At 43.3% G+C, this 141,997-nt stretch overlaps 40 non-coding genes across 40 annotated transcripts; all 40 read right to left on the reverse strand.

Moving 5' to 3' along the window:
- Nucleotides 1-3,621: 3,621 nt before the first annotated feature.
- TRNAH-GUG (transfer RNA histidin (anticodon GUG)) lies at nt 3,622-3,693 on the reverse strand. Its single transcript has one exon. It is a non-coding gene; the product is annotated as a tRNA-His (tRNA).
- An 8-nt stretch (nt 3,694-3,701) lies between these two features.
- TRNAR-ACG (transfer RNA arginine (anticodon ACG)) lies at nt 3,702-3,774 on the reverse strand. Its single transcript has one exon. It is a non-coding gene; the product is annotated as a tRNA-Arg (tRNA).
- A 2,165-nt stretch (nt 3,775-5,939) lies between these two features.
- TRNAH-GUG (transfer RNA histidin (anticodon GUG)) lies at nt 5,940-6,011 on the reverse strand. The gene has a single exon. It is a non-coding gene; the product is annotated as a tRNA-His (tRNA).
- An 8-nt stretch (nt 6,012-6,019) lies between these two features.
- Nucleotides 6,020-6,092, reverse strand: TRNAR-ACG (transfer RNA arginine (anticodon ACG)). The gene has a single exon. It is a non-coding gene; the product is annotated as a tRNA-Arg (tRNA).
- A 1,416-nt stretch (nt 6,093-7,508) lies between these two features.
- TRNAH-GUG (transfer RNA histidin (anticodon GUG)) lies at nt 7,509-7,580 on the reverse strand. The gene has a single exon. It is a non-coding gene; the product is annotated as a tRNA-His (tRNA).
- An 8-nt stretch (nt 7,581-7,588) lies between these two features.
- TRNAR-ACG (transfer RNA arginine (anticodon ACG)) lies at nt 7,589-7,661 on the reverse strand. The gene has a single exon. It is a non-coding gene; the product is annotated as a tRNA-Arg (tRNA).
- A 5,841-nt stretch (nt 7,662-13,502) lies between these two features.
- On the reverse strand, nt 13,503-13,574 carry TRNAH-GUG (transfer RNA histidin (anticodon GUG)). The gene has a single exon. It is a non-coding gene; the product is annotated as a tRNA-His (tRNA).
- An 8-nt stretch (nt 13,575-13,582) lies between these two features.
- Nucleotides 13,583-13,655, reverse strand: TRNAR-ACG (transfer RNA arginine (anticodon ACG)). The gene has a single exon. It is a non-coding gene; the product is annotated as a tRNA-Arg (tRNA).
- Nucleotides 13,656-15,837: 2,182 nt separating this feature from the next.
- Nucleotides 15,838-15,909, reverse strand: TRNAH-GUG (transfer RNA histidin (anticodon GUG)). The gene has a single exon. It is a non-coding gene; the product is annotated as a tRNA-His (tRNA).
- Nucleotides 15,910-15,917: 8 nt separating this feature from the next.
- On the reverse strand, nt 15,918-15,990 carry TRNAR-ACG (transfer RNA arginine (anticodon ACG)). The gene has a single exon. It is a non-coding gene; the product is annotated as a tRNA-Arg (tRNA).
- Nucleotides 15,991-17,406: 1,416 nt separating this feature from the next.
- TRNAH-GUG (transfer RNA histidin (anticodon GUG)) lies at nt 17,407-17,478 on the reverse strand. Its single transcript has one exon. It is a non-coding gene; the product is annotated as a tRNA-His (tRNA).
- Nucleotides 17,479-17,486: 8 nt separating this feature from the next.
- On the reverse strand, nt 17,487-17,559 carry TRNAR-ACG (transfer RNA arginine (anticodon ACG)). Its single transcript has one exon. It is a non-coding gene; the product is annotated as a tRNA-Arg (tRNA).
- Nucleotides 17,560-19,686: 2,127 nt separating this feature from the next.
- TRNAR-ACG (transfer RNA arginine (anticodon ACG)) lies at nt 19,687-19,759 on the reverse strand. The gene has a single exon. It is a non-coding gene; the product is annotated as a tRNA-Arg (tRNA).
- A 2,161-nt stretch (nt 19,760-21,920) lies between these two features.
- On the reverse strand, nt 21,921-21,992 carry TRNAH-GUG (transfer RNA histidin (anticodon GUG)). Its single transcript has one exon. It is a non-coding gene; the product is annotated as a tRNA-His (tRNA).
- Nucleotides 21,993-22,000: 8 nt separating this feature from the next.
- On the reverse strand, nt 22,001-22,073 carry TRNAR-ACG (transfer RNA arginine (anticodon ACG)). Its single transcript has one exon. It is a non-coding gene; the product is annotated as a tRNA-Arg (tRNA).
- Nucleotides 22,074-24,253: 2,180 nt separating this feature from the next.
- Nucleotides 24,254-24,325, reverse strand: TRNAH-GUG (transfer RNA histidin (anticodon GUG)). The gene has a single exon. It is a non-coding gene; the product is annotated as a tRNA-His (tRNA).
- An 8-nt stretch (nt 24,326-24,333) lies between these two features.
- Nucleotides 24,334-24,406, reverse strand: TRNAR-ACG (transfer RNA arginine (anticodon ACG)). The gene has a single exon. It is a non-coding gene; the product is annotated as a tRNA-Arg (tRNA).
- A 1,417-nt stretch (nt 24,407-25,823) lies between these two features.
- TRNAH-GUG (transfer RNA histidin (anticodon GUG)) lies at nt 25,824-25,895 on the reverse strand. The gene has a single exon. It is a non-coding gene; the product is annotated as a tRNA-His (tRNA).
- An 8-nt stretch (nt 25,896-25,903) lies between these two features.
- TRNAR-ACG (transfer RNA arginine (anticodon ACG)) lies at nt 25,904-25,976 on the reverse strand. The gene has a single exon. It is a non-coding gene; the product is annotated as a tRNA-Arg (tRNA).
- Nucleotides 25,977-31,980: 6,004 nt separating this feature from the next.
- Nucleotides 31,981-32,053, reverse strand: TRNAR-ACG (transfer RNA arginine (anticodon ACG)). Its single transcript has one exon. It is a non-coding gene; the product is annotated as a tRNA-Arg (tRNA).
- Nucleotides 32,054-38,365: 6,312 nt separating this feature from the next.
- Nucleotides 38,366-38,438, reverse strand: TRNAR-ACG (transfer RNA arginine (anticodon ACG)). Its single transcript has one exon. It is a non-coding gene; the product is annotated as a tRNA-Arg (tRNA).
- A 1,495-nt stretch (nt 38,439-39,933) lies between these two features.
- On the reverse strand, nt 39,934-40,006 carry TRNAR-ACG (transfer RNA arginine (anticodon ACG)). Its single transcript has one exon. It is a non-coding gene; the product is annotated as a tRNA-Arg (tRNA).
- A 1,410-nt stretch (nt 40,007-41,416) lies between these two features.
- Nucleotides 41,417-41,488, reverse strand: TRNAH-GUG (transfer RNA histidin (anticodon GUG)). Its single transcript has one exon. It is a non-coding gene; the product is annotated as a tRNA-His (tRNA).
- An 8-nt stretch (nt 41,489-41,496) lies between these two features.
- On the reverse strand, nt 41,497-41,569 carry TRNAR-ACG (transfer RNA arginine (anticodon ACG)). The gene has a single exon. It is a non-coding gene; the product is annotated as a tRNA-Arg (tRNA).
- Nucleotides 41,570-43,049: 1,480 nt separating this feature from the next.
- TRNAR-ACG (transfer RNA arginine (anticodon ACG)) lies at nt 43,050-43,122 on the reverse strand. Its single transcript has one exon. It is a non-coding gene; the product is annotated as a tRNA-Arg (tRNA).
- A 1,474-nt stretch (nt 43,123-44,596) lies between these two features.
- On the reverse strand, nt 44,597-44,669 carry TRNAR-ACG (transfer RNA arginine (anticodon ACG)). The gene has a single exon. It is a non-coding gene; the product is annotated as a tRNA-Arg (tRNA).
- Nucleotides 44,670-46,141: 1,472 nt separating this feature from the next.
- On the reverse strand, nt 46,142-46,214 carry TRNAR-ACG (transfer RNA arginine (anticodon ACG)). The gene has a single exon. It is a non-coding gene; the product is annotated as a tRNA-Arg (tRNA).
- Nucleotides 46,215-47,630: 1,416 nt separating this feature from the next.
- TRNAH-GUG (transfer RNA histidin (anticodon GUG)) lies at nt 47,631-47,702 on the reverse strand. The gene has a single exon. It is a non-coding gene; the product is annotated as a tRNA-His (tRNA).
- Nucleotides 47,703-49,255: 1,553 nt separating this feature from the next.
- Nucleotides 49,256-49,328, reverse strand: TRNAR-ACG (transfer RNA arginine (anticodon ACG)). Its single transcript has one exon. It is a non-coding gene; the product is annotated as a tRNA-Arg (tRNA).
- Nucleotides 49,329-50,744: 1,416 nt separating this feature from the next.
- TRNAH-GUG (transfer RNA histidin (anticodon GUG)) lies at nt 50,745-50,816 on the reverse strand. Its single transcript has one exon. It is a non-coding gene; the product is annotated as a tRNA-His (tRNA).
- Nucleotides 50,817-52,389: 1,573 nt separating this feature from the next.
- Nucleotides 52,390-52,462, reverse strand: TRNAR-ACG (transfer RNA arginine (anticodon ACG)). Its single transcript has one exon. It is a non-coding gene; the product is annotated as a tRNA-Arg (tRNA).
- A 2,973-nt stretch (nt 52,463-55,435) lies between these two features.
- Nucleotides 55,436-55,507, reverse strand: TRNAH-GUG (transfer RNA histidin (anticodon GUG)). Its single transcript has one exon. It is a non-coding gene; the product is annotated as a tRNA-His (tRNA).
- Nucleotides 55,508-55,515: 8 nt separating this feature from the next.
- On the reverse strand, nt 55,516-55,588 carry TRNAR-ACG (transfer RNA arginine (anticodon ACG)). Its single transcript has one exon. It is a non-coding gene; the product is annotated as a tRNA-Arg (tRNA).
- Nucleotides 55,589-57,010: 1,422 nt separating this feature from the next.
- Nucleotides 57,011-57,082, reverse strand: TRNAH-GUG (transfer RNA histidin (anticodon GUG)). Its single transcript has one exon. It is a non-coding gene; the product is annotated as a tRNA-His (tRNA).
- Nucleotides 57,083-57,090: 8 nt separating this feature from the next.
- On the reverse strand, nt 57,091-57,163 carry TRNAR-ACG (transfer RNA arginine (anticodon ACG)). The gene has a single exon. It is a non-coding gene; the product is annotated as a tRNA-Arg (tRNA).
- Nucleotides 57,164-72,774: 15,611 nt separating this feature from the next.
- Nucleotides 72,775-72,847, reverse strand: TRNAR-ACG (transfer RNA arginine (anticodon ACG)). Its single transcript has one exon. It is a non-coding gene; the product is annotated as a tRNA-Arg (tRNA).
- A 16,408-nt stretch (nt 72,848-89,255) lies between these two features.
- On the reverse strand, nt 89,256-89,328 carry TRNAH-AUG (transfer RNA histidin (anticodon AUG)). Its single transcript has one exon. It is a non-coding gene; the product is annotated as a tRNA-His (tRNA).
- Nucleotides 89,329-90,784: 1,456 nt separating this feature from the next.
- On the reverse strand, nt 90,785-90,857 carry TRNAH-AUG (transfer RNA histidin (anticodon AUG)). The gene has a single exon. It is a non-coding gene; the product is annotated as a tRNA-His (tRNA).
- Nucleotides 90,858-107,168: 16,311 nt separating this feature from the next.
- Nucleotides 107,169-107,250, reverse strand: TRNAA-GGC (transfer RNA alanine (anticodon GGC)). The gene has a single exon. It is a non-coding gene; the product is annotated as a tRNA-Ala (tRNA).
- Nucleotides 107,251-119,139: 11,889 nt separating this feature from the next.
- TRNAS-UGA (transfer RNA serine (anticodon UGA)) lies at nt 119,140-119,221 on the reverse strand. Its single transcript has one exon. It is a non-coding gene; the product is annotated as a tRNA-Ser (tRNA).
- Between the last annotated feature and the right edge of the window lie 22,776 nt (nt 119,222-141,997).

Genomic DNA, 141,997 nt, shown 5'->3' on the forward strand with positions numbered 1-141,997 from the left:
CAAACTTGCTAATTACTGTTGGCAAAGAGAGGGAGAGAAAGACGCTTAGGGTGTGTGCTCATGTTGCCAATTCTGCTGTGGAATTTTCCGCATGGATTTGTCTAAATCCACTTGTCAACATTGTCAACAGACATGTGGTTTATCTGTGGATTAGCCTGTGGTTCTCCCCTGCGGTTTGACACCTGTCATGGAGCAGGTGCCAAACCGCTGCAGAATCTGCACAAAGAAGTGACATGCTGTGTATTTAAAACTGCAGCAAATCTGCGTGGAAAATACTGAACTGTGGCCACTGCTTTTTTGCATTGAGTTAAATGACACTTGATGATGAAGTGCCACACTTGCCTAATTACTATTGTTTTTGCTTTAAAAGAATATCTTGTAAGAGAGGCTAAACATTTCTGTTATAAATGTTATGGTCATTTGTGACGTTCCTGTTTGTCTTAAGTTTTGTGAGGAGGTAGAATCACTGAATATTAACCATCGCATGCATAGAGAAGAATTGATGAAGAAGATGAAGTTTGCTGCCTATTTACTGATTGCAAAATTTCAAAAATCAGCTTATTTAAAGGTTTGTGCAGAATCTATAAGATAGCGTGACCCGGTTTCGAACTAGGGTTGATGCGGCCACAACGCAGAGTACTAACCACTATACGATCACGGCAACATTCTCCTGCCAGGTAGGAGTCGAACCTACAATCTTCTGATCCGTAGTCAGACGCGTTATCCATTGCACCACTGGCCCTTACGTTGATGTTTTCTTTTTCATGCACATCATGCTAAAGCAAAGTAAAACCTGCAATAGGCTGTCATCGCCACATAAGTCTTTCTTTTCTTGCCAATCCACTCAGAATCTGAAACAAAATATTTTTGTTCAATCTGAAATTCATGTTTTAGAATGAACAATTTCTATCTTCCTGCATTCATGTGCGATGTTTCAATTTTTCTCACATTTTTCGAGAAAGCAAATTCACTAGTTGGCAGATAGAAAAAGAAATCATGCAAAAGAAACAATTTACAAGTTATATGTAAAGTTTCCTTTTACCTAATATTACTATCTTGAGAGTAACCAGCAAAATCACTACTTGGCAGACAAAAGTTGTCAAAAGGAAAGAAAAATAATAAAGGTGATGAATTTTATTGTAGATTAGTGATGATCGACCGCTGAAAAAGAGTTGATCGATTGCGCTTAGAGTGGGGTGATGAGAGTGTGAGAGCTAAGCACCACCTGCAAAGAGGGTGAGAAAGAAATAGCGAGGCTTGTTCGCCACCCTCGAAGATAGGAGGTAGAGACTTGCACACCACCCTCGAAGAGGGTGAGGAGAGAGTGCCAGAGTAAGACGATGGAGAGGAGAGAGAGAGAGATAGAGAGAGAGTTGAGCACCACCTGCACAGAGGGTGAGAAGGAAATTGTGAGACTTGTTCACCACCCCTCAAAGATAGAGTTAGAGACTTGTGCACCACCCTTGAAGAGGGTGAGAGAAGAGGGGGGGAGAGGAAAGATGCCTGAGAGACACCTGTTACTCAGTCGACTAACTAGCATTGCTGAGTACACGAATGCATGATGAAGTGTCAAACTTGCTAATTACTGTTGGCAAGAGAGGGAGAGAAAGACGCTTAGGGTGTGTGCTCATGTTGCCAATTCTGCTGTGGAATTTTCCGCATGGATTTGTCTAAATCCACTTGTCAACATTGTCAACAGACATGTGGTTTATCTGTGGATTAACCTGTGGTTCTCCCCTGCGGTTTGACACCTGTCATGGAGCAGGTGCCAAACCGCTGCAGAATCTGCACAAAGAGTGGACATGCTGTGTATTTAAAACTGCAGCAAATCTGCGTGGAAAATACAGAACTGTGGCCACTGCTTTTTGCATTGAGTTAAATGACACTTGATGATGAAGTGCCACACTTGCTAATTACTATTGTTTTTGCTTTAAAAGAATATCTTGTAAGAGAGGCTAAACATTTCTGTATAAATGTTATGGTCATTTGTGAAGTTCCTGTTTTGTCTTAAGTTTTGTGAGGAGGTAGAATCACTGAATATTAACCATCGCATGCATAGAGAAGAATTGATGAAGAAGATGAAGTTTGCTGCCTATTTACTGATTGCAAAATTTCAAAAATCAGCTTATTTAAAGCTTTGTGCAGAATCTATAAGATGCCGTGATGCTTCTGATCCGTAGTCAGACCGTTATCCATTGCGCCACTGGCCCTTACGTTGATGTTTTCTTTTTCATGCACCATCATGCTAAAGCAAAGTAAAACCTGCAATAGGCTGTCATCGCCACATAAGTCTTTCTTTTCTTGCCAATCCACTCAGAATCTGAAACAAAATATTTTTGTTCAATCTGAAATTCATGTTTTAGAATGAACAATTTCTATCTTCCTGCATTCATGTGCGATGTTTCAATTTTTCTCACATTTTTTGAGAAAGCAAATTCACTAGTTGGCAGATAGAAAAAGAAATCATGCAAAAGAAACAATTTACAAGTTATATGTAAAGTTTCCTTTTTACCTAATATTACTATCTTGAGAGTAACCAGCAAAATCACTACTTGGCAGACAAAAGTTGTCAAAAGGAAAGAAAAATAATAAAGATGATGAATTTTATTGTAGATTAGTGATGATCGACCGCTGAAAAGAGTTGATCGATTGCGCTTAGAGTGGGTGATGAGAGTGTGAGAGCTAAGCACCACCTGCAAAGAGGGTGAGAAAGAAATAGCGAGGCTTGTTCGCCACCCTCGAAGATAGAGGTAGAGACTTGCACACCACCCTCGAAGAGGGTGAGAGAGAGTGCCAGAGTAAGACGATGAAGAGAGAGAGAGAGAGAGAGAGATAGAGAGAGCGTTGAGCACCACCTGCACAGAGGGTGAGAAGGAAATTGTGAGACTTGTTCACCACCCTCAAAGATAGAGTTAGAGACTTGTGCACCACCCTTGAAGAGGGTGAGAGAGAGGGGGAGAGAAAGATGCCTGAGAGACACCTGTTACTCAGTCGACTAACTAGCATTGCTGAGTACACGAATGCATGATGAAGTGTCAAACTTGCTAATTACTGTTGGCAAGAGAGGGAGAGAAAGACGCTTAGGGTGTGTGCTCATGTTGCCAATTCTGCTGTGGAATTTTCCGCATGGATTTGTCTAAATCCACTTGTCAACATTGTCAACAGACATGTGGTTTATCTGTGGATTAGCCTGTGGTTCTCCCCTGCGGTTTGACACCTGTCATGGAGCAGGTGCCAAACCGCTGCAGAATCTGCACAAAGAAGTGACATGCTGTGTATTTAAAACTGCAGCAAATCTGCGTGGAAAATACAGAACTGTGGGCACTGTTTTTTGCATTGAGTTAAATGACACTTGATGATGAAGTGCCACACTTGCTAATTACTATTGTTTTTGCTTTAAAAGAATATCTTGTAAGAGAGGCTAAACATTTCTGTATAAATGTTATGGTCATTTGTGAAGGTCCTGTTTGTCTTAAGTTTTGTGAGGAGGTAGAATCACTGAATATTAACCATCGCATGCATAGAGAAGAATTGATGAAGAAGATGAAGTTTGCTGCCTATTTACTGATTGCAAAATTTCAAAAATCAGCTTATTTAAAGCTTTGTGCAGAATCTATAAGATGCCGTGACCCGGATTCGAACCGGGGTTGCTGCGGCCACAACGCAGAGTACTAACCACTATACGATCACGGCAACATTCTCGAGCCAGGTAGGAGTCGAACCTACAATCTTCTGATCCGTAGTCAGACGCGTTATCCATTGCGCCACTGGCCCTTACGTTGATGTTTTCTTTTTCATGCACCATCATGCTAAAGCAAAGTAAAACCTGCAATAGGCTGTCATCGCCACATAAGTCTTTCTTTTCTTGCCAATCCACTCAGAATCTGAAACAAAATATTTTTGTTCAATCTGAAATTCATGTTTTAGAATGAACAATTTCTATCTTCCTGCATTCATGTGCGATGTTTCAATTTTTCTCACATTTTTCGAGAAAGCAAATTCACTAGTTGGCAGATAGAAAAAGAAATCATGCAAAAGAAACAATTTACAAGTTATATGTAAAGTTTCCTTTTACCTAATATTACTATCTTGAGAGTAACCAGCAAAATCACTACTTGGCAGACAAAAGTTTTGTGAGGAGGTAGAATCACTGAATATTAACCATCGCATGCATAGAGAAGAATTGATGAAGAAGATGAAGTTTGCTGCCTATTTACTGATTGCAAAATTTCAAAAATCAGCTTATTTAAAGGTTTGTGCAGAATCTATAAGATACCGTGACCCGGTTTCAAACTAGGGTTGCTGCGGCCACAACGCAGAGTCCTAACCACTATACGATCACGGCAACATTCTCCAGCCAGGAGTCGAACCTACAATCTTCTGATCCGTAGTCAGACGCGTTATCCATTGCACCACTGGCCCTTACGTTGATGTTTTCTTTTTCATGCACCATCATGCTAAAGCAAAGTAAAACCTGCAAGAGGCTGTCATCGCCACATAAGTCTTTCTTTTCTTGCCAATCCACTCAGAATCTGAAACAAAATATTTTTGTTCAATCTGAAATTCATGTTTTAGAATGAACAATTTCTATCTTCCTGCATTCATGTGCGATGTTTCAATTTTTCTCACATTTTTCGAGAAAGCAAATTCACTAGATGGCAGATAGAAAAAGAAATCATGCAAAAGAAACAATTTACAAGTTATATGTAAAGTTTCCTTTTACCTAATATTACTATCTTGAGAGTAACCAGCAAAATCACTACTTGGCAGACAAAAGTTGTCAAAATGAAAGAAAAATAATAAAGATGAAGAATTTTATTGTAGATTAGTGATGATCGACCGCTGAAAAGAGTTGATCGATTGCGCTTAGAGTGGGTGATGAGAGTGTGAGAGCTAAGCACCACCTGCAAAGAGGGTGAGAAAGAAATAGCGAGGCTTGTTCGCCACCCTCGAAGATAGAGGTAGAGACTTGCACACCACCCTCGAAGAGGGTGAGAGAGAGTGCCAGAGTAAGACGATGAAGCACAACCTGTTAGGAGAGAGAGAGAGAGAGAGAGAGAGAGAGAGAGAAGAGAGAGAGAGAGAGAGAGAGAGAGAGAGAGAGAGAGAGAGAGAGAGAGAGAGAGAGAGAGAGAGAGAGAGAGAGAGAGAGAGAGAGAGAGTTGAGCACCACCTGCACAGAGTGTGAGAAGAAAATTGTGAGACTTGTTCACCACCCTCAAAGATAGAGTTAGAGACTTGTGCACCACCCTTGAAGAGGGTGAGAGAGAGGGGGAGAGAAAGATGCCTGAGAGACACCTGTTACTCAGTCGACTAACTAGCATTGCTGAGTACACGAATGCATGATGAAGTGTCAAACTTGCTAATTACTGTTGGCAAGAGAGGCAGAGAAAGACGCTTAGGGTGTGTGCTCATGTTGCCAATTCTGCTGTGGAATTTTCCGCATGGATTTGTCTAAATCCACTTGTCAACATTGTCAACAGACATGTGGTTTATCTGTGGATTAGCCTGTGGTTCTCCCCTGCGGTTTGACACCTGTCATGGAGCAGGTGCCAAACCGCTGCAGAATCTGCACAAAGAAGTGACATGCTGTGTATTTAAAACTGCAGCAAATCTGCGTGGAAAATACTGAACTGTGGCCACTGCTTTTTGCATTGAGTTAAATGACACTTGATGATGAAGTGCCACACTTGCTAATTACTATTGTTTTTGCTTTAAAAGAATATCTTGTAAGAGAGGCTAAACATTTCTGTATAAATGTTATGGTCATTTGTGAAGTTCCTGTTTGTCTTAAGTTTTGTGAGGAGGTAGAATCACTGAATATTAACCATCGCATGCATAGAGAAGAATTGATGAAGAAGATGAAGTTTGCTGCCTATTTACTGATTGCAAAATTTCAAAAATCAGCTTATTTAAAGCTTTGTGCAGAATCTATAAGATGCCGTGACCCGGATTCGAACCGGGGTTGCTGCGGCCACAACGCAGAGTACTAACCACTATACGATCACGGCAACATTCTCGAGCCAGGTAGGAGTCGAACCTACAATCTTCTGATCCGTAGTCAGACGCGTTATCCATTGCGCCACTGGCCCTTACTTTGATGTTTTCTTTTTCATGCACCATCATGCTAAAGCAAAGTAAAACCTGCAATAGGCTGTCATCGCCACATAAGTCTTTCTTTTCTTGCCAATCCACTCAGAATCTGAAACAAAATATTTTTGTTCAATCTGAAATTCATGTTTTAGAATGAACAATTTCTATCTTCCTGCATTCATGTGCGATGTTTCAATTTTTCTCACATTTTTCGAGAAAGCAAATTCACTAGTTGGCAGATAGAAAAAGAAATCATGCAAAAGAAACAATTTACAAGTTATATGTAAAGTTTCCTTTTACCTAATATTACTATCTTGAGAGTAACCAGCAAAATCACTACTTGGCAGACAAAAGTTGTCAAAAGGAAAGAAAAATAATAAAGGTGATGAATTTTATTGTAGATCAGTGATGATCGACCGCTGAAAAGAGTTGATCGATTGCGCTTAGAGTGGGTGATGAGAGTGTGAGAGCTAAGCACCACCTGCAAAGAGGGTGAGAAAGAAATAGCGAGGCTTGTTCGCCACCCTCGAAGATAGAGGTAGAGACTTGCACACCACCCTCGAAGAGGGTGAGAGAGAGTGCCAGAGTAAGACGATGAAGAGAGAGAGAGAGAGAGATAGAGAGAGATAGAGAGAGAGTTGAGCACCACCTGCACAGAGGGTGAGAAGGAAATTGTGAGACTTGTTCACCACCCTCAAAGATAGAGTTAGAGACTTGTGCACCACCCTTGAAGAGGGTGAGAGAGAGGGGGAGAGAAAGATGCCTGAGAGACACCTGTTACTCAGTCGACTAACTAGCATTGCTGAGTACACGAATGCATGATGAAGTGTCAAACTTGCTAATTACTGTTGGCAAGAGAGGGAGAGAAAGACGCTTAGGGTGTGTGCTCATGTTGCCAATTCTGCTGTGGAATTTTCCGCATGGATTTGTCTAAATCCACTTGTCAACATTGTCAACAGACATGTGGTTTATCTGTGGATTAGCCTGTGGTTCTCCCCTGCGGTTTGACACCTGTCATGGAGCAGGTGCCAAACCGCTGCAGAATCTGCACAAAGAAGTGACATGCTGTGTATTTAAAACTGCAGCAAATCTGCGTGGAAAATACAGAACTGTGGGCACTGTTTTTTGCATTGAGTTAAATGACACTTGATGATGAAGTGCCACACTTGCTAATTACTATTGTTTTTGCTTTAAAAGAATATCTTGTAAGAGAGGCTAAACATTTCTGTATAAATGTTATGGTCATTTGTGAAGGTCCTGTTTGTCTTAAGTTTTGTGAGGAGGTAGAATCACTGAATATTAACCATCGCATGCATAGAGAAGAATTGATGAAGAAGATGAAGTTTGCTGCCTATTTACTGATTGCAAAATTTCAAAAATCAGCTTATTTAAAGCTTTGTGCAGAATCTATAAGATGCCGTGACCCGGATTCGAACCGGGGTTGCTGCGGCCACAACGCAGAGTACTAACCACTATACGATCACGGCAACATTCTCGAGCCAGGTAGGAGTCGAACCTACAATCTTCTGATCCGTAGTCAGACGCGTTATCCATTGCGCCACTGGCCCTTACGTTGATGTTTTCTTTTTCATGCACCATCATGCTAAAGCAAAGTAAAACCTGCAATAGGCTGTCATCGCCACATAAGTCTTTCTTTTCTTGCCAATCCACTCAGAATCTGAAACAAAATATTTTTGTTCAATCTGAAATTCATGTTTTAGAATGAACAATTTCTATCTTCCTGCATTCATGTGCGATGTTTCAATTTTTCTCACATTTTTCGAGAAAGCAAATTCACTAGTTGGCAGATAGAAAAAGAAATCATGCAAAAGAAACAATTTACAAGTTATATGTAAAGTTTCCTTTTACCTAATATTACTATCTTGAGAGTAACCAGCAAAATCACTACTTGGCAGACAAAAGTTTTGTGAGGAGGTAGAATCACTGAATATTAACCATCGCATGCATAGAGAAGAATTGATGAAGAAGATGAAGTTTGCTGCCTTTTTACTGATTGCAAAATTTCAAAAATCAGCTTATTTAAAGGTTTGTGCAGAATCTATAAGATACCGTGACCCGGTTTCAAACTAGGGTTGCTGCGGCCACAACGCAGAGTCCTAACCACTATACGATCACGGCAACATTCTCCAGCCAGGAGTCGAACCTACAATCTTCTGATCCGTAGTCAGACGCGTTATCCATTGCACCACTGGCCCTTACGTTGATGTTTTCTTTTTCATGCACCATCATGCTAAAGCAAAGTAAAACCTGCAATAGGCTGTCATCGCCACATAAGTCTTTCTTTTCTTGCCAATCCACTCAGAATCTGAAACAAAATATTTTTGTTCAATCTGAAATTCATGTTTTAGAATGAACAATTTCTATCTTCCTGCATTCATGTGCGATGTTTCAATTTTTCTCACATTTTTCGAGAAAGCAAATTCACTAGTTGGCAGATAGAAAAAGAAATCATGCAAAAGAAACAATTTACAAGTTATATGTAAAGTTTCCTTTTACCTAATATTACTATCTTGAGAGTAACCAGCAAAATCACTACTTGGCAGACAAAAGTTTTGTGAGGAGGTAGAATCACTGAATATTAACCATCGCATGCATAGAGAAGAATTGATGAAGAAGATGAAGTTTGCTGCCTATTTACTGATTGCAAAATTTCAAAAATCAGCTTATTTAAAGGTTTGTGCAGAATCTATAAGATACCGTGACCCGGTTTCAAACTAGGGTTGCTGCGGCCACAACGCAGAGTCCTAACCACTATACGATCACGGCAACATTCTCCAGCCAGGAGTCGAACCTACAATCTTCTGATCCGTAGTCAGACGCGTTATCCATTGCACCACTGGCCCTTACGTTGATGTTTTCTTTTTCATGCACCATCATGCTAAAGCAAAGTAAAACCTGCAATAGGCTGTCATCGCCACATAAGTCTTTCTTTTCTTGCCAATCCACTCAGAATCTGAAACAAAATATTTTTGTTCAATCTGAAATTCATGTTTTAGAATGAACAATTTCTATCTTCCTGCATTCATGTGCGATGTTTCAATTTTTCTCACATTTTTCGAGAAAGCAAATTCACTAGATGGCAGATAGAAAAAGAAATCATGCAAAAGAAACAATTTACAAGTTATATGTAAAGTTTCCTTTTACCTAATATTACTATCTTGAGAGTAACCAGCAAAATCACTACTTGGCAGACAAAAGTTGTCAAAATGAAAGAAAAATAATAAAGATGATGAATTTTATTGTAGATTAGTGATGATCGACCGCTGAAAAGAGTTGATCGATTGCGCTTAGAGTGGGTGATGAGAGTGTGAGAGCTAAGCACCACCTGCAAAGAGGGTGAGAAAGAAATAGCGAGGCTTGTTCGCCACCCTCGAAGATAGAGGTAGAGACTTGCACACCACCCTCGAAGAGGGTGAGAGAGAGTGCCAGAGTAAGACGATGAAGCACAACCTGTTAGGAGAGAGAGAGAGAGAGAGAGAGAGAGAGAGAGAGAGAGAGAGAGAGAGAGAGAGAGAGAGAGAGAGAGAGAGAGAGAGAGAGAGAGAGAGAGAGAGAGAGAGAGAGAGAGAGAGAGAGAGAGAGAGAGAGAGTTGAGCACCACCTGCACAGAGTGTGAGAAGGAAATTGTGAGACTTGTTCACCACCCTCAAAGATAGAGTTAGAGACTTGTGCACCACCCTTGAAGAGGGTGAGAGAGAGGGGGAGAGAAAGATGCCTGAGAGACACCTGTTACTCAGTCGACTAACTAGCATTGCTGAGTACACGAATGCATGATGAAGTGTCAAACTTGCTAATTACTGTTGGCAAGAGAGGGAGAGAAAGACGCTTAGGGTGTGTGCTCATGTTGCCAATTCTGCTGTGGAATTTTCCGCATGGATTTGTCTAAATCCACTTGTCAACATTGTCAACAGACATGTGGTTTATCTGTGGATTAGCCTGTGGTTCTCCCCTGCGGTTTGACACCTGTCATGGAGCAGGTGCCAAACCGCTGCAGAATCTGCACAAAGAAGTGACATGCTGTGTATTTAAAACTGCAGCAAATCTGCGTGGAAAATACTGAACTGTGGCCACTGCTTTTTGCATTGAGTTAAATGACACTTGATGATGAAGTGCCACACTTGCTAATTACTATTGTTTTTGCTTTAAAAGAATATCTTGTAAGAGAGGCTAAACATTTCTGTATAAATGTTATGGTCATTTGTGAAGTTCCTGTTTGTCTTAAGTTTTGTGAGGAGGTAGAATCACTGAATATTAACCATCGCATGCATAGAGAAGAATTGATGAAGAAGATGAAGTTTGCTGCCTATTTACTGATTGCAAAATTTCAAAAATCAGCTTATTTAAAGGTTTGTGCAGAATCTATAAGATAGCGTGACCCGGTTTCGAACTAGGGTTGATGCGGCCACAACGCAGAGTACTAACCACTATACGATCACGGCAACATTCTCCTGCCAGGTAGGAGTCGAACCTACAATCTTCTGATCCGTAGTCAGACGCGTTATCCATTGCACCACTGGCCCTTACGTTGATGTTTTCTTTTTCATGCACATCATGCTAAAGCAAAGTAAAACCTGCAATAGGCTGTCATCGCCACATAAGTCTTTCTTTTCTTGCCAATCCACTCAGAATCTGAAACAAAATATTTTTGTTCAATCTGAAATTCATGTTTTAGAATGAACAATTTCTATCTTCCTGCATTCATGTGCGATGTTTCAATTTTTCTCACATTTTTCGAGAAAGCAAATTCACTAGTTGGCAGATAGAAAAAGAAATCATGCAAAAGAAACAATTTACAAGTTATATGTAAAGTTTCCTTTTACCTAATATTACTATCTTGAGAGTAACCAGCAAAATCACTACTTGGCAGACAAAAGTTGTCAAAAGGAAAGAAAAATAATAAAGGTGATGAATTTTATTGTAGATTAGTGATGATCGACCGCTGAAAAGAGTTGATCGATTGCGCTTAGAGTGGGTGATGAGAGTGTGAGAGCTAAGCACCACCTGCAAAGAGGGTGAGAAAGAAATAGCGAGGCTTGTTCGCCACCCTCGAAGATAGAGGTAGAGACTTGCACACCACCCTCGAAGAGGGTGAGAGAGAGTGCCAGAGTAAGACGATGGAGAGAGAGAGAGAGAGATAGAGAGAGAGTTGAGCACCACCTGCACAGAGGGTGAGAAGGAAATTGTGAGACTTGTTCACCACCCTCAAAGATAGAGTTAGAGACTTGTGCACCACCCTTGAAGAGGGTGAGAGAGAGGGGGAGAGAAAGATGCCTGAGAGACACCTGTTACTCAGTCGACTAACTAGCATTGCTGAGTACACGAATGCATGATGAAGTGTCAAACTTGCTAATTACTGTTGGCAAGAGAGGGAGAGAAAGACGCTTAGGGTGTGTGCTCATGTTGCCAATTCTGCTGTGGAATTTTCCGCATGGATTTGTCTAAATCCACTTGTCAACATTGTCAACAGACATGTGGTTTATCTGTGGATTAACCTGTGGTTCTCCCCTGCGGTTTGACACCTGTCATGGAGCAGGTGCCAAACCGCTGCAGAATCTGCACAAAGAAGTGACATGCTGTGTATTTAAAACTGCAGCAAATCTGCGTGGAAAATACAGAACTGTGGCCACTGCTTTTTGCATTGAGTTAAATGACACTTGATGATGAAGTGCCACACTTGCTAATTACTATTGTTTTTGCTTTAAAAGAATATCTTGTAAGAGAGGCTAAACATTTCTGTATAAATGTTATGGTCATTTGTGAAGTTCCTGTTTGTCTTAAGTTTTGTGAGGAGGTAGAATCACTGAATATTAACCATCGCATGCATAGAGAAGAATTGATGAAGAAGATGAAGTTTGCTGCCTATTTACTGATTGCAAAATTTCAAAAATCAGCTTATTTAAAGCTTTGTGCAGAATCTATAAGATGCCGTGATGCTTCTGATCCGTAGTCAGACGCGTTATCCATTGCGCCACTGGCCCTTACGTTGATGTTTTCTTTTTCATGCACCATCATGCTAAAGCAAAGTAAAACCTGCAATAGGCTGTCATCGCCACATAAGTCTTTCTTTTCTTGCCAATCCACTCAGAATCTGAAACAAAATATTTTTGTTCAATCTGAAATTCATGTTTTAGAATGAACAATTTCTATCTTCCTGCATTCATGTGCGATGTTTCAATTTTTCTCACATTTTTTGAGAAAGCAAATTCACTAGTTGGCAGATAGAAAAAGAAATCATGCAAAAGAAACAATTTACAAGTTATATGTAAAGTTTCCTTTTACCTAATATTACTATCTTGAGAGTAACCAGCAAAATCACTACTTGGCAGACAAAAGTTGTCAAAAGGAAAGAAAAATAATAAAGATGATGAATTTTATTGTAGATTAGTGATGATCGACCGCTGAAAAGAGTTGATCGATTGCGCTTAGAGTGGGTGATGAGAGTGTGAGAGCTAAGCACCACCTGCAAAGAGGGTGAGAAAGAAATAGCGAGGCTTGTTCGCCACCCTCGAAGATAGAGGTAGAGACTTGCACACCACCCTCGAAGAGGGTGAGAGAGAGTGCCAGAGTAAGACGATGAAGAGAGAGAGAGAGAGAGAGAGATAGAGAGAGCGTTGAGCACCACCTGCACAGAGGGTGAGAAGGAAATTGTGAGACTTGTTCACCACCCTCAAAGATAGAGTTAGAGACTTGTGCACCACCCTTGAAGAGGGTGAGAGAGAGGGGGAGAGAAAGATGCCTGAGAGACACCTGTTACTCAGTCGACTAACTAGCATTGCTGAGTACACGAATGCATGATGAAGTGTCAAACTTGCTAATTACTGTTGGCAAGAGAGGGAGAGAAAGACGCTTAGGGTGTGTGCTCATGTTGCCAATTCTGCTGTGGAATTTTCCGCATGGATTTGTCTAAATCCACTTGTCAACATTGTCAACAGACATGTGGTTTATCTGTGGATTAGCCTGTGGTTCTCCCCTGCGGTTTGACACCTGTCATGGAGCAGGTGCCAAACCGCTGCAGAATCTGCACAAAGAAGTGACATGCTGTGTATTTAAAACTGCAGCAAATCTGCGTGGAAAATACAGAACTGTGGGCACTGTTTTTTGCATTGAGTTAAATGACACTTGATGATGAAGTGCCACACTTGCTAATTACTATTGTTTTTGCTTTAAAAGAATATCTTGTAAGAGAGGCTAAACATTTCTGTATAAATGTTATGGTCATTTGTGAAGGTCCTGTTTGTCTTAAGTTTTGTGAGGAGGTAGAATCACTGAATATTAACCATCGCATGCATAGAGAAGAATTGATGAAGAAGATGAAGTTTGCTGCCTATTTACTGATTGCAAAATTTCAAAAATCAGCTTATTTAAAGCTTTGTGCAGAATCTATAAGATGCCGTGACCCGGATTCGAACCGGGGTTGCTGCGGCCACAACGCAGAGTACTAACCACTATACGATCACGGCAACATTCTCGAGCCAGGTAGGAGTCGAACCTACAATCTTCTGATCCGTAGTCAGACGCGTTATCCATTGCGCCACTGGCCCTTACGTTGATGTTTTCTTTTTCATGCACCATCATGCTAAAGTAAAGTAAAACCTGCAATAGGCTGTCATCGCCACATAAGTCTTTCTTTTCTTGCCAATCCACTCAGAATCTGAAACAAAATATTTTTGTTCAATCTGAAATTCATGTTTTAGAATGAACAATTTCTATCTTCCTGCATTCATGTGCGATGTTTCAATTTTTCTCACATTTTTCGAGAAAGCAAATTCACTAGTTGGCAGATAGAAAAAGAAATCATGCAAAAGAAACAATTTACAAGTTATATGTAAAGTTTCCTTTTACCTAATATTACTATCTTGAGAGTAACCAGCAAAATCACTACTTGGCAGACAAAAGTTTTGTGAGGAGGTAGAATCACTGAATATTAACCATCGCATGCATAGAGAAGAATTGATGAAGAAGATGAAGTTTGCTGCCTATTTACTGATTGCAAAATTTCAAAAATCAGCTTATTTAAAGGTTTGTGCAGAATCTATAAGATACCGTGACCCGGTTTCAAACTAGGGTTGCTGCGGCCACAACGCAGAGTCCTAACCACTATACGATCACGGCAACATTCTCCAGCCAGGAGTCGAACCTACAATCTTCTGATCCGTAGTCAGACGCGTTATCCATTGCACCACTGGCCCTTACGTTGATGTTTTCTTTTTCATGCACCATCATGCTAAAGCAAAGTAAAACCTGCAAGAGGCTGTCATCGCCACATAAGTCTTTCTTTTCTTGCCAATCCACTCAGAATCTGAAACAAAATATTTTTGTTCAATCTGAAATTCATGTTTTAGAATGAACAATTTCTATCTTCCTGCATTCATGTGCGATGTTTCAATTTTTCTCACATTTTTCGAGAAAGCAAATTCACTAGATGGCAGATAGAAAAAGAAATCATGCAAAAGAAACAATTTACAAGTTATATGTAAAGTTTCCTTTTACCTAATATTACTATCTTGAGAGTAACCAGCAAAATCACTACTTGGCAGACAAAAGTTGTCAAAATGAAAGAAAAATAATAAAGATGAAGAATTTTATTGTAGATTAGTGATGATCGACCGCTGAAAAGAGTTGATCGATTGCGCTTAGAGTGGGTGATGAGAGTGTGAGAGCTAAGCACCACCTGCAAAGAGGGTGAGAAAGAAATAGCGAGGCTTGTTCGCCACCCTCGAAGATAGAGGTAGAGACTTGCACACCACCCTCGAAGAGGGTGAGAGAGAGTGCCAGAGTAAGACGATGAAGCACAACCTGTTAGGAGAGAGAGAGAGAGAGAGAGAGAGAGAGAGAGAGAGAGAGAGAGAGAGAGAGAGAGAGAGAGAGAGAGAGAGAGAGAGAGAGAGAGAGAGAGAGAGAGAGAGAGAGAGAGAGAGAGAGAGAGAGAGAGAGAGAGAGAGAGAGTTGAGCACCACCTGCACAGAGTGTGAGAAGAAAATTGTGAGACTTGTTCACCACCCTCAAAGATAGAGTTAGAGACTTGTGCACCACCCTTGAAGAGGGTGAGAGAGAGGGGGAGAGAAAGATGCCTGAGAGACACCTGTTACTCAGTCGACTAACTAGCATTGCTGAGTACACGAATGCATGATGAAGTGTCAAACTTGCTAATTACTGTTGGCAAGAGAGGCAGAGAAAGACGCTTAGGGTGTGTGCTCATGTTGCCAATTCTGCTGTGGAATTTTCCGCATGGATTTGTCTAAATCCACTTGTCAACATTGTCAACAGACATGTGGTTTATCTGTGGATTAGCCTGTGGTTCTCCCCTGCGGTTTGACACCTGTCATGGAGCAGGTGCCAAACCGCTGCAGAATCTGCACAAAGAAGTGACATGCTGTGTATTTAAAACTGCAGCAAATCTGCGTGGAAAATACTGAACTGTGGCCACTGCTTTTTGCATTGAGTTAAATGACACTTGATGATGAAGTGCCACACTTGCTAATTACTATTGTTTTTGCTTTAAAAGAATATCTTGTAAGAGAGGCTAAACATTTCTGTATAAATGTTATGGTCATTTGTGAAGTTCCTGTTTGTCTTAAGTTTTGTGAGGAGGTAGAATCACTGAATATTAACCATCGCATGCATAGAGAAGAATTGATGAAGAAGATGAAGTTTGCTGCCTATTTACTGATTGCAAAATTTCAAAAATCAGCTTATTTAAAGCTTTGTGCAGAATCTATAAGATGCCGTGACCCGGATTCGAACCGGGGTTGCTGCGGCCACAACGCAGAGTACTAACCACTATACGATCACGGCAACATTCTCGAGCCAGGTAGGAGTCGAACCTACAATCTTCTGATCCGTAGTCAGACGCGTTATCCATTGCGCCACTGGCCCTTACTTTGATGTTTTCTTTTTCATGCACCATCATGCTAAAGCAAAGTAAAACCTGCAATAGGCTGTCATCGCCACATAAGTCTTTCTTTTCTTGCCAATCCACTCAGAATCTGAAACAAAATATTTTTGTTCAATCTGAAATTCATGTTTTAGAATGAACAATTTCTATCTTCCTGCATTCATGTGCGATGTTTCAATTTTTCTCACATTTTTCGAGAAAGCAAATTCACTAGTTGGCAGATAGAAAAAGAAATCATGCAAAAGAAACAATTTACAAGTTATATGTAAAGTTTCCTTTTACCTAATATTACTATCTTGAGAGTAACCAGCAAAATCACTACTTGGCAGACAAAAGTTGTCAAAAGGAAAGAAAAATAATAAAGGTGATGAATTTTATTGTAGATCAGTGATGATCGACCGCTGAAAAGAGTTGATCGATTGCGCTTAGAGTGGGTGATGAGAGTGTGAGAGCTAAGCACCACCTGCAAAGAGGGTGAGAAAGAAATAGCGAGGCTTGTTCGCCACCCTCGAAGATAGAGGTAGAGACTTGCACACCACCCTCGAAGAGGGTGAGAGAGAGTGCCAGAGTAAGACGATGAAGAGAGAGAGAGAGAGAGATAGAGAGAGATAGAGAGAGAGTTGAGCACCACCTGCACAGAGGGTGAGAAGGAAATTGTGAGACTTGTTCACCACCCTCAAAGATAGAGTTAGAGACTTGTGCACCACCCTTGAAGAGGGTGAGAGAGAGGGGGAGAGAAAGATGCCTGAGAGACACCTGTTACTCAGTCGACTAACTAGCATTGCTGAGTACACGAATGCATGATGAAGTGTCAAACTTGCTAATTACTGTTGGCAAGAGAGGGAGAGAAAGACGCTTAGGGTGTGTGCTCATGTTGCCAATTCTGCTGTGGAATTTTCCGCATGGATTTGTCTAAATCCACTTGTCAACATTGTCAACAGACATGTGGTTTATCTGTGGATTAGCCTGTGGTTCTCCCCTGCGGTTTGACACCTGTCATGGAGCAGGTGCCAAACCGCTGCAGAATCTGCACAAAGAAGTGACATGCTGTGTATTTAAAACTGCAGCAAATCTGCGTGGAAAATACAGAACTGTGGGCACTGTTTTTTGCATTGAGTTAAATGACACTTGATGATGAAGTGCCACACTTGCTAATTACTATTGTTTTTGCTTTAAAAGAATATCTTGTAAGAGAGGCTAAACATTTCTGTATAAATGTTATGGTCATTTGTGAAGGTCCTGTTTGTCTTAAGTTTTGTGAGGAGGTAGAATCACTGAATATTAACCATCGCATGCATAGAGAAGAATTGATGAAGAAGATGAAGTTTGCTGCCTATTTACTGATTGCAAAATTTCAAAAATCAGCTTATTTAAAGCTTTGTGCAGAATCTATAAGATGCCGTGACCCGGATTCGAACCGGGGTTGCTGCGGCCACAACGCAGAGTACTAACCACTATACGATCACGGCAACATTCTCGAGCCAGGTAGGAGTCGAACCTACAATCTTCTGATCCGTAGTCAGACGCGTTATCCATTGCGCCACTGGCCCTTACGTTGATGTTTTCTTTTTCATGCACCATCATGCTAAAGCAAAGTAAAACCTGCAATAGGCTGTCATCGCCACATAAGTCTTTCTTTTCTTGCCAATCCACTCAGAATCTGAAACAAAATATTTTTGTTCAATCTGAAATTCATGTTTTAGAATGAACAATTTCTATCTTCCTGCATTCATGTGCGATGTTTCAATTTTTCTCACATTTTTCGAGAAAGCAAATTCACTAGTTGGCAGATAGAAAAAGAAATCATGCAAAAGAAACAATTTACAAGTTATATGTAAAGTTTCCTTTTACCTAATATTACTATCTTGAGAGTAACCAGCAAAATCACTACTTGGCAGACAAAAGTTTTGTGAGGAGGTAGAATCACTGAATATTAACCATCGCATGCATAGAGAAGAATTGATGAAGAAGATGAAGTTTGCTGCCTTTTTACTGATTGCAAAATTTCAAAAATCAGCTTATTTAAAGGTTTGTGCAGAATCTATAAGATACCGTGACCCGGTTTCAAACTAGGGTTGCTGCGGCCACAACGCAGAGTCCTAACCACTATACGATCACGGCAACATTCTCCAGCCAGGAGTCGAACCTACAATCTTCTGATCCGTAGTCAGACGCGTTATCCATTGCACCACTGGCCCTTACGTTGATGTTTTCTTTTTCATGCACCATCATGCTAAAGCAAAGTAAAACCTGCAATAGGCTGTCATCGCCACATAAGTCTTTCTTTTCTTGCCAATCCACTCAGAATCTGAAACAAAATATTTTTGTTCAATCTGAAATTCATGTTTTAGAATGAACAATTTCTATCTTCCTGCATTCATGTGCGATGTTTCAATTTTTCTCACATTTTTTGAGAAAGCAAATTCACTAGTTGGCAGATAGAAAAAGAAATCATGCAAAAGAAACAATTTACAAGTTATATGTAAAGTTTCCTTTTACCTAATATTACTATCTTGAGAGTAACCAGCAAAATCACTACTTGGCAGACAAAAGTTGTCAAAAGGAAAGAAAAATAATAAAGATGATGAATTTTATTGTAGATTAGTGATGATCGACCGCTGAAAAGAGTTGATCGATTGCGCTTAGAGTGGGTGATGAGAGTGTGAGAGCTAAGCACCACCTGCAAAGAGGGTGAGAAAGAAATAGCGAGGCTTGTTCGCCACCCTCGAAGATAGAGGTAGAGACTTGCACACCACCCTCGAAGAGGGTGAGAGAGAGTGCCAGAGTAAGACGATGAAGAGAGAGAGAGAGAGAGAGAGATAGAGAGAGCGTTGAGCACCACCTGCACAGAGGGTGAGAAGGAAATTGTGAGACTTGTTCACCACCCTCAAAGATAGAGTTAGAGACTTGTGCACCACCCTTGAAGAGGGTGAGAGAGAGGGGGAGAGAAAGATGCCTGAGAGACACCTGTTACTCAGTCGACTAACTAGCATTGCTGAGTACACGAATGCATGATGAAGTGTCAAACTTGCTAATTACTGTTGGCAAGAGAGGGAGAGAAAGACGCTTAGGGTGTGTGCTCATGTTGCCAATTCTGCTGTGGAATTTTCCGCATGGATTTGTCTAAATCCACTTGTCAACATTGTCAACAGACATGTGGTTTATCTGTGGATTAGCCTGTGGTTCTCCCCTGCGGTTTGACACCTGTCATGGAGCAGGTGCCAAACCGCTGCAGAATCTGCACAAAGAAGTGACATGCTGTGTATTTAAAACTGCAGCAAATCTGCGTGGAAAATACAGAACTGTGGGCACTGTTTTTTGCATTGAGTTAAATGACACTTGATGATGAAGTGCCACACTTGCTAATTACTATTGTTTTTGCTTTAAAAGAATATCTTGTAAGAGAGGCTAAACATTTCTGTATAAATGTTATGGTCATTTGTGAAGGTCCTGTTTGTCTTAAGTTTTGTGAGGAGGTAGAATCACTGAATATTAACCATCGCATGCATAGAGAAGAATTGATGAAGAAGATGAAGTTTGCTGCCTATTTACTGATTGCAAAATTTCAAAAATCAGCTTATTTAAAGCTTTGTGCAGAATCTATAAGATGCCGTGACCCGGATTTGCTGCGGCCACAACGCAGAGTACTAACCACTATACGATCACGGCAACATTCTCGAGCCAGGTAGGAGTCGAACCTACAATCTTCTGATCCGTAGTCAGACGCGTTATCCATTGCGCCACTGGCCCTTACGTTGATGTTTTCTTTTTCATGCACCATCATGCTAAAGCAAAGTAAAACCTGCAATAGGCTGTCATCGCCACATAAGTCTTTCTTTTCTTGCCAATCCACTCAGAATCTGAAACAAAATATTTTTGTTCAATCTGAAATTCATGTTTTAGAATGAACAATTTCTATCTTCCTGCATTCATGTGCGATGTTTCAATTTTTCTCACATTTTTCGAGAAAGCAAATTCACTAGTTGGCAGATAGAAAAAGAAATCATGCAAAAGAAACAATTTACAAGTTATATGTAAAGTTTCCTTTTACCTAATATTACTATCTTGAGAGTAACCAGCAAAATCACTACTTGGCAGACAAAAGTTTTGTGAGGAGGTAGAATCACTGAATATTAACCATCGCATGCATAGAGAAGAATTGATGAAGAAGATGAAGTTTGCTGCCTATTTACTGATTGCAAAATTTCAAAAATCAGCTTATTTAAAGGTTTGTGCAGAATCTATAAGATACCGTGACCCGGTTTCAAACTAGGGTTGCTGCGGCCACAACGCAGAGTCCTAACCACTATACGATCACGGCAACATTCTCCAGCCAGGAGTCGAACCTACAATCTTCTGATCCGTAGTCAGACGCGTTATCCATTGCACCACTGGCCCTTACGTTGATGTTTTCTTTTTCATGCACCATCATGCTAAAGCAAAGTAAAACCTGCAAGAGGCTGTCATCGCCACATAAGTCTTTCTTTTCTTGCCAATCCACTCAGAATCTGAAACAAAATATTTTTGTTCAATCTGAAATTCATGTTTTAGAATGAACAATTTCTATCTTCCTGCATTCATGTGCGATGTTTCAATTTTTCTCACATTTTTCGAGAAAGCAAATTCACTAGATGGCAGATAGAAAAAGAAATCATGCAAAAGAAACAATTTACAAGTTATATGTAAAGTTTCCTTTTACCTAATATTACTATCTTGAGAGTAACCAGCAAAATCACTACTTGGCAGACAAAAGTTGTCAAAATGAAAGAAAAATAATAAAGATGAAGAATTTTATTGTAGATTAGTGATGATCGACCGCTGAAAAGAGTTGATCGATTGCGCTTAGAGTGGGTGATGAGAGTGTGAGAGCTAAGCACCACCTGCAAAGAGGGTGAGAAAGAAATAGCGAGGCTTGTTCGCCACCATCGAAGATAGAGGTAGAGACTTGCACACCACCCTCGAAGAGGGTGAGAGAGAGTGCCAGAGTAAGACGATGAAGCACAACCTGTTAGGAGAGAGAGAGAGAGAGAGAGAGAGAGAGAGAGAGAGAGAGAGAGAGAGAGAGAGAGAGAGAGAGAGAGAGAGAGAGAGAGAGAGAGAGAGAGAGAGAGAGAGAGAGAGAGAGAGAGAGAGAGAGAGAGAGAGTTGAGCACCACCTGCACAGAGTGTGAGAAGAAAATTGTGAGACTTGTTCACCACCCTCAAAGATAGAGTTAGAGACTTGTGCACCACCCTTGAAGAGGGTGAGAGAGAGGGGGAGAGAAAGATGCCTGAGAGACACCTGTTACTCAGTCGACTAACTAGCATTGCTGAGTACACGAATGCATGATGAAGTGTCAAACTTGCTAATTACTGTTGGCAAGAGAGGGAGAGAAAGACGCTTAGGGTGTGTGCTCATGTTGCCAATTCTGCTGTGGAATTTTCCGCATGGATTTGTCTAAATCCACTTGTCAACATTGTCAACAGACATGAGGATTAGCCTGTGGTTCTCCCCTGCGGTTTGACACCTGTCATGGAGCAGGTGCCAAACCGCTGCAGAATCTGCACAAAGAAGTGACATGCTGTGTATTTAAAACTGCAGCAAATCTGCGTGGAAAATACAGAACTGTGGGCACTGTTTTTTGCATTGAGTTAAATGACACTTGATGATGAAGTGCCACACTTGCTAATTACTATTGTTTTTGCTTTAAAAGAATATCTTGTAAGAGAGGCTAAACATTTCTGTATAAATGTTATGGTCATTTGTGAAGGTCCTGTTTGTCTTAAGTTTTGTGAGGAGGTAGAATCACTGAATATTAACCATCGCATGCATAGAGAAGAATTGATGAAGAAGATGAAGTTTGCTGCCTATTTACTGATTGCAAAATTTCAAAAATCAGCTTATTTAAAGCTTTGTGCAGAATCTATAAGATGCCGTGACCCGGATTCGAACCGGGGTTACTGCGGCCACAACGCAGAGTACTAACCACTATACGATCACGGCAACATTCTCGAGCCAGGTAGGAGTCGAACCTACAATCTTCTGATCCGTAGTCAGACGCGTTATCCATTGCGCCACTGGCCCTTACGTTGATGTTTTCTTTTTCATGCACCATCATGCTAAAGCAAAGTAAAACCTGCAATAGGCTGTCATCGCCACATAAGTCTTTCTTTTCTTGCCAATCCACTCAGAATCTGAAACAAAATATTTTAGTTCAATCTGAAATTCATGTTTTAGAATGAACAATTTCTATCTTCCTGCATTCATGTGCGATGTTTCAATTTTTCTCACATTTTTCGAGAAAGCAAATTCACTAGTTGGCAGATAGAAAAAGAAATCATGCAAAAGAAACAATTTACAAGTTATATGTAAAGTTTCCTTTTACCTAATATTACTATCTTGAGAGTAACCAGCAAAATCACTACTTGGCAGACAAAAGTTTTGTGAGGAGGTAGAATCACTGAATATTAACCATCGCATGCATAGAGAAGAATTGATGAAGAAGATGAAGTTTGCTGCCTATTTACTGATTGCAAAATTTCAAAAATCAGCTTATTTAAAGGTTTGTGCAGAATCTATAAGATACCGTGACCCGGTTTCAAACTAGGGTTGCTGCGGCCACAACGCAGAGTCCTAACCACTATACGATCACGGCAACATTCTCCAGCCAGGAGTCGAACCTACAATCTTCTGATCCGTAGTCAGACGCGTTATCCATTGCACCACTGGCCCTTACGTTGATGTTTTCTTTTTCATGCACCATCATGCTAAAGCAAAGTAAAACCTGCAATAGGCTGTCATCGCCACATAAGTCTTTCTTTTCTTGCCAATCCACTCAGAATCTGAAACAAAATATTTTTGTTCAATCTGAAATTCATGTTTTAGAATGAACAATTTCTATCTTCCTGCATTCATGTGCGATGTTTCAATTTTTCTCACATTTTTCGAGAAAGCAAATTCACTAGATGGCAGATAGAAAAAGAAATCATGCAAAAGAAACAATTTACAAGTTATATGTAAAGTTTCCTTTTACCTAATATTACTATCTTGAGAGTAACCAGCAAAATCACTACTTGGCAGACAAAAGTTGTCAAAATGAAAGAAAAATAATAAAGATGATGAATTTTATTGTAGATTAGTGATGATCGACCGCTGAAAAGAGTTGATCGATTGCGCTTAGAGTGGGTGATGAGAGTGTGAGAGCTAAGCACCACCTGCAAAGAGGGTGAGAAAGAAATAGCGAGGCTTGTTCGCCACCCTCGAAGATAGAGGTAGAGACTTGCACACCACCCTCGAAGAGGGTGAGAGAGAGTGCCAGAGTAAGACGATGAAGCACAACCTGTTAGGAGAGAGAGAGAGAGAGAGAGAGAGAGAGAGAGAGAGAGAGAGAGAGAGAGAGAGAGAGAGAGAGAGAGAGAGAGAGAGAGAGAGAGAGAGAGAGAGAGAGAGAGAGAGAGAGAGAGAGAGAGAGAGAGAGAGAGAGAGAGTTGAGCACCACCTGCACAGAGTGTGAGAAGAAAATTGTGAGACTTGTTCACCACCCTCAAAGATAGAGTTAGAGACTTGTGCACCACCCTTGAAGAGGGTGAGAGAGAGGGGGAGAGAAAGATGCCTGAGAGACACCTGTTACTCAGTCGACTAACTAGCATTGCTGAGTACACGAATGCATGATGAAGTGTCAAACTTGCTAATTACTGTTGGCAAGAGAGGCAGAGAAAGACGCTTAGGGTGTGTGCTCATGTTGCCAATTCTGCTGTGGAATTTTCCGCATGGATTTGTCTAAATCCACTTGTCAACATTGTCAACAGACATGTGGTTTATCTGTGGATTAGCCTGTGGTTCTCCCCTGCGGTTTGACACCTGTCATGGAGCAGGTGCCAAACCGCTGCAGAATCTGCACAAAGAAGTGACATGCTGTGTATTTAAAACTGCAGCAAATCTGCGTGGAAAATACTGAACTGTGGCCACTGCTTTTTGCATTGAGTTAAATGACACTTGATGATGAAGTGCCACACTTGCTAATTACTATTGTTTTTGCTTTAAAAGAATATCTTGTAAGAGAGGCTAAACATTTCTGTATAAATGTTATGGTCATTTGTGAAGTTCCTGTTTGTCTTAAGTTTTGTGAGGAGGTAGAATCACTGAATATTAACCATCGCATGCATAGAGAAGAATTGATGAAGAAGATGAAGTTTGCTGCCTATTTACTGATTGCAAAATTTCAAAAATCAGCTTATTTAAAGCTTTGTGCAGAATCTATAAGATGCCGTGACCCGGATTCGAACCGGGGTTGCTGCGGCCACAACGCAGAGTACTAACCACTATACGATCACGGCAACATTCTCGAGCCAGGTAGGAGTCGAACCTACAATCTTCTGATCCGTAGTCAGACGCGTTATCCATTGCGCCACTGGCCCTTACTTTGATGTTTTCTTTTTCATGCACCATCATGCTAAAGCAAAGTAAAACCTGCAATAGGCTGTCATCGCCACATAAGTCTTTCTTTTCTTGCCAATCCACTCAGAATCTGAAACAAAATATTTTTGTTCAATCTGAAATTCATGTTTTAGAATGAACAATTTCTATCTTCCTGCATTCATGTGCGATGTTTCAATTTTTCTCACATTTTTCGAGAAAGCAAATTCACTAGTTGGCAGATAGAAAAAGAAATCATGCAAAAGAAACAATTTACAAGTTATATGTAAAGTTTCCTTTTACCTAATATTACTATCTTGAGAGTAACCAGCAAAATCACTACTTGGCAGACAAAAGTTGTCAAAAGGAAAGAAAAATAATAAAGGTGATGAATTTTATTGTAGATCAGTGATGATCGACCGCTGAAAAGAGTTGATCGATTGCGCTTAGAGTGGGTGATGAGAGTGTGAGAGCTAAGCACCACCTGCAAAGAGGGTGAGAAAGAAATAGCGAGGCTTGTTCGCCACCCTCGAAGATAGAGGTAGAGACTTGCACACCACCCTCGAAGAGGGTGAGAGAGAGTGCCAGAGTAAGACGATGAAGAGAGAGAGAGAGAGAGATAGAGAGAGATAGAGAGAGAGTTGAGCACCACCTGCACAGAGGGTGAGAAGGAAATTGTGAGACTTGTTCACCACCCTCAAAGATAGAGTTAGAGACTTGTGCACCACCCCTTGAAGAGGGTGAGAGAGAGGGGGAGAGAAAGATGCCTGAGAGACACCTGTTACTCAGTCGACTAACTAGCATTGCTGAGTACACGAATGCATGATGAAGTGTCAAACTTGCTAATTACTGTTGGCAAGAGAGGGAGAGAAAGACGCTTAGGGTGTGTGCTCATGTTGCCAATTCTGCTGTGGAATTTTCCGCATGGATTTGTCTAAATCCACTTGTCAACATTGTCAACAGACATGTGGTTTATCTGTGGATTAGCCTGTGGTTCTCCCCTGCGGTTTGACACCTGTCATGGAGCAGGTGCCAAACCGCTGCAGAATCTGCACAAAGAAGTGACATGCTGTGTATTTAAAACTGCAGCAAATCTGCGTGGAAAATACAGAACTGTGGGCACTGTTTTTTGCATTGAGTTAAATGACACTTGATGATGAAGTGCCACACTTGCTAATTACTATTGTTTTTGCTTTAAAAGAATATCTTGTAAGAGAGGCTAAACATTTCTGTATAAATGTTATGGTCATTTGTGAAGGTCCTGTTTGTCTTAAGTTTTGTGAGGAGGTAGAATCACTGAATATTAACCATCGCATGCATAGAGAAGAATTGATGAAGAAGATGAAGTTTGCTGCCTATTTACTGATTGCAAAATTTCAAAAATCAGCTTATTTAAAGCTTTGGGCAGAATCTATAAGATGCCGTGACCCGGATTCGAACCGGGGTTGCTGCGGCCACAACGCAGAGTACTAACCACTATACGATCACGGCAACATTCTCGAGCCAGGTAGGAGTCGAACCTACAATCTTCTGATCCGTAGTCAGACGCGTTATCCATTGCGCCACTGGCCCTTACGTTGATGTTTTCTTTTTCATGCACCATCATGCTAAAGCAAAGTAAAACCTGCAATAGGCTGTCATCGCCACATAAGTCTTTCTTTTCTTGCCAATCCACTCAGAATCTGAAACAAAATATTTTTGTTCAATCTGAAATTCATGTTTTAGAATGAACAATTTCTATCTTCCTGCATTCATGTGCGATGTTTCAATTTTTCTCACATTTTTCGAGAAAGCAAATTCACTAGTTGGCAGATAGAAAAAGAAATCATGCAAAAGAAACAATTTACAAGTTATATGTAAAGTTTCCTTTTACCTAATATTACTATCTTGAGAGTAACCAGCAAAATCACTACTTGGCAGACAAAAGTTTTGTGAGGAGGTAGAATCACTGAATATTAACCATCGCATGCATAGAGAAGAATTGATGAAGAAGATGAAGTTTGCTGCCTTTTTACTGATTGCAAAATTTCAAAAATCAGCTTATTTAAAGGTTTGTGCAGAATCTATAAGATACCGTGACCCGGTTTCAAACTAGGGTTGCTGCGGCCACAACGCAGAGTCCTAACCACTATACGATCACGGCAACATTCTCCAGCCAGGAGTCGAACCTACAATCTTCTGATCCGTAGTCAGACGCGTTATCCATTGCACCACTGGCCCTTACGTTGATGTTTTCTTTTTCATGCACCATCATGCTAAAGCAAAGTAAAACCTGCAATAGGCTGTCATCGCCACATAAGTCTTTCTTTTCTTGCCAATCCACTCAGAATCTGAAACAAAATATTTTTGTTCAATCTGAAATTCATGTTTTAGAATGAACAATTTCTATCTTCCTGCATTCATGTGCGATGTTTCAATTTTTCTCACATTTTTCGAGAAAGCAAATTCACTAGTTGGCAGATAGAAAAAGAAATCATGCAAAAGAAACAATTTACAAGTTATATGTAAAGTTTCCTTTTACCTAATATTACTATCTTGAGAGTAACCAGCAAAATCACTACTTGGCAGACAAAAGTTTTGTGAGGAGGTAGAATCACTGAATATTAACCATCGCATGCATAGAGAAGAATTGATGAAGAAGATGAAGTTTGCTGCCTATTTACTGATTGCAAAATTTCAAAAATCAGCTTATTTAAAGGTTTGTGCAGAATCTATAAGATACCGTGACCCGGTTTCAAACTAGGGTTGCTGCGGCCACAACGCAGAGTCCTAACCACTATACGATCACGGCAACATTCTCCAGCCAGGAGTCGAACCTACAATCTTCTGATCCGTAGTCAGACGCGTTATCCATTGCACCACTGGCCCTTACGTTGATGTTTTCTTTTTCATGCACCATCATGCTAAAGCAAAGTAAAACCTGCAATAGGCTGTCATCGCCACATAAGTCTTTCTTTTCTTGCCAATCCACTCAGAATCTGAAACAAAATATTTTTGTTCAATCTGAAATTCATGTTTTAGAATGAACAATTTCTATCTTCCTGCATTCATGTGCGATGTTTCAATTTTTCCTCACATTTTTCGAGAAAGCAAATTCACTAGATGGCAGATAGAAAAAGAAATCATGCAAAAGAAACAATTTACAAGTTATATGTAAAGTTTCCTTTTACCTAATATTACTATCTTGAGAGTAACCAGCAAAATCACTACTTGGCAGACAAAAGTTGTCAAAATGAAAGAAAAATAATAAAGATGATGAATTTTATTGTAGATTAGTGATGATCGACCGCTGAAAAGAGTTGATCGATTGCGCTTAGAGTGGGTGATGAGAGTGTGAGAGCTAAGCACCACCTGCAAAGAGGGTGAGAAAGAAATAGCGAGGCTTGTTCGCCACCCTCGAAGATAGAGGTAGAGACTTGCACACCACCCTCGAAGAGGGTGAGAGAGAGTGCCAGAGTAAGACGATGAAGCACAACCTGTTAGGAGAGAGAGAGAGAGAGAGAGAGAGAGAGAGAGAGAGAGAGAGAGAGAGAGAGAGAGAGAGAGAGAGAGAGAGAGAGAGAGAGAGAGAGAGAGAGAGAGAGAGAGAGAGAGAGAGAGAGAGAGAGAGTTGAGCACCACCTGCACAGAGTGTGAGAAGGAAATTGTGAGACTTGTTCACCACCCCTCAAAGATAGAGTTAGAGACTTGTGCACCACCCTTGAAGAGGGTGAGAGAGAGGGGGAGAGAAAGATGCCTGAGAGACACCTGTTACTCAGTCGACTAACTAGCATTGCTGAGTACACGAATGCATGATGAAGTGTCAACACTTGCTAATTACTGTTGGCAAGAGAGGGAGAGAAAGACGCTTAGGGGTGTGTGCTCATGTTGCCAATTCTGCTGTGGAATTTTCCGCATGGATTTGTCTAAATCCACTTGTCAACATTGTCAACAGACATGTGGTTTATCTGTGGATTAGCCTGTGGTTCTCCCCTGCGGTTTGACACCTGTCATGGAGCAGGTGCCAAACCGCTGCAGAATCTGCACAAAGAAGTGACATGCTGTGTATTTAAAACTGCAGCAAATCTGCGTGGAAAATACTGAACTGTGGCCACTGCTTTTTGCATTGAGTTAAATGACACTTGATGATGAAGTGCCACACTTGCTAATTACTATTGTTTTTGCTTTAAAAGAATATCTTGTAAGAGAGGCTAAACATTTCTGTATAAATGTTATGGTCATTTGTGAAGTTCCTGTTTGTCTTAAGTTTTGTGAGGAGGTAGAATCACTGAATATTAACCATCGCATGCATAGAGAAGAATTGATGAAGAAGATGAAGTTTGCTGCCTATTTACTGATTGCAAAATTTCAAAAATCAGCTTATTTAAAGGTTTGTGCAGAATCTATAAGATAGCGTGACCCGGTTTCGAACTAGGGTTGATGCGGCCACAACGCAGAGTACTAACCACTATACGATCACGGCAACATTCTCCTGCCAGGTAGGAGTCGAACCTACAATCTTCTGATCCGTAGTCAGACGCGTTATCCATTGCACCACTGGCCCTTACGTTGATGTTTTCTTTTTCATGCACATCATGCTAAAGCAAAGTAAAACCTGCAATAGGCTGTCATCGCCACATAAGTCTTTCTTTTCTTGCCAATCCACTCAGAATCTGAAACAAAATATTTTTGTTCAATCTGAAATTCATGTTTTAGAATGAACAATTTCTATCTTCCTGCATTCATGTGCGATGTTTCAATTTTTCTCACATTTTTCGAGAAAGCAAATTCACTAGTTGGCAGATAGAAAAAGAAATCATGCAAAAGAAACAATTTACAAGTTATATGTAAAGTTTCCTTTTACCTAATATTACTATCTTGAGAGTAACCAGCAAAATCACTACTTGGCAGACAAAAGTTGTCAAAAGGAAAGAAAAATAATAAAGGTGATGAATTTTATTGTAGATTAGTGATGATCGACCGCTGAAAAGAGTTGATCGATTGCGCTTAGAGTGGGTGATGAGAGTGTGAGAGCTAAGCACCACCTGCAAAGAGGGTGAGAAAGAAATAGCGAGGCTTGTTCGCCACCCTCGAAGATAGAGGTAGAGACTTGCACACCACCCTCGAAGAGGGTGAGAGAGAGTGCCAGAGTAAGACGATGGAGAGAGAGAGAGAGAGATAGAGAGAGAGTTGAGCACCACCTGCACAGAGGGTGAGAAGGAAATTGTGAGACTTGTTCACCACCCTCAAAGATAGAGTTAGAGACTTGTGCACCACCCTTGAAGAGGGTGAGAGAGAGGGGGAGAGAAAGATGCCTGAGAGACACCTGTTACTCAGTCGACTAACTAGCATTGCTGAGTACACGAATGCATGATGAAGTGTCAAACTTGCTAATTACTGTTGGCAAGAGAGGGAGAGAAAGACGCTTAGGGTGTGTGCTCATGTTGCCAATTCTGCTGTGGAATTTTCCGCATGGATTTGTCTAAATCCACTTGTCAACATTGTCAACAGACATGTGGTTTATCTGTGGATTAACCTGTGGTTCTCCCCTGCGGTTTGACACCTGTCATGGAGCAGGTGCCAAACCGCTGCAGAATCTGCACAAAGAAGTGACATGCTGTGTATTTAAAACTGCAGCAAATCTGCGTGGAAAATACAGAACTGTGGCCACTGCTTTTTGCATTGAGTTAAATGACACTTGATGATGAAGTGCCACACTTGCTAATTACTATTGTTTTTGCTTTAAAAGAATATCTTGTAAGAGAGGCTAAACATTTCTGTATAAATGTTATGGTCATTTGTGAAGTTCCTGTTTGTCTTAAGTTTTGTGAGGAGGTAGAATCACTGAATATTAACCATCGCATGCATAGAGAAGAATTGATGAAGAAGATGAAGTTTGCTGCCTATTTACTGATTGCAAAATTTCAAAAATCAGCTTATTTAAAGCTTTGTGCAGAATCTATAAGATGCCGTGATGCTTCTGATCCGTAGTCAGACGCGTTATCCATTGCGCCACTGGCCCTTACGTTGATGTTTTCTTTTTCATGCACCATCATGCTAAAGCAAAGTAAAACCTGCAATAGGCTGTCATCGCCACATAAGTCTTTCTTTTCTTGCCAATCCACTCAGAATCTGAAACAAAATATTTTTGTTCAATCTGAAATTCATGTTTTAGAATGAACAATTTCTATCTTCCTGCATTCATGTGCGATGTTTCAATTTTTCTCACATTTTTTGAGAAAGCAAATTCACTAGTTGGCAGATAGAAAAAGAAATCATGCAAAAGAAACAATTTACAAGTTATATGTAAAGTTTCCTTTTACCTAATATTACTATCTTGAGAGTAACCAGCAAAATCACTACTTGGCAGACAAAAGTTGTCAAAAGGAAAGAAAAATAATAAAGATGATGAATTTTATTGTAGATTAGTGATGATCGACCGCTGAAAAGAGTTGATCGATTGCGCTTAGAGTGGGTGATGAGAGTGTGAGAGCTAAGCACCACCTGCAAAGAGGGTGAGAAAGAAATAGCGAGGCTTGTTCGCCACCCTCGAAGATAGAGGTAGAGACTTGCACACCACCCTCGAAGAGGGTGAGAGAGAGTGCCAGAGTAAGACAATGAAGCACAACCTGTTAGGAGAGAGAGAGAGAGAGAGAGAGAGAGAGAGAGAGAGAGAGAGAGAGAGAGAGAGAGAGAGAGAAGAGAGAGAGAGAGAGAGAGAGAGAGAGAGAGAGAGAGAGTTGAGCACCACCTGCACAGAGGGTGAGAAGGAAATTGTGAGACTTGTTCACCACCCTCAAAGATAGAGTTAGAGACTTGTGCACCACCCTTGAAGAGGGTGAGAGAGAGGGGGAGAGAAAGATGCCTGAGAGACACCTGTTACTCAGTCGACTAACTAGCATTGCTGAGTACACGAATGCATGATGAAGTGTCAAACTTGCTAATTACTGTTGGCAAGAGAGGCAGAGAAAGACGCTTAGGGTGTGTGCTCATGTTGCCAATTCTGCTGTGGAATTTTCCGCATGGATTTGTCTAAATCCACTTGTCAACATTGTCAACAGACATGTGGTTTATCTGTGGATTAGCCTGTGGTTCTCCCCTGCGGTTTGACACCTGTCATGGAGCAGGTGCCAAACCGCTGCAGAATCTGCACAAAGAAGTGACATGCTGTGTATTTAAAACTGCAGCAAATCTGCGTGGAAAATACAGAACTGTGGGCACTGTTTTTTGCATTGAGTTAAATGACACTTGATGATGAAGTGCCACACTTGCTAATTACTATTGTTTTTGCTTTAAAAGAATATCTTGTAAGAGAGGCTAAACATTTCTGTATAAATGTTATGGTCATTTGTGAAGTTCCTGTTTGTCTTAAGTTTTGTGAGGAGGTAGAATCACTGAATATTAACCATCGCATGCATAGAGAAGAATTGATGAAGAAGATGAAGTTTGCTGCCTATTTACTGATTGCAAAATTTCAAAAATCAGCTTATTTAAAGGTTTGTGCAGAATCTATAAGATAGCGTGACCCGGTTTCGAACTAGGGTTGCTGCGGCCACAACGCAGAGTACTAACCACTATACGATCACGGCAACATTCTCGAGCCATGTAGGAGTCGAACCTACAATCTTCTGATCCGTAGTCAGACGCGTTATCCATTGCGCCACTGGCCCTCACATTGATGTTTTCTTTTTCATGCACCATCATGCTAAAGCAAAGTAAAACCTGCAATAGGCTGTCATCGCCACATAAGTCTTTCTTTTCTTGCCAATCCACTCAGAATCTGAAACAAAATATGAAACAAAATATTTTGTTCAATCTGAAATTCATATTTTAGAATGAACAATTTCTATCTTCCTGCATTCATGTGCGATGTTTCAATTTTTCTCACATTTTTCGAGAAAGCAAATTCACTAGTTGGCAGATAGAAAAAGAAATCATGCAAAAGAAACAATTTACAAGTTATATGTAAAGTTTCCTTTTACCTAATATTACTATCTTGAGAGTAACAAGCAAAATCACTACTTGGCAGACAAAAGTTGTCAAAAGGAAAGAAAAATAATAAAGGTGATGAATTTTATTGTAGATTAGTGATGATCGACCGCTGAAAAGAGTGATCGATTGCGCTTAGAGTGGGTGATGAGAGTGTGAGAGCTAAGCACCACCTGCAAAGAGGGTGAGAAAGAAATAGCGAGGCTTGTTCGCCACCCTCGAAGATAGAGGTAGAGACTTTGCACACCACCCTCGGAAGAGGGTGAGAGAGAGTGCCAGAGTAAGACGATGAAGAGAGAGAGAGATAGAGAGATAGAGAGAGAGAGATAGAGAGAGAGAGAGTTGAGCACCACCTGCACAGAGGGTGAGAAGGAAATTGTGAGACTTGTTTACCACCCTCAAAGATAGAGTTAGAGACTTGTGCACCACCCTTGAAGAGGGTGAGAGAGAGGGGGGAGAGAAAGATGCCTGAGAGACACCTGTTACCTCAGTCGACTAACTAGCATTGCTGAGTACACGAATGCATGATGAAGTGTCAAACTTGCTAATTACTGTTGGCAAAGAGAGGGAGAGAAAGACGCTTAGGGTGTGTGCTCATGTTGCCAATTCTGCTGTGGAATTTTCCGCATGGATTTGTCTAAATCCACTTGTCAACATTGTCAACAGACATGTGGTTTATCTGTGGATTAGCCTGTGGTTCTCCCCTGCGGTTTGACACCTGTCATGGAGCAGGTGCAAACCGCTGCAGAATCTGCACAAAGAAGTGACATGCTGTGTATTTAAAACTGCAGCAAATCTGCGTGGAAAATACAGAACTGTGGGCACTGTTTTTTGCATTGAGTTAAATGACACTTGATGATGAAGTGCCACACTTGCTATTTACTATTGTTTTTGCTTTAAAAGAATATCTTGTAAGAGAGGCTAAACATTTCTGTATAAATGTTATGGTCATTTGTGAAGTTCCTGTTTGTCTTAAGTTTTGTGAGGAGGTAGAATCACTGAATATTAACCATCGCATGCATAGAGAAGAATTGATGAAGAAGATGAAGTTTTGCTGCCTATTTACTGATTGCAAAATTTCAAAAATCAGCTTATTTAAGCTTTGTGCAGAATCTATAAGATGCCGTGACCCGGATTTGCTGCGGCCACAACGCAGAGTACTAACCACTATACGATCACGGCAACATTCTCGAGCCACGTAGGAGTCGAACCTACAATCTTCTGATCCGTAGTCCAGACGCGTTATCCATTGCGCCACTGGCCCTTACGTTGATGTTTTCTTTTTCATGCACCATCATGCTAAAGCAAAGTAAAACCTGCAATAGGCTGTCATCGCCACATAAGTCTTTCTTTTCTTGCCAATCCACTCAGAATCTGAAACAAAATATTTTTGTTCAATCTGAAATTCATGTTTTAGAATGAACAATTTCCTATCTTCCTGCATTCATGTGCGATGTTTCAATTTTTCTCACATTTTTCGAGAAAGCAAATTCACTAGATGGCAGATAGAAAAAGAAATCATGCAAAAGAAACAATTTACAAGTTATATGTAAAGTTTCCTTTTACCTAATATTACTATCTTGAGAGTAACCAGCAAAATCACTACTTGGCAGACAAAAGTTGTCAAATGAAAGAAAAATAATAAAGATGATGAATTTTATTGTAGATTAGTGATGATCGACCGCTGAAAAGAGTTGATCGATTGCGCTTAGAGTGGGTGATGAGAGTGTGAGAGCTAAGCACCACCTGCAAAGAGGGTGAGAAAGAAATAGCGAGGCTTGTTCGCCACCCTCGAAGATAGAGGTAGAGACTTGCACACCACCCTCGAAGAGGGTGAGAGAGAGTGCCAGAGTAAGACGATGAAGCACAACCTGTTAGGAGAGAGAGAGAGAGAGAGAGAGAGAGAGAGAGAGAGAGAGAGAGAGAGAGAGAGAGAGAGAGAGAGAGAGAGAGAGAGAGAGAGAGAGAGAGAGAGAGAGAGAGAGAGAGAGAGAGAGAGAGAGAGAGAGAGAGTTGAGCACCACCTGCACAGAGTGTGAGAAGGAAATTGTGAGACTTGTTCACCACCCTCAAAGATAGAGTTAGAGACTTGTGCACCACCCTTGAAGAGGGTGAGAGAGAGGGGGAGAGAAAGATGCATGAGAGACACCTGTTACTCAGTCGACTAACTAGCATTGCTGAGTACACGAATGCATGATGAAGTGTCAAACTTGCTAATTACTGTTGGCAAGAGAGGGAGAGAAAGACGCTTAGGGTGTGTGCTCATGTTGCCAATTCTGCTGTGGAATTTTCCGCATGGATTTGTCTAAATCCACTTGTCAACATTGTCAACAGACATGTGGTTTATCTGTGGATTAGCCTGTGGTTCTCCCCTGCGGTTTGACACCTGTCATGGAGCAGGTGCCAAAACCGCTTGCAGAATCTGCACAAAGAAGTGACATGCTGTGTATTTAAAACTGCAGCAAATCTGCCGTGGAAAATACTGAACTGTGGCCACTGCTTTTTGCATTGAGTTAAATGACACTTGATGATGAAGTGCCCACCACTTGCTAATTACTATTGTTTTTGCTTTAAAAGAATATCTTGTAAGAGAGGCTAAACATTTCTGTATAAATGTTATGGTCATTTGTGAAGTTACTGTTTGTCTAAGTTTTGTGAGGAGGTAGAATCACTGAATATTACCATCGCATGCATAGAGAAGAATTGATGAAGAAGATGAAGTTTGCTGCCTATTTACTGATTGCAAAATTTCAAAATCAGCTTATTTAAAGGTTTGTGCAGAATCTATAGAAGCGTGACCCGGTTTCGAACTAGGGTGATGCGGCCACAACGCAGAGTACTAACCACTATACGATCACGGCAACATTCTCCTGCCAGGTAGGAGTCGAACCTACAATCTTCTGATCCGTAGTCAGACGCGTTATCATTGCACCACTGGCCCTTACGTTGATGTTTTCTTTTTCATGCACATCATGCTAAAGCAAAGTAAAACCTGCAATAGGCTGTCATCGCCACATAAGTCTTTCTTTTCTTGCCAATCCCTCAGAATCTGAAACAAAATATTTTGTTCAATCTGAAATTCATGTTTAGAATGAACAATTTCTATCTTCCTGCATTCATGTGCGATGTTTCAATTTTTCTCACATTTTCGAGAAAGCAAATTCCTAGTTGGCAGATAGAAAAAGAAATCATGCAAAGAAACAATTTACAAGTTATATGTAAAGTTTCCTTTTACCTAATATTACTATCTTGAGAGTAACCAGCAAAATCACTACTTGGCAGACAAAAGTTGTCAAAAGGAAAGAAAAATAATAAAGGTGATGAATTTTATTGTAGATTAGTGATGATCGACCGCTGAAAAGAGTTGATCGATTGCGCTTAGAGTGGTGATGAGAGTGTGAGAGCCTAAGCACCACCTGCAAAGAGGGTGAGAAAGAAATAGCGAGGCTTGTTCGCCACCCTCGAAGATAGAGGTAGAGACTTGCACACCACCCTCGAAGAGGGTGAGAGAGAGTGCCAGAGTAAGACGATGGAGAGAGAGAGAGAGAGATAGAGAGAGAGTTGAGCACCACCTGCACAGAGGGTGAGAAGGAAATTGTGAGACTTGTTCACCACCCTCAAAGATAGAGTTAGAGACTTGTGCACCACCCTTGAAGAGGGTGAGAGAGAGGGGGAGAGAAAGATGCCTGAGAGACACCTGTTACTCAGTCGACTAACTAGCATTGCTGAGTACACGAATGCATGATGAAGTGTCAAACTTGCTAATTACTGTTGGCAAGAGAGGGAGAGAAAGACGCTTAGGGTGTGTGCTCATGTTGCCAATTCTGCTGTGGAATTTTCCGCATGGATTTGTCTAAATCCACTTGTCAACATTGTCAACAGACATGTGGTTTATCTGTGGATTAACCTGTGGTTCTCCCCTGCGGTTTGACACCTGTCATGGAGCAGGTGCCAAACCGCTGCAGAATCTGCACAAAGAAGTGACATGCTGTGTATTTAAAACTGCAGCAAATCTGCGTGGAAAATACAGAACTGTGGCCACTGCTTTTTGCATTGAGTTAAATGACACTTGATGATGAAGTGCCACACTTGCTAATTACTATTGTTTTTGCTTTAAAAGAATATCTTGTAAGAGAGGCTAAACATTTCTGTATAAATGTTATGGTCATTTGTGAAGTTCCTGTTTGTCTTAAGTTTTGTGAGGAGGTAGAATCACTGAATATTAACCATCGCATGCATAGAGAAGAATTGATGAAGAAGATGAAGTTTGCTGCCTATTTACTGATTGCAAAATTTCAAAAATCAGCTTATTTAAAGCTTTGTGCAGAATCTATAAGATGCCGTGATGCTTCTGATCCGTAGTCAGACGCGTTATCCATTGCGCCACTGGCCCTTACGTTGATGTTTTCTTTTTCATGCACCATCATGCTAAAGCAAAGTAAAACCTGCAATAGGCTGTCATCGCCACATAAGTCTTTCTTTTCTTGCCAATCCACTCAGAATCTGAAACAAAATATTTTTGTTCAATCTGAAATTCATGTTTTAGAATGAACAATTTCTATCTTCCTGCATTCATGTGCGATGTTTCAATTTTTCTCACATTTTTTGAGAAAGCAAATTCACTAGTTGGCAGATAGAAAAAGAAATCATGCAAAAGAAACAATTTACAAGTTATATGTAAAGTTTCCTTTTACCTAATATTACTATCTTGAGAGTAACCAGCAAAATCACTACTTGGCAGACAAAAGTTGTCAAAAGGAAAGAAAAATAATAAAGATGATGAATTTTATTGTAGATTAGTGATGATCGACCGCTGAAAAGAGTTGATCGATTGCGCTTAGAGTGGGTGATGAGAGTGTGAGAGCTAAGCACCACCTGCAAAGAGGGTGAGAAAGAAATAGCGAGGCTTGTTCGCCACCCTCGAAGATAGAGGTAGAGACTTGCACACCACCCTCGAAGAGGGTGAGAGAGAGTGCCAGAGTAAGACAATGAAGCACAACCTGTTAGGAGAGAGAGAGAGAGAGAGAGAGAGAGAGAGAGAGAGAGAGAGAGAGAGAGAGAGAGAGAGAGAGAGAGAGAGAGAGAGAGAGAGAGAGAGAGAGAGAGAGAGAGAGAGAGAGAGAGAGAGAGAGAGAGTTGAGCACCACCTGCACAGAGGGTGAGAAGGAAATTGTGAGACTTGTTCACCACCCTCAAAGATAGAGTTAGAGACTTGTGCACCACCCTTGAAGAGGGTGAGAGAGAGGGGGAGAGAAAGATGCCTGAGAGACACCTGTTACTCAGTCGACTAACTAGCATTGCTGAGTACACGAATGCATGATGAAGTGTCAAACTTGCTAATTACTGTTGGCAAGAGAGGCAGAGAAAGACGCTTAGGGTGTGTGCTCATGTTGCCAATTCTGCTGTGGAATTTTCCGCATGGATTTGTCTAAATCCACTTGTCAACATTGTCAACAGACATGTGGTTTATCTGTGGATTAGCCTGTGGTTCTCCCCTGCGGTTTGACACCTGTCATGGAGCAGGTGCCAAACCGCTGCAGAATCTGCACAAAGAAGTGACATGCTGTGTATTTAAAACTGCAGCAAATCTGCGTGGAAAATACAGAACTGTGGGCACTGTTTTTTGCATTGAGTTAAATGACACTTGATGATGAAGTGCCACACTTGCTAATTACTATTGTTTTTGCTTTAAAAGAATATCTTGTAAGAGAGGCTAAACATTTCTGTATAAATGTTATGGTCATTTGTGAAGTTCCTGTTTGTCTTAAGTTTTGTGAGGAGGTAGAATCACTGAATATTAACCATCGCATGCATAGAGAAGAATTGATGAAGAAGATGAAGTTTGCTGCCTATTTACTGATTGCAAAATTTCAAAAATCAGCTTATTTAAAGGTTTGTGCAGAATCTATAAGATAGCGTGACCCGGTTTCGAACTAGGGTTGCTGCGGCCACAACGCAGAGTACTAACCACTATACGATCACGGCAACATTCTCGAGCCATGTAGGAGTCGAACCTACAATCTTCTGATCCGTAGTCAGACGCGTTATCCATTGCGCCACTGGCCCTTACATTGATGTTTTCTTTTTCATGCACCATCATGCTAAAGCAAAGTAAAACCTGCAATAGGCTGTCATCGCCACATAAGTCTTTCTTTTCTTGCCAATCCACTCAGAATCTGAAACAAAATATTTTTGTTCAATCTGAAATTCATATTTTAGAATGAACAATTTCTATCTTCCTGCATTCATGTGCGATGTTTCAATTTTTCTCACATTTTTCGAGAAAGCAAATTCACTAGTTGGCAGATAGAAAAAGAAATCATGCAAAAGAAACAATTTACAAGTTATATGTAAAGTTTCCTTTTACCTAATATTACTATCTTGAGAGTAACAAGCAAAATCACTACTTGGCAGACAAAAGTTGTCAAAAGGAAAGAAAAATAATAAAGGTGATGAATTTTATTGTAGATTAGTGATGATCGACCGCTGAAAAGAGTTGATCGATTGCGCTTAGAGTGGGTGATGAGAGTGTGAGAGCTAAGCACCACCTGCAAAGAGGGTGAGAAAGAAATAGCGAGGCTTGTTCGCCACCCTCGAAGATAGAGGTAGAGACTTGCACACCACCCTCGAAGAGGGTGAGAGAGAGTGCCAGAGTAAGACGATGAAGAGAGAGAGAGATAGAGAGATAGAGAGAGAGAGATAGAGAGAGAGAGAGTTGAGCACCACCTGCACAGAGGGTGAGAAGGAAATTGTGAGACTTGTTTACCACCCTCAAAGATAGAGTTAGAGACTTGTGCACCACCCTTGAAGAGGGTGAGAGAGAGGGGGAGAGAAAGATGCCTGAGAGACACCTGTTACTCAGTCGACTAACTAGCATTGCTGAGTACACGAATGCATGATGAAGTGTCAAACTTGCTAATTACTGTTGGCAAGAGAGGGAGAGAAAGACGCTTAGGGTGTGTGCTCATGTTGCCAATTCTGCTGTGGAATTTTCCGCATGGATTTGTCTAAATCCACTTGTCAACATTGTCAACAGACATGTGGTTTATCTGTGGATTAGCCTGTGGTTCTCCCCTGCGGTTTGACACCTGTCATGGAGCAGGTGCCAAACCGCTGCAGAATCTGCACAAAGAAGTGACATGCTGTGTATTTAAAACTGCAGCAAATCTGCGTGGAAAATACAGAACTGTGGGCACTGTTTTTTGCATTGAGTTAAATGACACTTGATGATGAAGTGCCACACTTGCTATTTACTATTGTTTTTGCTTTAAAAGAATATCTTGTAAGAGAGGCTAAACATTTCTGTATAAATGTTATGGTCATTTGTGAAGTTCCTGTTTGTCTTAAGTTTTGTGAGGAGGTAGAATCACTGAATATTAACCATCGCATGCATAGAGAAGAATTGATGAAGAAGATGAAGTTTGCTGCCTATTTACTGATTGCAAAATTTCAAAAATCAGCTTATTTAAAGCTTTGTGCAGAATCTATAAGATGCCGTGACCCGGATTTGCTGCGGCCACAACGCAGAGTACTAACCACTATACGATCACGGCAACATTCTCGAGCCACGTAGGAGTCGAACCTACAATCTTCTGATCCGTAGTCAGACGCGTTATCCATTGCGCCACTGGCCCTTACGTTGATGTTTTCTTTTTCATGCACCATCATGCTAAAGCAAAGTAAAACCTGCAATAGGCTGTCATCGCCACATAAGTCTTTCTTTTCTTGCCAATCCACTCAGAATCTGAAACAAAATATTTTTGTTCAATCTGAAATTCATGTTTTAGAATGAACAATTTCTATCTTCCTGCATTCATGTGCGATGTTTCAATTTTTCTCACATTTTTCGAGAAAGCAAATTCACTAGTTGGCAGATAGAAAAAGAAATCATGCAAAAGAAACAATTTACAAGTTATATGTAAAGTTTCCTTTTACCTAATATTACTATCTTGAGAGTAACCAGCAAAATCACTACTTGGCAGACAAAAGTTGTCAAAAGGAAAGAAAAATAATAAAGATGATGAATTTTATTGTAGATTAGTGATGATCGACCGCTGAAAAGAGTTGATCGATTGCGCTTAGAGTGGGTGATGAGAGTGTGAGAGCTAAGCACCACCTGCAAAGAGGGTGAGAAAGAAATAGCGAGGCTTGTTCGCCACCCTCGAAGATAGAGGTAGAGACTTGCACACCACCCTCGAAGAGGGTGAGAGAGAGTACCAGAGTAAGACGATGAAGAGAGAGAGATAGAGAGAGAGAGAGAGAGAGAGTTGAGCACCACCTGCACAGAGGGTGAGAAGGAAATTGTGAGACTTTTTCACCACCCTCAAAGATAGAGTTAGAGACTTGTGCACCACCCTTGAAGAGGGTGAGAGAGAGGGGGAGAGAAAGATGCCTGAGAGACACCTGTTACTCAGTCGACTAACTAGCATTGCTGAGTACACGAATGCATGATGAAGTGTCAAACTTGCTAATTACTGTTGGCAAGAGAGGCAGAGAAAGACGCTTAGGGTGTGTGCTCATGTTGCCAATTCTGCTGTGGAATTTTCCGCATGGATTTGTCTAAATCCACTTGTCAACATTGTCAACAGACATGTGGTTTATCTGTGGATTAGCCTGTGGTTCTCCCCTGCGGTTTGACACCTGTCATGGAGCAGGTGCCAAACCGCTGCAGAATCTGCACAAAGAAGTGACATGCTGTGTATTTAAAACTGCAGCAAATCTGCGTGGAAAATACAGAACTGTGGGCACTGTTTTTTGCATTGAGTTAAATGACACTTGATGATGAAGTGCCACACTTGCTAATTACTATTGTTTTTGCTTTAAAAGAATATCTTGTAAGAGAGGCTAAACATTTCTGTATAAATGTTATGGTCATTTGTGAAGGTCCTGTTTGTCTTAAGTTTTGTGAGGAGGTAGAATCACTGAATATTAACCATCGCATGCATAGAGAAGAATTGATGCAGAAGATGAAGTTTGCTGCCTATTTACTGATTGCAAAATTTCAAAAATCAGCTTATTTAAAGCTTTGTGCAGAATCTATAAGATGCCGTGACCCGGATTCGAACCGGGGTTGCTGCGGCCACAACGCAGAGTACTAACCACTATACGATCACGGCAACATTCTCGAGCCAGGTAGGAGTCGAACCTACAATCTTCTGATCCGTAGTCAGACGCGTTATCCATCGCGCCACTGGCCCTTACGTTGATGTTTTCTTTTTCATGCACCATCATGCTAAAGCAAAGTAAAACCTGCAATAGGCTGTCATCGCCACATAAGTCTTTCTTTTCTTGCCAATCCACTCAGAATCTGAAACAAAATATTTTTGTTCAATCTGAAATTCATGTTTTAGAATGAACAATTTCTATCTTCCTGCATTCATGTGCGATGTTTCAATTTTTCTCACATTTTTCGAGAAAGCAAATTCACTAGTTGGCAGATAGAAAAAGAAATCATGCAAAAGAAACAATTTACAAGTTATATGTAAAGTTTCCTTTTACCTAATATTACTATCTTGAGAGTAACCAGCAAAATCACTACTTGGCAGACAAAAGTTGTCAAAAGGAAAGAAAAATAATAAAGGTGATGAATTTTATTGTAGATTAGTGATGATCGACCGCTGAAAAGAGTTGATCGATTGCACTTAGAGTGGGTGATGAGAGTGTGAGAGCTAAGCACCACCTGCAAAGAGGGTGAGAAAGAAATAGCGAGGCTTGTTCGCCACCCTCGAAGATAGAGGTAGAGACTTGCACACCACCCTCGAAGAGGGTGAGAGAGAGTGCCAGAGTAAGACGATGAAGAGAGAGAGATAGAGAGAGAGAGATAGAGAGAGAGAGAGTTGAGCACCACCTGCACAGAGGGTGAGAAGGAAATTGTGAGACTTGTTCACCACCCTCAAAGATAGAGTTAGAGACTTGTGCACCACCCTTGAAGAGGGTGAGAGAGAGGGGGAGAGAAAGATGCCTGAGAGACACCTGTTACTCAGTCGACTAACTAGCATTGCTGAGTACACGAATGCATGATGAAGTGTCAAACTTGCTAATTACTGTTGGCAAGAGAGGCAGAGAAAGACGCTTAGGGTGTGTGCTCATGTTGCCAATTCTGCTGTGGAATTTTCCGCATGGATTTGTCTAAATCCACTTGTCAACATTGTCAACAGACATGTGGTTTATCTGTGGATTAGCCTGTGGTTCTCCCCTGCGGTTTGACACCTGTCATGGAGCAGGTGCCAAACCGCTGCAGAATCTGCACAAAGAAGTGACATGCTGTGTATTTAAAACTGCAGCAAATCTGCGTGGAAAATACAGAACTGTGGGCACTGTTTTTTGCATTGAGTTAAATGACACTTGATGATGAAGTGCCACACTTGCTAATTACTATTGTTTTTGCTTTAAAAGAATATCTTGTAAGAGAGGCTAAACATTTCTGTATAAATGTTATGGTCATTTCCTGTTTGTCTTAAGTTTTGTGAGGAGGTAGAATCACTGAATATTAACCATCGCATGCATAGAGAAGAATTGATGAAGAAGATGAAGTTTGCTGCCTATTTACTGATTGCAAAATTCAGCTTATTTAAAGGTTTGTGCAGAATCTATAAGATACCATGACCCGGTTTCAAACTAGGGTTGCTGCGGCCACAACGCAGAGTACTAACCACTATACGATCACGGCAACATTCTCCAGCCAGGTAGGAGTCGAACCTACAATCTTCTGATCCGTAGTCAGACGCGTTATCCATTGCGCCACTGGCCCTTACGTTGATGTTTTCTTTTTCATGCACCATCATGCTAAAGCAAAGTAAAACCTGCAATAGGCTGTCATCGCCACATAAGTCTTTCTTTTCTTGCCAATCCACTCAGAATCTGAAACAAAATATTTTTGTTCAATCTGAAATTCATGTTTTAGAATGAACAATTTCTATCTTCCTGCATTCATGTGCGATGTTTCAATTTTTCTCACATTTTTCGAGAAAGCAAATTCACTAGTTGGCAGATAGAAAAAGAAATCATGCAAAAGAAACAATTTACAAGTTATATGTAAAGTTTCCTTTTACCTAATATTACTATCTTGAGAGTAACCAGCAAAATCACTACTTGGCAGACAAAAGTTGTCAAAAGGAAAGAAAAATAATAAAGGTGATGAATTTTATTGTAGATTAGTGATGATCGACCGCTGAAAAGAGTTGATCGATTGCGCTTAGAGTGGGTGATGAGACTGTGAGAGCTAAGCACCACCTGCAAAGAGGGTGAGAAAGAAATAGCGAGGCTTGTTCGCCACCCTCAAAGATAGAGGTAGAGACTTGCACACCACCCTCGAAGAGGGTGAGAGAGAGTGCCAGAGTAAGACGATGGAGAGAGAGAGAGAGAGAGAGAGAGAGAGAGAGAGAGAGAGAGAGAGAGAGAGAGAGAGAGAGAGAGAGAGAGAGAGAGAGAGAGAGAGAGAGAGAGAGAGAGAGAGAGAGAGAGAGAGAGAGAGAGAGAGAGAGAGAGAGAGAGAGAGATATGCCTGAGAGACACCTGTTACTCAGTCGACTAACTAGCATTGCTGAGTACACGAATGCATGATGAAGTGTCAAACTTGCTAATTACTGTTGGCAAGAGAGGCAGAGAAAGACGCTTAGGGTGTGTGCTCATGTTGCCAATTCTGCTGTGGAATTTTCCGCATGGATTTGTCTAAATCCACTTGTCAACATTGTCAACAGACATGTGGTTTATCTGTGGATTAGCCTGTGGTTCTCCCCTGCGGTTTGACACCTGTCATGGAGCAGGTGCCAAACCGCTGCAGAATCTGCACAAAGAAGTGACATGCTGTGTATTTAAAACTGCAGCAAATCTGCGTGGAAAATACAGAACTGTGGCCACTGTTTTTTGCATTGAGTTAAATGACACTTGATGATGAAGTGCCACACTTGCTAATTACTATTGTTTTTGCTTTAAAAGAATATCTTGTAAGAGAGGCTAAACATTTCTGTATAAATGTTATGGTCATTTGTGAAGTTCCTGTTTGTCTTAAGTTTTGTGAGGAGGTAGAATCACTGAATATTAACCATCGCATGCATAGAGAAGAATTGATGAAGAAGATGAAGTTTGCTGCCTATTTACTGATTGCAAAATTTCAAAAATCAGCTTATTTAAAGCTTTGTGCAGAATCTATAAGATGCCGTGACCCGGATTTGCTGCGGCCACAACGCAGAGTACTAACCACTATACGATCACGGCAACATTCTCGAGCCACGTAGGAGTCGAACCTACAATCTTCTGATCCGTAGTCAGACGCGTTATCCATTGCGCCACTGGCCCTTACGTTGATGTTTTCTTTTTCATGCACCATCATGCTAAAGCAAAGTAAAACCTGCAATAGGCTGTCATCGCCACATAAGTCTTTCTTTTCTTGCCAATCCACTCAGAATCTGAAACAAAATATTTTTGTTCAATCTGAAATTCATGTTTTAGAATGAACAATTTCTATCTTCCTGCATTCATGTGCGATGTTTCAATTTTTCTCACATTTTTCGAGAAAGCAAATTCACTAGTTGGCAGATAGAAAAAGAAATCATGCAAAAGAAACAATTTACAAGTTATATGTAAAGTTTCCTTTTACCTAATATTACTATCTTGAGAGTAACCAGCAAAATCACTACTTGGCAGACAAAAGTTGTCAAAAGGAAAGAAAAATAATAAAGGTGATGAATTTTATTGTAGATTAGTGATGATCGACCGCTGAAAAGAGTTGATCGATTGCGCTTAGAGTGGGTGATGAGAGTGTGAGAGCTAAGCACCACCTGCAAAGAGGGTGAGAAAGAAATAGCGAGGCTTGTTCGCCACCCTCGAAGATAGAGGTAGAGACTTGCACACCACCCTCGAAGAGGGTGAGAGAGAGTGCCAGAGTAAGACGATGAAGAGAGAGAGAGAGAGAGTTGAGCACCACCTGCACAGAGGGTGAGAAGGAAATTGTGAGACTTGTTCACCACCCTCAAAGATAGAGTTAGAGACTTGTGCACCACCCTTGAAGAGGGTGAGAGAGGGGGAGAGAAAGATGCCTGAGAGACACCTGTTACTCAGTCGACTAACTAGCATTGCTGAGTACACGAATGCATGATGAAGTGTCAAACTTGCTAATTACTGTTGGCAAGAGAGGCAGAGAAAGACGCTTAGGGTGTGTGCTCATGTTGCCAATTCTGCTGTGGAATTTTCCGCATGGATTTGTCTAAATCCACTTGTCAACATTGTCAACAGACATGTGGTTTATCTGTGGATTAGCCTGTGGTTCTCCCCTGCGGTTTGACACCTGTCATGGAGCAGGTGCCAAACCGCTGCAGAATCTGCACAAAGAAGTGACATGCTGTGTATTTAAAACTGCAGCAAATCTGCGTGGAAAATACAGAACTGTGGGCACTGTTTTTTGCATTGAGTTAAATGACACTTGATGATGAAGTGCCACACTTGCTAATTACTATTGTTTTTGCTTTAAAAGAATATCTTGTAAGAGAGGCTAAACATTTCTGTATAAATGTTATGGTCATTTGTGAAGTTCCTGTTTGTCTTAAGTTTTGTGAGGAGGTAGAATCACTGAATATTAACCATCGCATGCATAGAGAAGAATTGATGCAGAAGATGAAGTTTGCTGCCTATTTACTGATTGCAAAATTTCAAAAATCAGCTTATTTAAAGCTTTGTGCAGAATCTATAAGATGCCGTGACCCGGATTCGAACCGGGGTTGCTGCGGCCACAACGCAGAGTACTAACCACTATACGATCAAGGCAACATTCTCGAGCCAGGTAGGAGTCGAACCTACAATCTTCTGATCCGTAGTCAGACGCGTTATCCATCGCGCCACTGGCCCTTACGTTGATGTTTTCTTTTTCATGCACCATCATGCTAAAGCAAAGTAAAACCTGCAATAGGCTGTCATCGCCACATAAGTCTTTCTTTTCTTGCCAATCCACTCAGAATCTGAAACAAAATATTTTTGTTCAATCTGAAATTCATGTTTTAGAATGAACAATTTCTATCTTCCTGCATTCATGTGCGATGTTTCAATTTTTCTCACATTTTTCGAGAAAGCAAATTCACTAGTTGGCAGATAGAAAAAGAAATCATGCAAAAGAAACAATTTACAAGTTATATGTAAAGTTTCCTTTTACCTAATATTACTATCTTGAGAGTAACCAGCAAAATCACTACTTGGCAGACAAAAGTTGTCAAAAGGAAAGAAAAATAATAAAGGTGATGAATTTTATTGTAGATTAGTGATGATCGACCGCTGAAAAGAGTTGATCGATTGCGCTTAGAGTGGGTGATGAGAGTGTGAGAGCTAAGCACCACCTGCAAAGAGGGTGAGAAAGAAATAGCGAGGCTTGTTCGCCACCCTCGAAGATAGAGGTAGAGACTTGCACACCACCCTCGAAGAGGGTGAGAGAGAGTGCCAGAGTAAGACGATGAAGAGAGAGAGATAGAGAGAGAGAGATAGAGAGAGAGAGAGTTGAGCACCACCTGCACAGAGGGTGAGAAGGAAATTGTGAGACTTGTTCACCACCCTCAAAGATAGAGTTAGAGACTTGTGCACCACCCTTGAAGAGGGTGAGAGAGAGGGGGAGAGAAAGATGCCTGAGAGACACCTGTTACTCAGTCGACTAACTAGCATTGCTGAGTACACGAATGCATGATGAAGTGTCAAACTTGCTAATTACTGTTGGCAAGAGAGGCAGAGAAAGACGCTTAGGGTGTGTGCTCATGTTGCCAATTCTGCTGTGGAATTTTCCGCATGGATTTGTCTAAATCCACTTGTCAACATTGTCAACAGACATGTGGTTTATCTGTGGATTAGCCTGTGGTTCTCCCCTGCGGTTTGACACCTGTCATGGAGCAGGTGCCAAACCGCTGCAGAATCTGCACAAAGAAGTGACATGCTGTGTATTTAAAACTGCAGCAAATCTGCGTGGAAAATACAGAACTGTGGGCACTGTTTTTTGCATTGAGTTAAATGACACTTGATGATGAAGTGCCACACTTGCTAATTACTATTGTTTTTGCTTTAAAAGAATATCTTGTAAGAGAGGCTAAACATTTCTGTATAAATGTTATGGTAATTTGTGAAGTTCCTGTTTGTCTTAAGTTTTGTGAGGAGGTAGAATCACTGAATATTAACCATCGCATGCATAGAGAAGAATTGATGCAGAAGATGAAGTTTGCTGCCTATTTACTGATTGCAAAATTTCAAAAATCAGCTTATTTAAAGCTTTGTGCAGAATCTATAAGATGCCGTGACCCGGATTCGAACCGGGGTTGCTGCGGCCACAACGCAGAGTACTAACCACTATACGATCACGGCAACATTCTCCAGCCAGGTAGGAGTCGAACCTACAATCTTCTGATCCGTAGTCAGACGCGTTATCCATTGCACCACTGGCCCTTACGTTGATGTTTTCTTTTTCATGCACCATCATGCTAAAGCAAAGTAAAACCTGCAATAGGCTGTCATCGCCACATAAGTTTTTCTTTTCTTGCCAATCCACTCAGAATCTGAAACAAAATATTTTTGTTCAATCTGAAATTCATGTTTTAGAATGAACAATTTCTATCTTCCTGCATTCATGTGCGATGTTTCAATTTTTCTCACATTTTTCGAGAAAGCAAATTCACTAGTTGGCAGATAGAAAAAGAAATCATGCAAAAGAAACAATTTACAAGTTATATGTAAAGTTTCCTTTTACCTAATATTACTATCTTGAGAGTAACCAGCAAAATCACTACTTGGCAGACAAAAGTTGTCAAAAGGAAAGAAAAATAATAAAGGTGATGAATTTCATTGTAGATTAGTGATGATCGACCGCTGAAAAGAGTTGATCGATTGCGCTTAGAGTGGGTGATGAGAGTGTGAGAGCTAAGCACCACCTGCAAAGAGGGTGAGAAAGAAATAGCGAGGCTTGTTCGCCACCCTCGAAGATAGAGGTAGAGACTTGCACACCACCCTCGAAGAGGGTGAGAGAGAGTGCCAGAGTAAGACGATGAAGAGAGAGAGAGAGAGAGTTGAGCACCACCTGCACAGAGGGTGAGAAGGAAATTGTGAGACTTGTTCACCACCCTCAAAGATAGAGTTAGAGACTTGTGCACCACCCTTGAAGAGGGTGAGAGAGGGGGAGAGAAAGATGCCTGAGAGACACCTGTTACTCAGTCGACTAACTAGCATTGCTGAGTACACGAATGCATGATGAAGTGTCAAACTTGCTAATTACTGTTGGCAAGAGAGGCAGAGAAAGACGCTTAGGGTGTGTGCTCATGTTGCCAATTCTGCTGTGGAATTTTCCGCATGGATTTGTCTAAATCCACTTGTCAACATTGTCAACAGACATGTGGTTTATCTGTGGATTAGCCTGTGGTTCTCCCCTGCGGTTTGACACCTGTCATGGAGCAGGTGCCAAACCGCTGCAGAATCTGCACAAAGAAGTGACATGCTGTGTATTTAAAACTGCAGCAAATCTGCGTGGAAAATACAGAACTGTGGGCACTGTTTTTTGCATTGAGTTAAATGACACTTGATGATGAAGTGCCACACTTGCTAATTACTATTGTTTTTGCTTTAAAAGAATATCTTGTAAGAGAGGCTAAACATTTCTGTATAAATGTTATGGTCATTTGTGAAGTTCCTGTTTGTCTTAAGTTTTGTGAGGAGGTAGAATCACTGAATATTAACCATCGCATGCATAGAGAAGAATTGATGCAGAAGATGAAGTTTGCTGCCTATTTACTGATTGCAAAATTTCAAAAATCAGCTTATTTAAAGCTTTGTGCAGAATCTATAAGATGCCGTGACCCGGATTCGAACCGGGGTTGCTGCGGCCACAACGCAGAGTACTAACCACTATACGATCAAGGCAACATTCTCGAGCCAGGTAGGAGTCGAACCTACAATCTTCTGATCCGTAGTCAGACGCGTTATCCATCGCGCCACTGGCCCTTACGTTGATGTTTTCTTTTTCATGCACCATCATGCTAAAGCAAAGTAAAACCTGCAATAGGCTGTCATCGCCACATAAGTCTTTCTTTTCTTGCCAATCCACTCAGAATCTGAAACAAAATATTTTTGTTCAATCTGAAATTCATGTTTTAGAATGAACAATTTCTATCTTCCTGCATTCATGTGCGATGTTTCAATTTTTCTCACATTTTTCGAGAAAGCAAATTCACTAGTTGGCAGATAGAAAAAGAAATCATGCAAAAGAAACAATTTACAAGTTATATGTAAAGTTTCCTTTTACCTAATATTACTATCTTGAGAGTAACCAGCAAAATCACTACTTGGCAGACAAAAGTTGTCAAAAGGAAAGAAAAATAATAAAGGTGATGAATTTTATTGTAGATTAGTGATGATCGACCGCTGAAAAGAGTTGATCGATTGCGCTTAGAGTGGGTGATGAGAGTGTGAGAGCTAAGCACCACCTGCAAAGAGGGTGAGAAAGAAATAGCGAGGCTTGTTCGCCACCCTCGAAGATAGAGGTAGAGACTTGCACACCACCCTCGAAGAGGGTGAGAGAGAGTGCCAGAGTAAGACGATGAAGAGAGAGAGATAGAGAGAGAGAGATAGAGAGAGAGAGAGTTGAGCACCACCTGCACAGAGGGTGAGAAGGAAATTGTGAGACTTGTTCACCACCCTCAAAGATAGAGTTAGAGACTTGTGCACCACCCTTGAAGAGGGTGAGAGAGAGGGGGAGAGAAAGATGCCTGAGAGACACCTGTTACTCAGTCGACTAACTAGCATTGCTGAGTACACGAATGCATGATGAAGTGTCAAACTTGCTAATTACTGTTGGCAAGAGAGGCAGAGAAAGACGCTTAGGGTGTGTGCTCATGTTGCCAATTCTGCTGTGGAATTTTCCGCATGGATTTGTCTAAATCCACTTGTCAACATTGTCAACAGACATGTGGTTTATCTGTGGATTAGCCTGTGGTTCTCCCCTGCGGTTTGACACCTGTCATGGAGCAGGTGCCAAACCGCTGCAGAATCTGCACAAAGAAGTGACATGCTGTGTATTTAAAACTGCAGCAAATCTGCGTGGAAAATACAGAACTGTGGGCACTGTTTTTTGCATTGAGTTAAATGACACTTGATGATGAAGTGCCACACTTGCTAATTACTATTGTTTTTGCTTTAAAAGAATATCTTGTAAGAGAGGCTAAACATTTCTGTATAAATGTTATGGTAATTTGTGAAGTTCCTGTTTGTCTTAAGTTTTGTGAGGAGGTAGAATCACTGAATATTAACCATCGCATGCATAGAGAAGAATTGATGCAGAAGATGAAGTTTGCTGCCTATTTACTGATTGCAAAATTTCAAAAATCAGCTTATTTAAAGCTTTGTGCAGAATCTATAAGATGCCGTGACCCGGATTCGAACCGGGGTTGCTGCGGCCACAACGCAGAGTACTAACCACTATACGATCACGGCAACATTCTCCAGCCAGGTAGGAGTCGAACCTACAATCTTCTGATCCGTAGTCAGACGCGTTATCCATTGCACCACTGGCCCTTACGTTGATGTTTTCTTTTTCATGCACCATCATGCTAAAGCAAAGTAAAACCTGCAATAGGCTGTCATCGCCACATAAGTTTTTCTTTTCTTGCCAATCCACTCAGAATCTGAAACAAAATATTTTTGTTCAATCTGAAATTCATGTTTTAGAATGAACAATTTCTATCTTCCTGCATTCATGTGCGATGTTTCAATTTTTCTCACATTTTTCGAGAAAGCAAATTCACTAGTTGGCAGATAGAAAAAGAAATCATGCAAAAGAAACAATTTACAAGTTATATGTAAAGTTTCCTTTTACCTAATATTACTATCTTGAGAGTAACCAGCAAAATCACTACTTGGCAGACAAAAGTTGTCAAAAGGAAAGAAAAATAATAAAGGTGATGAATTTCATTGTAGATTAGTGATGATCGACCGCTGAAAAGAGTTGATCGATTGCGCTTAGAGTGGGTGATGAGAGTGTGAGAGCTAAGCACCACCTGCAAAGAGGGTGAGAAAGAAATAGCGAGGCTTGTTCGCCACCCTCGAAGATAGAGGTAGAGACTTGCACACCACCCTCGAAGAGGGTGAGAGAGAGTGCCAGAGTAAGACGATGAAGAGAGAGAGAGAGAGAGATAGAGATAGAGAGAGAGTTGAGCACCACCTGCACAGAGGGTGAGAAGGAAATTGTGAGACTTGTTCACCACCCTCAAAGATAGAGTTAGAGACTTGTGCACCACCCTTGAAGAGGGTGAGAGAGAGGGGGAGAGAAAGATGCCTGAGAGACACCTGTTACTCAGTCGACTAACTAGCATTGCTGAGTACACGAATGCATGATGAAGTGTCAAACTTGCTAATTACTGTTGGCAAGAGAGGGAGAGAAAGACGCTTAGGGTGTGTGCTCATGTTGCCAATTCTGCTGTGGAATATTCCACATGGATTTGTCTAAATCCACTTGTCAACATTGTCAACAGACATGTGGTTTATCTGTGGATTAGCCTGTGGTTCTCCCCTGCGGTTTGACACCTGTCATGGAGCAGGTGCCAAACCGCTGCAGAATCTGCACAAAGAAGTGACATGCTGTGTATTTAAAACTGCAGCAAATCTGCGTGGAAAATACAGAACTGTGGCCACTGCTTTTTGCATTGAGTTAAATGACACTTGATGATGAAGTGCCACACTTGCTAATTACTATTGTTTTTGCTTTAAAAGAATATCTTGTAAGAGAGGCTAAACATTTCTGTATAAATGTTATGGTCATTTGTGAAGTTCCTGTTTGTCTTAAGTTTTGTGAGGAGGTAGAATCACTGAATATTAACCATCGCATGCATAGAGAAGAATTGATGAAGAAGATGAAGTTTGCTGCCTATTTACTGATTGCAAAATTTCAAAAATCAGCTTATTTAAAGCTTTGTGCAGAATCTATAAGATGCCGTGACCCGGATTTGAACCGGGGTTGCTGCGGCCACAACGCAGAGTACTAACCACTATACGATCACGGAAACATTCTAGAGCCAGGTAGGAGTCGAACCTACAAACTTCTGATCCGTAGTCAGACGCGTTATCCATTGCGCCACTGGCCCTTACGTTGATGTTTTCTTTTTCATGCACCATCATGCTAAAGCAAAGTAAAACCTGCAATAGGCTGTCATCGCCACATAAGTCTTTCTTTTCTTGCCAATCCACTCAGAATCTGAAACAAAATATTTTTGTTCAATCTGAAATTCATGTTTTAGAATGAACAATTTCTATCTTCCTGCATTCATGTGCGATGTTTCAATTTTTCTCACATTTTTCGAGAAAGCAAATTCACTAGTTGGCAGATAGAAAAAGAAATCATGCAAAAGAAACAATTTACAAGTTATATGTAAAGTTTGCTTTTACCTAATATTACTATCTTGAGAGTAACCAGCAAAATCACTACTTGGCAGACAAAAGTTGTCAAAAGGAAAGAAAAATAATAAAGGTGATGAATTTTATTGTAGATTAGTGATGATCGACCGCTGAAAAGAGTTGATCGATTGCGCTTAGAGTGGGTGATGAGAGTGTGAGAGCTAAGCACCACCTGCAAAGAGGGTGAGAAAGAAATAGCGAGGCTTGTTCGCCACCCTCGAAGATAGAGGTAGAGACTTGCACACCACCCTCGAAGAGGGTGAGAGAGAGTGCCAGAGTAAGACGATGAAGAGAGAGAGATAGAGAGAGAGAGATAGAGAGAGAGTTGAGCACCACCTGCACAGAGGGTGAGAAGGAAATTGTGAGACTTGTTCACCACCCTCAAAGATAGAGTTAGAGACTTGTGCACCACCCTTGAAGAGGGTGAGAGAGAGGGGGAGAGAAAGATGCCTGAGAGACACCTGTTACTCAGTCGACTAACTAGCATTGCTGAGTACACGAATGCATGATGAAGTGTCAAACTTGCTAATTACTGTTGGCAAGAGAGGGAGAGAAAGACGCTTAGGGTGTGTGCTCATGTTGCCAATTCTGCTGTGGAATTTTCCGCATGGATTTGTCTAAATCCACTTGTCAACATTGTCAACAGACATGTGGTTTATCTGTGGATTAGCCTGTGGTTCTCCCCTGCGGTTTGACACCTGTCATGGAGCAGGTGCCAAACCGCTGCAGAATCTGCACAAAGAAGTGACATGCTGTGTATTTAAAACTGCAGCAAATCTGCGTGGAAAATACAGAACTGTGGGCACTGTTTTTTGCATTGAGTTAAATGACACTTGATGATGAAGTGCCACACTTGCTAATTACTATTGTTTTTGCTTTAAAAGAATATCTTGTAAGAGAGGCTAAACATTTCTGTATAAATGTTATGGTCATTTCCTGTTTGTCTTAAGTTTTGTGAGGAGGTAGAATCACTGAATATTAACCATCGCATGCATAGAGAAGAATTGATGAAGAAGATGAAGTTTGCTGCCTATTTACTGATTGCAAAATTTCAAAAATCAGCTTATTTAAAGGTTTGTGCAGAATCTATAAGATACCGTGACCCGGTTTCGAACTAGGGTTGCTGCGGCCACAACGCAGAGTACTAACCACTATACAATCACGGCAACATTCTCCAGCCAGGTAGGAGTCAAACCTACAATCTTCTGATCCGTAGTCAGACGCGTTATCCATTGCACCACTGGCCCTTACGTTGATGTTTTCTTTTTCATGCACCATCATGCTAAAGCAAAGTAAAACCTGCAATAGGCTGTCATCGCCACATAAGTCTTTCTTTTCTTGCCAATCCACTCAGAATCTGAAACAAAATATTTTTGTTCAATCTGAAATTCATGTTTTAGAATGAACAATTTCTATCTTCCTGCATTCATGTGCGATGTTTCAATTTTTCTCACATTTTTCGAGAAAGCAAATTCACTAGTTGGCAGATAGAAAAAGAAATCATGCAAAAGAAACAATTTACAAGTTATATGTAAAGTTTCCTTTTACCTAATATTACTATCTTGAGAGTAACCAGCAAAATCACTACTTGGCAGACAAAAGTTGTCAAAAGGAAAGAAAAATAATAAAGGTGATGAATTTTATTGTAGATTAGTGATGATCGACCGCTGAAAAGAGTTGATCGATTGCGCTTAGAGTGGGTGATGAGAGTGTGAGAGCTAAGCACCACCTGCAAAGAGGGTGAGAAAGAAATAGCGAGGCTTGTTCGCCACCCTCGAAGATAGAGGTAGAGACTTGCACACCACCCTCGAAGAGGGTGAGAGAGAGTGCCAGAGTAAGACGATGAAGAGAGAGAGAGAGAGAGATAGAGAGATATAGAGAGAGAGTTGAGCACCACCTGCACAGAGGGTGAGAAGGAAATTGTGAGACTTGTTCACCACCCTCAAAGATAGAGTTAGAGACTTGTGCACCACCCTTGAAGAGGGTGAGAGAGAGGGGGAGAGAAAGATGCCTGAGAGACACCTGTTACTCAGTCGACTAACTAGCATTGCTGAGTACACGAATGCATGATGAAGTGTCAAACTTGCTAATTACTGTTGGCAAGAGAGGGAGAGAAAGACTCTTAGGGTGTATGCTCATGTTGCCAATTCTGCTGTGGAATATTCCGCATGGATTTGTCTAAATCCACTTGTCAACATTGTCAACAGACATGTGGTTTATCTGTGGATTAACCTGTGGTTCTCCCCTGCGGTTTGACACCTTTCATGGAGCAGGTGCCAAACCGCTGCAGAATCTGCACAAAGAAGTGACATGCTGTGTATTTAAAACTGCAGCAAATCTGCGTGGAAAATACAGAACTGTGGCCACTGCTTTTTGCATTGAGTTAAATGACACTTGATGATGAAGTGCCACACTTGCTAATTACTATTGTTTTTGCTTTAAAAGAATATCTTGTAAGAGAGGCTAAACATTTCTGTATAAATGTTATGGTCATTTGTGAAGTTCCTGTTTGTCTTAAGTTTTGTGAGGAGGTAGAATCACTGAATATTAACCATCGCATGCATAGAGAAGAATTGATGAAGAAGATGAAGTTTGCTGCCTATTTACTGATTGCAAAATTTCAAAAATCAGCTTATTTAAAGCTTTGTGCAGAATCTATAAGATGCCGTGACCCGGATTCGAACCGGGGTTGCTGCGGCCACAACGCAGAGTACTAACCACTATACGATCACGGCAACATTCTCGAGCCAGGTAGGAGTCGAACCTACAATCTTCTGATCCGTAGTCAGACGCGTTATCCATTGCGCCACTGGCCCTTAGGTTGATGTTTTCTTTTTCATGCACCATCATGCTAAAGCAAAGTAAAACCTGCAATAGGCTGTCATCGCCACATAAGTCTTTCTTTTCTTGCCAATCCACTCAGAATCTGAAACAAAATATTTTTGTTCAATCTGAAATTCATGTTTTAGAATGAACAATTTCCATCTTCCTGCATTCATGTGCGATGTTTCAATTTTTCTCACATTTTTCGAGAAAGCAAATTCACTAGTTGGCAGATAGAAAAAGAAATCATGCAAAAGAAACAATTTACAAGTTATATGTAAAGTTTCCTTTTACCTAATATTACTATCTTGAGAGTAACCAGCAAAATCACTACTTGGCAGACAAAAGTTGTCAAAAGGAAAGAAAAATAATAAAGGTGATGAATTTTATTGTAGATTAGTGATGATCGACCGCTGAAAAGAGTTGATCGATTGCGCTTAGAGTGGGTGATGAGAGTGTGAGAGCTAAGCACCACCTGCAAAGAGGGTGAGAAAGAAATAGCGAGGCTTGTTCGCCACCCTCGAAGATAGAGGTAGAGACTTGCACACCACCCTCGAAGAGGGTGAGAGAGAGTGCCAGAGTAAGACGATGAAGCACAACCTGTTAGGAGAGAGAGAGAGAGAGAGATAGAGAGAGAGTTGAGCACCACCTGCACAGAGGGTGAGAAGGAAATTGTGAGACTTGTTCACCACCCTCAAAGATAGAGTTAGAGACTTGTACACCACCCTTGAAGAGGGTGAGAGAGAGGGGGAGAGAAAGATGCCTGAGAGACACCTGTTACTCAGTCGACTAACTAGCATTGCTGAGTACACGAATGCATGATGAAGTGTCAAACTTGCTAATTACTGTTGGCAAGAGAGGCAGAGAAAGACGCTTAGGGTGTGTGCTCATGTTGCCAATTCTGCTGTGGAATTTTCCGCATGGATTTGTCTAAATCCACTTGTCAACATTGTCAACAGACATGTGGTTTATCTGTGGATTAGCCTGTGGTTCTCCTCTGCGGTTTGACACCTGTCATGGAGCAGGTGCCAAACCGCTGCAGAATCTGCACAAAGAAGTGACATGCTGTGTATTTAAAACTGCAGCAAATCTGCGTGGAAAATACAGAACTGTGGGCACTGTTTTTTGCATTGAGTTAAACGACACTTGATGATGAAGTGCCACACTTGCTAATTACTATTGTTTTTGCTTTAAAAGAATATCTTGTAAGAGAGGCTAAACATTTCTGTATAAATGTTATGGTCATTTGTGAAGTTCCTGTTTGTCTTAAGTTTTGTGAGGAGGTAGAATCACTGAATATTAACCATCGCATGCATAGAGAAGAATTGATGAAGAAGATGAAGTTTGCTGCCTATTTACTGATTGCAAAATTTCAAAAATCAGCTTATTTAAAGCTTTGTGCAGAATCTATAAGATGCCGTGACCCGGATTCGAACCGGGGTTGCTGCGGCCACAACGCAGAGTACTAACCACTATACGATCACGGCAACATTCTCGAGCCAGGTAGGAGTCGAACCTACAATCTTCTGATCCGTAGTCAGACGCGTTATCCATTGCACCACTGGCCCTTACGTTGATGTTTTCTTTTTCATGCACCATCATGCTAAAGCAAAGTAAAACCTGCAATAGGCTGTCATCGCCACATAAGTCTTTCTTTTCTTGCCAATCCACTCAGAATCTGACACAAAATATTTTTGTTCAATCTGAAATTCATGTTTTAGAATGAACAATTTCTATCTTCCTGCATTCATGTGCGATGTTTCAATTTTTCTCACATTTTTCGAGAAAGCAAATTCACTAGTTGGCAGATAGAAAAAGAAATCATGCAAAAGAAACAATTTACAAGTTATATGTAAAGTTTCCTTTTACCTAATATTACTATCTTGAGAGTAACCAGCAAAATCACTACTTGGCAGACAAAAGTTGTCAAAAGGAAAGAAAAATAATAAAGATGATGAATTTTATTGTAGATTAGTGATGATCGACCGCTGAAAAGAGATGATCGATTGCGCTTAGAGTGGGTGATGAGAGTGTGAGAGCTAAGCACCACCTGCAAAGAGGGTGAGAAAGAAATAGCGAGGCTTGTTCGCCACCCTCGAAGATAGAGGTAGAGACTTGCACACCACCCTCGAAGAGGGTGAGAGAGAGTGCCAGAGTAAGACGATGAAGCACCACCTGTTACGAGAGAGAGAGAGAGTTGAGCACCACCTGCACAGAGGGTGAGAAAGAAATTGTGAGACTTGTTCACCACCCTCAAAGATAGAGTTAGAGACTTGTGCACCACCCTTGAAGAGGGTGAGAGAGAGGGGGAGAGAAAGATGCCTGAGAGACACCTGTTACTCAGTCGACTAGCATTGCTGAGTACACGAATGCATGATGAAGTGCCAAACTTGCTAATTACTGTTGGCAAGAGAGGGAGAGAAAGACGCTTAGGGTGTGTGCTCATGTTGCCAATTCTGCTGTGGAATTTTCCGCATGGATTTGTCTAAATCCACTTGTCAACATTGTCAACAGACATGTGGTTTATCTGTGGATTAGCCTGTGGTTCTCCCCTGCGGTTTGACACCTGTCATGGAGCAGGTGCCAAACCGCTGCAGAATCTGCACAAACAAGTGACATGCTGTGTATTTAAAACTGCAGCAAATCTGCGTGGAAAATACAGAACTGTGGCCACTGCTTTTTGCATTGAGTTAAATGACACTTGATGATGAAGTGCCACACTTGCTAATTACTATTGTTTTTGCTTTAAAAGAATATCTTGTAAGAGAGGCTAAACATTTCTGTATAAATGTTATGGTCATTTGTGAAGTTCCTGTTTGTCTTAAGTTTTGTGAGGAGGTAGAATCACTGAATATTAACCATCGCATGCATAGAGAAGAATTGATGAAGAAGATGAAGTTTGCTGCCTATTTACTGATTGCAAAATTTCAAAAATCAGCTTATTTAAAGCTTTGTGCAGAATCTATAAGATGCCGTGACCCGGATTCGAACGGGGGTTGCTGCGGCCACAACGCAGAGTACTAACCACTATACGATCACTGCAACATTCTCGAGCCAGGTAGGAGTCGAACCTACAATCTTTTGCTCCGTAGTCAGATGCGTTATCCATTGCGCCACTGGCCCTTACATTGATGCTTTCTTTTTCATGCACCATCATGCTAAAGCAAAGTAAAACCTGCAATAGGCTGTCATCGCCACATAAGTCTTTCTTTTCTTGCCAATCCACTCAGAATCAGAAACAAAATATTTTTGTTCAATCTGAAATTCATGTTTTAGAATGAACAATTTCTATCTTCCTGCATTCATGTGCGATGTTTCAATTTTTCTCACATTTTTCGAGAAAACAAATTCACTAGTTGGCAGATAGAAGAAGAAATCATGCAAAAGAAACAATTTACAATTTATATGTAAAGTTTCCTTTTACCTAATATTACTATCTTGAGAGTAACCAGCAAAATCACTACTTGGCAGACAAAAGTTGTCAAAAGTAGAGTTGAGCGAAACGGGTCGAAAAAATTCAAAAGTCGCCGACTTTTGGCAAAGTCGGGTTTCATGAAACGAAACCCGACCCTAGGATGAGGTCGGCCACGAGGTCGGCGACTTACGCGCCAAAGTCGCGTTTCAAAAGTTTGTTTTGCGCTCTTTTTCAGCCAATCAGGATCCACGGACACTGTGGGCAACGTGATGACGTAGGCACGGGTCACCACCATCTTTCAGAAGGGCATGCAAGTGATTGGCTTGCTTTGGTGGGCATCACAGGGGGTATAAAAGGGCGTGCACGCCGACCGCCATCTTACTTCTGCCGATCTTAGTATAGAGAGAGGTTGCTGCTGATTCTGTCGGGAGAGCGTTTGGCAGGGAAGAAGACAAAAAAACTACTTCTGCTGCTAGCGATTTGGCCTGCACAACACACAAGTCACTTTGTGTGCAGTGCAAGGGGAGGCTATATTGTGGTGTATCAGTGGTGTTGGTTGTTGGGCTGCCTTTTAAGGCTTCCTGACACGCTGGCATTGCTGTTTACCCACTGCTCCGCAAACTGCTTTTTTAAAAGCAATCCAATCTCCCTTATCCTCTAGTCACTTTTGTCACAGCTGTGCCATCGAGCCTGTCACATAGCGCTCAGATATCAGTGGGCCTCACACAATCCACAAGTGTCCAGTGTCCAAAAGTGTGCGCAGAGATTCAAAATCTCCATTATCCTCTCGTCACTTTGGTCACAGGCAGCTGTGCCATCGAGCGTGTCACATAGCACTCAGATATCAGTGGGCCTCACACAATCCACAAGTGTCCAGTGTCCAAAAGTGTGCGCAGAGATTCAAAATCTCCATTATCCTCTCGTCACTTTGGTCACAGGCAGCTGTGCCATCGAGCGTGTCACATAGCGCTCAGATTTCAGTGGGCCTCACACAATCCACAAGTGTCCAGTGTCCAAAAGTGTGCGCAGAGATTCAAAATCTCCATTATCCTCTCGTCACTTTGGTCACAGGCAGCTGTGCCATCGAGCGTGTCACATAGCACTCAGATATCAGTGGGCCTCACACAATCCACAAGTGTCCAGTGTCCAAAAGTGTGCGCAGAGATTCAAAATCTCCATTATCCTCTCGTCACTTTGGTCACAGGCAGCTGTGCCATCGAGCGTGTCACATAGCGCTCAGATTTCAGTGGGCCTCACACAATCCACAAGTGTCCAGTGTCCAAAAGTGTGCGCAGAGATTCAAAATCTCCATTATCCTCTCGTCACTTTGGTCACAGGCAGCTGTGCCATCGAGCGTGTCACATAGCGCTCAGATATCAGTGGGCCTCACACAATCCACAAGTGTCCAGTGTCCAAAAGTGTGCGCAGAGATTCAAAATCTCCATTATCCTCTCGTCACTTTGGTCACAGGCAGCTGTGCCATCGAGCCTGTCACATAGCGCTCAGATATCAGTGGGCCTCACACAATCCAAAAGTGTCCACTGTCCACAAGTGTGTGCAGAAATTCTAAATCTCCCCTGTCCTATAGACACCTTGTACCTTGTTTTACATTACTATATAGTTTGTTGGATTTTGTCTACATTTCTACCAAAAATGAGGAAGGCTGGTGGAAGAGGCCGTGGAATTGGGCGGGGGTTGGCAGCTGGTAATGATGGTGTTGGTGGTGGATCTGATGGTAGTGGCAAGAGCAAAATAGGACCGAATGCAGGAGGTGCTGACCCTGCGTCATCGTCTGGCTACATAAGGCCTTGAACGCTTAGTTTTCTAGGAGTTGGCAAACCGCTTTTAAAGGCAGAGCATCAGGAAAAAGTTTTGTCTTACATTGCTGACTCAGCCTCCAGCTCTATCGCCTCCTCTTCTTCAGTTGTAAAAAGTAAAAGCACTGAGTCGTCATTGGAGGCTCATGTTCATGAACCACACCTTTCCTTGTGTCCTTCACCCCAACCAAGATTGAAGGATGACGCAGGCCATACTACTGATTACTCCATGGAGCTGTTTTCACATACCATGCCTGGATTATCAAGTGAAATGGTGAATTACCCAGGCCAAGATGAATCTGACATGGAGTGCACTGATGCACAGCCGCTGATGGATAATTCTGCTGGTACATTCACTCAGAGCACTACATTGTCCTCGCAGTGTACAGAGCCAGATTTTGACCCTGATGAGACTCAGGTGCCCCTTCCCGCACACTATACCACCATACACGGTGACACAGAGAAAGGTGCACATGACATAGAAGAGGAGGTGATGGATGACCCAGTTGTTGACCCAGATTGGCATCCATTGGGGGAAGAGGGTGCTGCTTCCAATAGCTCAGATGAGGAGCATCCACAGCAGACATCGACATCGCAACAGCTGTTATCTGGCAGGCCCGGAGCACTCCAAAGACAGGTTCCAAACATCAAAAGAGTTGCTGGACAGCTTGTCCAGAGGGTCAAAAGATCACAGCGTGCTAGGCCGCAAAATGTCTGCCAAAGTAGGAAGAGTGCAGTGTGGCACTTTTTTGAACAAAATCCTCATGATCAGGCCAAGGTTATCTGTAAGAAGTGCGCAAAGACCTTTAGCTGAGGGAAAAATCTGAAAAATTTGAATACCAGTTGCATGCTTAGACATTTAACCAGCATGCACTTGCAAGCGTGGACACAACACCAAACCTCAAGTGCCACATGTGCAACTGATCACAACGAAGGTAGTCAGCAACGCTTCATTGTTTCCCCCACTGTAAGCCCACCGGTTAGCACAGCAGCAAATGTTGAGGTGTCATTGCAAGACCACAGCAGTCAGGGAATCCCACTGTTATATCAACGAAAGACTGATTATAGGCCATCAGAAAGAACACCAACTCCATCACCATCATCAACCCTCTCTCAGTCCGCCCTGTCCACCGCTACTTCCACCATATGCAGCTCTCAAGTCCAGCTCACCCTCCCAGACACTATGAGTAGGTCAAGAAAGTACTCAGTCTCTCATCCGCGTACACTGGGTTTGAACGCCCACATTGCCAAACTAATCTCGTTTGAGATGATGCCCTCTCGGTTGGTGGAAAGCACAGCTTTCCGCAAACTCATGGCCTATGCAGTACCACGCTATGACCTACCCAGTCGCCACTTCTTCTCTCGCAAAGCCATCCCAGCCCTCCACCATCATGTGAAAGACCGCATTGTCCATGCACTCAAGCAGTCAGTGAGCGGAAAGGTGCACCTCACAACTGATGCATGGTCCAGTCGGCATGGCCAGGGCCGTTAGGTGTCCATCACTGCGCACTGGGTTAATGTGGTGGATGCAGGGTCCACAGGGGACAGCGGTGGTGGGACAGTGCTGCCTAGCCCACGGTATAGGAAACAGTTGGCTGTAGGCGTTCGACCCTCCTCCTCCTCCTCCTCCTCCTCCTCCTCCTCCAGAAGCGAAAGCTCGTCCACAGAGCGCAGTCGTACGAGCACTCCATCTGCAGCTGCCACTGTTGCACACGATGTGTCCCCCTATCGAGCAGCTAGTGGAAAGCGTCAGCAGGCTGTGTTGCAGATGATGTGTTTGGGCGACAGACACATCGCCGAGGTGCTGGCCGAGTACTTGAAGCGACAAACTGAGTCATGGCTGGGCAGTGTACATCTTGAGGCAGGCAAGGTAGTTAGTGATAACGGCCGTAATTTTGTGGCAGCCATAGCCCTTTCAAAACTCAGCCACATACCTTGCTTGGCTCACACCTTGAACCTGGTGGTGCAGTGCTTCCTCAAAAATTATCCGGAGTTAACAGCCCTGCTCCAGAAGGTGCGAAGACTGTGCGCGCACATCCGCCGGTCGCCTGTACACTCCGTTCGTATGCAGTAGCTGCAGCGATTGCTCCACCTTCCCAACCACCGCCTCATTATCGACATTGCAACAAGGTGGAACTCCACCCTGCACATGGTGGAGCGGCTGTGCGAGCAGAGGCAGGCCATAATGCATTTGTGGGAGGATACACGGCCAGGCACTTTGAGAGCAGACATGGAGTTGACAGGCGTGCAGTGGTCGAAGCTGAAAGACCTTTGTAAAGTCCTTCAGTGTTTTGAGGAATGCACACGGCTGGTAAGCGCAGATGACGCCATCCTAAGCATGAGCATCCCACTTATGCGTCTGCTCATGCAAACTTTGACGCACCTTAACCCTCCGTCAGGCGCAATAGATCTGACAGGCACACAGTAATTAGTTTCACTTCTATCTCCTTGCCCACTTATCAGAAAACCCCACCCCTCCTAGTTATCTCCTGACTCTACAGGCTCTGTGAAACCTGATATCACAGTGACTCAGCAGACCTTCTAGTGAGCAGATATCAACACTTTGGCTTCTCAGGCACATTGCGCCTGATTTCAACACAAATTGAAAGGTTAGTATTTTCTTTTTTTATTCATCACAATTGTGTATTTAGCTTGTTTTATGAAGGATTAATGCTAAGTTAGTGTACATAAGTACTGTTTTCTTAGACAAAAGGAGGGTGGCTTCTAAGGCACATTGCGCCCTAACACATACTCTTTCTCTCTTGCTTCAGATTTTCTGCTGCAATGGCCAGAAAACAGTATGATTCATCTAAACCCCTTCATTTAGAAGAAATGAAGATTTTTTTGTTAGAAGATGATGAGGAAGAACCAGCAGTAACTGAGGATTTAGAGGAATCTAGTGACATTTCATCTGAAGATGAGGTAGCAGAATGTAACACTGATTCTGGAACAGAGCAGGATGGTGATGACACTGATACAGAGGAAACAGACACAGATCTAGCTTATTATTTGGGCAAAGATAAAAATACAAAGTGGAACAAAAAGGCACCCAAGAACAAACAGCGCAGAGAATCCCACAATATTATTACACACCTTCCTGGAGTTATTGGAAGTGCTAGAAAAGCTAAAACTGCAGTGGAATGTTGGAGTAATCTAATTACAGATAGCATGTTGGAAACTATTGTTCGGTTCACTAACCAGTATATTGACACAATCAAAGAGCAATTCTCCAGAGAGAGGGACATCAAAAACACTGATGTGATTGAACTCAAGGCATTTATTGGCTTGTTATACCTAGCTGGTGCTTTCAGAGCAAATAGGCAAAGTTTGGAGGAGCTGTGGGGGACAGACGGTGATGGCATCGAAAAATTCAGCCTTGTGATGAATCTGAAACGATTCAAAGTCCTGATCCGTTGCCTCCGTTTCGATGATCGAAGTACCCGGACAGAACGAAAAGGTTATGACCGGCTTGCACCAATTCAGGACATATTTCAACAATTTATTATGAATTGTCAAAAAAGCTATTGCCCGGGGCAAAACCTCACTATTGATGAGATGCTTCCAGGTTTCCGTGGAAGATGTGGTTTTCGGCAATATATACCATCAAAGCCAAACAAATATGGTATTAAAATTTTTGCCATGGTTGATGCAAGGATGATGTACACTATGAACATGGAAGTTTATTGTGGAAGACAGCCACCAGGTCCTTTCAATGTGAGCAACAAGCCTAGTGATGTGGTAAAGAGAATTGCTGAGCCAATGTTTGGATCTGGTCGAAATATCACTGCTGACAACTGGTTTACTGACTTTGATCTGATTGATTTTTTAAAAACGAAAAAGCTGTCATATGTGGGAACTGTTAGAAAAAACAAAAGGCAGTTGCCGCCAGATTTTCTATATACAAAAGGCAAACAACAGTATAGCACTATGTTTGGGTTCAGTAATGGAAAGATTTTAGTTTCTTACATCCCACGCGAGAGGAAAAATGTGATTTTGGTCTCTTCATTACATAATGATTACACCATTGATCCAGAGTCTGGGGAGCTAAGGAAACCAGAAATCATAACTTTTTATAATTTGACCAAAAGCGGCGTTGACACTGCTGACCAAATGTGTGGCAATTTCAATGTAAGTCGAAATACCAAACGCTGGCCGATGGTAATCTTCTTTACAATGCTGAGTGTGGGTGGCACCAACTCACAAGTAATTTACCTCGGTAATGAACTTAAACAAATGCGCAGAAGAATGTACCTAAAACAATTGGCTAATGAACTGGTGAGTGGAGAGCTAAGCCTAAGAAGTACAAAGACAGTTGGAATGCCCCTTGCCCTGCAACACCGGTTGAAGAGATATCGTCCCAAGGACGTTCCAGAACAAACACCGACTCTACCACCTTCTAAAAGACGCAGTTGTACTACCTGCTCATTTGTATCTGGTTTCAGAAGGCTTTCTAAATATGACTGCAAAATATGTAAAGAATCAATCTGCCTTTCCCATGCAACTTTCGTCTGCCAGCCTTGCTTTTCTAAGTGTACCTGTGCTGCTTCTGCTGCAATTGAAACCACTGAAGATGAGTAGAAAATAATTAAGTAACATCTAAGTGCAATATCCTTTCAGTTTTTTTCCAGAATTTTATATTTAAGCAATAGTTAAGTAAAGATAACTGGAGCCTATTTGGCGGTACTACCGAAAAGTGGTACTTTTAGTTTTAATAAGTTTATGGTTAATAAATGTTTTTTTTTGCATCTGATTTGGTGTAATCTCTTTTAATACATTCCTATGAAGGTCACTGACTACTTCTATAGTCCTGAAATTGAAATATGTAGCTACTATAGGTGGTTTTCTGACCTGTGCTTGTCAGGCACATTGCGCATGAACTGAGGAGAATCTATATTGCGCCTGACGGAGGGTTAAAGAGCAGGCGTCTGCAGCCAATGTTGATGAGGAGGAAGAGGAGGAGGGAATCCTTGATGACATTCAGCCATTGTCTGCTCAGGGACCTCTCCTGGACGAGGTGGAGGAAGAAGAGGAGGAGGAGGAGGATGATGGAGATGATTACTTAGGGGAGGAGGATGCATCTCGTGGGGCAAGTGAAAATGTTGGTGTGGCAAGGTCTGGTACAGGGTTTGTGCGTGACTGGAGGGATGTGGATTTGCCAGAAAGTGCTCCTCCACCCAGCACTCGCAGTGCATCATTGACACCGGGAACATTGGCCCACATGTCAGATTATGCCTTGCGGATCCTAAAAAGGGACCCCCGCATTGCCAAAATGATGAACGATGACGACTACTGGTTGGCCAGCATCCTGGATCCACGCTATAAAGGCAAATTACAAAACATCATGCCACAGGAGAACCTTGACCTAATATTGGCTAATAAACAAGCAACTCTGGTAAATCGGTTGCTTGAGGCATTCCCAGCACACAGCAGCGGTGATGGTTCTCACACGAGCCGTACGGGCCGGGGGCAGCTTGGCAGAGGTGTTCGTGGTGCACACAGCAGAAGTGGCGTTGGAGACAGGGGTTTCATGACAATGTTGTGGACTGATTTTTCAAATACCGCTCACACAACTGGTAATACTGCATCGATGGAAAGTGACAGGAGACAGCAGTTGTCAACTATGGTTACAAACTACTTTTCCTCCCATATCGATGTTCTCCCACACAGGTCATTCCCCTTTGACTATTGGGCCGCTAAACTGGACACCTGGCCTGAATTGGCCCAATATGCCTTACAGGAGCTCGCTTGCCCAGCTGCAAGTGTGCTATCGGAAAGAGTCTTCAGTGCAGCTGGATCAATCCTGACAGAAAAAAGGACCCGTCTGTCAACCCAAAATGTGGATGATCTAACCTTCATTAAAATGAACCACGCATGGGTTTCCAAGGATTTTGTCCCACCTTCCCCTGATGACACATAGGGTGACAGAAAAATGGCTTGCTTTGGTCCACCTCTTCCTGGTACTTCACCTATTTCGCCTTTTGCATCAGCTGAATGTCCAACATCAACATATGCCACTTTCTAAAACTCCCTAACTGTGCTGCCTCCCCCCCATGGCCGGGGTCACCACCTACCGCACGACACCGTGCGAGTGCCGTTGCCCTGGACAGGTGGGTAGGCCGACTCTTGGGCGCGGGCACTGGCACAGGGTCCCTCATAGTGCAATCAAGTGTCTCTGACGGTGGTGGTGCACACCCGCCGTCAGACACACCGCTGTACTATGAGGGGCCCAGTGCACTCAATTGTAGACCTTGCACTCAATTGTAGACCATTTTATGCTCCAAGAGAGTTTTCATCTATGGTTCTGGTTGCAGTATATATTCCCCCTCAAGCATCTGTTAAAGCTGCTATTGGTGAATTAGCTTGCAAAATATCAGAATGGGAGAAAGGATCTCCTGAAGCATTTGTGATCGTAATGGGGGACTTTAACAAAGGAAAACTCAACCTGGATCTCCCCAAATTTACTCAACATATAAACTGCTTCACGAGAGAGAACAATAGGCTTGATCACTGCTATACTGTCTTAAAAGGGGCCTACAGGGCAGTGAGGAGAGCAGCAGTGGGCTTTTCAGATCATTGTCTAATTCATTTAATTCCAGCCTACAGGCAAAGGTTGAAAACATCCAAACCTACAGTTTATACAAAGAAGACATGGTCTGAGGAGGCAAAATTGCAACTGCAAGCATGCTTTGAATGCACGGACTGGGAGGTATTCCAGGAAACATGCTCGGGTCTGGATGAATGGGTTGATGCAGTGTCCTCATATATCCGTTTTTGTGAAGACACGTTTATTCCATCCAAATCTGTCCACTTTCGGGGAAACAACAAGCCGTGGTTTACAAATAAAGTCAGGTTGATCCGTAAGAGAAAAGAGGAGGCTTATAAAGCAGGCGATATTACTGAATTCAAGAAACTTAGGAACTCGCTATCTAAAGAGATCAAGTTAGCCAAACACGAGTATGCAAAGATTCTGGAGGAAAGGCTCTCATCAAAAGATACTAGATCTGCATGGAGAGGATTAAGAGAGGTCACCAATTATAAAAGCCACCCCACTATAGTGAACCCCAGCAGAAGTCTGGCAGCAGAGTTAAATGAATTCTACTGCAGATTTGAGGCAAGCTCTACACACAGTGGCTATTCATCTCTAAGCTCCTCAGTCTGTTCATATAAAGATCATTCATTGTGCAACACCCAAGTAGTGATCTCCGAGGCAGAGGTGATACGCATCCTGAAGGGACTTAAGGTCAAAAAGGCACCTGGCCCTGATGGTGTATCTCCAATGTGTCTGAAAGTATGTGCTACCCAGCTTGCCCCTATACTGACAAATATATACAATGTGTCACTGAAAGAGTGCGTTGTACCTCAGTGTTGGAAAAATTCCACAATTATCCCTGTCCCCAAGAAAGTGGGATCCTCTGAGTTGAACGACTATAGACCAGTAGCACTCACATCTGTAGCTATGAAAGTCTTCGAAAGAATTATGATGTCCCACCTGATAAAATTCACGCAGAAGCTATGGGACCCGCTTCAGTTTGCCTATAAGGAGAATCGTTCGGCAAACGACACTGTCAATCTGGCACTGAAGTACATTTTGGATCATACAGATGAACGGCACTCATATGTCCGGATTCTTTTCATGGACTTTAGCTCAGCGTTCAATACCATTGATCCGAATTTTCTTCATAAGAAAATGGTAGCTCTTGGAGTCCCTCTCAACTTATGCTTGTGGATTTATAACTTCCTGACAGCCAGGATACAGAGTGTAAAAGTTGGACCATTCACTTCGGACACCTTGGTCACAAACATCGGGGCACCTCAGGGGTGTGTTTTGTCCCCGTTACTGTTTTCTCTCTATACGAATGATTGCATCTCTTCAGCAGACTCAGTAAAAATCTTGAAATTTGCCGATGATATGACACTGATTGGTCTCATCAGGGGAAATGCTGAAGACTTGTATCGGAGTGAGGTGGAAAGAATATGTGACTGGTGTAAAGCCAATAATCTTGTACTCAACACTAAAAAAACTGCTGAGATGGTTGTGGATTTTAGGAAAGATCAACATGAGATACTTCCAATCTACATCCATGACGAAGTGGTTCTTAGGGTCACAGAGACCAAATTCCTTGGTGTTATCATCTCTCATGATCTTAAATTGGGGAAAAGCGTGGATGCTGTTATAAGAAAAGCACAACAGAGGATGTTCTTCCTGCGTCAGCTGAAAAGATATGGTTTGTCTAAGAATCTGCTGATCTTATTTTTTAATGCTGTCATCAGATCTGTGATTTGTTCCTCTCTGATAGTCTGGTATGGGGGAGCCACTGCGCATGACAAACTCCGCTTACAAAGGACTTTCAGAACAGCAGAGAGAATTATAGGCTCCCCCTGCCTAAAATCCAGGATCTTTATGATAAGAGTATTCGATCCCACGCATTGAAAATTTCATCCGATCCCTCTCACCCGGGACACTCCTCATTCCAACTACTCCCTTCAGGACGTCGCTTCAGAGTCCCCAAATGCAGTACCAACCGCCATATGAACAGCTTCTATCCACTCTCTGTTCAACAATTAAATCGTCATGTGTAGACTATATACTGTATCTGTCTTGTTAGATGTTACTTGTTGTATCTGTTGTTATATATTATGTTGCCTCTTTGCCACAAAGAATTCCTTGTATATATGTAATATGTACTTGGCGATAATAAATTTGATTGATTTTGAATATTAACCATCGCATGCATAGAGAAGAATTGATGAAGAAGATGAAGTTTGCTGCCTATTTACTGATTGCAAAATTTCCAAAATCAGCTTATTTAAAGCTTTGTGCAGAATCTATAAGATGCCGTGACCCGGAGTTGCTGCGGCCACAACGCAGAGTACTAACCACTATACGATCACGGAAACATTCTCGAGCCTACAATCTTCTGATCCATAGTCAAACGCGTTATCCATTGCTCCACTGGCCCTTACGTTGATGCTTTCTTTTTCATGCACCATCATGCTAAAGCAAAGTAAAACCTGCAATAGGCTGTCATCGCCACATAAGTCTTTTCTTGCCAATCCACTCAGAATCAGAAACAAAATATTTTTGTTCAATCTGAAATTCATGTTTTAGAATGAACAATTTCTATCTTCCTGCATTCATGTGCTATGTTTCAATTTTTCTCACATTTTTCGAGAAAGCAAATTCACTAGTTGGCAGATAGAAGAAGAAGTCATGCAAAAGAAACAATTTACAAGTTATATGTAAAGTTTCCTTTTACCTAATATTACTATCTTGAGAGTAACCAGCAAAATCACTACTTGGCAGACAAAAGTTGTCAAAAGGAAAGAAAAATAATAAAGGTGATGAATTTTATTGTAGATTAGTGATGATCGACCGCTGAAAAGAGATGATCGATTGCGCTTAGAGTGGGTGATGAGAGTGTGAGAGCTAAGCACCACCTGCAAAGAGGGTGAGAAAGAAATAGCGAGGCTTGTTCGCCACCCTCGAAGATAGAGGTAGAGACTTGCACACCACCCTCGAAGAGGGTGAGAGAGAGTGCCAGAGTAAGATGATGAAGCACGAGAGAGAGGCACCACCTGCACAGAGGGTGAGAAAGAAATTTTGAGACTTGTTCACCACCCTCAAAGATAGAGTTAGAGACTTGTGCACCACCCTTGAAGAGGGGGAGAGAGAGGGGGAGAGAAAGATGCCTGAGAGACACCTGTTATTCAGTCGACTAACTAGCATTGCTGAGTACACAAATGCATGATGAAGTGCCAAATTTGATATTACTGTTGGCAAGAGAGGGAGAGAAAGACGCTTAGGGTGTGTGCTCATGTTGCCAATTCTGCTGTGGAATTTTCCGCATGGATTTGTCTAAATCCACTTGTCAACAGACATGTGGTTTATCTGTGGATTAGCCTGTGGTTCTCCCCTGCGGTTTGACACCTGTCATGGAGCAGGGCCAAACTGCTGCAGAATCTGCACAAAGAAGTGACATGCTGTGTATTTAAAACTGCAGCAAATCTGCGTGGAAAATACAGAACTGTGGCCACTGCTTTTTGCATTGAGTTAAATGACACTTGATGATGAAGTGCCACACTTGCTAATTACTATTGTTTTTGCTTTAAAAGAATATCTTGTAAGAGAGGCTAAACATTTCTGTATAAATGTTATGGTCATTTGTGAAGTTCCTGTTTGTCTTAAGTTTTGTGAGGAGGTAGAGTCACTGAATATTAACCATCGCATGCATAGAGAAGAATTGATGAAGAAGATGAAGTTTGCTGCCTATTTACTGATTGCAAAATTTCCAAAATCAGCTTATTTAAAGCTTTGTGCAGAATCTATAAGATGCCGTGACTCGGATTTGAACCGGGGTTGCTGCAGCCACAGAACAGAGTACTAACCACTATACGATCACTGCAACATTCTTGAGCCAGGTTGGAGTCAAACCTACAATCTTCTGATCCGTAGTCAGACGCGTTATCCATTGCACCACTGGCCCTTACGTTGATGCTTTCTTTTTCATGCACCATCATGCTAAAGCAAAGTAAAACCTGCAATAGGCTGTCATCGCCACATGAGTCTTTCTTTTCTTGCCAATCCACTCAGAATCTGAAACAAAATATTTTTGTTCAATCTGAAATTCATGTTTTAGAATGAACAATTTCTATCTTCCTGCATTCATGTGCGATGTTTCAATTTTTCTCACATTTTTCGAGAAAGCAAATTCACTAGTTGACAGATAGAAGAAGAAATCATGCAAAAGAAACAATTTACAAGTTATATGTAAAGTTTCCTTTTACCTAATATTACTATCTTGAGAGTAACCAGCAAAATCACTACTTGGCAGACAAAAGTTGTCAAAAGGAAAGAAAAATAATAAAGGTGATGAATTTTATTGTAGATTAGTGATGATCGACCGCTGAAAAGAAATGATTGATTGCGCTTAGAGTGGGTGATGAGAGTGTGAGAGCTAAGCACCACCTGCAAAGAGGGTGAGAAAGAAATAGCAAGGCCTGTTTGCCACCCTCAAAGATAGAGGTAGAGACTTGCACACCACCCTCGAAGAGGGTGAGAGAGCGTGCCAGAGTAAGACGATGAAGCACGAGAGAGAGAGAGAGAAGCACCACCTGCACAGAGGGTGAGAAGGAAATTGTGAGACTTGTTCACCACCCTCAAAGATAGAGTTAGAGACTTGTGCACCACCCTTGAAGAGGGTGAGAGAGAGGGGGAGAGAAAGATGCCTGAGAGACACCTGTTACTCAGTCGACTAACTAGCATTGCTGAGTACACGAATGCATGATGAAGTGTCAAACTTGCTAATTACTGGTGGCAAGAGAGGGAGAGAAAGACGCTTAGGGTGTTTGCTCATGTTGCCAATTCTGCTGTGGAATTTTCCGCATGGATTTGTCTAAATCCACTTGTCAACATTGTCAACAGACATGTGGTTTATCTGTGGATTAGCCTGTGGTTCTCCCCTGCGGTTTGACACCTGTCATGGAGCAGGTGCCAAACCGCTGCAGAATCTGCACAAAGAAGTGACATGCTGTGTATTTAAAACTGCAGCAAATCTGCGTGGAAAATACAGAACTGTGGCCACTGCTTTTTGCATTGAGTTAAATGACACTTGATGATGAAGTGCCACACTTGCTAATTACTATTGTTTTTGCTTTAAAAGAATATCTTGTAAGAGAGGCTAAACATTTCTGTATAAATGTTATGGTCATTTGTGAAGTTCCTGTTTGTCTTAAGTTTTGTGAGGAGGTAGAATCACTGAATATTAACCATCGCATGCATAAAGAAGAATTGATGAAGAAGATGAAGTTTGCTGCCTATTTACTGATTGCAAAATTTCCAAAATCAGCTTATTTAAAACTTTGTGCAGAATCTATTAGATGCCGTGACCCGGAGTTGCTGCAGCCACAATGCAGAGTACTAACCACTATACGATCATGGCAACATTCTCGAGCCAGGTAGGAGTCGAACCTACAATCTTCTGATCCGTAGTCAGACGCGTTATCCATTGCGCCACTGGTCCTTACGTTGATGCTTTCTTTTTCATGCACCATCATGCTAAAGCAAAGTAAAACCTGCAATAGGCTGTCATCGCCACATAAGTCTTTCTTTTCTTGCCAATCCACTCAGAATCAGAAACAAAATATTTTTGTTCAATCTGAAATTCATGTTTTAGAATGAACAATTTCTATCTTCCTGCATTCATGTGCGATGTTTCAATTTTTCTCACATTTTTCGAGAAAGCAAATTCACTAGTTGGCAGATAGAAGAAGAAATCATGCAAAAGAAACAATTTACAAGTTATATGTAAAGTTTCCTTTTACCTAATATTACTATCTTGAGAGTAACCAGCAAAATCACTACTTGGCAGACAAAAGTTGTCAAAAGGAAAGAAAAATAATAAAGGTGATGAATTTTATTGTAGGTTAGTGATGATCGACCGCTGAAAAGAGATGATCGATTGCGCTTAGAGTGGGTGATGAGAGTGTGAGAGCTAAGCACCACCTGCAAAGAGGGTGAGAAAGAAATAGCGAGGCTTGTTCACCACCCTCGAAGATAGAGGTAAAGACTTGCACACCACCCTCGAAGAGGGTGAGAGAGAGTGCCAGAGTAAGACGATGAAGAGAGAGAGAGATGAGCACCACCTGCACAGAGGGTGAGAAGGAAATTGTGAGACTTGTTCACCACCCTCAAAGATAGAGTTAGAGACTTGTGCACCACCCTTGAAGAGGGTGAGAGAGAGGGGGAGAGAAAGATGCCTGAGAGCCACCTGTTACTCAGTCGACTAACTAGCATTGCTGAGTACACGAATGCATGATGAAGTGCCAAACTTGCTAATTACTGTTGGCAAGAGAGGGAGAGAAAGACGCTTAGGCCGGAGTCACACTGGCGAGGAATATGGGAGAGTGAGAGGCGCTAAAAGCACGCATTAGACACGGACAAATGATTCTCTATGGGGTCACTCGCACCAGCCGTATATTTCTCCTCCGTATCCTACGCTCCGTGCCACTCACAGCATGCGCGATTGTCAGCGTACTACGCCAGTAGTACGCCAATGCAAGTCTATGGGTGCGCAAAAAATACGCATTACACACGGAACACACGTGTGACCTGCGAGCAATACGCAGGTCTTTTTGCTGGTGAACAGGAAATGGGCCAATCCATCATCTGGAAGCCTAGACATGCAAATGAGCTCAAAAAGCGCTCCAGACATCCAGGAAGTACGCCTCCACAGAGTACAGCAGCAGCATGGCGTCCACATATATTAATGTAGAGATGCTAATTGTGCTGGTGCAGGAGCGTCCAGAAATATTGTACCCACGTGACGCAAACTATGCGAACCGCACAAGAAAGGAGGCGTCATGGAGGCGCATCTGTCGCCAGATGTACCATGACTTTCATGACAGACCACGTGATGAGCAGCATAAAATTCGTAAGTGCAACCATAAAACTATAATTAACGTTAGCACGCGCTATAAAATGAATCTACAATCAGCCCCCCCCCTTCCTGTGCATGTACTTTTATTAGCCTCATGAGGCCGTTACATTAGGATGTGACACGTGGCTTCACACAGCCATAATTAGGGGTTAGGCCACAAGCTCCTCATCCTCCTAGCCACTAAAATTAGTTTCAGGGGAGCTAATGAGACCCTGGGTATCGGCACAATTACATATGCCACCATGGGTAGAACGCACACCCCATAAGGCCCCATGCCTAGACTACTGTTTGAAAATGTGACCTCTCAAATATCTGATTTTGACAATCTTTCCTGTCACATTGCAGTGGAAGATGTGATGAAACGGTGGAGAAGCATCCGGGACCAGTACCGCCGGGAACGCCAGCAGCGGTCCAGGAGTGGGAATGCTGGCCATGTCAAGCGCAAATATATCTACTATGACCGGCTGAACTTCCTCGCCCCAATTCTGGCTCTGAGACCGTAAGTACATACCTCACACCAAATGACACAAAAACATTACACAAATACTTTACTGGGACAAAAATATTGATGTATTTTTGCCTCTGTTCTATTTCATAACAGAACTCAATCCAACCTTACGGATCGAGGAACGGCCTCAGAGGCAGAGCCCATTATAGATCCTGTAGGGGATGAGGTGGCTGGCCCATCTTCTCCCCTACAAGAAGGATGGCTGAAGAGGAGGCATCACCAGAACACACAATGGCTGCCCTACACAACACACCACCAGGACGCTCTGCAGCTGCAACCTCACCCATCCTGGAAGAGATGGGCAACTTGAGCAGCAGCCCAACTGCCCAGATCAGGCCCTCCCCACAGGCTGCTCTAGCATCATGGCGAATAAGAAGAAGGCGCCAGGTCACCATTCAAGAGAGCAGGACCAATGTGGACACTGGGGTGCTGAATTACTTGTCCAGAGTCACTACAGATGATGGTGAGGAGGCCTATGCACGTAGCCTCACCCTTTATCTCCGTGCCCTTACCCGTGAGGTCAGGCTCCGTATTAGGGGGTGTATTCAGATCCTGCTTGATGCAAGCACCCCCCAATACCCCATATGAGGTGTTTGAATTTCTGGAGAGGTGGCAGCTCTCACCAAGAAATTTAATGCGCATGAGACCATCCACACAGATGCTTGCTCAAGCAGGGTCTGAACAGCCCCTAATACGTGGGCCAACACCTCAACCCCTTCCTCCCCCTACCCATCCTTCTATTCCGCAGCCCCAAATGTCTTCATCAAGCCAACCCCACCAATATGGCCACTTGTACCCACTGAGTGTTGGAGGCTGGTCCCAACCTGGTTGGGGACAATCTGGCTATCTTGGTGGGTATGAGCCACGGGCCTACCAGAGCCAACAAGAAGCCCCTCACCATCATCATTATTACTCTGGCCAGTATCACCAACAGGCCCAGGAGGCTGGACAACAACAGCATCATGGACAACAGTATGGCCCCACACAGGGCGATGTTGGCCACAATGTCCAGCAGCACCCACAGGCTGTTCCTCCCCGTTCCCCTTCCCCTACATATGAGGATTTATGAATCAAAAGTTTGGAGATGTCCAGTAACAGGTAACTGGTGCTTCTAATCTAGACAAAAAAACAGGTGTTCTCCTTCACCAACATTTAGAACATAATTTAACACTCACAATTTTAAACAATGTTTTCCAAACATATGAAACAATCCATCATGACAGGCAACGCTACCTCACACCTTTCACACAGATATTACATGTGTGTATAAAAGAGAATATTTAAATGCGCTATACTGTTACCTGAAAGGATGAAAATACACTAATCACTTGCTAATGCATAGGAAAGGCGTGCTTGCCTTTAGTTAAGTAGTCAACTTTGTTATTAGCATTCTCTAGTAAACCAATTTGAGGCGACCAGCATTCACAATATCACGCTCTCTCTATGTCTTAACAAGTGAGTTTTGTATTTTCATCCTTTCCAGTATAGCATGCTTAACCCCTTCCTGACATCCGACGGTATATCCCATCCATGGGACCTGGGCCCCTATGCCCATGGACGGGATAGTACGTCGGGCGCGATCAGCGGCGCCCACGTGGTGAGCGCCGCTGATCACGGCCGGGTGTCAGCTGATTATCACAGCTGACACCCGGCACAATGTGTCAGGGGCGGTCTCGGACCGCCCCCGACACGATAACCCCTTGCACACCGCGATCAAACATGATCGCGGTGTACCGGGAGTTAAAGGGAAGCATCGGCAGGGAGGGGGCTCCCTCCGTGCTTCCCTGAGCCCCCCACGGCAGCGCAATGTGCAGCGCTGCTGCGGGGGACTCCTTTCCTCCAAAGCGCAGGCATGAGGAAGCCTTCTGCAGTGCCTGTGTCAGATCGCTGATCTGTCACAGTGATCTGTGATGTGACAGATCAGCGATCTGTCACAGGACAGTGATGTCCCACCTGGGACTATTTAATAAAGTAAAAAAACAAATAAAAAAAGTGTAAAAATAATTAAAAAAAAATCGCCAAATAAATTAGAAAAAAAAAAAAATATTCCCCCAATAAATCCATTTTTTGGAAATAATAAAAAAAAATAAAATAAAAGTACACATATTAGGTATTGCCGCATCCGTAACGACCTGCCCTATAAAACTGTCCCATTAGTAAACCCCTTTAGCGAACCCCTTAAAAAATAAAAATAATAAACGAAGCAAAAAATAATGATTTATTATCATACTGCCAAACAAAAAGTGTAATAACGCGCGATCAAAAAGACACATATAAATATCCATGGTACCGCTGAAAACGTCATCTTGTCCCGCAAAAAAGGAGCCACCACACAGCATCATCAGTGAAAAAATAAAAAAGTTATAGCTCACAGAATAAAGCGATGCAAAAATAATTATTTTTTATATAAAATAGTTTTCATTGCATAAAACCGACAAAAACATAAAAAAAGACCTAAATGAGGTATCGCTGTAACCGTACTGACCAGAAGAATAAAACCGCTTTATCAATTTTACCGCACGCGGAACGGTGTAAACGCACCCCCCGAAATGAAATTCATGAAACGCTGGTTTTTCTTCATTCTGCGTCCCAAAAATCGGAATAAAAAGCGATCAAAAAATTTCACGTGCCCGAAAATGGTACCAATAAAAACGTCAACTCGTCCCGCAAAAAATAAGACCTCACATGACCCGGTGTGTCAAAATATGGAAAAATTATAGCTCTCGATATGTGGTGATGCAAAAACTATTTTTACAATAAAAAGCGTCTTTTAGCGTGCGACAGCTGCCAAAAATTAAAATCCGCCATAAATAGTAAATCAAACCCCCCGTTATCACCCCCTTAGTAAGGGAAAAATAATAAAATAAAAAAAATGTATTTATTTCCATTTTTCCATTAGGGTTAGGGCTAGGGTTAGGGCTAGGGGTGTGTTGGGGTAGGGTTAGGGCTAGGGTTAGGGTTAGGGTAGGGTTAGGGTTAGGGCTAGGGTTAGGGTTAGGGTTAGGGCTAGGGTTAGGGCTAGGGTTAGGGTTAGGGCTAGGGGCATGTTGGGGTTCGGGTTGGAGTTAGAATTGGGGGTTTTCCACTGTTTGGGCACATCAGGGGCTCTCAAAATGCAACATGGCGTCTGATCTCAATTCCAGCCAATTCTGAGTTTGAAAAAGTCAAATGGTGCTCCTTCCCTTCCAAGCTCTGCCATGCGCCCAAACAGTGTTTTACCCCCACATGTAGGGTATCAGCCTACTCAGGACAAATTGCAAAACAATTTTTGGGGTCCAATTTCTCCTGTTACCCTTAGGAAAATAAAAAATTGGGGGCAAAAATATCATTTTTGTGGAAAAAAATGATTTTTTTATTTTCACGTCCGAGTGTTATAAACTTCTGTGAAGCACTTGGGGGTTCAAAGTGCTCACCACACATCTAGATAAGTTCCGTGGGGGGTCTAGTGTCCAAAATGTGGTCACTTGTGGGGAGTTTCAATAGTTTAGGTACATCAGGGGCTCTCCAAAGGCACATGACACCCGCAGACCATTCCATCAAAGTCTGCATTCCAAAACGTCACTACTTCCCTTCCGAGCCCCGACGTGTGCCCATACAGTAGTTTTCTCCCACATATGGGGTATCAGCATACTCAGGACAAATTGGACAACAACTTTTAAGGTCCAATTTCTCCTGGTACCCTTGGGAAAATAAAAAAATGGTGACTAAAAGATCATGTTTGTGGAAAAAATACGAATTTTTTATTTTCACGCCCGGGCGTTATAAACTTCTGTGAAGCACTGGGGGGTCAAAGTGCTCACCACACATCTAGATAAGTTCCTTAGGGGGTCTAGTTTCCAAAATGGTGTCATTTGTGGGGGGTTTCCACTGTTTTGGTACATCAGGAGTTTTCCAAATGCGACATGGTGTCCGATCTCAATTCCAGCCAAAAACGTCAAATGGCGCTGCTTCCCTTCCGAGCTCTGCCATGCGCCCAAATAGTGGTTTACCCCCACATGTGGGGTATCAGCGTACTCAGGACAAATTGCACAATAACTTTTACAGCCCTGTTACCCTTGGAAAAATAAGAATTGAGGGTGAAAAGATCATTTTTGTGGAAAAAATATGATTTTTTAATTGTATGGCTTTATGTTATAAACTTCTGTGAAGCCCATGGGGGTTCAAAGTTCTCACCACACATCTAGATAAGTTCCTTAGGGGGTCTAGTTTCCAAAATGGTGTCATTTGTGGGGGGTTTCCACTGTTTTGGTACATCAGGGGTTTTCCAAACGCGACATGGTGTCCGATCTCAATTCCAGCCAAAAACGTCAAATGGCGCTGCTTCCCTTCCGAGCTCTGCCATGCGCCCAAATAGTGGTTTACCCCCACATGTGGGGTATCAGCGTACTCAGGACAAATTGGACAACAACTTTTAAGGTCCAATTTCTCCTGGTACCCTTGGGAAAATAAAAAAATGGTGACTAAAAGATGATGTTTGTGGAAAAAATACGAATTTTTTATTTTCACGCCCGGGCGTTATAAACTTCTGTGAAGCACTGGGGGGTTCAAAGTGCTCACCACACATCTAGATAAGTTCCGTGGGGGGTCTAGTGTCCAAAATGGGGTCACTTGTGGGGAGTTTCAATAGTTTAGGTACATCAGGGGCTCTCCAAACGCACATGACACCCGCAGACCATTCCATCAAAGTCTGCATTCCAAAACGTCACTACTTCCCTTCCGAGCCCCGACGTGTGCCCATACAGTAGTTTTCTCCCACATATGGGGTATCAGCATACTCAGGACAAATTGGACAACAACTTTTGGGGTCCAATTTCTCCTGGTACCCTTGGGAAAATAAAAAAATGGTGACTAAAAGATCATGTTTGTGGAAAAAATACGAATTTTTTATTTTCACGCCCGGGCGTTATAAACTTCTGTGAAGCACTGGGGGGTCAAAGTGCTCACCACACATCTAGATAAGTTCCTTAGGGGGTCTAGTTTCCAAAATGGTGTCATTTGTGGGGGGTTTCCACTGTTTTGGTACATCAGGAGTTTTCCAAATGCGACATGGTGTCCGATCTCAATTCCAGCCAAAAACGTCAAATGGCGCTGCTTCCCTTCCGAGCTCTGCCATGCGCCCAAATAGTGGTTTACCCCCACATGTGGGGTATCAGCGTACTCAGGACAAATTGCACAATAACTTTTACAGCCCTGTTACCCTTGGAAAAATAAGAATTGAGGGTGAAAAGATCATTTTTGTGGAAAAAATATGATTTTTTAATTGTATGGCTTTATGTTATAAACTTCTGTGAAGCCCATGGGGGTTCAAAGTTCTCACCACACATCTAGATAAGTTCCTTAGGGGGTCTAGTTTCCAAAATGGTGTCATTTGTGGGGGGTTTCCACTGTTTTGGTACATCAGGGGTTTTCCAAACGCGACATGGTGTCCGATCTCAATTCCAGCCAAAAACGTCAAATGGCGCTGCTTCCCTTCCGAGCTCTGCCATGCGCCCAAATAGTGGTTTACCCCCACATGTGGGGTATCAGCGTACTCAGGACAAATTGGACAACAACTTTTAAGGTCCAATTTCTCCTGGTACCCTTGGGAAAATAAAAAAATGGTGACTAAAAGATCATGTTTGTGGAAAAAATACGAATTTTTTATTTTCACGCCCGGGCATTATAAACTTCTGTGAAGCACTGGGGGGTTCAAAGTGCTCACCACACATCTAGATAAGTTTCTTGGGGGGTCTAGTTTACAAAATGGTGTCATTTGTGGGGGGTTTCCACTGTTTAGGTACATTAGGGGCTCTCCAAAGGCAACATGACACCCGCAGACCATTCCATCAAAGTCTGCATTCCAAAACGTCACTACTTCCCTTCCGAGCCCCGACGTGTGCCCATACAGTAGTTTTCTCCCACATATGGGGTATCAGCATACTCAGGACAAATTGGACAAATACTTTTAAGGTCCAATTTCTCCTGGTACCCTTGGGAAAATAAAAAAATGGTGACTAAAAGATCATGTTTGTGGAAAAAATACGAATTTTTTATTTTCACGCCCGGGCGTTATAAACTTCTGTGAAGCACTGGGGGGTCAAAGTGCTCACCACACATCTAGATAAGTTCCTTAGGGGGTCTAGTTTCCAAAATGGTGTCATTTGTGGGGGGTTTCCACTGTTTTGGTACATCAGGAGTTTTCCAAATGCGACATGGTGTCCGATCTCAATTCCAGCCAAAAACGTCAAATGGCGCTGCTTCCCTTCCGAGCTCTGCCATGCGCCCAAATAGTGGTTTACCCCCACATGTGGGGTATCAGCGTACTCAGGACAAATTGCACAATAACTTTTACAGCCCTGTTACCCTTGGAAAAATAAGAATTGAGGGTGAAAAGATCATTTTTGTGGAAAAAATATGATTTTTTAATTGTATGGCTTTATGTTATAAACTTCTGTGAAGCCCATGGGGGTTCAAAGTTCTCACCACACATCTAGATAAGTTCCTTAGGGGGTCTAGTTTCCAAAATGGTGTCATTTGTGGGGGGTTTCCACTGTTTTGGTACATCAGGGGTTTTCCAAACGCGACATGGTGTCCGATCTCAATTCCAGCCAAAAACGTCAAATGGCGCTGCTTCCCTTCCGAGCTCTGCCATGCGCCCAAATAGTGGTTTACCCCCACATGTGGGGTATCAGCGTACTCAGGACAAATTGGACAACAACTTTTAAGGTCCAATTTCTCCTGGTACCCTTGGGAAAATAAAAAAATGGTGACTAAAAGATCATGTTTGTGGAAAAAATACGAATTTTTTATTTTCACGCCCGGGCATTATAAACTTCTGTGAAGCACTGGGGGGTTCAAAGTGCTCACCACACATCTAGATAAGTTTCTTGGGGGGTCTAGTTTACAAAATGGTGTCATTTGTGGGGGGTTTCCACTGTTTAGGTACATTAGGCGCTCTCCAAAGGCAACATGACACCCGCAGACCATTCCATCAAAGTCTGCATTCCAAAACGTCACTACTTCCCTTCCGAGCCCCGACGTGTGCCCATACAGTAGTTTTCTCCCACATATGGGGTATCAGCATACTCAGGACAAATTGGACAAAAACTTTTAAGGTCCAATTTCTCCTGGTACCCTTGGGAAAATAAAAAAATGGTGACTAAAAGATCATGTTTGTGGAAAAAATACGAATTTTTTATTTTCACGCCCGGGCGTTATAAACTTCTGTGAAGCACTGGGGGGTTCAAAGTGCTCACCACACATCTAGATAAGTTCCTTGGGGGGTCTAGTTTACAAAATGGTGTCATTTGTGGGGGGTTTCCACTGTTTAGGTACATTAGGGGCTCTCCAAAGGCAACATGACACCCGCAGACCATTCCATCAAAGTCTGCATTCCAAAACGTCACTACTTCCCTTCCAAGCCCCGACGTGTGCCCATATATATAAAATATGCTATTTTAGAATTTTGGATAACTAGAGGCGGAAGACCTGTGAAGACTCAGACGTCAAGGTTAGATTTCAGAAAGGCAGATTTTAAGGGATTCAGAAAGAGAATTGGAGGGATCCAATGGCTGGATATCCTTAAAGACAAAAATGTCCAGGAAGGATGGGAAATCTTGAAAAATGAAATTCTCAAAGCACAGTTGTTAACAATTCCGAAAAGAGGGAAGAATAGGAAGCATTTAAGGAAACCAGGATGGATGAACACAGAACTTAAGCACATGCTAAAAAGGAAGCAAAAAATGTTTATAAAATGGAAAGAAGGAGGCATATCTAAAGAAGAATATAATGCTGTCTGCAGAACCTGCAAGGCACAAATCAGATTATCTAAAGCTGAAAATGAATTGAGGCTTGCAAGAGATGTCAAAAGCAATAATAAAGGATTTTGGGGATATGTCAAAAGTAAAAGAAAAGTCAAAGATGCTATAGGATTTTTACAGGATGAAAATGATGAAATGGTAAGACAGGATGTTGAGAAGGCTGAACTTTTAAATTCCTATTTTGCATCTGTTTTCTCTCAGAAAGGAAATGTAACATCAACTGTTATTCACTGTCCTATTAAGGGAATAGAAGAATCCAGGATATCTATAAACAGAAAGATAGTGAGGAAACAATTAGCTAACCTAAATGTATTCAAGTCTCCAGGTCCAGATGAATTACACCCCAGAGTACTGAAGGAGATAGCAGAAGAAATTTTTGAACCCCTCTCCATAATCTTTGAAAATTCTTGGAGAACAGGAGAAGTGCCAGAAGACTGGAGAAGAGCAAATGTTGTTCCTATCTTCAAAAAGGGGAAGAAGGTGGACCCAGGCAACTATAGGCCGGTGAGTCTGACTTCTATACCAGGAAAGATCTTTGAACAAATTATTAAACAACATGTATGTCAATACCTGGATAAGAATGAAGTGATTAAACAGAGTCAGCATGGGTTTGTAACTAATAAGTCATGTCAGACTAATTTAATTTCCTTCTATGATGGTATTACTGATTGGGTGGATCAAGGAAATGCTGTAGATATAGTATATCTTGACTTCAGCAAAGCATTTGACAAAGTATCTCACACAATCCTTATTGAAAAAATGACTAAGTATGGAATGGACAAGGCAACTGTTAGGTGGATTCATAACTGGCTTAGTGATCGGACCCAAAGAGTGGTCGTAAATGGCTGCACATCCAGTTGGAAGAATGTCTCAAGTGGGGTACCACAGGGCTCTGTCCTGGGCCCTGCATTGTTCAACATCTTTATCAACGATTTAGATGAAGGAATTGAGGGTAAACTGATTAAATTTGCTGATGACACAAAGCTAGGAGGGATAGCTAATACTAGAGAAGAGAGAGAGAGGATTCAAAAAGATTTAAATAAACTGGAGAAGTGGGCAGCAACTAACAGAATGGTTTTTAACAGGGAGAAATGCAAAGTACTACATCTGGGCAATAAAAATGAAAAAAGCATATATAGAATGGGAGGAATAGGGCTAAGTGACAGCACATGTGAAAAAGACTTGGGTATACTAATAGATCACAGACTGAATATGAGTCAACAGTGTGATGCAGCAGCAAAAAAGGCAAATGCAATTCTAGGATGTATTAACAGAAGCATACAGTCTAGATCACGTGAAGTAATTATTTCCCTCTACTCCTCTTTGGTCAGACCTCATCTGGAATATTGTGTCCAATTTTGGGCACCACATTTTAAAAAAGACATCAACAAACTGGAGCAAGTTCAGAAAAGAGCGACCAGAATGGTGACCGGTCTGCAAACCCTGTCTTATGAGGAAAGGTTGCAGGATTTGGGAATGTTTAGTTTGCAAAAGAGAAGACTGAGAGGAGACTTAATAGCTGTCTACAAATATCTAAAGGGCTGTCACATTGTAAAAGGATCAACTTTATTCTCATTTGCACAAGGAAAGACTAGAAGCAATGGGATGAAGCTGAATGGGAGGAGACACAGATTAGATATTAGAAAAAACTTTTTGACAGTTAGAGTGATCAATGAGTGGAACAGGCTGCCACGAGAAGTGGTGAGTTCTCCTTCAATGGAAGTCTTCAAACAGAGGCTGGACAGACATCTAACTGGGATGATTTAGCGAATCCTGCTTTGAGCAGGGGGTTGGACCAGATGGCCCAGGAGGTCCCTTCCAACTCTACGATTCTACGATTCTATGATTCTATAGTAGTTTTCTCCCACATATGGGGTATCAGCATACTCAGGACAAATTGGACAACAACTTTTGGGGTCCAATTTCTCCTGGTAGCCTTGGGAAAATAAAAAAATGGTGACTAAAAGATCATGTTTGTGGAAAAAATACGAATTTTTTATTTTCACGCCAGGGCGTTATAAACTTCTATGAAGCACTAGGGGGGTCAAAGTGCTCACCACACATCTAGATAAGTTCCTTTGGGGGTCTAGTTTCCAAAATGGTGTCATTTGTGGGGGGTTTCCACTGTTTTGGTACATCAGGAGTTTTCCAAACGCGACATGGTGTCCGATCTCAATTCCAGCCAAAAACGTCAAATGGCGCTGCTTTCCTTCCGAGCTCTGCCATGCGCCCAAATAGTGGTTTACCCCCACATGTGGGGTATCAGCGTACTCAGGACAAATTGCACAATAACTTTTAGGGTCCTGTTACCCTTGGAAAAATAAGAATTGAGGGTGAAAAGATCATTTTTGTGGAAAAAATATGATTTTTTAATTGTATGGCTTTATGTTATAAACTTATGTGAAGCCCATGGGGGTTCAAAGTTCTCACCACACATCTAGATAAGTTCCTTAGGGGGTCTAGTTTCCAAAATGGTGTCATTTGTGGGGGTTTTCCACTGTTTTGGTACATCAGGGGTTTTCCAAACGCGACATGGTGTCCGATCTCAATTCCAGCCAAAAACGTCAAATGGCGCTGCTTCCCTTCCGAGCTCTGCCATGCGCCCAAATAGTGGTTTACCCCCACATGTGGGGTATCAGTGTACTCAGGGCAAATTGCACAATAACTTTTAGGGTCCTGTTACCCTTGGGAAAATAAAAATTGGGGTGAAAAGATGATTTTTGTGGAAAAAATATGATTTTTTAATTGTACCACTGTACGTTATAAACTTTTGTAAAGCCCTTGTGGGTTCAATGTTCTCACCACATATCTAGATAAGTTCCTTGGGGGGTCTAGTTTCCAAAATGGGGTCACTTGTAGGGGGTTTCCACTGTTTAGGTACATCAGGGACTCTCCAAACGTGACATGGCGTCCAATCTGAATTCCAGCCAATTTTGCATTGAAAAAGTCAAACGGCGCTCCTTCCATTCTGAGCTCTGCCATACGCCGAAACAGTCATTCCCCCCACATGTCAGGTATCTGCGTACTCAGGACAAATTGCACAATAACTTTTGCAGTCCAATTTCTCCTGTTACCCTTGGTAAAATAAAAAAAATTGAACCTGAATTATTTTTTTTATGAAAAAAAGTTAGATGTTCATTTTTTTTAAATATTCAAAAAAATTCCTGTGACGCACCTAAAGGGTTAATAAACTTCTTGAATGTGGTTTTGAGCACCTTAAGGGGTGCAGTTTTTAGAATGGTGTCACTTTTGGGTATTTTCTATCATATAGACCCCTCAAAGTGGCTTCAAATGTGATGCGGTCCTAAAAATAAAATGGTGTTGTAAAAATGAGAAATCGCTGGTCAACTTTTAACCCTTATAACTTCCTAACAAAAAAAAATTTTGGTTCCAAAATTGTGCTGATGTAAAGTAAACATGTGGGAAATGTTAGTTATCAAGTTTTTTGTGTGCCGTATCTCTGTTATTTAAGGGCATAAAAATTCAAAGTTGGAAAATTGCGAAATTTTCAAAATTTTCGCCAAATTTCCGTTTTTCTCACAAATAAACGCAAGTTATTTGAATGAAATTTTACCACTATCATGAAGTACAATATGTCACGAGAAAACAGTGTCAGAATCACCGGGATCAATGGAAGCATTCCAGAGTTATGACCTCATAAAGGTACAGTGGTCAGAATTGTAAAAATTGGCCCGGTCATGAACGTGCAAACCACCCTTGGGGTGAAGGGGTTAAATATTGTCTGTTCTACAGACAGGTAATATCTGTGTGAAAGATGTGAGGTAGCCTTGCCTGTCATGGTGGAAGCTTTCTATGATTGGAAAACATTATGAGGAAATGTGAGTGTTATCTTATTGACTTTATTTAGGTGATGGAGCTCACCCTTTGTTGCCTAATCAAGGTTAATGTAGGCATGCAGCAATGTTGTTATTGCATAATGTTTGTTGCAGTTTTTTTCTGTAATGTTAATGTTACACCAAGTTAAAGAAGGCCCAAAGGGTCATTTTGGCCATTGCCAAATTTGTGTTATGGCAAAATTATGTTTGCCTTTAAGCAAAACCCAAAAAAAAAAGGCAAAACTAAAAATTTGTCTACTCTAGTTAATGTCTCTGTGTGATTTCTCACTATCCCTCACAACATACTAACAGACACCAACCAATGCAAAGAAACACTCATAGAATCATAAAAAGGCTTGAGTAATATATATTTAGACACACTTTGAAAAACAAAAATTATAACATAGACACAGCATTCTCTTGCCAAGAAGTTGCCCCCTCAGGTGAGATAAAGTAATTTGTGAATATATCACGCACTTTGAGGCCAGAGAGCGGTCTATGTTGAGGGATGATAGGTGGTCTCACCCTGCGCACATTGTCCAGCCTACGCACAACACCATCAGAGGAGGAACAATCATGTATCCTGGTGAAGTTATGCAGAACAACACAGGCTTTGACAACTTAATTCACATTTTGCTCACTCAACTGAATGGCAGACTGGAGTAGCCACCATTTGGCACAAAGAATCCCAAAGGAACACTCCACCAGTCGCCTAGCACGTGATAGGCGCAAGTTAAAAATTCTGCGCCTGTGGTCAAGGTTGTGCCGGGGATATGGCCTCATGACATTACGTGATAACTGAAAAGCCTTATCTGCCACAAGAACATAAGGGACTGATTGTTCGGGGGAGCCTGGTAGCTGTCGTGGTGGTGGTAGATCCAACTGGTTGGTGCGTAGCCGCCGACCCATTATGGAAGTATTGAAGACTCTAGAGTCTCCCGTCCTTCCATAGGCCCCAATGTCAACAATTATAAACTTGTATTGAGGGTCTACCAGAGCCAACAATACAACAGAAAAGTATTGCTTATAATTGAAGAATTGGGAGCCTGAGTTCGGCGGCTTACGCACCCTGATATGTTTGCCTTCCAGGGCCCCAATACAATTTGGAAACTGGCAGTCCTCCTCAAAGTCCCTTGAAATCCTTAACCAGTCTTCCATCCTGGGCTCGGGTAGGACCACCTGATGGAGTCTTGTCCAGATTTCTGCACATGTAGACCTCACTATGCCTGAAATGGTTGACTTTCCAATGAGAAACTCATGGTGGAGGGCGGCATAAGACAGGCCAGTGGACAGGAAGCTGTAGAACAACAGAAATAGTACAGGTTAGAATGGGTAAAGTAAAAAAAAATCAGTTACATGCCGACCAAACTTGGTAGGGAATGAGAGAGAACAACACACACATATTTGGTGGCACAATGACTAAGTGATATGCAGTACATATTAGATGTAACATTCTGCTGTGTCAGGTGAAATGTATTTTGAGTAAGATGAGGGTATTAAACTTTGTCCAAGAAGGCCAAAAAACATAAATTAACACACACATTATGAACATAGAGAATGTGGTCGTGGAGTACATACTGTATTGTGAGTAGAAGTCGCTCCTCTGCAGATATGGCTTTGCGCATCCTAGTGTCAAGAAAGGTGATCCCAGGGTGCACTGTCTCCAAGAGGCGATCAAATGTGGAAATGCTCATTCGACAGTACTGGTAAAATTTGTCCGGATGCTCCCGCAGAGACGAATAGAGGCGGTGAAAATGACCTCTTGTGAGTCGTTGCCTCAAAAGTGGATGTACCCACATGCGTCTCCTCCTCCGCGGATCCACTATCACAGGATATGGTTGGCCAAAGCGCCGTGACAAAAGCCAGGTAAAGAGAACCTGCTCGGTTGTATTGAATGTCAGACCCTCGGCCATGCTGCACAAAGAACACCAACACACCTCGTGAAAGCAAGGTGAGAAATGTACAGAATGTAGGCAGCCACCTGTTTCTGAGTGTCTAAATAGGGTGCAGGCTAATGATTTAAATTGTTTGCAGGCCTCAAAACTGTTAAATGTCCATTTTGCAAGGCTGCGAGAAAATCTCGCCATACGGATTGAATATGTATTACATACGGATACACACATGCGCAAAATACGCGACCTCACCTTGCTTACGGATGACCTATGGGCCACTATTTAGTGGTCATTGATCCGTATTACGCATGTCAAATACTGACCGTATTTTGCGCAGGTTAGTGTGACTCCAGCCTTAGGGTGTGTGCTCATGTTGCCAATTCTGCTGTGGAATTTTCCGCATGGATTTGTCTAAATCCACTTGTCAACAGACATGTGGTTTATCTGTGGATTAGCCTGTGGTTCTCCCCTGCGGTTTGACACCTGTCATGGAGCAGGTGCCAAACCACTGCAGAATCTGCACAAAGAAGTGACATGCTGTGTATTTAAAACTGCAGCAAATCTGCGTGGAAAATACAGAACTGTGGCCACTGCTTTTTGCATTGAGTTAAATGACACTTGATGATGAAGTGCCACACTTGCTAATTACTATTGTTTTTGCTTTAAAAGAATATCTTGTAAGAGAGGCTAAACATTTCTGTATAAATGTTATGGTCATTTGTGAAGTTCCTGTTTGTCTTAAGTTTTGTGAGGAGGTAGAATCACTGAATATTAACCATCGCATGCATAGAGAAGAATTGATGGAGAAGAGAAGTTTGCTGCCTTTTTACTGATTGCAAAATTTCCAAAACCAGCTTATTCAAAGCTTTGTGCAGAATCTGTAAGACGCCGTGACCCGGGGTTGCTGCGGCCGTTGTACTAAGAGTACTAACCACTATACGATCACGGCAACATTCTCAAGACAGGTAGGAGTCGAACCTACAATCTTCTGATCCATAGTCAGACGCGTTATCCATTGCGCCACTGGCCCTTAGGTTGATGCTTTCTTTTTCATGCACCATCATGCTAAAGCAAAGTAAAACCTGCAATAGGCTGTCATCGCCACATAAGTCTTTCTTTTCTTGCCAATCCTCTCAGAATCAGAAACAAAATATTTTTGTTCAATCTGAAATTCATGTTTTAGAATGAACAATTTCTATCTTCCTGCATTCATGTGCGATGTTTCAATTTTTCTCACATTTTTCGAGAAAGCAAATTCACTAGTTGGCAGATAGAAGAAGAAATCATGCAAAAGAAACAATTTACAAGTTATATGTAAAGTTTCCTTTTACCTAATATTACTATCTTGAGAGTAACCAGCAAAATCACTACTTGGCAGACAAAAGTTGTCAAAAGGAAAGAAAAATAATAAAGGTGATGAATTTTATTGTAGATTAGTGATGATCGACCGCAGAAAAGAGATGATCGATTGCGCTTAGAGTGGGTGATGAGAGTGTGAGAGCTAAGCACCACCTGCAAAGAGGGTGAGAAAGAAATAGCGAGGCTTGTTTGCCACCCTCGAAGATAGAGGTAGAGACTTGCACACCACCCTCGAAGAGGGTGAGAGAGAGTGCCAGAGTAAGACGATTAAACACCACCTTTTACGAGAGAGAGAGAAGCACCACCTGCTCAGAGGGTGAGAAAGAAGTTGTGAGACTTGTTCACCACCCTCAAAGATAGAGTTAGAGACTTGTGCACCACCCTTGAAGAGGGTGAGAGAGAGGGGGAGAGAAAGATGCCTGAGAGCCACCTGTTACTCAGTCGACTAACTAGCATTGCTGAGTACACGAATGCATGATGAAGTGCCAAACTTGCAAGAGAGGGAGAGAAAGACGCTTAGGGTGCGTGCTCATGTTGCCAATTTTGCTGTGGAATTTTCCACATGGATTTGTCTAAATCCTCATGTCAACAGACATGTGGTTTATCTGTGGATTAGCCTGTGGTTCTCCCCTGCGGTTTGACACCTGTCATGGAGCAAGTGCCAAACCGCTGCAGAATCTGCACAAAGAAGTGACATGCTGTGTATTTAAAACTGCAGCAAATCTGCGTGGAAAATACAGAACCGTGGCACTGCTTTTTGCATTGAGTTAAATGACACTTGATGATGAAGTGCCACACTTGCTAATTACTATTGTTTTTGTTTTAAAAGAATATCTTGTAAGAGAGGCTAAACATTTCTGTATAAATGTTATGGACATTTGTGAAGTTCCTGTTTGTCTTAAGTTTTGTGAGGAGGTAGAATCACTGAATAATAACCATCGCATGCATAGAGAAGAATTGATGAAGAAGATGAAGTTTGCTGCCTATTTACTGATTGCAAAATTTCCAAAATCAGCTTATTTAAAGGTTTGTGCAGAATCTATAAGATGCCGTCACCCAGATTCGAAACGGGGTTGCTGCGGCCACAACGCAGAGTACTAACCACTATACGATCATGGCAATATTCTCGAGCCAGGTAGGAGTCGAACCTACAATCTTCTGATCCATAGTCAGATGCGTTATCCATTGCGCCACTGGCCCTTACGTTGATGCTTTCTTTTTCATGCACTATCATGCTAAAGCAAAGTAAAACCTACAATAGGCTGTCATCGCCACATAAGTCTTTCTTTTCTTGCCAATCCACTCAGAATCAGAAACAAAATATTTTTGTTCAATCTGAAATTCATGTTTTAGAATGAACAATTTCTATCTTCCTGCATCCATGTGCGATGTTTCAATTTTTCTCACATTTTTCGAGAAAGCAAATTCACTAGTTGGCAAATAAAAGTAGAAATCATGCAAAAGAAACAATTTACAAGTAGAGTTGAGCGATACCAGCCGATACTTGAAAATATCGGATCGGAATGGATCGGCCGATCTTAAAAAAAAGTATCGGTATCGCCGATTCCGATACCGGGAACCAATGCAAGTCAATGGGGCCAAAATATCGGAATTAAAAAAAACCCTTTCTTTCCTTGTAGGTTCTACATGAAGAAAAACAACTAAGAATAATGTAGAATGTATTGTGGGAGGTGGAGGAGACATTAAAGCCATAGAGGTTTAGCCCAATCAAATGGAATAGCAGGAATTAAACTTTTTTTTTAAAGATGTTAGGAGTTACAAAGATATTGACTATGTTAGCCTCATTTATATTATGCCAGACATGTATGTCTTCTTCTTCTTTCTTCTTTCTTCTTCTTTCTTATTCTTCTTCCTTTTTTACATTCTTCTTCTTCTTCTTCCTTTTTTTACATTCTTCTACTTCCTTTTTTTACATTCTTCTTCTTCTTCCTTTTTTTAAATTCTTCTACTTCCTTTTTTTACATTCTTCTTCTTCTTCCTTTTCTTACATTCTTCATATTCTTCTTATTCAACAATTATTATTCTACATATTCAACTTCTTCATCTTCTTCCTATTCTTCTTCATCATATTCTTATTTGTGTCAGGCATTCCTGTAGTTGTTATCTAGAAAAGTTAGAAGTTTACTCCTTCCGTTCTGCCTGTCACAAAAGATTTACAACAGGATTTGTCCGCGTTCAGTTTGGCCTGCAGCAGCAGGCCTTTTCCAGGGGCACCACGAGGAGGAACGGACTCACCCCCATACACTGCTTAGTCTTCTTCTGCTTATAAATAAGATAATATCATTTGCTCAGAGTATTAGTCTTATGCTTAATGTTCTTCTGCTTTGTTTTTTTATGCTTCTTTGTCTTCTCTCTCTTGTTGTTCTGCATCTTGGTGGTTGTCTTCCTGTTCTTTGTCCTCTTGAACCAGCTGACGGTACTGGCACCCGGAGGGGCAGCAGAAGGAACAATAGCCAATGGCACTACCGAGGACCAGCTGACGGTGCTGGAACATGGTTACTAAGCAGGAGGTACCTGTGCTACAAAGCACTACCAAGGACCAGCAGACGTTGCCGGAACTCGGATACCGAGATGGAGGCACCTAGGCCAAAGGCTCTGCCGAGAACCAGCTGACGGTGCTGGAACCCGGATGGGTAGCATAAGTTGCAAGAGCAAATGGAAATAGCGAAGACCAGCTGACAGTGCTGGCACCCGGAGGGGCAGCAGAAGGAATAAGAGCCAATGGCACAACCGAGGACCAGCTGACGGTGCTGGAACCCGGTTACTAAGCAGGAGGTACCTGTGCTACAAAGCACTACCAAGGACCAGCAGACGTTGCCGGAACTCAGATACCGAGATGGAGGCACCTAGGCCAAAGGCTCTGCCGAGAACCAGCTGACGGTGCTGGAACCCGGATGGGTAGCATAAGCTGCAAGAGCAAATGGAAATAGCGAGGACCAGCTGACAGTGCTGGCACCCGGAGGGGCAGCAGAAGGAATAAGAGCCAATGGCACAACCGAGGACCAGCTGACGGTGATGGAACACGGTTACTAAGCAGGAGGTACCTGTGCTACAAAGCACTACCAAGGACCAGCAGACGTTGCCGGAACTCGGATACCGAGATGGAGGCACCTAGGCCAAAGGCTCTGCCGAGAACCAGCTGACGGTGCTGGAACCCGGAGGGGCAGCTGAAGTTACCCCTGAAAAGCAAAGTTGGCATGCCGCAAGCTGGCCGCAGTTACCGAATCACACAGTCCTACAGGGGGTGCTTGTCCTACTGGCACTATGGAACAAGCCTTTCTTACCAGAACCCGCAGTCCACATAGGAAGCACCTAAACTGCTGGCACCCTAGCTTCGGCTAACCCAACCGCAACACGACATGGCAACTTGGGGTGGCAAACTGACATTGACACTTCCCGGAAACAGCAGGCAGGGCTGGAACCAAGTTGGGCAGGAGGGAGTACCCGTGCCAAAGTCAGTTATGAGCAGCAACTGGCGATGTTGGAGCCCAGGGACAAGCACTTAGCAGGCTGAGGCCTGATGTGCTGTCAATTGGGAGGCAGCAGGACAGATTGACATCAAAACAGCAGGGGAACAGCTGACGTTACTGAACCCCACAAACACAGGAGCTAGTGTTTTACTCTGTGAAGACGGCACTTCCGAGCTACAACTGGCTGTGTTGAAGCCCAGGGACAAGCACGGAGCAGGCTGAGGCTGCATTGAAGAAATTTTAAGATCGATTGTAGACTTCTACTAATTTTAACCAAGCTCCACTTAGGCCTGTGGCTTCACTGATTTTCGTATTTCCCCTGTCCTCCAACCCCACCAGTTACAGCTCCGAAGTGGCGTCTGCACAATCCACACTTGTTCCTGTGTTACACTTCGGAGCTGTAACTGGCAGGGTTGGAGGACAGGGGAAATACGAGAGACAGTGGAGCCACAGGCCTAATTGGAGCACGGTTAAAAATCAGTAGTAGTAGGACTGTGTAGGCAGCAGGAGACTTTGCCATCCACACAGCAGGGGATCAGCTAGCATTACTGAACCCCTCTGAGACACGGGAGCAAGTATCTCTTTCCGTGTGGACGGCACTTCCGAGCTACAACTGGCTGTGCTGAAGCCCAGGAAATAGGAGGGTGTAGGCAGAGGCCTACTGTCTTTGGAATGCGGAGACAGCAGGAGAGACTGCCATCCAAACAGCAGGGGATCAGCTAGTGTTACTGAACCCCACTGAGACACGGGAGCAAGTGTCTCTTTCCGTGTGGACGGCACTTCCGAGCTACAACTGGCTGTGTTGAAGCCCAGGAAATAGGAGGGTGTAGGCAGAGGCCTACTGTCTTTGGAATGCGGAGACAGCAGGAGAGACTGCCATCCACACAGCAGGGGATCAGCTAGCGTTACTGAACCCCACTGAGACACGGGAGCAAGTGTCTCTTTCCGTGTGGACGGCACTTCCAAGCTACAACTGGCTGTGTTGAAGCCCAGGAAATAGGAGGGTGTAGGCAGAGGCCTACTGTCTTTGGAATGAGGAGACAGCAGGAGAGACTGCCATCCACACAGCAGGGGAACAGCTGGCGTTACTGAACCCCACTGAGACACGGCAGCAAGTGTCTCTTTCCGTGTGGACGGCACTTCCGAGCTACAACTGGCTGTGTTGAAGCCCAGGAAATAGGAGGGTGTAGGCAGAGGCCTACTGTCTTTGGAATGCGGAGACTGCAGGAGAGACTGCCATCCACACAGCAGGGGATCAGCTAGCGTTACTGAACCCCACTGAGACACGGCAGCAAGTGTCTCTTTCCGTGTGGATGGCACTTCCGAGCTACAACTGGCTGTGTTGAAGCTCAGGAAATAGGAGGGTGTAGGCAGAGGCCTACTGTCTTTGGAATGCAGAGACAGCAGGAGAGACTGCCATCCACACAGCAGGGGAACAGCTGACGTTACTGAACCCCACTGAGACACGGCAGCAAGTGTCTCTTTCCGTGTGGACGGCACTTCCGAGCTACAACTGGCTGTGTTGAAGCTCAGGAAATAGGAGGGTGTAGGCAGAGGCCTACTGTCTTTGGAATGCGGAGAAAGCAGGAGAGACTGCCATCCACACAGCAGGGGAACAGCTGACGTTACTGAACCCCACTGAGACACGGCAGCAAGTGTCTCTTTCCGTGTGGACGGCACTTCCGAGCTACAACTGGCTGTGTTGAAGCCCAGGAAATAGGAGGGTGTAGGCAGAGGCCTACTGTTTTTGGAATGCGGAGACAGCAGGAGAGACTGCCATCCACACAGCAGGGGATCAGCTAACCTTACTGAACCCCACTGAGACACGGGAGCAAGTGTCTCTTTCCGTGTGGACGGCACTTCCGAGCTACAACTGGCTGTGTTGAAGCCCAGGAAATAGGAGGGTGTAGGCAGAGGCCTACTGTCTTTGGAATGCGGAGACAGCAGGAGAGACTGCAATCCACACAGCAGGGGATCATCTAGCATTACTGAACCCCACTGAGACAAGGGAGCAAGTGTCTCTTTCCGTGTGGACGGCACTTCCGAGCTACAACTGGCTGTGTTGAAGCCCAGGAAATAGGAGGGTGTAGGCAGAGGCCTACTGTCTTTGGAATGAGGAGACAGCAGGAGAGACTGCCATCCACACAGCAGGGGAACAGCTGGCGTTACTGAACCCCACTGAGACACGGCAGCAATTGTCTCTTTCCGTGTGGACGGCACTTCCGAGCTACAACTGGCTGTGTTGAAGCCCAGGAAATAGGAGGGTGTAGGCAGAGGCCTACTGTCTTTGGAATGCGGAGACAGCAGGAGACACTGCCATCCACACAGCAGGGGATCAGCTAGCGTTACTGAACCCCACTGAGACACGGGAGCAAGTGTCTCTTTCCGTGTGGACGGCACTTCCGAGCTACAACTGGCTGTGTTGAAGCCCAGAAAATAGGAGGGTGTAGGCAGAGGCCTACTGTCTTTGGAATGCAGAGACAGCAGGAGAGACTGCCATCCACACAGCAGGGGATCAGCTAGCGTTACTGAACCCCACTGAGACATGGGAGCAAGTGTCTCTTTCCGTGTGGACGGCACTTCCGAGCTACAACTGGCTGTGTTGAAGCCCAGGAAATAGGAGGGTGTAGGCAGAGGCCTACTGTCTTTGGAATGCGGAGACAGCAGGAGAGACTGCCATCCACACAGCAGGGGAACAGCTGGCGTTACTGAACCCCACTGAGACACGGCAGCAAGTGTCTCTTTCCGTGTGGACGGCACTTCCGAGCTACAACTGGCTGTGTTGAAGCTCAGGAAATAGGAGGGTGTAGGCAGAGGCCTACTGTCTTTGGAATGCGGAGACAGCAGGAGAGACTGCCATCCACACAGCAGGGGATCAGCTAGCGTTACTGAACCCCACTGAGACACGGGAGCAAGTGTCTCTTTCCGTGTGGATGGCACTTCCGAGCTACAACTGGCTGTGTTGAAGCCCAGGAAATAGGAGGGTGTAGGCAGAGGCCTACTGTCTTTGGAATGCGGAGACAGCAGGAGAGACTGCCATCCACACAGCAGGGGAACAGCTGGCGTTACTGAACCCCACTGAGACACAGGAGCAAGTGTCTCTTTCCGTGTGGACGGCACTTCCGAGCTACAACTGGCTGTGTTGAAGCCCAGTAAATAGGAGGGTGTAGGCAGAGGTCTACTGTCTTTGGAATGCGGAGACAGCAGGAGAGACTGCCATCCACACAGCAGGGGAACAGCTGGCGTTACTGAACCCCACTGAGACACGGCAGCAAGTGTCTCTTTCCGTGTGGACAGCACTTCCGAGCTACAACTGGCTGTGTTGAAGCCCAGGAAATAGGAGGGTGTAGGCAGAGGTCTACTGTCTTTGGAATGCGGAGACAGCAGGAGAGACTGCCATCCACACAGCAGGGGAACAGCTGACGTTTCTGAACCCCACTGAGACACGGCAGCAAGTGTCTCTTTCCGTGTGGACGGCACTTCCGAGCTACAACTGGCTGTGTTGAAGCCCAGGGACAAGCACAGAGCAGGCTGAGGCTGCATTGAAGAAATTTTAAGATCGGTTGTAGACTTCTACTAATTTTAACCAAACTCCACTTAGGCCTGTGGCTTCACTGATTTTCGTATTTCCCCTGTCCTCCAACCCCGCCAGTTACAGCTCCGAAGTGGCGTCTGCACAATCCACTCTTGTTCCTGTGTTCCAGGTGTTCAGTCCGGTCAGTTAATCCCCTGATGTGTGTCCGGCAATGTCGCCTGCTCTGTCCACATTCCCATAAGTAGAATTGGGCCTGTTTTGCTTTTGGCAGGTGAAGGCAGCAGGAGAACTAGTGTAGATTGTGCTGACGCCACTTCAGAGATGTAGATGGCGGGGTTGGAGGCCAGGGGAAATAGTAGAGACAGTGGAGCCAGAGACCTAAGTTGGGCACGGTTAAAAATCAGTCGTGGTTTGAATGTTGATGGAGCTGGTGACTTTGCCGTCCACACAGCAGGGGATCAGCTGGCATTACTGAACCCCACTAACACAGGAGCTAGTGTGTTTCTCTGTGCAGACTACACATCTGAGCGACAACTGGCTGTGTTGAAGCACAGGGATTATAGTTCAGGGGGTAGAAAAATGAACACACCAGCAGACCTGGATACAGTTGCCAACCACTAATTTAGTCTGTAAGAGGAATGGCAAAGTCTTTGGAGATCCAGGCCTTGTTCATTTTCAGAAAAGTCAGTCGGTCAACATTATCGGAAGATAGTCGCCTGCGACGGTTTGTTAGTACACCACCTGCGGCACTAAAGACGCGTTCCGATAATACACTGGCAGCAGGGCAAGCCAGCACCTCCAATGCATACTGGCTAAGCTCTGGCCATGTATCCAGCTTAGAGAACCAAAACTTGAAGGGGGAAGAGCCATCTGGGAGTACAGCGACAGGGCAAGACATGTAGTCTGACACCATATGACGGAAGCGTTGCCTCCTGCTGACTCGAGGCGTCGCTGATGGTGTAGACAATTGTGGTGGACACACAAAACTTTGCCACATTTGGGCCATAGTGGTCTTGCCTTGTGCTGCGGCGCTGCCTCTGCTCCCTCTTTGTGCAGAGTTTCCTCCACTGCCTCGACGCACAGAGCTGCTTTGTAAAGCACTAGCAACAATGCTGTCGGGTGGAATGGAAAACATTATGGACTGCACCAGTGACTCTTCGTACTCCCGCAGTTTACGCTCCCGGTTCAACGTTGGTATGAGCCTTTGTACGCTGTCCCGGTAGCGAGGATCTAGGATGGTGTACACCCAATAATCAGCCGAGACGAGAATGTGGGCGATGCGGCGGTCGTTTCTCAGGCACTGTAGCATGAAATCAACCATGTGCTGCAGACTCCCAACTGCCAAAGAACCGCTGTCCCCTGTTTGAGGCGTGACCTCGGCCTGCTCTGCATCACCCCACCCTCGCTGTACATACTGAGTAGAGGTTTGTGTACCTTCATCCTCTGGAGAGATGTCTTCCTCCTCCAACGACTCCTCCTCATCCTCCTCACAAAGTGTCCCCTGCCTAGGCCTTTGTGAGGAAACACGTAAGACTGTCCAGAAGCAGATGGCATTTGGGACTCCTCATCCTCCACCTCTTCCGAAACCTCATCCCTTAGTGCTTGCAGTGTTTGTTGAAGCAGGCAGATAAGGGGGACAGTCATGCTGACTAGTGCATCATCTGCACTCGCCATCCGCGTGGATTCATCGAAGGCACGCAAAACGAGGCAGATGTCCTTCATAGAGGCCCACTCAATGGTGCTGAAGTGTGAACGGCGCACAGTGCGACTTGTTTGCGCCTGATGCAGCTGGTAATCCATGACTCCTGCCTGCTGCTCACACAACCGCTCCAATATATGTAACGTTGAATTCCACCGGGTGGGTAGGTCACATATTATGCGATGTTACGGAAGGCCAAATCGTCGCTGCAGAGCAGCGAGGCGCGATCTTGCCGTGCTGGAACGCCGCAAGTGAGCGCACTCTATGCGGACCTTGTGCAACAGTGCATCAAGATCCGGATAGTCCCTCAGAAAGCTCTGCACGACCAAGTTAAGCACATGTGCCAGACATGGGATGTGCGTGAGGTTGCCTAGGCCAAGAGCTGCCACCAGATTTCGGCCATTGTCACACACTACCAAGCCCGGCTGGAGATTCGCTGGCCCAAACCACACATCGCTCTCCTGCTTGATAGCATTCCAGAGCTCCTGCGCTGTGTGGCTTCGATTCCCCAAAGAAATTAATTTGAGTACAGCCTGTTGACGTTTGGCCACGGCTGTGCTCATATCGGTCGTAACAGGCTCCTGCTCTGCTGTTTCTGAGGAACTTGAGTAGGAGGAGGAGTCTATGTGTACAGACTGGAGTCCTGCAATCCGTGGCGTTGGAAGAACACGTACAGTGCCACTCTCCAGATCTGTACCCGGCTCCACAACATTGACCCAGTGGGCAGTGAGGGAAAGGTATCGTCCATGTCCATGGTTACTGGTCCACGCATCGGTGGTCAGGTGGACCTTGCTACTAACGGCGTTTAGTAGCGCATGTTTTATTTTGCCCTCAACATGTTTCTGCAGGGCAGGGACGGCTCGCCTGCTGAAATAAAAGCGGCTGGGCACGTTGTATTGGGGGACTGCCAATTCCATTAAGTCCCAGAAGGTGTCAGTGTCCACCAGCCTGAATGACAGCATTTCAACTGCCAGAAGTTTGGCAATGCCAGCATTCAGAGACTGTGCTCGGGGATGGTTTGCCGAGTAAGGGCTCCTTTTATCCCATGCCTGTGCTACCGATGGCTGTGATGGATGGGAACGTGCTGCTATAAGTGGAATCTGACAGGGTCTCCGGACAACAGTGGCAGAGGTTCTTCCTTGGCGATCCTGTGAGGAAGCCTAACCAGCAGTGTGTGAGCTGGAGGAAGAGGCCCCAACATGAACTGAAGAGGTGGTAGGTGGTGCTGTACGTTGGCATATGTCTTCAGAGTGTCTCTGCAACTCCAACTCGTGCTTGGTGCGCACATGTTTCCACATATTTGTGGTATTGAGGTTGCTGACATTTCTCCCTCTTTTGACTTTCTGATGACACAGCTTGCATTTGACAAAGCAAATGTCATCTGCAACTGTGTCAAAAAAGGACCACGCACTGCAAGTCTTGGGAGCGCCCGTTTTGCCTTTGGAATGAGGAATGCTCCTAACGGGTGCCGAAGTGGAGGGTACAGGCAACCAAGTCTTCCCCCTCCCTCTGCCTCCTGTTTTGGCCGGTAGGGGAATCTCTTCCTCCGAGCTGCTCCCACCACCTTCCTGTTCCTCACGCCATGATGGGTCAAGGACCTCATCATCTTCCCTCCCCTCTTCAAACAACTGCTTCTCCGGGGTTGTCTCGCCAGCACCGTATGCACCAGAAAGTGGCAAATGAGTCTCGTCATCATCTGATGCGTACTGAGGTGTGCTGACCATAGGCACTGGCCCACTCGCCTCTTCAGATTCAGAGGGACAAAGAAGTTGCGCATCACTGCATACTCCCTCTTCTTCACATTCAGGAATGCTGCTTGGCTGGCCCCCTCTTTCCAAGCCAACAGATTCCGAGAACAGAAGTAGAGACTGTGATGGCTCCTGTCCATGTCTCTCTGACTGCCTGGGCACTTTGGCAGGTGGTGAAGAGACAGATGGTTGCTCTTCGGTGCTCTGGTCCTGAGAGGATGCGGAAGTAATTGAAGTCGATGCGTTAGCTGCCATCCATCCGACAACGGCTTCAATTTGTTCCTCTCGCAGCAGTGGGGTACGTTGAGGTCCTACAAAGCTGCGCATAAAGAACTGTTGCCTGCTAAAACTGGGGGATGCTGATCCACTGGTGCCCGCAGCAGGCCCAGAATCCCCATGTCCTCTACCTGCAGAATCCCCACGTCCTCTCCCTGCAGAATCCCCACGTCCTCTCCCTGCTGAAACTCCACGCCCATGCCCACGCCCACGCGCCTTACTCCCTGCCTTCTTCATCTTGCCAGACTGCTTAAGATAGGCAGAAAAGTACAAAGGGGGGCCTTAGTGTGCTTATTCCTGAACAGCTGGTTACAGGTACAAGAAACACTAATTTTATGAAGTGTGTGTGTGTGGACTACACTTTAATAGGAGCTGATGTGGCCTACACAAGTTCCAAATGTAGTGTTTGGTGAACTTTTTTTGTGGTTTCTTTGTTGGAAACAAACTCAAAGTATGTGAACAAAGAATTGAAGCTGATAGTATCACCAACTTTTTGGAGCTATTACAATGCAGGCAGGTAACCTACAATGCAAAAGATGAGGCTCCAAAAAAATTGGGTAATACTAATCTGGCTGCGCCGGCAGGGCACAAGCCAGAAAAAAAGGCTCCTCTATCTACTCCTATATAGTGTTTGCAACCAACCAATGTTGATGGATACGGATGGATGCACACTAATAGGAGAAGAAAAAATGAGCAGTACTCAAAGACAAATATGTGTGAGGCAGTGACGCACGTTGAGCGTCCTACAACCAGACGTAGCTGCAGGACACTCTACTCAGCGTGAGCTGCACTCACACACAGTCAGAGACCTCTCAGACAGCCGTGAACAGTGCAGCTAAGTGGGCACTGGCACTGACAGGCTGCAGAAAGGCTCCGCTGTGTACTCCTATATAGTGTTTGCAACCACCGTAGATGGAGACAGATGGATGCACACTAATAGAAGAAAAAATGAGCTGCACTCAAATACAAATATGTGTGAGGCACTGACGCACGCTGAGCGTCCTACAACCAGACGTAGCTGCAGGACACACTACTCAGCATGAGCTGCACTCACACACAGTCAGAGACCTCTCAGACAGCCGTGAACAGTGCAGCAAAGTGGACACTAGCACTGAAAGGCTGCAGAAAGGCTCCGCTGTCTACTACTAGTGTTTGCAACCAACGTATATGGATACGGATGGAAGCACACTAGATTGAAATTATGTAAAAAATGCAGCTCAAAAATTAAAAGATGTATGAGGCAGCAGTGATCACACTGGGTGGCCTACAGACTGACGTGGCTGCAGGACCCACTCCACAGCGTGAGCTGCACTCACACAGCCCTTGTAGACAGCTGTGAACACTGCTGATAGGGCAAAGAAGGCTACAGTGGTGGTTTATGTAGCCTGGGTAAAGCACTAGATGTTTGGTGGAATCGCTATTTCTAACTGTCCCTCACAGTCTTTTACAGCAGCCTGTCCCTAACTGAATTCACAGCAGAGTGAACCAGAAATGGCAGCTGCGGTGGCTTTTATAGTGCATCATGACATCATTTCGGCAGCCAATCACAGCCATGCCAATAGTTAACATGCCTACATGCCTAACAGGATGTGCCCACACTTCGGAGGATTCCCATTGGCTTAATCAAAGCAAGCAGGCTCATAGCATGATGGGAACTTCCGATTCCGGTATCCGATATGACAAAAGTATGGGAAGTCAGTATCGGAATTCCGATACCGCTAATATCGGCCGACACCCGATACTTGCGGTATCGGAATGCTCAACACTATTTACAAGTTATATGTAAAGTTTCCTTTTACCTAATATTACTATCTTAGGCTGTCATCGCCACATAAGTCTTTCTTTTCTTGCCAATCCACTCATAATCTGAAACAAAATATTTTTGTTCAATCTGAAATTCATGTTTTAGAATGAACAATTTCTATCTTCCTGCATTCATGTGTGATGTTTCAATTTTTCTCACATTTTTCGAGAAAGCAAATTCACTAGTTGGCAGATAGAAGAAGAAATCATGCAAAAGAAACAATTTACAAGTTGTATGTAAAGTTTCCTTTTACCTAATATTACTATCTTGAGAGTAACCAGCAAAATCACTACTTGGCAGACAAAAGTTGTCAAAAGGAAAGAAAAATAATAAAGGTCATGAATTTTATTGTAGATTAGTGATGATCGACTGCGCTTAGAGTGGGTGATGAGAGTGTGATGGCTTAGCACCACCTGCAAAGAGGGTGAGAAAGAAATAGCGAGGCTTGTTCGCCACCCTCGAAGATAGAGGTAGAGACTTGCACACCACCCTCGAAGAGGGTGAGAGAGAGTGCCAGAGTAAGACGATTAAGCACCACCTGTTACGAGAGAGAGAGAGATGAGCACCACCTGCACAGAGGGTGAGAAAGAAATTGTGAGACTTGTTCACCACCCTCAAAGATAGGGTTAGAGACTTGTGCACCACCCTTGAAGAGGGAGAGAGAGAGAGGGAGAGAAAGACGCCTGAGAGCCACCTGTTACTCAGTCGACTAACTAGCATTGCTGAGTACACGAATGCATGATGAAGTGCCAAACTTGCTAATTACTGTTGGCAAGAGATGGAGAGAAAGACGCTTAGGGTGTGTGCTCATGTTGCGAATTCTGCTGTGGAATTTTCCACATGGATTTGTCTAAATCCACAAGTCAAAAGACATGTGGTTTATCTGTGGATTAGCCTGCGGTTCTCCCCTGTAGTTTGACACCTGTCATGGAGCAGGTGCCAAACCTCTGCAGAATCTGCACAAAGAAGTGACATGCTGTGTATTTAAAACCGCAGCAAATCTGCGTGGAAAATACAGAACTGTGGGCACTGCTTTTTGCATTGAGCTAAATGACACTTGATGATGAAGTGCCACACTTGCTAATTACTATTGTTTTTGCTTTAAAAGAATATCTTGTAAGAGAGGCTAAACATTTCTGTATAAATGTTATGGTCATTTGTGAAGTTCCTGTTTATTTTAAGTTTTGTGAGGAGGTAGAATCACTGCATATTAACAATCGCATGCATAAAGAAGAATTGATGAAGAAGATGAAGTTTGCTGCCTATTTACTGATTGCAAAATTTCCAAAAACAGCAAATGCTTTGTGCAGAATCTATAAGATGCCATGACCCAGATTTAAACCGGGGTTGCTGCGTCCACAACACAGAGTACTAACCACTATACGATCACGGAAACATTCTCGAGCCAGGTAGGAGTTGAACATACAACTTTCTGAACCACAGTCAGTCACGTTATCCATTGCGCCACTGGCCCTTACGTTGAAGCTTTCTTTTTCATGCACCATCATGCTAAAGCAAAGTAAAACCTGCTATAGGCTGTCATCGCCACATAAGTCTTTCTTTTCTTGCCAATCCACTCAGAATCAGAAGCAAAATATTTTTGTTCTATCTGAAATTCATGTTTTAGAATGAACAATTTCTATCTTCCTGCATTCATGTGCGATGTTTCAATTTTTCTCACATTTTTCGAGAAAGCAAATTCTGTAGTTGGCAGATAGAAGAAGAAATCATGCAAAAGAAACAATTTACAAGTTATATGTAAAGTTTCCTTTTACCTAATATTACTATCTTGAGAGTAACCAGCAAAATCACTACTTGGCAGACAAAAGTTGTCAAAAGGAAAGAAAAATAATAAAGGTGATGAATTTTATTGTAGATTAGTGATGATTGATCGCTGAAAAGAGATGATCGATTGCGCTTAGAGTGGGTGATGAGAGTGTGAGAGCTAAGCACCACCTGCAAAGAGGGTGAGAAAGAAATAGCGAGGCTTGTTCGACACCCTCGAAGATAGAGGTAGAGACTTGCACACCACCCTCGAAGAGGGTGAGAGAGAGAGCCAGAGTAAGACGATTAAGCACCACCTGTTACTCAATCGACTACCTAGGAGAGAGAGAAAAAGAGATAGAGAGTTTTGCACCACCTGCACACAGGGTGAGAAAGAAATTGTGAGACTTGTTCACCACCCTCAAAGATAGGGATAGAGACTTGTGCACCACCCTTGAAGAGGGTAAGAGAGAGAGGGAGAGAAAGACGCCTGAGAGCCACCTGTTACTCAGTCGACTAACTACCGTTGCTGAGTACACGAATGCATGATGAAGTGCCAAACTTGCTAATTACTATTGGCAAGAGAGGAAGAGAAAGACGCTTAGGGTGTGTGCTCATGTTGCGGATTCTGCTGTGGAATTTTCCGCATGGATATGTCTAAATCCGCAGGTAAACCCACATGTCAAAAGACATGTGGTTTATCTGAGGATTTTCTGTGGATTAGCCTGAGGTTTGACACCTGTCAAGGAGTAGGTGCCAAACTGCTGCGGAATCCGCACAAAGAAGTGACATGCTGTGTATTTAAAACTGCAGCAAATCTGCGTGGAAAATTCAGCACCGCGGGCACTGTTTTTTGCATTGAGTTAAATGACACTTGATGATGAAGTGCCATACTTGCTAATTACTATTGTTTTTGCTTTAAAAGAATATCTTGTAAGAGAGGCTAAACATTTCTGTATAAATGTTATGGTCATTTGTGAAGTTCCTGTTTGTCTTAAGTTTTGTGAGGAGGTACAATCACTACATATTAACCACCGCATGCATGGAGAAGAATTGATGCAGAAGATGCAGTTTGCTGCCTATTTACTGATTGCAAAATTTCCTAAAACAGCTAATTTAAATCTTTGTGCAGAATCTATAAGATGCTGTGACCCTCATGGTGAAGGGGTTGGAGGGTGGTGTCCCTTGGTGAATAGCAGGGGTGTGAGTGTGGTGACACAGGGGGACGCCTCAGTTGTCGAGTCCAGAATGAGTTCACCAAAATATGACAAACAAATGTGTGGCAATAAACTTTCAGGTCCGCACCTTTGTGTGGACTAGCATGTATGGGTGGCCACCAAAAAACATCTTGTAGAAGTGTGTTGTGGATTCTGATCAGCTCATAGCAAACATACACATACATAAACTCGTTCCCGAAGTCGGGGCTGTGGAGATGTGTTGTGCCTCCAGAACATGTATTGCCAATACCATCGGTGCGTTTTTCATAAACCTGAAGTTTCAGGTGGTGGTGGGGTGAACCCAGGATCTGGAGGTCCCCACTGTAGGTGTTTCCCTTATGAGGAGTGGTCTTGAGGGTCCAGAGGCCCCTCATTAAGGAGGGGGTACTGTCATGATCCAAGGTGGATCTGACTAGTAAATGGGCAAAGTGAACTTTTTTTCCTTTGAATTGGGGCCAAATTGGGTTGATTGCCCCCGGTGGCCATTAGAATTATTACACGTGGTGTCTTCTGTTCTAAGTTGCCCTGGTGGTGGTGAGTGGTATCGTTCTTTGGTTTAATGTGTACGTAATTACAAATCACGTGTGAGGCTCTATAAAAGAGTGTCAGGTGTGATCAATCACTGTTGGTGAAATTGATAGTTCGTCATTTGGGAAGAAATACTGGGTGATAAAGTGGCTGAATGAAAGTCCTGGGCAGCCCAGCCAGAGGGGTTGAGTCAGCTATGGAGTCTGCAAGGAGTGCTGGCATGGATTGGTGGACTTCAACGTTGGTGTCTGCAAGAAGGGCTGGCATGGCGTGGTGGAGTCACAGTTTATAGTGTCAGCAGGAAGTGCTTACGTGGCTTGGTGGAGTGGCGACTATGGTGAGAGTTGCACTCAGCATGCTGGACTTGGTTGCAGAAAGCTGGACTCAATCATGCTTGACTTCTTGGCAGAAAAGTTGGCCTCGAGCATGCTGGACTTTTTGGCAGAAGCTTGACTCATCTTTGGGACTCTGTTTACTGGGCAGCTGCAACTGGTGGTGGACTCTGCTCCAAGGTTGCACTAGGGTGATGGATCCGATTGTGGGGAAGGATCCGGTTGGAGGAGAAGATGCACGCAGGTGGTGGGCTCTGTTGCTAGGAGTGTACGCAACAGAGCAAAGCTAAGTGGTGTCCCCCTGTTTTGTCATTTTCCCTTATGTGTGCTTAGTGCAGTGGTGGGATTAGTTTCCACACCGACCAATTCCCTAGTGAGGGTTTAGGTGCAGGGCGAATCAGGGTTTTAAAGTACGAGTGCGTCGCACGGTGCGGAACCGGCATAGGGAACGTTAGGAGTGCAGGGACTCTGGCTCAGGGGAGTGCAGGAGATCTCCACTTCCCCATTTCCCTATCGCAGGGCCCTCCATTGTTATTGTTACCCAGGTTTCCCTTTATTATTTAAATTCGCCTTACTGGAGGCGGAGCTTCCAGACTACTGTATATATAACGTGTATTACCCAAAAGGAGGCTGTGTATCCTGGGATCCTGGGTCACGCGTGTCATGGGTTCGCCTTGCGGTACTCGCTACATCCAGACACACGTGACCGTGACACTGATGTCATCCGACATGAAGATTTCAAGTCCATCGTCTTAACTATGCAGCCATCAAAATGTATGCCATTGCTTATGGTTCTTTGATGTCTTTTTGAAACCACTTTACATACTTTATTTGACTTTTGACTGCTGAAAGAAATTTGATGTAGAACATTTTCAGCAACCGATAAAAGTCTGATCAGAGGTTACTGAAATCTGTGAATGATATCAACAATGTCATGGGGAACATATAGTAATATTTCTTTTTGTTTTCATACTGCTTAATTTCATATATGAGACAGATTTAGACTCAAAGATTGAAACATGAATAGTGGTCCCATTTTCATATCACTTGGACATTTTACTAATATTATTTCACTTTTTGCTAGATGGTTCAAAGTTTTTGTCTAAGTAAAACACTGCGCTGTGAGGAGAATTTGAACCTGAGCGGGGAAACCCCATTGGATTGCCAGTCCAATGCCTTAACCACTTAGCCACCACAGCCAACTGTGGGACCATTTTATAAGATGTTTTTGCCATGTGAACACAGAGGGAAAACCTGTGAGAAGATATTGGTCTAAGGGTCCCGTTACATTTAGCGATGCACCAGTGATCCCGACAATGATACGACCTGGTCAGGATCGCTGATGCATCGCTAAATGGTTGCTAGTGAGCTGCCAAACAGGTAGATCTCACCAGAGACGTAGCAGCGGTCAGCGGTCATTACTTACCTATCAGACGTGGCAATGAAGACGTCCTCCCGCCCACGTCTATGCACCGCTCGTCGGCACCAGAAGGAAGGCGCTGACGAGAAACAGCCCAGGTCATTCTCGTGCGATAGCCAGCGGGGGAGCCAGTCAGAGGTAAGTGTCACATATAGCGATATCGCTAGCAATATTGCTGCTGCGTCACAAAATATGTGACGCTTTAGCGATATTGCTAGTGATATCGCTATGTTAGAAGCCACCTTAAGTTTACCAGAATCTCTATTGAAAGACACAGTCATGAGCAAGAAAACTTCACTGACTTCCTGAAATAGAAAGGTGTGATCTGACAACAAAGAGTAGAAGGGGATGAATGGATTGTATATTGATTAAAGCAGGTATTATAAATCTTCTGCCTGAGCGAGTGTGAACGAGCTGAGTGTGACCTGAGCGTAAGTGCGAACTGTGGTAAGTGTGTGACTTGAGATTCTGTGACTTTGGATTCAGGGAGTTTCCAAGGGAGGTCTTACTGAATTGCTGTTATATTATATTAATACTTTTTTTTTTTTTTTTTTTTAATTTATTTTTGCTTATCTTATTGTCTGGTGCAATCCCCATTAGGATGTGCTCCACTATTGCCAATGCCTTCCAGTGCACGTCTTGCCGCATGTATGAAATCCTTGAACAGCTGGTCGAGGGTGCATACTGCTGTGCAAGATGTGAGCACGTTGTGCATTTGGAAGCCCAGATACTGGATCTAAATGTGCAGCTGGCAACACTGAGATCCATTGACAATATGGAAAGGAGTCTTCTGCTCACTGAGCAGACGCTCAATGGGATAGATGAGGGGGGGATGCTAGGTTGGAGCTGCAGGACAATGAAGCAGCTAGCTGGGTGACAGTTAGAAGGCGGGGTAGAGGGAAGAGCACCAGGGAGGCTAGTCCTGATCTGGCACACCCCAATAAGTTGGCTAAGTTGGCAGATGAGGGGAGTGTTAGTGCAGGAGTAGCACTGCTGCAGCAAGGCATGTCCTCTGAAAGCCGGAGGAGTGTCTGCTCCAGTAAGGGGGGAAATAGGAGAGCAGGGCAGGCCAGACAGGTTCTGGTAGTGGGAGACTCAATTATTAGGGGAACAGATAGGGCAATCTGACACAAAGACAGGGATCGTCGAACGGTGTGCTGCCTACCTGGCGCTCGAGTCCGACACATCGCTGATCGGGTTGACAGATTACTGGGAGGGGCTGGTGAGGATCCAGCAGTCATGGTGCACATTGGCACAAATGACAAAGTTAGAGGTAGGTGGAAGGTCCTTAAAGATGATTTCAGGGAATTAGACTGTAAGCTTAAAGCAAGGACCTCCAAGGTGGTATTTTCGGAAATACTTCCTGTACCACGTGCCACACCAGAGAGGCAACAGGAGATTAGGGAGGTTAATAAGTGGCTCAGGAATTGGTGTAGGAAGGAGGGGTTTGGGTTCCTGCAGAACTGGGCTGACTTCTCAGTTGGCTACAGGTTCTACGCTAGGGACGGGCTGCACCTCAATGGGGAGGGTGCAGCTGTGCTGGGGGAGAAAATGGCTAGAAGGTTGGAGGAGTGTTTAAACTAGGGACGGGGGGAGGGTATTCCTTTTATAAAAGGGGAAGACAGTGCAGCTAGAGACCTGGGCACAAATAATGAAATTGGGGGTGGGGGTGGCATGGGGGTTGGGGTTAGAACAGTTAATAATTTAAGAAAGAATAGAGGTACAGAGAGATACATAAAGTGCATGTATACTAATGCCAGAAGCCTTGCCAACAAAATGGAGGAATTGGAGTTAATGTTGTTGGAACATAATTATGACATGGTGGGGATATCTGAGACATGGCTGGATGAGAGCCAAGACTGGGCGGTTAATTTACAGGGCTATAGTCTGTTCAGAAATAACCGAACAAATAAGCGAGGGGGAGGCGTGTGTTTATATGTAAAATCATCCTTAAAACCCATCCTTCGTGATAATATACAGTATATGAATCTAATGAAAATGTAGAGTCCCTGTGGGTAGAGATAAGGGGAGGGGGGAAAAATAATAAATTACTGATAGGGGTTTGTTATAAGTCTCCAAAAATAATGGAAGCAACAGAGAATATCCTCATAAAGCAAATAGATGAAGCTGCGACTCAAGGAGAAGTCATTATTATGGGGGACTTCAACTACCCTGAAATACATTGGGGAACAGAAACCTGCAGTTCCAGCAAAGGTAATAGGTTTTTGACTACTATGAGAGACAATTACCTTTCACAACTGGTTCAGGACCCAACAAGAGGGGGGGCACTGCTAGACCTAATATTAACCAACAGGCCAGACGGAATATCAAATGTAAGGGTTGGGGGTCACTTGGGTAACAGTGATCACAAATTAATAAGTTTTCATGTATCCTTTAATAAGATGTGTAGTAGAGGGGTTACAAGGACACTAAACTTCATGAAAGCAAATTTCCAACGGATTAGAGATGATCTTGGTGCAATTAACTGGGACGATATCCTGAGACATAAAAATACACAAAGAAAATGGGAGACGTTTATTAGCATCCTGAATAGGACCTGTGCACAATATCTACCGTATGGGAATAAACATGCGAGAAATAGGAAGAAACCACTATGGCTAAATAGAGCTATAAGGGGCGCAATAAGGGACAAAAATAAAGCATTTAGCGATTTAAAGCAAGTAGGTAGTGATGAGGCATTAACAAAATACAGAAGATTAAATAAATTCTGTAAAAAGCAAATCAAGACAGCAAAGATTGAGACAGAGAGACTCATTGCCAGAGAAAGTAAAAATTATCCCAAAATATTCTTTAACTTCATAAATAGTAAGAAACTAAAAAATGATAGTGTTGGCCCCCTTAAAAATAGTCTGGGTGAAATGGTGGATGAGGATGAGGAAAAAGCCAATATGCTAAATGACTTTTTTTCAACAGTGTTTACACAAGAAAATCCCATGACGGATAACATGATCAGGGATAAAAATTCTCTGTTAAATGTCACCTGCTTAACCCAGCAGGAAGTACGGCGGTGTCTAAAAATCACTAAAATTGACAAATCCCCGGGCCCGGATGGGATACACCCCCGAGTACTGCAGGAATTAAGCACAGTCATAGATAGACCATTATTTTTAATCTTTAAAGATTCCATAATAACAGGGTCTGTACCACAGGACTGGCGTATAGCAAATGTGGTGCCAATATTCAAAAAGGGGACAAAAACTGAACTTGGAAATTATAGGCCAGTAAGTTTAACCTCAACTGTGGGTAAAATCCTGGAGGGTTTTCTAAGAGATACTATACTGGAGTATCTGGAGAAGAATAACCTCATGACCCAATATCAACATGGGTTTACAAGCGACCGTTCCTGTCAGACTAATCTGATAAGCTTTTATGAAGAGGTAAGTTCCGAACAGGACCAAGGGAATGCAGTGGACGTGGTGTACATGGACTTTTCAAAAGCTTTTGATACGGTGCCACACAAAAGGTTGATACATAAAATGAGAACAATGGGGATAGGGGAAAATATGTGTAGGTGGGTTAAGAGCTGGCTCAGGGATAGGAAACAAAGGGTGGTTATTAATGGAGCACACTCAGACTGGGTCACGGTTAGCAGTGGGGTACCACAGGGGTCAGTTTTGGGCCCGCTTCTTTTTAACATATTTATTAATGACCTTGTATGGGGCATAGAGAGTAGAATTTCAACATTTGCAGATGACACTAAACTCTGCAGGGTAATCAATACAGAGGAGGACAATTTTATATTACAGGAGGATTTATGTACACTAGAAGCTTGGGCTGATAAATGGCAAATGAGCTTTAATGGGGATAAATGTAAGGTCATGCACTTGGGTAGAATGAACAAGATGTATAATTATGTGCTAAATTGTAAAACACTGGGCAAAACAGTCACTGAAAAAGACCTGGGTGTATGGGTGGACGACAAACTCACATTTAGCGGCCAGTGTCAGGCAGCTGCTGCAAAGGCAAATAAAATAATGGGATGCATTAAAAGAGGCATAGATGCTCATGATGAGAACATAATTTTACCTCTATATAAGTCACTAGTGCGACCACACTTAGAATACTGTGTACAGTTCTGGTCTCCGGTGTATAAGAAAGACATAGCTGAACTGGAGCGGGTGCAGAGAAGAGCGACCAAGGTTATTAGGGAACTAAGGGGTCTGCAATACCAAGACAGGTTATTACACTTGGGGTTATTTAGTTTGGAGAATCGAAGGCTTAGGGGTGATCTTATTACAATGTATAAATATATGCGGGGACAATACCAAGAACTTTCTAATGATCTTTTTACTCTTAGACCTGTGACGGGGACAAGGGGGCATCCTCTATGTCTGGAGGAAAGAAGGTTTAAGCATACTCACAGACGTGGATTCTTTACTGTAAGAGCAGTGAGACTATGGAACTCTCTGCCATATGATGTTGTAATGAGTGATTCCCTACTAAAATTTAAGAAGGGACTGGATGCCTATCTTGAAAAGTATAATATTACAGGGTATATACACTAGTTTCCTTAATATTGCATTGATCCAGGGAGCAAGTCTGATTGCCGTATGTGGAGTCAGGAAGGAATTTTTTTCCCCAATGTGAAGCTTACTGTTTGCCACATGGGTTTCTTTTGCCTTCCTCTGGATCAACATGTTAGGGCAAGTTAGGATAGGATATGGATTGAACTAGATGGACTTAAAGTCTCCCTTCAACCTTAATAACTATGTTACTATGTTACTATGTTTTGTTTACCACATGTTTCTCATGGTTCTAATTGTGGCTGGTCACCACACACTGCCAGGCAATTAATCTGCCTTTTTTTGCTATTCCCAACTTTTTCTATATTTTGTTTTCTCTAGACTTTCATGAGCAAAATCCAATCTTTTCAAAGGTAAAACAATGAACTGGGAATCTGATGTCATTCAACATGAAGATTTCAAGTCCATCGTATTAACTATGCAGCCATCAAATGTATGCCATTGCTGATGGTTCTCCAATGTCTTTTTGGAACCAGCTTACATACTTTAATTGACTTTTGACTTCTGAAAGATATTTGATGTAGAGCATTTTCAGCAACCGATACAAGTCTGATCAGAGGTTACTGAAATCTGTGAATGATGTCATCAATGTCATGGGGAACATATAGTAATATTTCTTTTTGTTTTCATACTGCTTAATTTCATGTATGAAACAGATTTTGACTCAAAGACAGAAACATGAATAGTGGTCCCATTTTCATATCTCTTTGCCCGTTTCACTAATATTAATCATAGAATCATAGAATCATAGAATCGTAGAGTTGGAAGGGACCTCCTGCGCCTTCTGGTCCAACCCCCTGCTCAAAGCAGGATTCGCAAAATCATCCCAGTCAGATGTCTGTCCAGCCTCTGAAGACTTCCATTGAAGGAGAACTCACCACTTCTTGTGGCAGCCTATTCCACTCATTGATCACTCTAACTGTCAAAAAGTTTTTTCTAATATCTAATCTGTGTCTCCTCCCATTCAGTTTCATCCCATTGCTTCTAGTCTTTCCTTGTGCAAATGAGAATAAAGATGATCCTTCTACAATGTGACAGCCCTTTAGATATTTGTAGACAGCTATTAAGTCTCCTCTCAGTCTTCTCTTTTGCAAACTAAACATTCCCAAATCCTGCAACCTTTCCTCATAAGACAGGGTTTGCAGACCGGTCACCATTCTGGTCGCTCTTTTTTGAACTTGCTCCAGTTTGTTGATGTATTTTTTAAAATGTGGTGCACAAAACTGGACACAATATTCCAGATGAGGTCTGACCAAAGAGGAGTAGAGGGCAATAATGACTTCATGTGATCTAGACTGTATGCTTCTGTTAATACATCCTAGAATTGCATTTGCCTTTTTTGCTGCTGCATCACACTGTTGACTCATATTCAGGCTGTGATCTATTAGTATACCCAAGTCTTTTCACATGTGCTGTTGCATAGCCCTATTCCTCCCATTCTGTATATGCTTTTTTCATTTTCATTGCCCAGATGTAGTACTTTGCATTTTTCCCTGTTAAAAATCATTCTGTTAGTTGCTGCCCACTGCTCCAGTTTATTTATATCTTTTTGAATCCTCTCTCTCTTCCCTCTTATTAGCTATCCCTCCTAGCTTTGTGTCATCAGCAAATTTAATCAGTTTACCCTCAATTCCTTCATCTAAATCATTGATAAAGATGTTGAACAATACAGGGCCCAGGACAGAGTCCTGTGGTACCCCACTTCAGACATTCTTCCAACTGGATGTGCAGCCATTACGACCACTCTTTGGGTCCGATCACTAAGCCAGTTATGAATCCACCTAACAGTTGCCTTGTCCATTCCATACTTAGTCATTTTTTCAATAAGGATTGTATGAGATACTTTGTCAAATGCTTTGCTGAAGTCAAGATATACTATATCTACAGCATTTCCTTGATCCACCCAATCAGTGATTCCATCATAGAAGGAAATTAAGTTAGTCTGACATGACTTATTAGTTACAAACCCAATGCTGACTCTGCTTAATCACTTCATTCTTATCCAGGTACTGATATACATGTTGTTTAATAATTTGTTCAAAGATCTTTCCTGGTATAAAAGTCAGACTCACCGGCCTATAGTTGCCTGGGTCCACCTTCTTCCCCTTTTTGAAGATAGGAAAAACATTTGCTCTTCTCCAGTCTTCCGGGACTTCACCTGTTCTCCAAGAATTTTCAAAGATTATGGAGAGGGGTTCAAAAATTTCTTCTGCTATCTCCTTCAGTACTCTGGGGTGTAATTCATCTGGACCGGGAGACTTGAATCATTTAGGTTAGCTAAGTGTTTCCTCACTATCTTCCTGTTTATAGATATCCTGGATTCTTCTATTCCCTTAATAGGACAGTGAAGAACAGTTGATGTTACATTTCTTTTCTGAGAGAAAACAGATGCAAAATAGGAATTTAAAAGTTCGGCCTTCTCAACATCCTGTCTTACCATTTCATCATTTTCATCCTGTAAAAATCCTATAGCATCTTTGACTTTTCTTTTACTTTTGACATATCCCCAAAATCCTTTATTATTGCTTTTGACATCTCTTGCAAGCCTCAATTCATTGTCAGCTTTAGCTAATCTGATTTGTGCCCTCTGATGAAGGAGTAACCCTCCAAAACGATCGTTGGGGTGGATTGCTGACTGCTGGAATCTCTGCCTGCCATTTCATTAGGTAATTTATGCTTCCTCTCTTATTACTATGCTTCTTAGGCATCATATATCTGTCTAACCATGGTGAATGGTCACCTGCTATCTGATAATGATCTGTGTATTTAGCTGTTTACTTGATGGATGGAGCTGGTATAAAGAGATATATATCTACATATATACTGTTTGGCGGTCTATTCTTAATTGTCATACAGTGCCATGCACTATATGCACTTTGAGATAATTTAGTAACTTTATGTATGTCTTGTTACTGCATAGGTTCTGGTTGTACAGCAATCCTTTTTTTATCCAGGCGGTGTGCGGTTTCGCACTTTATTGCCCACTCCCCCCCATTTGTATCTGGATGTGTCTTAATTAAAATAAAAAACTTTTTGACTTTACTCTGGACTTATAGTCGCTTTTTTTGGAGCTTTGCTCAGTTTTCTCTCTAGGTAGATTGCGATTGTCCTTTTTGTCCATCTATTTCTGTCTGCTATTGAATTATTATGCTGATTTCTTGATATTTAAAATGCAGACACTTGTCAAAGGTATTTTTATTCATTTTATAAACATGTCTTTCTTCCTTTTTAGCATGTGCTTAAGTTCTGTGTTCATCCATCCTGGTTTCCTTAAATGCTTCCTATTCTTCCCTCTTTTCGGAATTGTTAACAATTGTGCTTTGAGAATTTCCTTTTTTTAAGATTTCCCATCCTTCCAGGACATTTTTGTCTTTAAGGATATCCAGCCATTGGATCCCTCCAATTCTCTTTCTGAATCCCTTAAAATCTGCCTTTCTGAAATCTAACCTTGACGTCTGAGTCTTCACAGGTCTTCCTTCTCTAGTTATCCAAAATTCTAAAATAGCATGGTCGCTACCTCCTAGGGTCCCAGCCACTTTTACCTCCTCAACCATTTCCTCCTTGTTTATAAGGATTAGATCCAAGGTAGCAGTTCCCCTTTTTTTCTCCCCTACCTTTTAGAAGATAAAGTTGTCAGCAAGAGAGGATAAGAATTTCCTTGACCTGTTAGTTTTGCCTGAGAGAGATTCCCAACAAATGTCTGGATAGTTGAAATCTCCCATGACAACTACCGTATATACTCGAATATAAGCCGAGATTTCAAGCCCGTTTTTTTGGGCTGAAAGTCCCCCTCTCAGCTTATATTTGAGTCATATACACCGGGGGGTCGGAGGGGGAGGGGGGCGGGGGTGTCAGGTCATACTTACCCGTCCTGACGCTGCCTCTTGAGCCCCCAGCTTCTCCGCGCTCTCTCTTCCTGCTTTCAGCGGTCACGTGGTACCGCTTATTAAAACTCATGAATATGCGCATATTCATGAGTTTTAATGAGCGGTATCACAAGACCGCTGAATGCAGGAAGAGAGAGTGCGGAGAAGCTGGGGACTCAAGCGACAGCGTCTGGACAGGTAAATATAGCGATACTCACCTGTCCTGCGTCCATGGCTGCTTGCTGCTGTCTGTCATCGGTCAGTGACTTCAGACAGCAGAGGGCGCGGTGACGTGATTAGTGCGCGCCGCGCCCCCTGCAGTCTGAACGTCACTGACCGATGATGTGGCAGATAGTGGTGAGCAGCCATGGATGCAGGACAGGTGAGTATCTGACACCCAGCGACGGAGAGGTGAGTATGTCATTTTTTTTATTTTTACATGCAGCAGCACATGGGGGAATAATCTATGGAGCTTCTTATGGGGGCAGTATATGGGGGAACAATCTATGGAGCTTCTTATGGGGGCAGCATATGGGGGAACAATATGGAGCTTCTAATGGGGCAGCATATGGGGGAATAATCTATGGAGCTTTTTATGGGGCAGTATATGGGGGAACAATCTATGGAGCTTCTTATGGGGGCAGCATATGGGGGAATAATCTATGGAGCTTCTTATGGGGGCAGCATATGGGGGAATAATCTATGGAGCTTCTTATGGGGGCAGTATATGGGGGGAACAATCTATGGAGCTTCTTATGGGGGCAGCATATGGGGGAATAATCTATGGAGCTTCTTCTGGGGACACCATATGGGGGAATAATCTCTGGAGCATTTCCCACCCTAGGCTTATACTCGAGTCAATAAGTTTTCCCAGTTTTTTGTGGCAAAATTAGGGGGGTCGGCTTATACTCGGGTCGGCTTATTCTCGAGTATATACGGTATGTCATATTTTTTGGAGAACTTGGCCAATTGATGCATAAAGAGTTCATCTATATCTTCAGCTTGCACAGGCGGCCTGTAGTGCATGCCTACAATGGTGTTCTTTCCATTGTTCTGTCCTTGTATTCTTACCCAAACAGTTTCCACAGAACACCCAGTCTCTGAAGCTTCAATCTCTGTGCAGATATACACGTTTCTAACATGCAATACGATGCCTCCTCCTCATTTATCAAGTCTGTCTCTTGCAAGTAAGTGGTGTCCTTCTAGTCTTGTATTCCAATCATGTGTACCGTCCCACCAAGTTTCAGTGATTCCAATGACATCATATTTCTTTTCCTGTGTTAGCAGTTCCAATTCTCCTTGTGTGTTGCCCATGCTATGTGCATTAGTATAGAAACATTTTAGTTTGTGATTGGTTTCTCTTTCTCCAATATTTTTATTAATTAGATTCTTTTGTCTTTGTTCTTCCTTTCCACTTCTAATAGCAGAGTTCTCAATAGCATTTGTCAGGTGTATGGCTTTTTCTGGTCTTTTGCTTCCCTTCCCACATTCTAGTTTAAAGCTCTCCTTACAAGTGTAGCAAGGCGACTTCCAAATACTTGTTTTCCAGTCTTCGTAAGGTACACCCCATCTCTAGCAAGTAGTCCATCATATAAGTAATTCACTCCGTGATCCAGAAATCCAAATCATTGCTGACTGCACCATAGACGTAGCCAGTTGTTCACCTGCAGAATCTTATTCCACCTCCTTGTTCCATGGCCATCCACTGGGATGATGGAAGAGAAGACCACCTGCGCTCCCAGTTCTTTCACTTTCTTACCTAAGTTTTCACAGTCTCTGCAGATGGTTTCCAGGTCGTTTCTTGTGGTGTCATTTGTCCCCACATGTATTTGAAGGAATGGGTAGTCATCTGTAGGTCTGAAGAGTCCTGATATCCTGTCAGACACATCTTTAATTTTTGCACCTGGAAGACAGCACATTTCTCTTGAAGTTATATCCGGTCTACAGATAGCGGCCTCTGTTCCTCTCAACAGGGAATCCCCCATGACCACCACTCTCCATTTCTTCTTCACAACATTTTTCTTTCTCCATCCAGGAGGACTCTGAAGGCATGCAAGGTTGCTGTTTGTGGGCAAAGTCTTATCCTGATGTATTTCTTCACCGTTTTCCTGTGTGAGAGCCTGGTACTGGTTCCTGAGCAGTATGGGTGCTGACTGCCTCCTGATCCTCTTGCTTCTCTGGGTCACATGTCTCCATTCCTCTGTTTCTTCAGGTGCAGTTCAAATTTCTTCTCTTTCTGTAACATGAAGAGATAATTCTGCTCTGTCCAAGAACTCTTCACCTTCCTTTATGATCTTCAACATAGCTAACCTCTCTTTGAGATTTTGCAACTTTTCCTCCAACAGGGACACAAGCTTGCATTTGTGGCATGTGAAGTTTTGCTTTTCCACTGGTAAGTCTGTGAACATGTAGCAAGAAATGCAGCTTACAAAATGGCTCCTGGCCTCTTCCATATTGAGATTTCTTAAAAAAGATGAAAGATGAGCCAAAATTCGAGCTCGTGGAGACTCTTCACTTATCCCAGAAGGCACTGGGAATATGCAAATGATCTCCTCAGGAAGCCGCCGACGAGAAACGGCCCAGGTCATTCTTGCGTGATAGCCAGCCGGGGAGCCAGTCGGAGGTAAGTGTCACATATAGCGATATCACAAGCAATATTGCTTCTGCGTCACAAAATCGGTGATGCTTTAGCGATTTTGCTAGCGATATCGCTATGTGTGAAGCCCCCTTAAGTTTACCAGAATCTCTATTGAAAGACACAGTCATGAGCAAGAAAACTTGACTGACTTACTGAAAGAGAAAGGTGTGATCTGACAACAAATCTTTTCAAAGGTAAAACAATGAACTGGGAATCTGATATCATCCAACATGAAGATTTCAAGTCCATTGTCTTACCTATGCAGCCGTCAAAATGTATGCCATTGCTAATGGTTCGCCGACGTCTTTTTGGAACCACTTTGCATACTTTAATTGACTTTTGACTGCTAAAAGAAATTTGATGTAGAGCATTTTCAGCAACCGATACAAGTCTGATAAGAGGTTACTGAAATCTGTGAATGATATTATCAATGTCATGGGGAACATATAGTAATATTTCTTTTTGTTTTCATACTGCTTAATTTCATATATGAGACAGATTTAGACTCAAAGATTGAAACATGAATAGTGGTCCCATTTTCATATTACTTGTCCACTTTTTACTAATATTATTTCACTTTTTCCTAGATGGTTCAAAGTTTTTGTCCAAGTAAAACACTGCACTGTGAACAGGATTTGAACCTGTGTGGAGTAACCCCATTAGATTTCAAGTCCAATGCCTTAACCACTCAGCCACCACAGCCAACTGTGGGATCATTTTATCAGATGTTTTTACCATGTGAACACAGAGGGAAAACCTGTGAGAAGATATTGGTCTAAGGGTCCTGTTATATTTAGCGATGCACCAGCGATCCCGACAATGATACGACCTGGTCAGGATTGCTGGTGCATCACTAAGTGTTCGCTAGTGAGCTGCCAAACAGGCAGATCTCACCAGCGACATAGCAGCAGTCAGTGGTCATTACTTACCTGTCAGACGCGGCGATGAAGACGTCCTCCCGCCCGCGTCTACGAGCCGCTCGTCGGCACCAGGAGGAAGCCCAGCAGGAAGCCGCTGACGAGAAACAACCCAGGTCGTTCTCACGCGATAGCCAGTGGGGGAGCCAGTCGGAGGTGTCACATATAGCGATATCACTACCAATATTGCTGCTGCGTCACAAAATCGGTGACGCTTTAGCGATATTGCTAGCGATATCGCTATGTTTGAAGCCCCCTTAAGTTTACCAGAATCTCTATTGAAAGACACAGTCATGAGCAAGAAAACTTGACTGACTTACTAAAAGAGAAAGGTGTGATCTGACAACAAAGAGTAGAAGGGGATGAATGGATTGCATATTGATTAAAGCAGGTATTTTGATTACCACATGTTTGCTTAATTAAATATATGAGACAGATTTAGATTCAAACATGAATAGTGGTCCCATTTTCATATCACTTGGCCCGTTTTACTATTATTTCACTTTCTACTAGATGGTTCAAAGGTTTTGTCCAAGTATAACACTGCACTGTGAACAGGATTTGAACCTGTGTTGGGAAACCCCATTAGATTTCCAGTCTAACATCTTAACCACTCAACCAGTTTACATACTTTAATTGACTTTTGACTGCTGAAAGAAATTTGATGTAGAGCATTTTCAGCAACCAATACAAGTCTGAGGTTACTGAAATCTGTGAATGAAATCATTAATGTTATGGGGAACATATAGTAATATTTCTTTTTCTTTTCATACTGCTTAATTTCACTTATCAGACTGATTTAGACTCAAAGATTGAAACATGAATAGTTGTCCCATTTTGATATCACTTGGCCCATTTTTTTAATATTATTTCACTTTTTTGAGATGGTTCAAAACGTACTCTCACAAAGTTTGTAGAGATTGATTCCGTACCTGGCCCTCTTACTGGGCAGGTATTGATGGAATCCGAGCCTTCCCTTGAAATGGACCAAGGACTCATCCTTTGGGGCACGTACACTTCAGCAAACTTTTTGTTGAAGTGTTCGATGACCGGCCGAACTTTGAACAGATGGTCAAAGTTGGGGTCATCTCGTGCGGGACACAGTGCATTATCGTTATAATGCAGAAACTTATGGATGGCCTCGAAACGCGTCCGGACCATGACCATTCGGAACACTGGAGTGTTGTATAAAATATCAACACTATAATATTGCCAAATTTCCGGCTTCTTCAGTATCCCCATGTGGAGGACCAGGCCCCAAAACTGCATCATTTCAACTGCGTCCACAGGAGACCAGTTGGAATATGTTGAAATCGGGTTTTCCGCCAAAAATTGACGAGCGTACAAACTAGTTTGCTCCACCATGATGTTAACAAAATTCTCAGAGAAAAAGACTTTGAAAAAGTCTATTTCTGTGAGGCCAGTGGTGTCAAACTTGATTCCTGATTCTGCCACAAAATCAGGAATCAGTGGCTCGTAATTTTCGGGGGGCGAAGTCCATACAGGTTCTACTGAATCAGCTTCAGGCATGGTGGACGCTGCCTCATCTTCTGTCCTGGAGCATCTGCGTGGTGGTTCCGCAGGACCCGAGGAGGAAGATGAGGAGGGGGAAGAGGAAGAGGATGAAGAATCCAAAAAATAAAGAAAAGTCGGATCGTCATCCTCGCTATCAGTGTCGGAGGCAAGGTAAGAATATGCCTCCTCCATTGAATAGCGCTGTTGGGACGAACGCGATGGGCGGGACATTTTTTGTGAAAGTGGTGCTTGGGTGTACTTTATTTAGAACTATGTGTATGTGTGGGGGGCTAGTGATTGGTGCACACTATCCTGTAAAGAAAAAGCTAAAAGAAAAAAGGAAATGGAGAGAAAAATACCTGTGAAAAGAAAAGTTTAAAACAGCAGGCCCTTGCTCTGATAAGTGAACAGCGTCACTTATCAAAGTTCAGTGGTGGCTGCTGGGTGTGCGTACAGGTGTGGTGCAAGGGGGGGTGAAAAAAAGGAAATCAGCAGGCACAAGCTCTGATAAGTGAACTATGTTACTTATCACAGTTTGGCGGCTGTGGGATGCGAATAAGGAGTTGGCGCTAAGGGGGCTGCTAAATGTGCGCACAGAGGCGGCGCAAAGGGGGATGGAGGGGATAAAAAGTGGGGGAAGGGGGGATGAAGAGAGATCGGACAGGGATCAGGGATTAGCACTTGCACTTGTAGTTAGGTGGCGTAAAGTGGGGTAAAAAAAGGAAATCAGCAGGCACAAGCTATGATAAGTGAACTATGTCACTTATCACAGTTTGGCGGCTGTGGGATGCGAATACAGAGTGGTGCAAAGGGGGCTGCTAAATGTGTGCACAGAGGCGGCGCAAACGGGGATTGAGGGGGTAAAAAGAGGGGGAAGGGGGAAGGGTGGGGATGAAGAGAGATCGAACAGGGATTAGCACTTACGCTTGTAGTCAGGTGGCGCAAAGAGGGGGTAAAAAAAGGAAATCAGCAAGCACAAGCTATGATAAGTCAACTATGTCAACTTATGAAAGTTTGGCAGCTGTAGGATGTGAATACGGAGCTGGAGCAAAGGGGGCTTAGGGAAAAAAGCAAGCACGAGTGTTGATTGGTGAACTGCGTCACCAATCAACGCTCGGCGGCTGCTAAATGTGCGCATGGAGGTGGCGCAAAGGGGGGTGGAGGGGGCAAAAAGAGGGGGTAGGGGGAAGGGGGATTGGGGGGATGAAGCTAGATTGGGGGGATGAAGCTAGATTGGGGGGATGAAGCTAGATTGGGCAGGGATCGGGGATCAGGCAATACTAACAGTTGTAGGGTTTTCTTCTTTCTTTAGCAGTTATTGTGATGCTACAAGCTGCTGTGGCACCACAATACCCAGCACACCAGGAGATCCAGACGTATGACCGCTCTCTAGGGAATCCTCAGCTAGTGTGAGGACCCCCTGCAGAGCTGTTATACAGGTCACAGGCAGGTCAGGGGCAGGTCACAGAGTGGTCACATCGCTGCTGTGACCTGCCATTGGTGGGATTGAATAATAATATCGATCCACCAATCCCTGCACTGCCTGGTGACCATGGCAACTGCCTAGGATCGGAGCTCACAGCTCCGATTCAAAGGCAGGTCATGCCCAGGTCATTAGGAGGGCACAGAGTGGTCACAGAGTGAAAGCTGCTGTGCCCTGTGGTTGGCGTGATCGCCGATCTAATCGATCGCGCCAACCAGCTCCTGCAGGCCCTACTGGGCCTGTGTCAGGTCCCTGCCTAGGATCGATGCTAATACAGCAATGATCCGGACCGATACTGGCAGGGCAGAGCGGCGCTATAGCGCCACTGTGCCCTGCAATTGGCGCGATCGATGCGATTGGTGATCGCGCAAATCCGGGGGTTACTCGATCCCAGCCTAGCACATTATTGTTTCAGCCGTGCCGATTGGCTGAAACAATGAGAAGCGCTGTGATTGGCTGTTTCGATTTCAACAGCCAATCACTGCGATCGGGAGGAAGGGAGGGCAGCGACAGACCCCTAGATGCTGAGGCCATCTACTATCCCATCCCTGGGAATTAAGTCCCAGGGCACATGGACGGGATAGTACGTCTCATGGCAGAAAGGGGTTAAAGCCTAATAAAAAAATGGTCTATTACAATGCTGGAAAGAGATAAGGTATAACAGTTAAAACAAATCTAACCAGCTGGATATGCCAATACAATCATATGGTCAGAAAAACCTGAATCCAAGCAGTTAAAAACTGCAAAATACTATTCTAGCATAAAAACCTCAAAAAACAGAAAAAAGGGAAATGGACATAAAGAGAATATATAAAAATTGTTAATACCATCAACACCAACACCAATTGTTAATACCATCTAATAACAATTTCACTCAGCCGATGTGAAGAAAAGAGTGACCTGGCCCTATACAAAATGACTGTCTGAACACCTACCTAGGTGCGGAGGTTGGCACCCTAAGAAATATGAGAATGGCGCCCCCTCTCGTGCGATGGCTATCTCTAATCTCCTATATCATCCTATAAGATGACAGATTAGAAACAGAGGGCCAGACGGCCCGTATACATTTGCTTATAATATCTTCATGAATGCAGTCAAACAGATTTAAACAATCATATATGGATATGAGGAAAGGTAGAAAGTTCAGACAGTCTGAATAAACACACAACACTCACATACAAAGAACCAGTTACATATAATTTAGCAGCAATGTATCCCCTTTTCCCAAGACCACTATGTTATGGATATGAAGTATATATAAATTGTCACAGCAAGTACCCAGATAAAGAACTGCTCATTAAATAAAATGATAAATCAATAGTAGGAAAAAAAAGGCTTATCTGATATCAAATTGTCAGAAATCCTAGAAACAATCAGAGACACCACTGAATATGCCAGATTTAGTGTTGAGCGATAGAGTTGAGTGAAACGGGTCAAAAAAATTGAAAAGACGCCGACTTTCGCCAAAGTCGGGTTTCATGAAACGAAACCCGACCTTAGCGTGAGGTCGTCCACGAGGTCGGCGACTGTAGCGCCAAAGTCGCGTTTCAAAAGATGCTTGAGTGCCCTTTTTGCAGCCAACCAGGAAGAACGGACACTGTGGGCAACGTGATGACATAGGCAGCGGTCACCACCATCTTGGAGAAGGGCATGCAAGTGATTGGCTTGCTTTGTGGGGCATCACAGGGGGTATGAAAGGGCGGGGACGCCGACCGCCATGTTACTCATGCTGATCTCAGAATAGGGAGAGCTGCTGCTGATTCTGTAGGGAGAGTGTTAGGCAGGGAAGAAGATACCAAAAACTAATTCTGCTGCTAGCGATTTTGCCTGTACAACACACCAGTCACTGTGCAGTGAAAGAGGAGGCTATATTTTGGTGCATCAGCTCTGTTGGTTATTAGGCTGCCTTTTAAGGCTACCTGGTAGCTGCGTTGCTGTGTGCCCACTGCTGAGCAAACTGCTTTTTTCAAAGCAATCCAGATTTTATTGTTTTGTCCTTGTGAGTTACTGAGTGTTCATTTTTCACACACTGTACAGCGGTGTACGCTCCTCTCTCAGTACCGTGTAACAGCTGTTATCATGGCCACAGTGAAGCTGTGTGTGACTCTGTACGGATAAGTCGAGGAGTTGTTCTGTTCTTACAGACCTCCACCTTAAAGTTTTGTCTGGTTTTCAAACAGTTTAGTATATTTGCTGTTTGATTACATTCAAAACTATGGAGAGACTTCGTGTGTCAGTCGGTATATTAAAACACGGAGCTTGACAATTTTATATACACTGGACAGCGGTGTACATGCACGCTCCTCTCTCAGTGTCGTGTAACAGCTGTTATCACTGCCACAGTGAAGCTATCTGTGTGTGACTCTGTAAGGATAAGTCGAGGAGTTGTTCCGTTCTTACAGACCTCCACCTTTTAGTTTTTTCTGGTTTTCAGTTTAGTATATTTGCAGTTTGATTACATTCAAAACTATAGAGAGACAGTGTGTGTCAGTCCGTATACTAAAACACGGAGCTTGACAATTTTACATACACTGGACAGCGATGTACGTGCACGCTCCTCTCTCAGTACTGTGTAACGGCTTGTATCACGGCCACAGTGAAGCTATCTGTGTGTGACTCTGTAAGGATAAGTCGAGGAGTGTTTCCGTTCTTACAGATCTCCACCTTATAGTTTTGTCTGGTTTTCAAACAGTTTAGTATATTTGCTGTTTGATTACATTCAAAACAAAAGAGAGACAGCGTGTGTCAGTCCGTATACTAAAACACGGAGGTGGACAATTTTACATACACTGGACAGTGGTGTTCGTGCACGCTCCTCTCTCAGTACCGTGTAACGGCTGTTATCACGGCCACATTGAAGCTATCTGTGTGTGACTCTGTAAGGATAAGTCGAGGAGTTGTTCCGTTCTTACAGACCTCCACCTTATAGTTTTGTCTGGTTTTCAAACAGTTTAGTATATTTGCTGTTTGATTACATTCAAAACTATAGAGAGACAGCGTGTGTCAGTCCGTATACTAAAAAACGGAGCTTGACAATTTTGCATACACTGGACAGCGGTGTACGTGCACACTCCTCTCTCAGTACCATGTAATGGCTGTTATCACGGCCACAGTGAAGCTATCTGTGTGTGACTCTGTAAGGATAAGTTGAGGAGTTGTTCCGTTCTTACAGACTTCCACCTTTTAGTTTTGTCTGGTTTTCAATTTAGTATATTTGCTGTTTGATTACATTCAAAACTATAGAGAGACAGCGTGTGTCAGTCCGTATACTAAAAAACGGAGCTTGACAATTTTGCATACACTGGACAGCGGTGTACGTGCACGCTCCTCTCTCAGTACCGTTTAACGGCTGTTATCACGGCCACAGTGAAGCTATCTGTGTGTGACTCTGTAAGGATAAGTCGAGGAGTTGTTCCGTTCTTACAGACCTACACTGTAGGGAGATTCCAGTTCTGCCCAATTCTATATACACCTTGTAGTTTGTCATACACTAGGCAATTTCTGCCGGTCACATTGTGGTGTTAAATAAACAGGGCCTGACTGAATCCCACAGTGTCCTGAAGTGTAGAGACGTTCCAATTCTACACAGTCCTCTATACACCCTTCTAACAGCATAGAGAATCTGCCTGTCATATTGCGACGTTAAATAAACAGGGCCTGACTGAATCCCACAGTCTCCTGAACTGTAGAGACATTCCAATTCTCCCCAGTACTATATACACCTTGTACCTTGTTTTACAGTACCAGAGAGTTGGTGTAAATTTGGGTCAATTTTTCCAAAAAATGAGGAAGCGTGGTGGAAGAGTCCGTGGAAGTGGGCGGGGGTTGGCAGCTGGTAATGATGGTCTTGGTGTTGGTGGTGGATCTTCTGGTAGTGGCAAAAGCAAATTGGCACCTAATATTGGAGGTGTTGAGGCTCCGTCATCGTCTGGCTACACAAGGCCTCGAAGGCTCCCTTTTCTGGGAGTAGGTAAACCGCTTCTAAAGCCGGAGCTTCAAGAACAAGTTTTGGCTTACATTGCTGACTCAGCCTCCAGCTCTATCGCCTCCTCTTCTGAAGTTTTAAAAAATAAAAGCACTGAGTCATCATTGGAGGCTCATGGTCATGAACCACACCTTTCCTTGTGTCCTTCACCCCTACCAAAATTGAAGGATGCGGTAGGCCACACTGCAGATTACTCCATGGAGCTGTTTTCACATACCATGCCTGGGTTATCAAGTCAAATCGTGAATTACCCAGGCCAAGATGAATCTGACATGGAGTGCACTGATGCACAGCCACTGCTAGATTTATCTGCTGGTACATTCACTCAGAGCACTGCATTGTCCTCGCAGTGTACTGAGCCAGAATCTGACCCTGATGAAACTCAGTTGCCCCCTCCCGCATACTATACCACCATACACAGTGACACAGAGGAAGGTGCACATGACATTGAAGAGGAGGTGATGGATGACCCAGTTGTTGACCCAGATTGGCATCCATTGGGGGTAGAGTGTGCCGCTACCAATAGCTCAGAAGAGGAGGAGGAGCATCCGCAGCGGGCATCGACATCGCAACAGTTGTTATCTGGCAGGCCCGGAGCAGTCCAAAAACGGGTAACAAAAACCCATAAAATTGCAGGACAGCTTGGCCAGATGGTCAAAAAAGCACAGCGTGCAAGGCCTCAAACTGTCTTCCCTAGTAGGAAGAATGCAGTGTGGCAGCGATTGCTCCACCTTCCCAAGCACTGCCTAATTATTGACGCTGCTACAAGGTGGAACTCCACCCTGCACAAGGTTGAGCGGCTGTGCAAACAAAGGCAGGCCGTAATGCATTTGTGGGAGGATACACGGGCAGGCACTTTGAGGGCAGACATGGAGTTGACAGGTGTGCAGTGGTCGAAGCTGAAAGACCTCTGTAAAGTCCTTCAGTGTTTTGAGGAATGCACACGGCTGGTAAGCGCTGACGACGCCATCATAAGCATGAGCATCCCACTTATGTGTCTGCTCATGCAAACTTTGACGCACATTAAGGAGCAGGCGTCTGCAGCCGAGGTTGATGAGGAGGAAGAGGAGGAGGGAAGCCTTGATGACAGTCAGCCATTGTCTGGTCAGGGAACTGTCGTGGACGAGGTGGAGGAAGAAGAGGAGGATGATGATGGGGTTGATTATTTAGGGGAAGAGGATGCTTCTCGTGGGGCAAGAGAAAATGTTGGCGTGGCAAGGTCTGGTACAGGGTTTGTGCATGACTTGAGGGATGTGGATTTGCCAGAAAGTGCTCCTCCACCCAGCACTCGCAGTTCATCATTGACACCGGAAACATTGGCCCACATGTCAGATTATGCCTTGCAGATCCTAAAAAGGGACCCCCGCATTGCCAAAATGATGAATGATGATGACTTCTGGTTGGCCAGCATCCTGGATCCACGCTATAAAGACAAATTCCAAAACTTCATGCCACAGGAGAACCTTGACCTAATATTGGCTAACAAACAACCTACTCTGGTAAACCGGTTGGTTGAGGCATTCCCAGCACACAGCAGCGTTGATGGTTCTCACACGAGCCGTAGGGGCCAGGGGCAACTTGGAAGCGGTGTTGGTGGTGGACACATCAGAAGTGGCGTTGGAGACAGGGGTTTCATGACCATGTTGTGGACTGATTTTTCAAGTCCCGCTCAAACGACTGGTAATACTGCATCGATTGAAAGTGACAGGAGACAGCACTTGACAACTATGGTTACAAACTACTTTTCCTCCCATATCGATGTTCTCCCTCACAGGTCATTCCCATTTGACTATTGGGCAGCTAAACTGGACACCTGGCCTGAATTGGCACAATATGCCTTACAGGAGCTCGCATGCCCAGCTGCAAGTGGGCTATCGGAAAGAGTCTTCAGTGCTGCTGGATCAATACTGACAGAAAAAAGGACCCATCTGTCGACCCAAAATGTGGATGATCTAACCTTCATTAAAATGAACCATGCATGGGTTTCCAAGGATTTTGTCCCACCTTACCCTGATGACACATAGGTTGCCAGAAAAATTGTTTTCTTTGGTCCGCCTGTTCCTGGGACTTGACCAATTTCGCCTTTAGCAGCAGGTTAATGTCCCACATCAACATATGCCATTTTGTAAACCTCCCTAACTGGGCAGCCTCCTTCCCCCAATGGTCGGGGTCACCACCGAGCGCACGCAACCGTGTGAGTGCCATTGCCCTGGACAGGTGGGTGGGCCGACTCGTGGGCACGGGCACTGGCACAGGGTCCATCATAGTGCAATCAAGTGTCTCTGACGGTGGTGGTCCACACCCGCCGTCAGACACACCGCCGTACTATGAGGGGCCCAGTGCTGGTGTCGAAGCCCACGAGTGGGCCCCCCTTGCTTGGGCAGGGCCCCAGCATTTGCAATGTTTACCTCTCCCTGCTCCTCCGCTGTGTAGTCTGGGCTGTCAAATCCATCACTGGGACTGGCACTTCAAATTTGGTGAACTGATAAAAGATGATGGTTAAGACGTAGCTATGCCCTGTCCCGCTGGCCGGGATCCAGCTTCAGATGATCAATGGCTTCCATTGCTTATGGACGTCGACTCACAATGAGATGCAGTGGTGGTTTCTCATCAGATTTAACAGTTTTCCTACCCACAGACGTGTGACATTCCAGCGCACATTTTTAAATGTGCCCTCCCTCTCATGCCAATCCAATTGAATCGCCTATGGCCTGTGGCTTCTGTGTTTTGCACTCCAAAGTTACGTGACAGATCATGAAAGGCAGTGAGCACCATGTTTACTTCTCTCCCTGTGATCAAAATTGGATGGATATGAGTAACGGTACTGCGATACAGCAACACTTTCTTCACAAAGAAAGATTTTTGCTGTGTCCACACACTAATTAATTGAGGGTCAGCATCGCCTCTGAGAATTGTGACGGAAGTTGTTCCCGTGAATAGTAATTCGTAGATTTCTGCAATCACTAGACTTTAGGTAAATAATTGTATGCATCTAATTTCCTATTGCATAGAGTCTGGGCTGTCTTACTGAGACAGAAATATAAATGAAGATTTAAAAATACCACCAAAAGTGTATCATGGTGTACGCTTGAAATACATTTCCTTTTTTCTAGTTTTTAGATTGTTGTGTAATCCATGCAGAGAACACGGAGATTTTAAATGTTTAAACTATGCTCTGTATACCTGCTATCCAGTGATAATGTACCCTATCTCAACTTTGTACAATCTGGTCTAATCCATACTGGGCCTGAGACCGTCTCAGCCTGCCTCCTGATCGATACACATAGGTTTTTAATGTGTAAACTATGCAACATATATACGTGTTATCCAGTGAAACTGTACCATTTATCAACTTTCTCGAATCTTGTAGAATCCATACTGGGCCTGAGAACGGCTGCAGAGCTGTAAAGCAAGCTACAGCACCTGTGGTTTGGACACATAATGTTTTGCATTTTTTCTGGAATGGCGGTTAGGCCGAAATCAGGAATTGCTGTTGACCTGCACTTACTGGGAAATCATCGTTCACGGTGAATTATTGGAATCCCAGATCCCCAGCACTAACGGTGTTTAGCGGGTTATCTGCACCTGTAAGTGACAAAAGATGGTCCTTTCAGTGTAGCGCGCATGTAGCCCCGGACATGGAACGCCATGATAACCCTGTTATTGCTTGATCGCGCGTGCCAGAGCCTCGCGTATCCCTCTAGTAAGCTTAACGCGTACCGCATGGGCATGCCGGAGTCTCGTTCGTTAACGGAATAAAGCTGAGAAATCGCTAGCACAACTACAAACTGACATACCACACCACACACACACAATCGATAAAGCTTTCAATGTGTACATCTTTTTTTGAGATGGCATGGTTGTGGTTTTCCCGGGTGGAGTCCAATTAAGCCGCAGGCTCCACTCCTGGTGGTGCCCTTTTGGACATTCCTTTAAGGCTCAGGTTTGCAATCATACTGCCCCCCGGAAAGCAAACACTTTGGCTTCATGGACGCTGTTTGGAGGTTCATGAGAATAACGCCGCCCGATCGCCAGTTGCCATAATTTATTGGTGGGAAGTACGACGGTATATGATCGTGTTCGTTTTCAGATTTTGTTTTTTTGGGTTTGGTTTTTACATTTTTAGTCCAGACTTTCTTGACTTCATAAGGGCATGACAAGCCTAGATCTGTGTCTCCTCCACCTCCTCCTTTTACTCCTCCACCTCTTTTGTAAATGTAGGTGCCCTTTTCCATACGTTATTTTTGGCTTCTGAGCATTTTGTCGGCTTTGGGACACCTTTTAAGGTGTTTTGCAATTGTTTTGTATGTGTTAGTATGTGTTTGTGTTTGCCTGCCATTGTTTTCAGTGTGGTTCGACGAACACTCGACGAACTTGCCTCCTATGCGACGAACCAAAACACTAGCGGGGTGGCTCAACACTACTCATGATATATAGATGTACATTGTTAATGTTTAAACTATGCTATATATACCTGCTATCTGATGATATTGTACACTTTGTCTACTTTTATATTCTTGTCTAATCCATACTGAGACTGGGAGTGTCTCTGTGTGACTGATGGAATATTTATGGAGATTGACAATTATCCTTTGACTGAATTGAGCTGTACGCTTCTGATACAGTACCATATATGTGATGTTATTTTGTGTCTATTTTGTGCTAAATTTGGAAGTTTGGTGGAAGAGGCCACGGACGTGGGCGTGGAGGGGCCAGCTGGTGGTGGTGCATCTGCTGGTAGTGGAAAAAGCACAATAGCAGCTAAGGCAGGAGGTGTTGAGCCTGCATCATGGTCTGTCTGCGGAACGCCTGGAAGGCTACCTTTTCTGGGAGTAGGTTTACACTTTTTAAAGCCGGAGCATGAGGAACTGGTTTGGGCTTACATTGCCAAAACAGACTCCAGCAAATATGCCCTCCTCTTCTGAAGTTTAAAAAAATGCAAGCACTGAGTCGTCAAGTGCTGACTCCTGGTCAGGAAGAACCCCTTTCCTTGTCTCCTGCACCCCCACCCAAAGTGAATGATGCAGCAGGCCACACTTCACATTAGTCCATGTAGCTCTTTCTATCATACCATGCATGGGTTATCAAGTCAAATCGTGAATTCCCCAGTCCAAGATGAATCTGACATGGAGTGTGGGTGGCCAGGCAGGGCAGTGGGATTAATCGGTACCGGGACGGTGTCTCCCTGGATGTGTCACAGTGGTGGTGACCCGTTCCGTGGCCCTGGGCGTCCATGCAAAGGGGTGAATTACGTTTATAGGTGAATGATACATGACGCCACCTGTGGTTTCTGAGTAGATTAACCAGTGCTGCAGTGGCGCTTCTCTGGGACAGAAGTTGTGGTGCAGCTAAGATGTAGAAGCCCTGCACAGGTATGGCCATTGTCGCAGGGCACATGAAAGAGTTGGTAGATGGTGTGCAGTGCAGGATGTAGCAGAGCCGTGCGCCAGGCACAGGAGAAAGAGGACAGACACAGTCATGCAGTTCCTTTACCTGTACTTGGTAAGTGCCGTCCAGGACCCAGAGTACAGAAGGAGAAGGAGTTGGTCAGCCTGGAAGCCAATTTGGAATTCTCTCTCTGCAGATAGGTAGTGTGGCCTCCGTTCAAGCGCTTATCTGAGGTACTCGCAGTGCTGAGTTCAATGAAGTGCCCCTGTTGACTCTCTCTTGGAACTTTCTCGTATGGCAGGCAGCCGTAGCCTTTTCCTTCTGGCTCCCACACATCGATGCTGGGGCCTCCAAGCCTTAGTTGGATACAGAGCATTTACAGCTGCTACTTCCTCTGGTTTCTGCTGCAGGAGCGTCAGTGTCCCTACAAACTCAGAGACCGGAATCTGGACCATGCGCTCAAGCTAGGAGTGAGTCTTAACTCTGCTCATCCTCCAGCTCCCCTTCTGACGTCCACACACTTCCCCTTCCTTTCACAGACTGCCCTAAATTACCTCCTCCCGACCACAGACAGCAGCTCCTCAGCAGTCAGGTTCAGAGGTCTCCCTGCTTGCCTGGAGTGGGAAATGTGTTGTGTGATGGTTTAACTGCTAGAGACATCCTTCATTGCTCCCAAGCATGACATCACACTCCCAAGGAGGAAGGTAATGCCACTGTGGTGACCATACTCCTGGGGGCGCCACAAGTGCACTGATGCCCAGGCACTGCTAGATTATTCTGCTGGTACATTGACCCAGACCACTACATTCCCCTCGCACTCTACACAGCCTGAATGTGACCCAGATGAAACTCAGGTTACCCTTCCCATATACTGTGCCACCTTACACGGTGACAAAAAGGAAGGTGCAGCTGAAAGTGCAGGTTCGGCCCACCCGCCGTCAGACACACCGCCGTACTATGAGGGGCCCTGTGCCATTGCCATTGCCATCGAGTGGGCCCCCCCTGCTTGCTCTGGATCACAGCACTTGCAAAGTTGAAATACTTATCTCTCACTTGCCCAACGCCATGATGTCTTCCGCGTTTCCTGACAGTGATATTCTCATCAGAGAGCGCAATGACATCACGTCTGTACGCCCAGACTAGTACAGGGATTCCATAGCGAGGAGACTTATTTGAGGAGACTTATTTAATTGTTTTCAATGTTGGGACAGCAATTTTTGGGGAGCACTATACTCTGTAGAATGATATATGGGGCCCATCATACACTGGAGCATTCCAAAGGTGGACATCAGACACTGGAGCAGCATTTACAGGGCCCATTATACACTAGAGCATTAGAAATGGGGCCCATTATATATAGAGCATTATTTGGGCCCATAAGGCTGGTTTCACATTTGCGTTAAAACAACGCTGCGCCCTGCGTCGTTAAGCCCCGCCCCGAGCCGGCTCCCTGCCCGCCCCATCCGGGATCACCGCCTACTTTCGCATTTGCACGCATGCGATCGGTGCACCCTATCTTTAGCATAGGGTGCGCAGATCATGCGCTGCCAGTATGAAAGTAGCGTGCTACGCATCTTTGACGGTGCGCCGTGCGTGCCGAAATGCAGCATGTTGCATTTCGGCACGCACGGCGCACCGTCAAAAGTGCGCAGCACGCTACTTTAAGGCTGGTTTCACATTTGCGTTAAAACAACGCTGCGCCCTGCGTCGTTAAGCCCCGCCCCGAGCCGGCTCCCTGCCCGCCCCATCCGGGATCACCGCCTACTTTCGCATTTGCACGCATGCGATCGGCGCACCCTATCTTTAGCATAGGGTGCGCCGATCATGCGCTGCCAGTGTGAAAGTAGCGTGCTGCGCACTTTTGACGGTGCGCCGTGTGCGCCGAAATGCACCATGTTGCATTTCGGCGCGCACGGCGCACCGTCAAAAGTGCGCAGCACGCTACTTTCACACTGGCAGCGCATGATCTGCGCACCCTATGCTAAAGATAGGGTGCGCCGATCGCATGCGTGCAAATGCGAAAGTAGGCGGTGATCCCGGATGGGGCGGGCAGGGAGCCGGCTTGGGGCGGGGCTTAACGACGCAGGGCGCAGCGTTGTTTTAACGCAAATGTGAAACCAGCCTAAGACAGTGCAGCTTCATCCATGGGGACCAACATGTACTGTAGCATTATGTGGAGCTCATCATATACTGTTTCAAACATTCTATGGGACCAATGATTCTGTATGGTGAAATATATGGGCCTCATTACTCTGTATAGCGCACTATGCGGCGGCCATAATACTGTATGGAGTAAGATACTGTCCGTTTTTTGAGCTATTGGAGAACTTAAAATGGATATCAGTCATGAGATGTAAAAAGTGAAGTATTTTTCATTGTACTATACCGCTATTTCTCTGCCGTATCGGAGCATCATGAGTTGTGGTATGTGTTAAAGGGGTGCTCTTTGGCCCAGGGCACATGAAAACCTGGAGCCAGCCCTACCCCCCCCCCACAAATTTAGCCAAATAACACCCATTTTTCAGTGCGTAACTAGTATTATAAAGTAAATTAAGGTTGAAAAGCTTCAGTAATAAGATTTGATGTTTTTGGCATTCGAAAGGGCACTGTATGTGTGTTTCCTGGCCTCCACTCCCTGCCGACTTTGCTTCCCCATTGACTTGCCTTGGGTTTCGTGCTTCAGTCGGCCTTCGACTTTTCACAAAAATCGGCCTATTTGGATCGACCCGACTTTTGTGAAACTCGGTTTTCATGAAACCCGACTCGACCCAAAAAAGGCAAAGTCGCTCAACTCTATTGAGCGATACCATCCGATATTCAGAAATATCGGATCGGATTGGATCGGCCCGATACCCCAAAAAGTATCGGTTTCACCGATTCCGATACCGGAAGTCCCATTCAAGTCAATGGGACAGAAATATCGGACTTAAAAAAACCCTTTCTTGCCTTGTACATCCTGTTCGGGAGGGGGGAAAAGTGTGGACGGTGTGTGGGCTGACACTGTGCGTGTCTGTGTGTGTGGGCGGGGTCTGTGCGGGCCTCTCGGGGGCCTGTGCTGGCTGCCGGTGGTCTGTACGGGCCTCTCGGGGGTCTGTGCCGACTGTCGGCGGCCTGTGCCGGCTGCCGGTGGTCTGTACGGGCCTCTCGGGGGTCTGTGCCGACTGTCGGGGGACTGTGCCGGCTGCCGGTGGTCTGTACGGGCCTCTCGGGGGTCTGTACAGGCCTGTTCGGGGGCCTGTGCCGGCTGCCGGTGGTCTGTACGGGCCTCTCGGGGGCCTGTGACGGCTGTTGGTGGTCTGTACCGGCTGCCGGGAGCCTGTGCCGGCTGCCGGTGGTCTGTACGGGCCTCTCGGGGGCCTGTGCCGGCTGTCGGTGGTCTGTGCCGGCTGCCGGGGGCCTGTGCCGGCTGCCGGTGGTCTGTACGGGCCTCTCGGGGGTCTTGTGTGTGTGCAGGCATCGTCTGATGGAACTACAAGTCCCATTGGGCGATGCCTGCTGTAATGACAGTGATTGACACATTAGTCAATGATGGGACAGTAGTAGTCCCATCATCCGGCTAATGTGTTGAATGTAAAAAAAAAGAAAAAACATACTACATACATACTACATATATACTACATTCATACAACATACATACATACTACATACATGCTACATATATACTGCATTCATACAACATACATATATACTACATACATACTACATATATACTACATTCATACAACATACATACATACTGCATACATACTACATACATGCTACATATATACTGCATTCATACAACCTACATACATACATAAATACTACATACATGCCACATATATACTACATTCATACAACATACATACATACTACATACATGCTACATATATACTACATTCATGCAACATACATACATACTACATACATGCTACATATATACTACATTCATACAACATACACACATACTACATACATGCTACATATATACTACATTCATACAACATACTACATACTACACACATTCTACATATATACTACATTCATACAACATACATATATACTACATACATGCTACATATATACTACATTCATACAACATACATATATACTACATACATACTACATGTATACTACATTCATACAACATACATATATACTACATACATGCTACATATATACTACATTCTTACAACATACATATATACTACATACATACTACATGTATACTACATTCATACAACATACATACTACATGCATGCTACATATATACTACATTCATACAGCATACATATATGCTACATACATACTACATATATACTACATTCATACAACATACATACATACTACATACATGCTTTATATATACTACATTCATACAACATACATATATACTACATACATGCTTCAAATATACTACATTCATAAAACATACATATATACTACATACATACTACATATTGTGGTGTAGTTACCACTATGTCAGCTAGGGGGCGCTGTGTGGGTGTCCCAGGACGGGTGTACAGGCACATTCAGTGTGGTAACAGGAGCAGGGTCCTAAATGACCATTATGGGTCTCAAGGTGGGTGGCCTTGGGATGCAGGCTCCAGGGTGTATTGATCAGCAGAGGTACTGCTGATCTTTCTGTTACACTGTGTCAGGGAAGCCTGTGTGTGTCTATACAACCTTTAGTGATGTCATAGCCATGTGATCACCTGTGGGTGTGGTTACAGGGCTATGTAATTGAGGTGTTTGGCACATGTGAGAGAGTGTGGAGGGAGTCTGTCTGAGTGTGGACAGACTTCCATGTGTCCAGGTGGGACACTACAGAGAGTGTATATGGGGAGGACTACAGCTCCCAGCATGTGCTGAGACTCTCAGTCCGAGTCTGAAGCCACGGACATTTCTGTTCCTTTGCCTGAAGTGAAGGTTACATTTCAGTGTTATGCTGTCTATGGTTTATGGAGTAATAAACCTGGTGAAATTTTAAAGGAACGTGCCTCATGTTTGTCTCCCGCTGCACTTAAGCGAGTCAAATCCCTACAATATATACTACATTGATACAACATACATACATAGTACATACTACATACATACTACATGCTACAGACATACATACATACATACTACATACTGCATACATACTACATACATACTGCATACAATACATTCATACAGTACATACATAGACATACAGTACATATAACATAGAGTACATACCCACCATCACCTGTCACTTTGATCCCCGAAGCCAGTGTCAACTATGAAAAAATATGAAAATAACACACAAGTCATATACTCCCTTATCTGCAGAAATCCACGATGGTCCCACGCCAATTTCCCATGGAGAACAGCAGCATCAGCTGATGCGACCGCTCTCTAGGGGCTTCAATAATCCAGTGACGGAGGTAGGTATCCTTCCGCACTGTATTCCTCCGCCACAGTAAAAAAATAGTCCCTAGTCTCACATTTGGCATTGCTGTGTGAGAAAGTTCCCACGCAGCTTTTGCCATAAAGTGAGACTAGGGACTATTTTTTACAGTGGCGGAGGAATACAGTGCGGAAAGATATCTACCTTCCGTCATTGGATTATTGAAGCCCCTAGAGAGCGGTCACATCAGCTGATGCTGCTGTTCTCCACGGGAAATCGGCATGGGACCCTCGTGGATTTCTGCGGATCAGGGAGTATATGGCTTGTTTGTTATTTTCATATTTTTTCATAGATGACACTGGCTTCGGGAATCAAAGTGACAAGTGATGGTGAGTATGTACTCTATGTTATATGTACTGTATGTCTATGTATGTATTGTATGAATGTATGAATGTATTGTATGCAGTATGTATGTAGTATGTATGCAGTATGTATGTATGTATGTTGTATGTCTGTAGCATGTTGTATGCATATAGTATGTATGTAGTATGTACTATGTATGCATGTTGTATGAATGTAGTATATATGTAGCTTGTATGTAGTATGTTGTATGTATGTTGTATGAATGTAGTATATGTGTAGTATGTATTTATTATGTAGTATGTATGTATGTTGTATGAATGTAGTATATATGTAGCATGTATGTAGTATGTAGTATTTATGTATGTATGTAGTATACATGTAGTATGTATGTAGTATGTAGTATGTATGTATGTTGCATGAATGTAGTATATATGTAGTATGAATGTAGTATGTATGTATGTTGTATGAATGTAGTATATATGTAGCATGTATGTAGTATGCATGTATGTTGTATGAATGTAGTATATATGTAGCATCTATAGTATGTAGTATGTATGTATGTAGTATGCATGTAGTATGTATGTATGCTGTATGAATGTAGTATATGTGTAGCATGTATGTATGTTGTATGAATGTAGTATATATGTAGCATGTATGTAGTATGTATGTATGTTGTATGAATGTAGCATATATGTAGTATGTGTGCATTATGTAGTATATATGTATGTTGTATGAATGTAGTATATATGTAGCATGTATGTAGTATGTAGTATGTATGTTGTATGAATGTAGCATATATGTAGTATGTATGTAGTATGTATGTATGTTGTATGAATGTAGTATATATGTAGCATGTATGTAGTATGTATGTTGTATGAATGTAGTATATATGTAGTATGTATGTAGTATGTTTTTTTTTTTACATTCAACACATTAGCCGGATGATGGGACTACTACTGTCCCATCATTGGCTAATGTGTCAATCACTGTCATTGTAGCAGGCATCGCCGGATGGGACTTGTAGTCCCATCGGGCGATGCCTGCACACACACAAGACCCCTGGCAAGCCCGCACAGACCACCGGCAGCCGGCACAGGCCCCCGGCAGCCGGCACAGGCCCCCGAGAGGCCCGTACAGACCACCAACAGCCGGCACAGGCCCCCAGCAGCCAGCACAGACCACCGACAGCCGGCACAGGCCCCCGAGAGGCCCGTTCAGGCCACCGGCAGCCAGCACAGGCCCCCGGCAGCCGGCACAGGCCCCCCGAGAGGCCTGTACAGACCACCGGCAGCCGGCACAGGCCCCCGACAGGCCTGTGCAGACCACTGGCAAGCGGTGCAGACCCCCGAGAGGCCCGTAAAGACCACCGGCAGCCGGCACAGGCCCCCAAGTGGCCCTTACAGACCACCGGCAGCTGGCACAGGCCCCCGAGAGGCCCGTACAGACCATCGGCAACTGGCACAGGCCCCCGACAGGCCTGTACAGACCCCCAAGAGGCCCGTACAGACCCCCAACAGTCGGCAGAGACCCCCCACAGTCGGCACAGACCTGATGACATCATTTCAGCAGCCAATCACAGCCACAACCGTGGCTCATAGCATTATGGGGACTTCCGATTCCGGTATCCGATATTGAAAAAATATCGGTACTCGGTATCGGAATTCCAATACAGCGAATATCGGCCGATACCCGATATTTGCAGTATCGGAATGCTCAACACTAGCCAGATTTACAAGCCTCAGTGTAAATTAGCAGGGGTACTACAGCCACTGCAGATATCAGATATTTACCATACCCCTAGTTTTAATCACCAGATACTGACAACAATAAGCCCATACATGCAAAAAACAGTACTTATCTGTGCATATATACTCCTTCATAATGATAGCCATAAGGTCCATGATAGCGTCATTCCTCAGATATAGTCCGCACACTCTCAATGCGTTTCCCCCTACTGTGGGTTCATCTGGAGAGATGCATATTGGTCAGAGCGGTCTGGCAGTGGAGACTAATCCAATTGATGAGGCTTCCATGGTTCAAATTGTGGTTGGACACCGCACACTGCCAGAGAATTAATTTGCCGTTTTTTGTTATTCGCAACTCTTCTATGTTTTGTTTTCTCTAGACTTTCATGAGCAAAATCCTATCTTTTCAAAGGTAAAACAATGAACTGGGAACGTGATGCCATCCAGCATTAAGATTTCAAGTCCAACGTCTTAACTATGCAAGCATCAAAATGTATGCCATTGCTGATGGTTCTCCGATGTCTTTTCGGAACCAGTTTATAGTCTTTATTTGACTTTTGGCTGCTGAAAGACATTTCATGTAGAGCATTTTCAGCAACCGATACAAGTCTGATAAGAGGTTACAGAAATCTGTGACTGATACCGTCAATGTCATGGGGAACATATAGTAATATTTCTTGTTCTTTTCATACTGCTTAATTTCATTTATATGACAGATTTAGACTCAAAGATTGAAATATGATTAGTTGTCTCACTTTCATATTACTTGGCCCATTTTACTAATATTAATATTATTTCACTTTTTTCAAAAAGGTCCAAAGTTTTTGTCCAAGTAAAACACTGCGCTGTGAACAGGATTTGAACATGTGCTGGGATTTTGTGTCCAATGCCTTAACCACTTGGCCATCACAGCCAACTGTGGGATTGCTTTATCAGATGTTTTTGCCATATGAACACAGAGGGAAAACCTGTGAGAAGATTTTGTTCTAAGTTCACCTGAATCTTTATTGAAAGACTCATGAAAAACTTGGCTGACTTAGTTAGTCTCTCTTTTCTTGCCAATCCCCTCAGAATCAGAGACATAATATATTTGTCCAATCTGAAATTCATGTTTGACACTGAATAATTTCTATCTTCCTGCATTCATGTTTGATGTTTCAATTTTTCTCATATTTTTCAAGAAAGCGAAATCACTAGTTGGCACATAGAAGAAGAAATAATGCAAAATTTAAGTTGAGCACCACCTGCAAAGAGGGTGAGAAAGAAATAGTGAGACCTGTTCACCACCCTCGAAGATAGACATAGAGACTTGTGTTATGATTGGGTCACTGAGGAGGAGAGCAAGCCCAAGCTAAGCCACAAAAAACCAGTGAGGTTGGGAACTAAGCGGATTGCAGACCCCTGATCCTATCCACACAACTAGCAGTAGTAGTAGTCCCCGCACTTCAGCAGCGAGCTGCTCAACCCGATCGGACAATTGCTTAATCTCCATAAAAAAATCCTCCTACGGCCCCAGAGAAAAAGAGGAAAGAAAAAAATATATATAAAAAAATTCTGACACTTTTTTTTTTACAATTCTTTCCTTCTTTTGAGTATCCTAGAGTCTGCGGTTGGGCTGGTGATTCTGTTAAGATTGGGTCACCGAGGAGGAGAGCAAGCCCAAGCTAAGCCACAGAAAACCAGAGAGGTTGGTAACTAAGCGGATTGCAGACCCCTGATCCTATCCACACAACTAGCAGTAGCTGTGGAGCATGCATACGATGATCCTAGACGCCTTGGCACAGCCGGAGAGTTAACTAAGCCAAAAAACCCTGCAAAAAAGTCCAACACGTCTGATGAAAAAATGCTGAAGTCGCACGACTTCGCCCACTATATCAGCACTCTGGTATATTTTGAAAGCAGAGCAAAAAAAGGCCAATCTAATAAGGGACAAAAACAAACTTGCCGAAGCAGAAATATATGGATGGTGATTCAGCACAGCCCCAGGAGAATCTGGCTGACCCACACAAAACTGAAATAGACTAAACAAAATCAAACATAAACAGAATAGCAAATGAACACTTAGCTGAACATGCAGGGCCTGAGCTGGAACTAAGACCTCAGGAGGCAGGAAGAAAATCGCCAGCAGGGATAGAGGGAGTCGGCTGTCTTAAATCCCAGTCTGAAACTCCAGATCTCCAATTGCCATCCTCATTATCAGGTGGCAAGCCTCTGTTAATCAGATCAGCTCCATTACCTCCAGTAACCACCAGAGGGAGCCCAGAAGGAGAACTCGCAAACCCTCTGTCAATTTGACCAGCTCCACTACCTTCAGTAGTAACCAGAGGTAGGCCAGAAAGCGAATTCACAACAGACTTGTGCGGTGAGAAAAGGGCTTAAGCACCACCTGCTTCTTGAGTGATTGACTAGCGTTGCTGGGTGCACCAATGCATGATGTAATGCCAAACTTGCAAATTACTATTGTTTTTGCTTTAAAAGAATGTCTCGTAAGACAGGCTAAACTTTTCTGTTTAAATATTATGGTCATTTTAAAGTTTCTGTTTGTCTCAAATTTTGTGAGGAGGTAGAAACACTGCATGGCAGATATTAACCATCCCCTGTATAGATAAGAATTGATGCAGGAGATTAAGTTTGCTGCCTATTTACTGATCGCAATTTTTCCTAAAGCAACTTATTTAAAGCTTTGTGCAGAATCTATAAGATGCCGTGACTCAGATTCAAACCAGGGTTG

The sequence above is a fragment of the Dendrobates tinctorius genome, unplaced genomic scaffold, assembly GCF_039654945.1.
Source record: "Dendrobates tinctorius isolate UK_male_01 unplaced genomic scaffold, ASM3965494v1 ptg000228l, whole genome shotgun sequence".
NCBI classification, from domain to species: domain Eukaryota; kingdom Metazoa; phylum Chordata; class Amphibia; order Anura; family Dendrobatidae; genus Dendrobates; species Dendrobates tinctorius.